This window comes from Ursus arctos, unplaced genomic scaffold (genome assembly GCF_023065955.2).
Source record: "Ursus arctos isolate Adak ecotype North America unplaced genomic scaffold, UrsArc2.0 scaffold_7, whole genome shotgun sequence".
Lineage (NCBI taxonomy): Eukaryota > Metazoa > Chordata > Mammalia > Carnivora > Ursidae > Ursus > Ursus arctos.
In genome coordinates this window covers 36534842-36675352 of record NW_026623089.1, presented here as the reverse complement: position 1 = coordinate 36675352, position 140511 = coordinate 36534842, and the positions used below count along the sequence as shown (strand labels likewise).

The 140511-nt window shown below is 40.4% G+C and overlaps 4 protein-coding genes and 1 long non-coding RNA gene across 26 annotated transcripts in view; 2 read left to right on the top strand and 3 right to left on the bottom strand.

The window, feature by feature from the left end:
- The first annotated feature begins 3121 nt into the window (after positions 1–3121).
- On the top strand, positions 3122–7637 carry ZNF32 (zinc finger protein 32). Of its 4 annotated transcripts, none has more exons than XM_026481618.4 (3): positions 3122–3219; positions 5292–5431; positions 6685–7637. In XM_026481618.4, the coding sequence occupies exons 2-3, from the start codon at positions 5362–5364 to the stop codon at positions 7434–7436; spliced, it is 822 nt and encodes a 273-aa protein (XP_026337403.1). In that variant the 5' UTR covers positions 3122–3219; positions 5292–5361; the 3' UTR covers positions 7437–7637. The 4 variants fall into 4 exon arrangements, with proteins under 4 accessions (XP_026337403.1, XP_026337404.1, XP_044233973.1 ...); XM_026481619.4 differs by lacking the exon at positions 3122–3219 and adding an exon at positions 3296–3419; XM_044378038.3 differs by lacking the exon at positions 3122–3219 and adding an exon at positions 3442–3572.
- An 11906-nt stretch (positions 7638–19543) lies between these two features.
- On the bottom strand, positions 19544–41301 carry ZNF485 (zinc finger protein 485). Of its 6 annotated transcripts, none has more exons than XM_026481608.4 (7): positions 41215–41301; positions 32891–33203; positions 31181–31300; positions 30542–30628; positions 28610–28736; positions 27928–28023; positions 19544–21048 (listed from the first exon to the last, which is right to left on the bottom strand). In XM_026481608.4, exons 3-7 carry the CDS (start codon positions 31211–31213, stop codon positions 19967–19969), a joined length of 1425 nt encoding a protein of 474 aa, XP_026337393.1. In that variant the 5' UTR covers positions 31214–31300; positions 32891–33203; positions 41215–41301; the 3' UTR covers positions 19544–19966. The 6 variants fall into 6 exon arrangements, with proteins under 6 accessions (XP_026337393.1, XP_048074844.1, XP_026337394.1 ...); XM_048218887.2 differs by having other exon boundaries at positions 32897–33203; XM_026481609.4 differs by lacking the exon at positions 31181–31300.
- A 41-nt stretch (positions 41302–41342) lies between these two features.
- ZNF239 (zinc finger protein 239) lies at positions 41343–81446 on the top strand. 7 transcript variants are annotated; one of them, XR_008957965.1, is made up of 5 exons: positions 41343–41427; positions 42306–42346; positions 59858–59973; positions 61031–61115; positions 78961–80981. XR_008957965.1 is itself a non-coding variant. In XM_057308344.1 (4 exons), exon 4 carries the CDS (start codon positions 58043–58045, stop codon positions 59258–59260), a length of 1218 nt encoding a protein of 405 aa, XP_057164327.1. In that variant the 5' UTR covers positions 41343–41427; positions 42306–42346; positions 48635–48761; positions 57785–58042; the 3' UTR covers positions 59261–59616. The 7 variants fall into 7 exon arrangements, 4 of the variants coding, with proteins under 4 accessions (XP_057164327.1, XP_044233961.1, XP_057164328.1 ...); XR_008957967.1 differs by lacking the exon at positions 59858–59973 and having other exon boundaries at positions 78961–81446; XM_057308344.1 differs by lacking the exons at positions 59858–59973; positions 61031–61115; positions 78961–80981 and adding exons at positions 48635–48761; positions 57785–59616.
- A 6574-nt stretch (positions 81447–88020) lies between these two features.
- LOC113243145 (uncharacterized) lies at positions 88021–92298 on the bottom strand. The gene is made up of 2 exons (XR_008957964.1): positions 91840–92298; positions 88021–91536 (listed from the first exon to the last, which is right to left on the bottom strand). It is a non-coding gene; the product is annotated as an uncharacterized LOC113243145 (long non-coding RNA).
- A 39663-nt stretch (positions 92299–131961) lies between these two features.
- The window catches only part of LOC113243093 (sterile alpha motif domain-containing protein 1-like), an 18658-nt gene continuing 10108 nt past the window's right edge, over positions 131962–140511 (bottom strand). For 3 of the 8 annotated variants that reach the window (XR_008957962.1, XR_006408037.3, XR_008957960.1), the window contains 2 exons: positions 140225–140374; positions 134213–139615 (listed from right to left, as the gene is read on the bottom strand). Coding sequence is in view for 2 of the 8 variants with exons in the window: in XM_057308343.1 (XP_057164326.1) it covers positions 140345–140374 (30 nt within the window). In the remaining 6 variants the exon portion in view is untranslated. Of the gene's footprint in view, positions 134101–134212; positions 139616–140224; positions 140375–140511 lie in introns of those variants that run through there. The other 5 variants (XR_008957959.1, XR_008957961.1, XM_057308343.1 and 2 more) reach the window with 5 other exon arrangements.

Sequence of the window (140511 nt, the reverse complement as noted above, 5' to 3'; positions counted from 1 at the left end):
CAGTCTTTCCAAAGAATTGCACTAATGCACAGATCCTTTTCTTTCTGGTAAATTCAGTCCCTAAAGTCTGGCCACTGGGCAAAAAGGCCTGAGAGACAGCCAGATTTCTCAAGCACTGGCCTCCATGATGGACATAGAGGGATGGTTTTGGAGGAATGGGAAGGCTGGTTAGTTTAGTGAATGTACAGAATAATGGTATGGAAGACATAAAACACAGTTGTTGAAAATGACTAAAGGGGCTTGCATTTCTGACACAGACTAGAATAAACACAGACTTGAAACATAATGGAAACTGTTCTAATAATCTCTTCTAGGTGGGCAGATTCTACCACTCTAGACCCAAAGACTGTTCAGAACTATGGCAGCAAGTGAAGGACTAGCTTTCCTTGAGCATTAAGCCATCTCATGGAAACTTCTGGGGCAACAACTCCCTTCAAAGAAACCAGAAGTCCTTTCCAAGTCAATAATTCACTTTACAAACTTGGATGTTGCAGCTTTCATTCCACATTTACGATACAATTATCTGACTTTTTTCCCCCCGGGGAAAATATTCCAGCCATAATATGTACATTTTTAGTACTTTTTGATACATATTACCAAATGTCTAATCAAAATGACTGTCTCAATTTACACATGGAAGAAAATGTCCATTACCCTAGTCCCTTCACAAGTTTTGCCATTCATTAGTTAGGGAAAAAAAATTTCCTGTTTCACCTGGCATTTTAAAAAGATTAATAGCAAATCTGAGTATTTTCTTTAATTCTGTTTTTTTTCTTTTGTGAGTTGCTGTCCTTTGCCAAATTTCCATTGAAATTTTTTTGCATGTTATCTTTAAATATGACAGTTATTAATATTTTCCCAGCTTGTCATATGTTAACTTCATAAATGGTGTTGACACACAGAAGTGCTGGATTTTAATGCAGTCAAATCCAGCAATCTTATTCTTTATTGTTTCTACCTTTGTTACCATGGTTAGGAAAGCCTTTCCTATGCCAAGATTATAAAAGCATTAAGCCATACATTCTTCTGGGCCTTTTGTGGATCTGGGTTTTACATTTTACATTTAATCCATCTGGAGACTATCTTGGCTATAATAAGGTAAACACTTAACTTTCCTTTTTTCCCAAATGGTTAGCCTTTTGTCATAATACCATTTATTGAATTATCTGTCCTTGCCTAATGTTTTGAAATACATGCGAAGCAGGGAAATAGTTCTTTGGCAATTTTCCAAATCTACACTACTGACACCATCACCCTGCTCCCCCCACTTCCTGCTGAGTGTGGGCCTTAAGTTGCTGATGGTGGCTGAAGACTGGGCCCCATTTAGGATCTGGGTGAAGACTGCTAAGCATCTAGGGAGCATTAGGTCTCATCAACTCCAGTCCCAACTGCTTTCTCCCTGATGTCCATTCAGTATTCCCACTTTCCCAGGATTCCTTAAGAAAATTTATGCAGAGTTGTGTGAGAAAAGAACTACGAATCCCTTTTATAGCCACCTTTTCCCACCAAAGCTTTGTCATCTACTTTCATGGTGGGATGTGAAACTTGCCCTGATGTCCACAGCTGATCCTGACCTCAACAGAGCCAATATGCCCAGAGTGACTTCTAGGCGCCTAGTGCTGTTTATCAGCAGGAGAAATGACTCCTCGTGTTTGAGAGGTGATACACACAGTCCTACTGACCCAGCCTTGGGAAAGAAGAAAGCAGAGACACAGCAGACACGAGGACTGGCCTTTGCTGTGTGCTTCCGGGGCTTTAAAAAAGTGAAAGTATCTGGTTGTTCAGCAAGGAAAGAGAGAGAGAACAGTGGCTGTGCCCTGTCCCCTGGTACCCTACCCCTTTCTCTCCCTGACTCTGGAACCAATGACAGAAGGAGGCACCACAAGGACCTCCACAGTGATGCTGAAGGGCCTTTGGGGGGGGGACATGAGAGCAGTTTCCACTGCACACTGACGGACCTTTCTGTGAGGCAGCTGCTAGCCCAGGTTTTAAGAAAAGTGGTGTGTTTGTTTCTCAACTAGACTCTCAGCTCCATTCCTAGGAGAAGGGAGTGTTGTCTTGTTCATGTTTATGTCCACAACACCCAGCACAGTACCTGACACTTAAAATGGGCTCAGCACAGACAGATTCAATTGAACTTAAGTAATGATGTGTTATTAGTAATGACTAACATTTAAGAAACAACTTATTACTTACACTTTGTATAGCCTGTCAAATTAATTTTTTTGTTCTGTTTTGCTTAACAGATGGCTGTGGGGTAGAAGACAAGGGCACAGCAAGAGGAAGATGGCTTTATGAAGCCCTCCATTCAAAAGGCCAAACCAATCTCCAAGTAGGAGCTCTGGAGCAGGGAGCCGGAAGAGAAGTACAATGAGCAAGAGAGCTCCAGAAAAAAGGAAAGCAATGGTGATTCTAAGGAGGAAGGAGCCCCAGGCAACAGCAGCCTCAGTCATCAGGAACTTTAAAGCCATTCTTCCCTGTCCAAATTCCCTCCTGGGGAGAGGCCAGGATCCTATAAAAGTGCATTTGAACGAGGCTTAGGGCATTTTTAGAGAATCTTTATCTCACAGATAGTGGTGGAGTCAACTTGCAAATTCAAGACAAGTATCTTACTGTAGTGATCTGAAAGGAATAGCTCTACACCAGACCAAAGTATCCTCCTCCCAGCCCCTCGAAATTCTCCAGTTGTCAAATTCTTCCCCAGTTTCTGCTTGAAAGATTTTCTCCTAGCTTCAGAGCCTTAACTACAGAATACTGAGTCTTTGCTCAAGCAGCGGCTCAACACATAACCCCTAAGCTGCCAAGGCTTTTCTCCCCCAAGACTTTGTTTCCTTCCACGAAACCTTCAAGAACCCTGGATTCCCGATTTCCTGGCCCAGCGGACGTCTTTACTAAGCTGCTATTCCAGGCCTAGCTAATCTGAGCGGCTGCGTGGCTCCCTCACTCCCGGGACTACGTCGATGGACAGGCCTCCGCTGAGAGGCCGAAGGGAATCCGTCTGAGGGCCCCGCCGGTCGGGATCTTTAGAGGGCGAGCAGCGGGGCACCCCGCGGAACTACGTTTCCCACAGTGCTCCGAGAAGCCAGGACGGCCACGGCCCGGGACGCGGCGGGCGGGCTCGCGCGCAGCCTCCTGGGAGTTGTAGTTCAGTCCGCTCGCGCCGGCGCTGCTGTGGGCTCGGCGCCGGCCTTTGTCTGTCTGCGGGCGCGCGCCGCTGCGGTGAGTGAGGCCGCCGGCCGGGTCAGTGCGCCCGGGCAAGGCGGGGCCGTGTGGGCGGGCCGCCGCCCCCGGGCCCTCCGCGGCCCCCGCGGCCCTGAGCAGGCCTGGCCGGCCTGAGCCCCGAGGGAGGCCACCGGCGAGGGGAGAGGCGTGCGGCCCGCAGAGAAGGGTCCAGCTGGACCGGAGAGCGGGGTGCTGAGGTCCAGCACGCAGGGCGGGCCCGGGGGGGCCTGAGGCGGAAGGGGAGAGTGTACCCGGGGGAGCAGGGGCCCCTCCGACCGCCGCTCCGCAAGACATAGCATGGGTGAAGGCCCCGCACCCTGGAGACGCGGGAGGGGGAAGGCCACAGGCAGGTGTGCCCAGGGGCCTGCAGTGAGGATTTCACAGCACGGTCGGGGGAAAATGTTCTCTCTCTAGGGAGGGGGGATGGGAGACAGGACAGACTTGTCAGGGTGGAGAATGGGAGAAAGGACAAAATGAGTTGAGATGTGTGGAGAAAATAATCATCCCTACCCTCATCTAAACCTCAGACTATTGCCCAAGATGTTCCAGAGACAGCAGAGTTTACCCTCTCTGCTAGGGCTCTCCCGAGGACTCTCAACTTTAGGCCTTCAGTCTGTAGGTCGTACAGATTCTTCACATTTGGTTCTTTTATTCTCCCAAGGGCTGCCTGATATGACAGTTTTGTTAACCTATTTAGTTAGTGAGGAAATAGAGCCAGGGCTGTTTGGTTACTTGCCCAAGGTTGTATAGGGGGAGGGGAAATTGAAGGCAAGAATCCAAGTCTCTCATGGCCTAAATCTGAGTTTTTCCAAAGGGTAAATACCCTTTCTGATAGGAAAAGCAAAACCAATTTTCTATTAATAAAGCCACTTCAAAATCTTCAGGAAATTATTTCCTCAGATTTGTGACCTAGGGAGAAAAATAAAACTATCTCCCTTTATTAACCAAGGCATTTCCTGAGACACAGCTGAGTTGTTACTTGTTGGAAGATCTCATAGCATGTGGAGAGGCAAAGCTATAAATTCTACCTATTGTTCTGACCAAACTATTTGTGGCTTCCCCAGGAACAGAGTCCAACCTTAGGCAGCAGGTTTCATGCACTTTCCAGGGACTCTGGATGGATGTGCAGTTGTTGAGTAACACCTTGAACTAACAAATGAATGTCCTGTAGCATCTTGGCACTCTCATAGAGGATTCCTTTGTAGCTTCTACTCCAAATTGGAGGTGACGCCTCCAAATACAAGTTTAAAATGCCTCTCCAGCCAAAACGAATGTGGCAGAATGTACAGTTGTGAAGACCAGTTGCTTAGGTTAACAAAACAACTGTACCATCACACAACTATTTCATTAAATCAGGAGGCCAGCATTTTGATGAGACATATTGGAGGGAAATAAAGATTATGCACTGAACCACTGCTTAAAGTATACGAATTTAGTAATTAAGGTCCTAAAGAAGAAAATACTCAAAAAAAGAAAAGGGTAAAAAAAGATAGTATGGAGCAAGAGGATTCCTAGGATCTTGAAGAGTAGTAAAGTCTGGTTAAGCATTGTTACATTCTGTTCCATTTTATAAAAATTCTCACGAGCTCTTTAGTGATGAGAAACTAGAGAATTGTCTAGTTTAAGGGCACAGACTCTGGATCTCGAAAGTCTTGAGTCTGATCCTTTGCCCACCCTGGACTCCTTATTGGCTCTGAGAATTTGGGCAGGTTACTTATCCTATTTGTAGTGCCTTGGGCTTGGTTTTGGGAGTCTGAAGTTCTTCCTCTTCCAAGAATTGACAAATATTTACATTTAGAATTGGTATTCTCATATCTTAAAGAATAAGGGAGGGGTGGGTCTGGATCAGGGGCCTCCTAAATATTGTTAAAAGGTAAACACATGAGATCTCTTGTTTTGTCTTTATAACCTGGGGAGAACTGGAGCCATTACATCAGGCAATCCAGATTTCCTCCATTTACTCATACCCCATAATGGAGCTCCTGTTGACTTTATCCTTCTCACTTATCAATTCTCCTGCCTTTTCCTGTTTGTTTTTTTCTGTTTTTTGTTTGTTTTTTCCTCCTTAGGTGTTCAAGAATAGCCCATGGAAGAATCATATGAAGAGGTGGTGATTAAGGTCATACAGCAGGCGTGGACATGTTTGGATTTCCAACAGCTACCCTGCTGGACTGTCATGGAAGATATGCGCAGAATGTAGCATTTTTCAGTGAGTGAGTTGGTTGATCACTGAGATGCCCTCAAATCACAATATTTAGTGTCCCTTTACTCAAGTACTGGTCAGCAGGCTGAGGAAGCAGAGGAGACATTCCTTTGGAAGAGTTCACCATTCCTGGGGGTTATAGGGAAAGCCTACAAGCTAGAATTAGAAATAGCAGTAGAAACAGAGCAAGAGAATGATCTTGATATAGAGATAGTTTTGAGGTAGTCTCTGAGAAAACAAATGTGCAGCTTTACATCTCGGCATAATCACTGAATAAGGGTAAGGCAAGAGAAAATCTTCCTAGGATGACTCCAAGAAAACTGTTAATAGTGATGAGTGGACCTATAATTAAAGTGCAGTAGGAGGCTCAGATGTGGGACAGTATGGAAAACACTGTCACCATCTGCATAGGAAGTGTTTGAGAATAACTTCCAAACCAAAATTGATTTCAGTTCCACCATAGCTTAGTAGACTGAAATAGCATGGATATTAAAGGGGAAAGTTCCTTGGATCAGATTCTATAATTGTCCTAGCTTGATCTATGGTATCAGACAAATTATTTAACTTCCTTGAGCTCCAGGCTCTTCATCTATAAAATGGGAAAATAAACTCTACCTTGCAGGGTTACTGGGACTAGAGATAATAGATGTAATGTATCAAAGATTCTGATATATATTTTCTGATGTCATGGAGCTTACTCCACTGTCAGGAAAACAAATTGATGCAGAGATGGATTTCTCATGTATTGGTCTCTTCAGGGCCCTCTACCTACTTTTATACTGTTTCTTAATGGAGTGCCTCCAAAATTTTAAAGCTTTAGGCCCTACACAACCTGGATTCATACCTATGTTGGAGTCAGATAAAACTTGGTTATGGGGCTCTATTTGGTCCTATATAGTTTTCTTCATTTTCTGAGCCTATATTCTTATCTATAAAATGGAGATAATCATGTCTACCTTACCAGATTCTTTGGGAAGCTAAATTAAACTAAATTTAGAGGCAGTATACTACTGTGGAGCATGCCTGTGTTTGAATCCCAACTCTACACTTAGCTAACTGCAAGATCTGTGACAACCTCCCTATGCTTTCATTTCCTTCTCTGTAGCAATCTCAGGACTGTTTTCAGGATTCAATTATCTATGCAGAGTTCATAGTATGTGTGACACATAATAAGCATTCAAAGCATTGTTTCTTTTTTCCCTATTCTTCTCACTCAGCATATTGGTGCATCTTACATGACTTCCCTCTCATTTTACCAGATGTGATGACAGAAGCCCACCACAAATATGATCACTCTGAGGCCACAGGATCCTCAAGCTGGGATTTCCAGAATTCTTTCAGAAGAGAGAAGCTGGAACAAAAATCCCCAGAGTCTAAGACACTACAGGAAGATTCACCTGGAGTGAGACAGAGGGTCTATGAGTGTCAGGAATGTGGAAAATCCTTCAGGCAAAAAGGTAGTCTAACCCTGCATGAAAGAATCCACACTGGTCAAAAGCCCTTTGAGTGTACCCATTGTGGAAAAAGCTTCAGGGCCAAAGGCAATCTTGTTACACATCAGCGAATACACACAGGAGAGAAGCCCTATCAGTGCAAGGAGTGTGGGAAAAGCTTTAGTCAACGAGGTAGTCTGGCCGTTCATGAAAGACTCCATACCGGACAGAAACCCTATGAGTGTGCTATTTGTCAGAGAAGCTTCAGGAATCAAAGTAACCTTGCTGTTCATAGAAGAGTTCACAGTGGTGAAAAGCCCTATAGATGTGATCAGTGTGGAAAAGCCTTCAGTCAGAAAGGAAGCTTAATTGTTCACATCAGAGTCCACACAGGCCTAAAACCCTATGCCTGCACACAGTGCAGGAAGAGTTTCCACACCAGGGGCAATTGTATCCTGCATGGCAAAATCCACACAGGAGAGACACCCTATCTGTGTGGCCAGTGTGGGAAAAGCTTCACTCAGAGAGGGAGTCTGGCTGTGCACCAGCGAAGCTGCTCACAAAGACTCACGCTTTGACCACCCTCTTCAAAGGAAGTTCTCTTTATGAATTAAAAGTAAAAAAAAAAAAAAAAAAAAACCTCAGACCAAGCAACCTATCCGATTCTATGGAATGAATGGAGACTTTCAGAAAGACCATCATTGGGTAGGGCAAACTGACTTTTCTCCTTTCCCCCAAATGAGTATGAAAAATAAATGTCTTGTTTATTATCATTATCACATATGTTTCATAATTTGTCAGTTTATTTTGACCTAAGTTCCCAAAGTACCTCCATTAATCTAGAGCATACTTCGGAGATGTTCTATGTATAACAGATAACAGATTTTAAATCTGTAGTTGACATCGTTAGTTTTTGTTTTTTAAATCAACCTTTTATGAATCCCAAGGTCTTTTCTTTACACATTCAAATCAATCTTGTATTGGATTTAAGAAAGGAAGAATTCATCCCAAAGAGCTTGGTAACGAATCTTTATCATCTAGAGAGGTAAATTATATCAAAGATCTTTGGGCACAGAAATGCTTTAGAAATACTATGGATTTGAATAGTAATATAATATTGCTCCCAAAGATACCCTGATACCATTTGAAGATGTATACAAGAATGCTGATATCCCAATTCATAATAGTCATAAACTGGACAAAACCCAAAATATCCAACAATAGGTAAGGTAATATATTGTGGTGTGTTCATATAACAAAATATGACAATAAAAAATAACATACAACTGATACATGCAGTAATATGGAAGACTCTCAAAACTTTATGTTGAGTGAAAGAAGACACACACACACCAGGAAAAACTAATCTAATAGAACTAATAGAATACAGATAGCGGCTAACTACGAGGGTAGGGAACTGGGTAAGGACTGACTTGAAAAGGGCACAAGGCAACCTTATAGAGTGAAAACATGCTCTAAACCTTAGTTCAGGTGGTGGATGCATGGGTCTGTACAATTGTCAAAATTCACTGAACTCAGCAGTTAAGAGTCTGCATTTTCTTATCTGTAAGGAATACTTCAGTAATGAGGCAGTTTAAAAATACTGCACACACACACACACACACACACAAATACTTCACACAAGTTCTTTAACACTTGTAAAGAGATGGGGGTCTGTCACCTCTACTTGAGTTTGGGTAGGCTTGTGACTGCTTCAAACACAAAAAAACAGAATTGATGCTATATGATTTCCAAGAATAGGTCTGAAGAGCTCTTTAAAGGTGTGAAAAGTTTCTGCATGATTCTCTTGAGACACTTACTCTGGAGAAAATCAGCTGCCATGTAAAAAAGTCTATCTTGAGGCCACTATGATGGACAAGCTGCATATAAGTGCTCCAGTTGACAACTTCAGCTGAGCTCCAACAGACAGGCAGCAACAACTATCAGCCATGTGAGTGAGTTTTTGTAGATGTCCAGCCAAGTGTAACCTTCAGATGACTGGAGCCCCACATAACATCTGACCAAAACTGTATGAGAGACCCCCAAATAAGAACAGCCTTCCCAAATTCCTAGCACACAAAGTCATTAGAGAAATCAAAAGTTATGGTTTTATACCATGAAATATTTAGGTTATTATACAGCAATAACAGAACATAACATATTTTCTAAAAGGATAAGATACTGTGAAAAGAAAAGGAAAAATCTGGGAGAACTACTCGAGATTTACTTACTGATTAAACTAAAACAGGAAATTATGATTCATGATTCATCAGAAAGCTTAAGATTTAAAAGTAAACATTTTTGACAAAACAGAAGGCAAGGTATAGATTAGTTAACCCAGATACAAGTTACGTGAAGAAGTAAATGCTGGTCTCCAGCAGTCCTGCACTGTAAGAAATTTATTAGGTAGATACACTTCAGTAACAATGAGGCAGTTTCAAAACATTTCCCACAAGTTCTTTAACACTAATATCATGAAGAGATGGAGATCTACTTCATGTCCACTTGAATCTGGGTAGGCTTGTGACTGCTTCAGACACGAAAAAACAACTGATGGGACATCACTTCCAAGAATAGATCTGAAGAGTTCTTTAAAGGTGTGAAAAGTTTCTGAATGATTAGATAGACAGATACAAACATACATATCTATATATAGACATCTTAGAATCCTGGTTCTGCAGAAAATAAATGAGTAAATAAAGAGTAAATTGGTCAGAAAATCTAAAAGATCTCTAAAAATATTCTTCCTATTTTTTATATATATATTATTAAATTTCTTCAAAGATTGTTGGCTGTTTCTATTAAAGTAACAACAAAAGAGAGTTCTAGTTTAAGAGGACAATGTAGGAAGATCCTGGATTCACCTCCTCGCACAGATACACCTAACCAATAGCTACCTGCGGAACAATTTCCTCTAAAAAAAAAAAAAAAAAAAACACAAAAAAAACCACCTAAAAACTTGCTAAGTGACTCCTACAGATAACACAAATGAGAAAAAAACTCACATTGAAGCTGGTAGGAGAGGCTGAGACAATTGCCATAAATCCCACCCCTGGTGCAGCAGCCTACAATCAGGAGAGAACCCACAACCTGGAGCTTCTTTCTGAGGAGTAAAGAGTTTGAGCCCCAAATTGGGTACTCCAACTTCTAAGACTTGAGACATGAGTCCCCAAAACAACTATCTTTGAAAACCAAGAGAATTCACGTTCATGAGACCCACAAGCTAGAGTGAACTGAAAAACAGCTCTTAAAGGGCTCTCACACTTGGACTCACCCCAAGGACCAGCACAGAAGCAGCCAATTGAAAGGCGCTCAGACTTCATGTGAAAGAAGCTTATTTTCTTAAAGTGATGGCCTGAGGCACAGGCATCTAATTTAACACACACCTAGGGGACTTGCATCTCCAGGGATAGAAGACAGCTGGCACCACCTTTCCATTGTTCCTCTGCCTCACTTCAGCTCTCTGGTATTTCCCAGAAAAGAGCTTATACCTGCCTCTGGCACACCAATTCTTGCAGCTGTGGCCTAGGGGAACAACTCTAGTCATCTGGCTCTGGTAGCAAGTGGGGCTTGTCCACAGGACTGTAACCAGTGGAGAAATAACTTCTTAACTGGCTACCACCCTCAAAGCACAACAAGAGACAACAGACCAAGGCACTCAGTCTTTCCATAAAAGAGGCCTATTAGCTTATCTTCATAGCTGTGGCCTGAAAGGCAGGATTCTAATTAAACATACAAGGGCACACTATAATTCTCTCCAGAGACCTCAGAGGGCAGCATTATCTTCATTGTCCCTCTGCTGTGCTCCACAGCACCAGTATTTCTCAGAGATGTGCTTGTACATGTCGCTGGTATGCTGGTTTTTATGGGTGCCACCCAGAGGACACCCCTTAGATTGTCTTTCTCTGGTGGCCAACAGGGCTTGTATTCTTGTATCCCATGGGACCATAACAAAGAGACAATTCTTGGCTGGCTACAAACCCTAAGGCACTACGCAGAAAAGAGACTGAAACACACCCCCAGTCTTTCTGGGAAAGAGACCTATTTGCTTGTTCTGGAACATCAGCCTGAGTGGCAGGTTTCTGGTTTGGCAAAACTAGATGCCTACTGAGATACACTAAGGGATGGGTGCCAGTGGATGCCATGTTCACACTTTCCCTCTGCCTCACTCCAGGTCACTGTATCTCCCAGAAAGAAACTTTTATACTCCTCTGGCACTTAAATATAAATGACTGCCACCCAGGGGACACTTTTAGTGCATGTAGCTTTGGTGGCCAGTGGGAATTACACTTGTGGTCCCACAGGACTGTATATATTTGCATAAGTTAGAAGCTACTGCATGAGCTGAACCTAACTGCTGCTTGATATCTTACTCTTTGGGACACTAACAGGTCTTAGCACACCCTCAGCTACTAGGAGTCACTAAAATAAAATAGGCTGCTTGGACAATCATGAAGGCTTGAGAGACAACCAAGAGTTAGGGCAGGGTTGAATGATAAGGTTCATCTACTACACAAGTCCACTTCATCAGGGCTGGGAAAGGTGGCTGTTTCAGCCAGTGCATAGAAACCAACACTGAGAGACGAAAATGAAGAAACAGAGGAATATGTTCCAAATGAAAGAACAAGATAAAACCTCAGAAAAAAAGTCCTTAATGAAACGGAGATAAGTGATTTACCTGATAAAGATTCCAAAATAATAGTCATAAAGATGCTCACTGAATTTGGGAGAAGAATGTATGAACACAATGAGAACTTAAAAAAAAAAGGTACAGAAAATATAAGAAGTCAGAGATGAAGAACACAAGAAGTGAATTGAAAAATATTATAGAGGAGTTAAATAGCAGACTACACAAAGCAGAAGAAAGACTCAGTGAACTTGGAAACAAGGCAGTAGAACTCACCCAATCAAAGCAGCAAAAAGAAAAAAGAATGAAAAACAGTCACGCTACCTTAAGGGACTTACGGTACAACATCATGTAGACTAACGTTCACATTATAGGGATTCTAGAAGGAGAACAAAAAGAGATAGACAATTTATTGGAAGAAATAACATCTAGAAACTTCCCTAATCTAGGGAAGGAAACAGATATCCAGAACAAGGAATCCCAGAGTTCAAAATAAAATGAATCCAAAAAGACTCACACCAATACACATTATAATTAAAGGGTCAAAAGTAAAAGACAAGGAGAGAATCATAAAAGCAACAAGACAAAAACAACTTGTTACATGCAAGGAAACCCCCCCCATAAAGGTAACAAAAACTTTGTATGCCAGAAGGAGGTAGCTTGGTATATTCAAAGTGCTGAAAGAAAGAAAAAACTGCCAACCAAGACTATCCTACCCAGCAAAAGAAAAAAAAAAAGTCCTTCATAATTGAAAGCAGGATAAAGAGTTTTTCAGATCAAAAAAACAGGGGCGCCTGGGTAGCGCAGTCGTTAAGCGTCTGCCTTCAGCTCAGGGCGTGATCCCGGCATTCTGGGATCGAGTCCCACATCGGGCTCCTCGGCTGGGAGCCTGCTTCTTCCTCTCCCTCTCCCCTGCTGTGTTCCCTCTCTCGCTGGCTGTCTCTCTGTCACATAAATAAATAAAATCTTTAAAAAAAACAAAAAACAAAAAAATAAACAAAAAATAAAAAAGAGTTTTCCAGACAAGCAAAAGCTGAAAGGAGTTCATTACCACTAGACCAGCTTTACAAGAAATGTTAAAGGGACTTCTTTAAGCTGAAAAAAAAAGGACACTAATTAGTAACAGGAAAATATGAAACTATAAATCTCACCAATAAGGTAAATAAATACATAGTAAAATTCAGAAAAATCTAATGTTGTAAATGTGGTGGATTAATCAATTATAAAGCAAGGATGAAGGTTAACAGATAAGAGTAGTAAGAATAACTATAATAATTAGTTAAGGGATACACAAAATTAAAAAGTAAAAATGTGGCATCAAAAACGAAATGTGGTGGGAGTAAAATGCAGAGGTTTAGAATACATTCAAACATAGGTTATCACCTTAAAATAGACTATTATAAGTTGTTACATGTAAGCTTCAGAGAAGGAATCTAAACATACCACCAAAGAAAATAATCAAATCATAAAGGATGAAAGCAAGAGAAGACAGGAACAGAGGAACTAAAAAACAGCCAGAAAACAATTAACAAAATGGCATAAAGTATATCCCTAGCAAATTACTTTAAGTGTAAATGGACTAAATTATCTAATCAAAAGATACAGAGTGGCCAAATGGATAAAAAAACAAGACCCAGGGTGTGTGGGTGGCTCAGTCAGTTGAGCATCTGACTCTTGGATTCAGCTCAGGTCATGATCTCATGGGTTGTGGGATCGAGCCCTGCATCAGGCTCCATGCTCAGTGGGGAGTCTGCTTGAGACTCTCCCTCTGCTCTTCCCCTTGGCTCGCACACACATGCATGTGCTCTCTCTCAAGTAAATAAATCTTTAAAACAACAACAACAACAAGACCCATCTCTATACTGCCTATAAGAAACTCACTTCAGATTTAAGGACACACACAGACTGAAAATGAAAAGATGGAAAAATATATTCCATGCAAATGAAAACCAAAAGAAAGCTGGGGTAGCTATACTTAGACAAAACAGACCTTAAAATAAAGACTACAATCAGAAACAAAGAAGGGCATTATATAATGATAAAAGGGTCAATCCAACGAGAGGGTAAAACATCTGTAAATATTTATGCATCCAATATAGGAGCGCCTAAATATATAAAGCAATGTCAACAGAAATAAAAAGAGAAACAGACAACAATGCAATAATAGCAGGGGACTTTAATACCCCACTTAGATCATACAGACATAAAATCAGTAAGGAAACATGGCTTTAAACACGTTAGGCCAGCTAGACTTAACAGATACATAACATATATAAGACTATAACAGATATATACAGAACACCCCATCCAAAAGCAATAGAACACATTCTTTTCACACATGGAATATTCTCTAGAGTAGATCATTTATTAGGCCACAAAACAAACCTCAATAAATTTAAGACTGAAATCATATCAGGCATCTTTTCCAACCACATGGTATGAAATTAGAAATCAATTACAAAAAGAAAAATGGAAAATTCACAAATATGTGGAGATAAAACATGGTACTGAACAACCAACTGGTCAAAGAAAAAATCAAAAGGGAAATAAAAAAAATACTTAAGGTGGGGTGCCTGCGTGGTTAAGTCAGTTAAGCATCTGATCCCACAGTCCTGGGATTGAGCCCCGTGTCAGGGTCCCTACTCAGTGGGGAGTCTGCTTCTCCCTCCCCTGCTCTTGCACTCTTGCTCTCTCTCTTTCTCTCTCTCTCCCTCTCAAATAAGTAAATAAAATCTTTAAAAAAAAAAAAAGCCCAAAGCTAATAGAAGAAAGGACATAACAAAGATCAGAGGAGAAATAAATAACATAGAGACTATAAAGACAATAGAAAAGATCGATGAAACTAAAAGTTTGTTCTTTAAAAAGATAAACAAAACTGACAAACCTTTAGCAATATTCACCAAGAAAAAAAGATAAGAGGATTCAAAATCATTAATGAAAAAGGAAACATTACAACCGATATCACAGAAATGCAAAGGACTATGAACAATTATAGGCCAACAAATTGGACGGCTTAGAAGAACAGATAAATTTCTAGAAACATACAACCGCCAAGACTGAATCATGAAGAAACACAAAATCTGAAAAAACTGATTACTACAGACTACATCAGTAATCAAAAACCTCTCAACTAACAAAAATCCAGGATTAGATGGTTCACTGGCGAATTTTACCAAGCATTTAAAGGACAACCACTCCCTAAACTTTCCAAAAATTAAAAAAGGAAGGAACATTTCCAAACTTATTTTATGAAGCATTACCCTGATACCAAAACCAGATAAGGATACCACAAGAAAACTATAGGCCAACATCCCTGCTGAACATAGATACAAAAATCCTCAACAATATATTCACAAACTGGGGGCATCTGGGTGGCTCAGTCGGTTAAGCATCTACCTTCAGCTCAGGTTATGATCAGAGGGTCCTGAGAAGTCCTACATTGAGCTCCCTGCTCCACAGGGAGTCTGCATCTCCCTCTGCCCCTCCTCCCACTCGTTCTCTCAATCTCTCTCTCTCTCAAATAAATACAATATTTTTTTAAAACAATTTATTCACAAACCGAATTCAACAATATATTAAAAGATCATACACCATGACTGAGGCGATTTATTCCAGGGATGCAAGGATGCTTCAATATCCACAAATTAATCAATGTGATACACCACATTAACCAAATGAAAGATAAAAATCCTATAGTCTCAATAGATACAGAAAAACATTTGACAAAATTCAACATCTATTCATAATAAAAACTCTCAACAAAGTTGATAAGAGGAAACACACCTCAACATTTAAGACCATATATGACAAGTCCACAGCTAACATCATACTCAGAGTAAAAAGCTGAAAGCTTTTCCTCTAAGATCAGAAACAAGATAAGGATGCCCACTATCCCCACTTTCATTCAACATAGTAATGAAAATCCCAGCCAGAGCAATTAGGCAAGACAAAGAAATAAAAAGGCATTTTATTTCAAATTAGAAAGGAAGAGGCAAAAGTCACTATTTCCTTTCCATGATCTTACAAATAGAAAACCCAGGGGCACCTGGGTGGCACAAACACATGACTCTTCATTTCGGCTCAGGTCATGATCTTAGGGTTGTGAGATCAAGCTTGCGTTGAGCTCCGCATTGGGCATGGAGCATGCTTAAGATTCTCTCTTCCCCTCTCCCTTTGCCCCTCCCCCCACCCCACACGCACGCTCTCTAAAAAAGAAAAGAAAACCTGAAGACATCACCAAAAAACTGTTAAAACTAATAAATGAATTCAGTCGAGGATAGAAAATACACAAAATTTGTTGCATTTCTGTACACCTAGAACAAACTATCAGAAAGAGAAATTGAGAAAACAATCCCATTTACAACTGCATCAAAAAGAATAAAATATCGGGGCGCCTGGGTGGCTCAGTCGTTAAGCGTCTGCCTTGGGCTCAGGGCGTGATCCCGGTGGTGTGGGATCAAGACCCACATCAGGCTCCTCTGCTGGGAGCCTGCTTCTTCCTCTCCCACTCCCCCTGCTTGTGCTCCCTCTCTCACTGGCTGTCTCTCTGTCAAATAAATAAATAAAATATTTTTTTTTAAAAAGAATAAAATATCTAGAAAGGAGGTGGAAGACCTGTACACTAAAAACTGTAAGACACTGATGAAAGAAATCGAGTAAGACAAATAAATGAAAAGATACTCTGTGCTCATGGATGGAAAAATTAATATTGTTACAATGTCTACACTAAGGGCGCCTGAGTGGCTCAGTCAGTTAAGTGTGTGCCTTTGGCTCAGGTCATGATCCCAGGGTCCTGGGATTGAGTCCTGCATTGGGCCTGCTTCTCCCTCTGCCTCTGCCTCTCTCTCTCTCATGAATAAATAAAATCTTTTTTAAAAGATGTCTACACTACTCAAAGCAATCTACATACTCAATGAAACCCCTGTCAAAACTCCAATGGCATTTTTCACAGAAATAGACAATCCTGGGGCGCCAGGGTGGCTCAGTAGGTTAAGTGTCTGCCTTCAGCTCAGGTCATGATCGCAGCATCCTGGAATCAAGCCCCCATCAGACTCCCTGCTCAGCAGGGAGTCTGCTTCTCCCTCTCCCCCCTGCTCATGTTGTCTCTCATTCTTCTCTCAAATAAATACATAAAATCTTTAAAAAAAAAAAAAAAAGAAAGAAAGAAAGAAAAGAAAAGAAAAGAAAAGAAAAGAAAAGAAAAGAAAAGAAAAGAAAAGAAAAGAAAAGAAAAGAAAAGAAAATAGACAATCCGAAAATTTGTATGGAACCACAAAAGACCCCAAATACACAAGGCAATCTTGATAAGAACAAAGCTGGAGGCTACATGCTCCCTGATTTTAAATTATATTACAAAGCTTTCATAATCAAAACAGTATGTATTGACATAATAGAGACACAGAGATTAATGGAACAGAAAAGAGAGCCCAGGAATAAACCCTCAATAAATTAATCTATGACAAGGGGGATTAAATGGGTGATGGGAGTCAAAAGATACAAACTTCTACTTATAAAAATAAGTCACCTTGCCAAGGCATTCCCTTCACAGACCACCTTGGGAACCCCCAACTTGTGACTCCCCTCAGCTCCAGCCACCTTGCCAGGGCACCCCCTCCAAGAAGCACCCCAGGAACCCCAGGCCCATACCCTACCTTGGCTCCAGCCACCCCACCAGGATGCCCCCTATGCTGAGCACCCTCAAGACACCCCAGCTGATATTCACTTCAGCTTCAGCTGTCCTGTCAGGGTACCCTCTGCACAGAGAGCCCAGGACTGCCCTGGTCCACACCTACTTCAGCTTCAGCTGTCCTGCCAGAGTGCCTTTTGTACAGAAGGCCCTACCTGAGGTCCTAGCCAACAGCATCAACCACCAAACTTATAAGCAGGCTTTCAGATCAATGTTGACCAACAGAAATATAATGTGAATCCCAAATGTGGGTCTCATATATATAACTAAATTTTTTAACAGACACATTAAAATCATTTTAAATAATTTGAATATATTTAATTTAACCTATATATCCAAAATATCATTTTGACATGTAATAACATTAAGAAGTTGAGATATTTTAGTTTATTCATGTCTTCAAAATCCAATATATGTTTTACACTTACAGCACATCTCAATTCAGACCAGCCTCTTTTTAACTGCTCATTAGCCATTTGTGGCTACTGTACTGTGACAGCCTCAAATGATTCAACCATGCAACTGTTAAGTCAATTCCAGCCTTGAGTTTTCCCAGCTGAGACCAAAACATCATACAGTTAGAAAATTGTTCTGCTATGCTCTTTCTGAATTGAGACAAAATCTGTGAGCATAACAAAATGGTAACTAAGTCTAGGTGGCTTATTATGTACCAAAAGTAACTGGGATACCAGTCTATGAAAGCTCTATAATTTATTTAAACATTTTCCTATCCTAGGTGTTTTTCCCACCTCTTTCCAGGGTTCTATTATAAACAATGCTATGATGACCAATACAATCTCTGTAAGCTAGCCGACTTATTTGCGAGTAGCTTTTCTGGGTCAATGGGAGCACACATTTAGATTTACATTCACATTGTCAAACTGCTATCCAAAGCTTAACCAGTTTTCACTAATAACACACGTATGCCCAGCTGTGCTTCTAACTAATACTACCCCTTTTCTAGGTTTTGAGTTGAATGTTTAGTTCCTTTTCTTTCTGTTCTATAAAATTCATCAATAATCTTGCTTTATTTTATATTTTAAACTACCAGTGATATATTTGTATTACAAAAGATTGAAGTAATGCACAAACTATATTAAATGGGAACTGTATCATTGCACAATTTGGCTTTTTTCCCACTTAATGTCTTAGACATCTTTCCTTGTTAATTAAAAAATTAACTCATTAGGGGCACTTAGGTGGCTCAGTCAGTTAAGGGTCTGACTTCAGCTCAGGTCATGATTTCAGGATCCTGGGATCCAGCCCCACTCAGCAAGGGAGTCTGCTTCTCCCTCTCCCTCTGCCCCTGCCCCCACTCATGCTGGTGCTCACTCTCACTCTCTCTAATAAATAAAATCTTTTTAAAAATGAACTCATTAAATGTTAATCAATGACTGCTTTGTAATTGTTATATATTAAATGACTGCATGGTAGTCCAATGAATGAGTGTATCTTAATTTAACCATTGCCCTGGTGATAGGTATTATGGTGACTCCAACTTTTCATTACTGTAGTGCTCTAAAGACCATCTTTACTCTTTATTGGATTTTAAGAAGTAGAAATGTTAAGTCAAAGAGTAGCTTTCTAAAAGTTGGTCGATACAGTCAAATTATGCGTCTTATCACCAAACACTTCATTAATTCACAATTCCTTCAACAATATGCCTATTTTCTTGTACCTTCAAAAACACAAAATATTTTTATCTTGTAAATTTTTGCCAAATAGGACAAAAAAAATTTGATCATTTTAATTCACATTTCTCTAAAGCTGCTTATCTTTTTGACTATTTGTACTTGTTTTTTCTGACAACTGTATATTCATATTCCAAACCATTTCTCCACTGGGATTTTTATATTATTTTTTTTAAGATTTATTTATTTATTTTAGAGAGAGTGCGTGCATGGGGGGAGGGGAAGAGAGAGAGTGGGAAAGAGAATCTAAAGCAAACTCCCCGCTAAGCGCAGAACCTGACACAGGGCTTGATCTCACAATCCTCGGCTCACGACCTGAGCTGAAATCAAGAATAGGACATTTAACTGACTGAGCCATCCAGGCACCCCCGGATTTTTATATTATTCTTATGCATCTTTATGAACTCTTTAGATATTCTAAGTATTATTTGTTATAATATGATGGTGGTAATATTCACTCCAAGTCTGGTTCTTTGTATTTTAACACCATGAAGCCTCTGGTCATACAAAAGTTTTTAGTTTTTATGTGTGGTGGGGTTTTTTTTAGTGGCTTCTGAATTTTCTTATTTAGAAAGACAACTATGTTAAATTATAGAAGATATATGTATACATGATTAAATATTTCAAAAAACAAAGCCAAAGTCAAAATTTCACTTCATCATACCAAAAAACACAGTCTTCTCAAAGATAACAACTTTTTGGACTTTATTTTACTAGATCTTTTTGAATACACAGGACATATATGTACAAGTAAAAATAGCTTCATTTTTTAAAATATAAATTAGACCACAATATGTAGATTTTCTGCAACTAGCTTTTTTAACTTGAACAAGGTATCATGTGGATATTTCTATGGCTCTATATAGAGCTCCACCTCACTCTTTTTACTTCCTATGTAGTGTTCTGTAGTAACTATTTCCATATTGATAGACATTAAGGTTCTTCAAATATTTCACTAGTACAAACCATACTACAGTGAATATCCTCACAAGTGAGTTCTCCAGGATAGAGGTACACAGACTATTTTTCTTAAATGTGTGATTTGTTGAATGTCTCTTCTTTGATGGTCAAAAGGAATAAACTACTTCTGCATGATTTACCACACTAACTACATTTGATGGCTCTTTCTTTGTTATGCACTTTCTTGTGTTGTTTAAGGGCTGAACTCTGGGGGAAAGACTTCCCACATACATTACACTCATAAGGCTTTTCTCCAGTATGGATTCTCTGATGTTCAACAAGGCCAGAGCTATGCCTGAAGGATTTCCCACATTTCTTACAGTAATAGGGCTTTTCTCCAGTATGAATTCTCTGATGTCCAATAAGGGTTGAGCTCTTCGTAAAGACTTTCCCACAGTCATTACATTCATAGGGTTTATTTCCACTATGAATTTTCTGATGTCCAGCAAAGGATGAGCTATACCTGAAAGATTTTCCACATTTACTGCAGTGATAGGGTTTCTCTCCTGTATGCATTCTTTGATGACTAACAAGAGTTGAGCTCTTCCTAAAGGTTTTTCCACATTCATTACACCGATATGGTTTTTCACCAGTATGGATTTTCAGATGTTCCAACACAGTTGAGTTATCCCTGAAAGCTTTCCCACATACATTACAATTAAAAGGCTTCTCCCCGCTATGTATTCTCTCATGACGAGTAAGGGCTACATTCTGAGCAAAGGCTTTCCCACAGTCATTACATTTGTAGGGTTTCTGACCAGTATGAATTCTCTGATGACGTAAAAGGATAGAGTTCTTTCCAAAAGCTTTTCCGCATTCATTACATTTATGAGGTTTCTCTCTAGAATGGATTTTCTGATGATTAACAAATGTTGAGTGCTTCTTAAGGAATTTCCCACATTCAATACATCTGTAAGGCTGCTTGCCTGTGTGAATTTTAAGATGATTTAAAAGAGATGAACTGCTCATAAAGGCTATCCCACATTTATTACATTTATGGGGTTTCTCACCAGTATGATTTCTCTGGTGGCTAATAAAGGAGGAATTATATTTGAAGACTTTCCCACATTCCTCACATTTATAATGTGTCTTCTCTGTGGAACTTCTGCCCTCCCAGTCCAGGTCTCTTTCCATCACATCACTTTTTGTTTGCTCTCCCAGATCAGATCCTTCAGAAGCATGTTGCTTTAGGGTGGACATCTTTGTTTCAAACCAGTACTCCTGGACTGAAAAAAATTTTTTTAATTCAAACATTCTCTATGTTGAAATACTGAAAGTGAGAGCCGCACAGGATAAAAATAATGTTCTATTCTACACAACTACGGGTTATGTAAAATTAATTCATCCCACTTGTGATTCTTGCTAAGAAAAGATGGCAAGACTAAAAAGTAAGTAAGAGTCTAAAGAAATGGAAGGAAGTTATATAATAAACATTGTATTTAAAGAATGCAAAGAGCATCTAAGAAGTTGCAAGTTAGGAAGGTAACACAGAAAACACATACCCCTCAAAAATAGATGAGAATGTGAGAATAAACACAAATTCAGAGAGAAAACCAAATATCCCAAAGCAAACCATGATTGCTAGGGCAGATTTCTTTAGGGTGGTACATTTGAGAACATTTTAATGTCTCCAAAAACTTAAGAATAACATTTCTCTGAGATTTTAATAGAGAATCAATACTTAATGTCTCAGAGAAAAAAATAGACAAAATATTTAAGGAACTAAAACAGTTCTCAGGCCAAAAGATTTACTGTAATCTATGTTTTTTAACATATCTTAAAAAGAACATACCAAATTGTGATTTTTTTTTTTTTACAAAGTACACACCTACGACCCAAGAGAAAATAGGTAAGACAATTGACAAGTAGATTCTAAAAAACCAATGGAGCCAAATTTATGATAAAACAATCACTGATCAATTTTTTTCTTATATACACACATACACATTTATATTTACATCTTTTATTATTTATATTTATTAGCTTGGGGAGAGATTCCATACATCAGATACTAGATCTAAGACCTATTTTTTTTTTAGGAAAACTCAAGTTGAAAATGAAGCCTGGTGAGAAACAGCCCAGATCCTTCAAATCACCTTTGATGGGATATACATTTAATGTGTGATGGTTAAACTAGAGAAAATTTTAAGATACTGATTGTAAAGGTAGGTCGAGGCAAATCAGTCATATGAAGAGAAACACAAGCATATGGACACTTGTTCTATGACAAAGGTAGCTTTCAGAGCAGGGAGGAAAAGAAGACTACTCTGGCACTTGTGAGATGGGGGGATGGGAGTGGTTAAACATGAATCCTACCTCTTGCCATGCACAAAAACCAATTTTAAGAAGATGATAAATCTAAAAGTAGAAGACAAACAATAAAACTTCTAGGAGTTAACACAGAAGAATGTTTTCATGAACATGGGGAGAGGAAAGATTTATTAAAAAGGACACAAAAAGCACTGACAAGAAAGGGAAAGATTGATAAACTAGAGACCATTAAAATTAAGAACTTCTATTCATCAAAGGACCATTAATAGTGAAAAGCAAACCACAGAGAGAAGGGTGATACTGCATATGTAATCAACAAAGGGCTCTCTGAATAGATACTTCATAAAAGAGGATATATAATGGCCAATGAACATTTGAAAATGTCCTTAACCTCATTAGATATAAGGGATAAGAATACTAAAACCACAATGAGATTCACAACATGCCCAAAGAATACCTAACTTCAAAAGACTGGCATTATCAAGATAGATAGATACAGAAAGATAGTAGATACAGAAAAATGAGTACTCTCACACACTGATGGTAGAAATATAAATGGCACAAACCTTTCAAAAACTATTTGGCATTATGTACTAAAGTTGAATATATGCATATCCCATAAAATAGAAATTCTACTCCTTAGGTAGATGCCCAAAAGAAATGTATCCACACATGAATCAAAAGATAACCTGTAAGAATGTTCATAGCAGCTCTAACAGTCAAAAGCTGGTAATATCCCAAATATCCATCCACATATATAAGATAAGCAATGGAATAGCCATACAATGACTAAAATACCCCAGCAGTAGTTTTCAAAGCATGGTCCCCAGCCCACCAGCATCAGCATCACCTGGGAACTTGGCAGAAATTTTCAGTTCACACTCCAAACCTACTGAACAAAAAACTCTGAGGGTGGGACCTAGTAATTGTACTTAAAAGCATGCTTTCTGATGCATGTCAAAGTTTTAAGAATCACTGATCCACAGCAAGGACAATGAATTAAAGTGGCCAAATAAACTTTAGTGTTAGTTTAGGGGGGGTGGCGGGAGGATAGCTAATTATTGGGAGCGATCAACATGTGCTGGTTATACAGTACTGGCTTTAAAAATACTAATTTACACTGCGTATATATATTTTTAATCAACCTTTCTATATATGTATTAAATTTTTAAAAGGCTTTAAGAAAGAAAAAGGAAGGGTAGCTTATGAGTCTCTTAATACTTTGATCAGAGAAATCAACACACAAACTACAAAATATCTAATAATCATGAAAAACATATCAGAATCTATTGAATACAACCAAAACACTGCACAAACAAAAGTTTAAAGCTTTAAATACTTATATTACATAAACAAGAATGAAAATCAATGAATTTAAGTAAACGATTAAGAAGATTAGAAAAAGTAAATAAACCTAAGAAAAAAAGGGAAAAGGAATTAAATATTAAAAACAGGGGCGCCTGGGTGGCACAGCGGTTAAGCGTCTGCCTTCGGCTCAGGGCGTGATCCCGGCGTTATGGGATCGAGCCCCACATCAGGCTCCTCTGCTATGAGCCTGCTTCTTCCTCTCCCACTCCCCCTGCTTATGTTCCCTCTCTCTCTCGCTGTCTCTATCTCTGTCAAATAAATAAATAAAATCTTAAAAAAATAAATAAATAAATAAATATTAAAAACAGAAAAGAATAATATATAAATACATCTAAGAGCTCTTAAGCAAAAAGTTAATAAATCTTAAAAAGACAAACAAATAATGTAAGAAATCAGTAGAAGTAACCATAAGTGTAGAGGACATTACAAAAAGAATCACAGGGGTGCCCAGCTGGCTCAGTTGGAAGAACACACAACTCTTGATCTCGGGGTCATGAGTTTGAGTCCCACACTGAGTGTAGGGATTACTTTAAAAAATAAATAAATGAACTTTTTAAACATAAATAAATAAAAATCAAAAAGAATCATAAATGCAGGGCACCTGGGTGGCTTAGTCAGCTAAGTGTCTGCCTTCGGCTCAGGCCGTGATCCCAGGGTTCTGAGCCCCATGCTGGGCTCCCTGCTTATCAGGGAGTCTGCTTCTCCCTCTTCCTCTGCCCCTCTCCCCAGCTTGTTCCCCCCCACATCTCTGTCTCACATAAAATTTAAAAAAAAACAAAGAATCATAAAGGCTACTTTGTTCAAAACTATATAGATAAATTTGAGAACTTGAACTACTGGATATTTTTAGGAAATTGCAAATTACCAAAACTATTTTGAGACACAGCAAAAATCTACTTGGCGGGGCGCCTGGGTGGCACAGCGGTTAAGCGTCTGCCTTCGGCTCAGGGCGTGATCCCGGCATTATGGGATCGAGCCCCACATCAGGCTCCTCTGCTACGAGCCTGCTTCTTCCTCTCCCACTCCCCCTGCTTGTGTTCCCTCTCTCACTGGCTGTCTCTATCTCTGTCAAATAAATAAATAAAATCTTTAAAAAAAAAAAATCTACTTGGACAAGTTACTATAAAAGAGAGAGCATCATCAAATAACTATCCCCCAATTCCTCTCCCCTGCTCCCTGCCATCAAAAATACGTAAAAACAACAAAAAAAAAAAAACAAAAAAAAGGGGGGGGCCAAACTTTCAGGGAACCAGCTATCATGTGAAATAAACTATACCAGAGGATGAAAACAGGAAAGGTCCAAAAAAAATTTTTAAGAGGCTCTAAAAACTGAAATCAAAACCTAATGAAAATGGCCTGACAAAAAAGAAAAATGTAAATAAACTTTCTATAAATATCAGTGCAAAAACTTACATGAAAGATTAGCAAACAGAATCATCTATTGGCATATTTAAAAAATAACGTAATCATGTCATAACCAATTCTATTAAGAATGCAAAGTCATTAAGATAACTGAAGATAAAATTTACCATATTAACAGATCAAAAGGGAAAAGAAAGATATCATCTCCACACAGGCTGAAAAGGCATTTGATAAAATTCAATGCCTATGCTTATTTTTTTTTTTTTTAAGATTTTATTTATTATTTATGTGACAGAGAGACAGCCAGCGAGAGAGGGAACACAGCAGGGGGAGTGGGAGAGGAAGAAGCAGGCTCCCAGCAGAGGAGCCTGATGTGGGATTCAATCCCGGGACGCCAGGATCACGCCCTGAGCCGAAGGCAGACACTTTAATGACTGCGCTACCCAGGCGCCCCCCCCATGCTTATTTTTAAAAAAATAATTTCTTAATGAAAGAAGTGAATTAAATACTTCCTTTACTTATATAATAACATTTACGTATCACAACCCAATAACCAGCTAAATGGGAGAATCCTAGACACAATCCCATTAAAGACACAAAAAGACAACCATATCCATCATTACCATGATTGTTGACACTTCAAAAAAAGTCAATATAAAACAAACTTTAAAAAAATCCATACTCAACTACACTCCTGATAAGAGAAATGCAAACTAAAAGTACAATAAAATAAAAGTTTTTAACTATCAGATGGGCAATTATCAAAAAGTATAAAACACGACTGACAAGGTATGATCAGATTGGCACTCATATGTTATCAATAGGAGTATAAATGTATAGATACTAGTATTATCCACTAAATTTAAAAATATACTTACCCTTTCGCCTATAAATTCTTGTTCCAAAATTTATCCTACAGCTTTACTTGTACTTGGGAGAATTGATGTTATCAATTATCACTGCATCATCATTCATAGTTACTACGTCCAATAGGGAACTGATTACATAAGTTACAGTATAGCCATAAGATGGAACACTATACAGCCATTAAAAAATAAAATAGCACTCTAAATGATGTAGCTATGTGAAATGATTTCCAAGGTATGACAAAAGCAAGACACAGAATAGTGTACTACCACGTACTTAAAAAAAAAAAGGAATCCATGTATATTCTAGGAAAGCATACATTATATCTGGAAATTTCTGCAAGAAATTTATACAAAGATGCCTCTGGGGAGAGGAGCTGGATGATTAATAAAGCTATGTGAAGAAGGCTGCATACCATTTGAACCATCTGAATTTTACACCGTATGCATTTCTAAAAACCAATAAAGTAGGGGCGCCTGGGTGGCACAGCGGTTAAGCGCCTGCCTTCGGCTCAGGGCGTGATCCCGGCGTTACGGGATCGAGCCCCACATCAGGCTCCTCCACTATGAGCCTGCTTCTTCCTCTCCCACTCCCCCTGCTTGTGTTCCCTCTCTCGCTGGCTATCTCTGTTAAATAAATAAATAAAATCTTTAAAAAAAAAAAACCAATAAAGTAGAATATGCAAAAAAGGAGGGGAAGTGTGAAACATGGAATAGTTGTGGAATCTTTGTATAGAGATTTATTAGTCTTCCAAATGGATGAAAAAATATCAAAGGAAACACTGCTGGCTTCTACAACATCTAAATTCTAAATATCTTATATCAAAAAATACCAAAATTAAAACAGAAAGAACAAAGAATAAGGACGACTGAGTTACTACTGTTACCCTATAAAGAATCTACACAGGGGCGTCTGGGTGGCTCAGTTAAGCATCTGCCTTGGGCTCAGGTCATGATCTCAGGGTCCTGGGATCAGCCCGAAGTCAGGCTTCCTGCTCAGCGGAGAGTCTGCTTCTCCCTCTTCCTCTGCCCTTCCCCGCTGCTCATGCATGCTCTCTCTCTCTCCCTCTCTCTCTAATGAATAAATAAAATCTTTCTGATAAAAAGAATCTACACAAAAATTTAGGGGAAAAAAGTTAACTTAGTAAGAACAAAAGGAATTACTGAAAAGCATTAAAAAACAAAACAAAACCAAAAACCTAGGTTAAACAAATTATGCATCCTTGGTATCTTCCATGAAATACAGTTATAAAAGTTTCCCTGAGGATGATATAGGCAAAATGACAGAGTTTTTTAAAAAAAGGAATATTGGCAGAATATTTTAGGTGCGAGAAACATCCGTGTTTAAAGATTCTGAAATGAATATGACACGAAGAAAGTGATACAGAAATTAATGCGAAGTATCTGTAAAAAAAAAAAAAAAATGAGAGTCAAGAGCAAAGGATAACAGAGAAGAGAAATTTAAAAAGACCACAAGAGGGGCGCCTGGGTGGCGCAGTCGTTAAAGCGTCTGCCTTCGACTCAGGGCGTGATCCTGGCAATCCGGGATCGAGTCCCACATCAGGCTCTTCCGCTGTGAGCCTGCTTCTTCCTCTCCCACTCCCCCTGCTGTGTTCCCTCTCTCGCTGGCTGTCTCTCTGTCACATAAATAAATAAAATCTTTAAAAAAATAAAAAATAAAAAAAAAAATAAAAAATAAAAAAAATAAAAAGACCACAAGAAAAGGGAAGAAAAAAATGCTTCCCCATCAGTTTGTTTGCCAAAAAATAGTAATTATCTATAGTTAGGAAACTATGCTTACACTTGGGAATCTGCCACTGCCACTTATATGATTAGAGATAATGGATATTAAAACTAGAAAGGGATATATAGTCATTTATTAAGCTAACCATGACAGAATTTGAAAAGAATTGAGAATGGATAGAAGACAGAAACAAAGTATAGCCTGACAAGTGCCTGAAAATGGGGAGGGAAAAAAACACATAAAGAGATTAAGGATTTCAAAGTGAGAGGTCACGGACCTGAGGCCCTGAGAAGGTAGTAGCTCTCCATAGGAATGAAGAGAAAAACGGCAAGTCATTTGACACGACAATGACATTAAAAAGAGGAAACTGGTGTCAAGTGCCCTAGCCCTGCTGCCCAGACATGGGTCCCCTAAGATGAGCCTTCTGACCAAGAACCCCTAGTCACCATTCAGTGTGATCAGCTGCTGCTTGAAATGGTTCCCATCTCACTCACCGGAACAAGTATCTGATGGAATCTGTTGTACTTCCATCCATGGCTCTGCCCCTTGCTCCAACTGGGTGATTAGTTTGGGTTTGGAAGAGAGAAGTCCTGTTTGTAGAGAAAGAAAAGGAATGTGACTGTGGTGATGAGCAAAAGCAGTTATTCCAGCCCTCAGTCTCAGGGAAGTCTCCATGTCAGGGAGGCGTAGAGGTGCTATCAGGATGTCCAAATCATGTAGTTATAGACACATACATGGAAAAATTTAGAGAACTGGGCTAGACTGCACACAAAGCTGCCATCTTAAACTCTGTATGACTCTGACTTTCTGAGGAACAGAATGAGCATTAACTCCAGCCTCTAAGTCCATGCTAAAAACAAACAAACAAAACATCCCATTTAAGATTTTTTTAAATGCCCTGTATACCCTGTGAAAACCAACAGTTGCCCAGGAAATCAATTTTGAGTTAAAAAGACATCCTTATAGGGCACCTAGGTGGCTCAGTTGGTTAAGCATCTGCCTTTGGCTCAGGTCATGATCCTGGGGTCCTGGGATCAAGCCCTGCATAGGGCTCTCTGCTCAGTGGGGAGTCCACTTCTCCCTCTCCCTCTGCCCCTCCCCTCTGCTCACGTACACTCTCATGTTTTCTCTCTTAAATAAATAAAATCTTTATTAAAAAAAAAAAGACATCCTTACCCACGGACACCAGATTCCCATAGTTTTCCAGCATCACATCCCTGTACAGGGCCTGCTGAGTGGCATCCAGGTGTTTCCATTCAAACTGGGTAAAGGACACAGCTACATCCCCAAATGTCAGTGATCCCTGCAAAATCAAACCCAATTTTGCTCATCCAGGAACTGTTTACACCCTTGAGCCTGAAGTAGAGAACCAGGAAGTCCTCACTGGAAAAGGATAGCAACACATTCAACGCCAGCTTCTGATATTTCAGATTGTTTATGCAGAGGGAAGTGGAACACAGTTAATGAAAGGATCAAGGGGGAAAGTAGATGACAGGCTCAGAAACAGACTTGCTACACAGGAACAAAAAAATCAAAAGATAAGCTGGAAAATCCAGCCAGGGATAAAGGGAGGTTGTGGCCCTTCATCTGAACCACACTGCCCTCCTCATGCTCTTCCAACATACCTATCATGCTCCCTCCTCTGGGCCTGCCATTTGCTCACCCCTCACTTTGTAGGTCTTTGCTTAAATGTCACTTCATCAGAAAGTTCTCTTTTCCCATCCTCTCCCACCCTCTATCCCATGACCCACTTCACTTTCTTCACAGGATTTCTCACTTTCTGGCAGGATTAGATATATAGTTGGCATCACCTATAATGTGAGCTCTGGGAGATTAGGGACCACTTGGGTCACTGCTGTCTCACCAGCCTAAAATACTGCCTGGCACATTTCGGAAGTGTTCAAGGATCTGTCGATCAACAAATGAACTGAAACTCCAAAAAGACATGCAAAGTGATACTGGCTTTATCCTAGAATTTACTGGGAAATAATATATGTCAATTGCCTCTCATAGCAATAGCAATTTAATATGTATCAGGTGTAGCGCTAAGCCCCATGATATACATCACCTCTGAATTTCTACCACGACTATTCATAAAGGAAATCTATTTTATAGCTAAGGATAGTAAGGCTCAGAGAGTTGAAAGAACTTGTTCAAAGTCACCGGGCTGGTTGACTACAGTATAAAAAGGAGCTATAAAAAATGGTAATGAGACTATGGAGCAAATTGGAAGAAATGGCTATGACATATTAAAAGGAAAAAAAAATGGGTAAACCTAAAAAATACACATGCAAAACTGTTTCAAATGAAATAATTTGACTTGTTAGTGTGATAGGAATAGAGGTAACCTTTAATTTTTTAAATATTCTGTTACTCTTAATTTGTATAATATTCAAATACGTATTACTTCCTGTCAAAATGCTAATTACTTCCTGTCAACTTCTCAAAATCCTTCAAAACCCAGTTTTCTCTAGGATAAAGGCAAACTCCAGCCTGGCATTCTAGACCCCAAATGTTTCCAAATTTCTCTGGGACCAGTTTGTTCCTGGTTCAGATGTAATGGCTCCATTCATGTTGTAGCCTTCCCCTAGGCACCCCATCCTCCGCAATTATGCAAGCTTCATTTAATCTTCAGGAAGAATTAAAGATTACCACCAGCCCCACCACCACCACCCACCCTTTAGATTCCTCTGACCCCTGAACATCAAAAGCACTACCATCACTGTGTCATGTAGTATCATTCACTAACACTTCGTCCTCTGTAGTTACATGATAAATAAGTCTGTTTTTCATCTTCTGTGAGTGGGCAACCCCTTTGAGGCAACAGCTATACTTTACCTACAAAGTATTCTTCAGCTTCTAGCGCTCTAGAAAGCATGGGTACAAAAATCTATTTAGTGAACCACTCTGTAATGGGTAGAGAGGAAATGAAGGGACAACAGTGGGGGAGAGGGTCCTTTCTCTGCAAAGCTGCACCAATCCAGGATTGACTCAGGCAACCTAATTTGGTCCATACACAGGGCAGAGCATCTTCCAGGCAAGAAGCATAAACACAACTTCACTTTGAAACGGTGGTGACTTCTCAGGAAAAGTTGAAACCAAACTTGCCTGGATTTGGGCTCTTGGTAGTCTTGGGGCCATCTGCCTCCTGAACTGTGCTCCCGGGCAAGGGCAAAGAATCCTGAATAAGCCAATCTGGGAAAGAAGAAAGGAAATATGAGGAAGTCCCTCCATGTCCTAAACTAGCTAGAACTTGCTCTCTGCAAGCTGGACAAGACAGTCCGCCACCCTCCCTACTCCCCACTACGGTGGGTGGACACGTGAAGGTGATTAAGGTCTGGGCCGGCTGCCTGGAGTCCGGCCCGGCAGCAAGCTCCAGGCCAAGCTCTAACTGTGAGTCAGTCAGGCACCTTTGCCAACACGGGTGGAAAGTCTCGTCGGTCACTCAATGTCTGGGCCCCAGCAAAAGCCTTTAAACTTTGTCAGGCGCCAAATTCGGGCGGTCACTCAACAGGGCACCACTCCTCGGGGTGGGGCCTCGTCCCCTCCTCAGCCGGCTCCTTCCAAGGCCGGCCCCCTGGGGAAAAAGCGGGCGCACCAGGTCTCAGTGCCCCAGCCCGGCGGCGGCGTTCCAGGACCCGGCTGGGCGGGCTGGGCTGAGAGGCTGAGCGCTCGGAGAAACTGCGACCACCCACGGCGGTACTAGCTACCTAGACCCGCGAGGGGCAGGAGCCGCGCTCTACTCACGCGGAGAGCAGGGCCGGAAACGGAAGCGACCATAGGGGCCTCTGGGAAGTGTAGTCTGGGACGCAGTCCAGGGTCTCAGGATCTCCATCCTATGCCTTAGCGGGCATCACCTGCGGAGCACTGAAAAGCAATGGGGCCTTGGTCGCTCCAGAGATGCTGGATCAATGCTCTGGGTAGGCCTGGCATCGGGATTTTTTAAAGCTCCCACGTGATTCTAATTCTAATCCAAGACTGGCACCCAATGCTAGAAACATGCAAATCTGTGAGACATATCTTATCTTACTTTGGGACAGCTCTTCAGGATTGATTCGTTCACTTATTTGTTTCCAAGTAATCCCATTTTGATTTTAAGCAAAGAAAAAGCATGTTAGAAAAGGAGAGTACCCAAAACACTAAAAATTTCCTATTTGCTGACAAAGAAGATGAAACAAGATTGAATCCATCTTTTAAAAATGTGTTATTTTCTAGGGGGAAAAAAATCCTACTTATAAGCTCCAGGAATTGGACAGCTTAGGAAGGAAAATGTATCTCTTTTGTTCAATTAGGACTTTTTATTTGGAAGACTATTTCTCAGAACAGGGCATTTATTCACCAAATTAACAGTGATTAACCAGTGTCCTGCTAAATGCCATCCACTATTCTAGATGTTAAGGACAGAGCACTTGACAGGGACTCCCTCCTTAACCAAACTTCTGAATCCTCTTCTACAAGACCTTGTCTTTGGCCTAATGAGCCCAATTTTAGTGAAGAATCCTACTAAGCCAGTTCATCAAGAACCTGGGAGCCTGGGTGGCTCAGTCAGTTAAGCGGTTAAGCGTCTGCCTTCGAATCAGGTCATGATCCCAGGGTCCTGGGATGGAGCCCAAAGTCAGGCTCCCTCCCTCCCCTCACCCATACTCACTCACTCTCTATCTCAAATAAATAAAGTCTTTAAAAAAAAAAAAAAAAAAAGAATTCCCCCAACCTTGGAATCCAATCAAGCTCCTCTTCCTCCCATCCTTGATTTTTAACCAAATTCCATTCTGCCCTCCCCCCATCTTGATACCTAACTAATTTCTTCATACTCATTTTCCATTGACTCCCTCACCCTGTCAGTTGGCTATAAGTCCCCACTTGTCCCTGTTGTATTGGGAGTTAAGTTCACGCTTTCTTCCATAGCGCAATGCAATAAAGTCTTGAATAAAGTTTTCTTTGCAAGTTTCAAAAGGTGTCAGTATAATTTCTCTTTAACGCAGTGAACAAAACAAATCATGTCTGTCCCCTCAAAGATTTTACATTCAAACGGACATCTGGAAAAGAGAGATTCAACAAAATCAGGGTAAAGAGGACAGAAGAGGATTCTTATTAAATATAGAGCTGTAAGGACTGACCCCTTTGATAAGAGATCATATGTGCAGAAGTCTTTAGGAAGTGAGGTAACAAAAAGGAGTGTATCTGTGGGAAGTTAGTTTCAGGCAGATAAAACAGCAGATGCAAAGCCCCTACAGAGTGTGCTTGGTTTATTTGAGGAACAGCAAAAGGTCAATGTGGTTAGAACACTAAAGATAGGTAAAGTCTAGATCATGTTTGTGATGATTAATTTTAAGTGTCAACTTGATTGGGCTAAGGGAGGCCCAAACAGCTGGTAAAACATTAATTCTGAGTGTGTCTGTGACAGTGTTTCCAGAAAGATTACCATTTGAATCAGTAGACTGAGTAAAGAAGATCTACCTTTACCAATATGGGCAGGCATCATCCAATCCATTGAGAGACCAGTTTAACAAAAATGTAGAGGAAGGATGAATTCTCTCTCTCTCTTTCTTCTTGAGCTGAGACATCCATCTTCTCTTGTCCTCAGACATTGGAGCTTCTGATTCTTAGGCCTTCAGATTCTGGGACTTCCTCCAGCACACCACCCCTCCCTTCTCAGGCCTTCACCCGTTGGCTCCCCTGGTTCTCAGGCCTTCTGATACAGACTGAATTATACCACCAACTTTCCTGGTTCTCCAGCTTGCAGACGGCAGATCACGGGACTTCTCAGCCTCTATAACCAAATGAGCCAACTAATTAATTAATTACACATATACTATCAATCTGTTTCTTTGGAAGACCCTGACTAATACAATATTGGTCCATTTAGTCCACTGCAAGAACACTGGCTCTTACTTTGAATGAGATAAGAAGCCATCAGAATGTGGGGAACTGGAATCCTCATTCATTGTTGGTAGGATGATAAAATGTTGTGTCTACTTTGGAAAACAGTTTGGCAGTTCCACAAAACTTTAAACATGGGAGTTACCATATCACTCAGTGATACCATTCCCAGATACCTACCAAAGAGAAATAAAAATATACATCTACACAAAAATTTGTACACAAGTGTCCATAGCAGTGTTATTCATAAGAGTCAAAAGTGGGAAAGGCACAAATGTCCATAAACTGGCAAATGGATAAAAAAAGTATGGTATATCCAAACAGTGGAATATTTGGCAATAAAAGGAATAAAGTATTGATATATGCTACATAATTGATAAACTTTGAAAACACTAAGTAAAAAAAAATATAGTCACAAAATACAATAAGATTCCATTTAAACGAAATGTCCAAAAAAGAAAACTTCAGAGAGACAGAAAATACATTAAAGGTTGCCAGTGGTTGGAGCAAAGGAGGGATGTGGATTGACTGTTAATGGGTGTGAAGTGATGGGGGATGATGAAATATTTAAAATAGATAATTATATTCATTTCCTAGGGCTATCATAACAAAGTACCACAAACTTAAGCAACAGAAATTAATTTTCTCAGTCTGGAGGCTAGAAGTTCATTATCAAGTGAGGCTGGTTCCTTCTGAGACTTTGGGTAGAATCCCTCCTTGACTCTCCCTAGCTTCCTGTGGCTGCTATCAAACCAATTTCTTAGCTTGAATTCTCCTGTGTGTCTCTGTCTTCATATGGTATTTCCTCTTACAAGGACAGCTAAATATATTGGATTCAAGCCCACCCTAATGACCTCATCTTAACTTGGTTATATCTACAACAACCCTATTTCCAAATAAGGTTACATTCTGGAGTACTGGGCATAAGGACCTCAAGTATGAAGGGTGGGGGGAGGACACAATTCGACCCATAACATTTAGTTTTGTGTTTTATGCTTTGTTCCTTAATGTTTTGCCTTTAATACTCTCTAATTCATTTTTAATAAGGTTCACATCTTATAGGAGAAAGGATCTAAATTTGTCTTAAATGATTGGCTAATCTTTCCAGCACCATTCATTGAAAAGTCTATTCTTTCCTCCAGTAAATGAAATGCCATTATTATCTTATGCCACACTATACTGTCTCCCAAACAAAAGTTGAGAGATTTCTTAACCTGTGCTGTTTTTCAGAAGCACAGGGCTCAGTATACAATGTTGTGTTAGTTTCAGGTGTACAATATAGTGATTCAACAAGTCTATACATTATGCTATGCTCACAAGTGTAGCTACCATCTTTCACCATACAACTATTATAATACCACTGACTATATTCTCTGTGCCGTACCTTTTATACTCGTGACTTACTGACAAAACACTGTGAAAAAAATCAGTTTCTAAAACAGCCTGTATAGTATAATCCCATGTAGTATCTCACATAATAATGAGGTAATGCCAGAAACATGCTCAGCAAGGGCCTACTGCAAAGTATGACTCACCTTATTCCAAGTCCCACGCTACATCTGCTACTTGAATTATCTCATTTAATACTTAAAGCAACCCTATAAGGTAGGTACAATTACTATTCTCACTAGCAAAAACTTTTTGTTATAGAAATTTCAAAATATGCACAACACAGAATAATATAACTAGACTCCATGTATCCATAACCCAGGTTCATAAATATCAAGATTATACCTGTTGTATTTTATCTGTCAATCCCCCTCCCCTCTAACTGAACTATTTAATTTATAAATAATCAGGCATATATCTTACCTAAGGGCAGTTTATTTTATTTTTTACATTGTACTATTGCCACACTTAAAAAAATTAATAATAATTTGAGAGGCTGAATATGCAAATGGACAATGGCAAGACCATATATAAGAACAATCTGTAGGATCTAGCCCAGGAAACCAACCCACAATCTACAATAACTAGCCCAGGAAGCCAGCCTGCTTGTAGACTGACTTGTAAGAAATCAAAACATCATCTCTAGCCATCAGCCCAGGCAGCCAAACTATTAATTACCCCCGAACAGTCAGACCTTAATAACTGACAGTATCCCTAAGGTTTGTCCCCACTTCCAATTTAGGATCAATCAGAGAATGCCAAATATACTCCCCTAACCATCATACAGGACGCCCTCTTCTACTAGCTACCTCCAGTTGCCCCTCAACAACAGCCTGCAATCAGAGCATACCCAAAGCCTTCCCTTTTTTCCACTCTGAAGCTTTACCACTCCACTGCCTTTGGGTCTCTGCCAAAATGCAAGTGATGGTAGCTGACTACCTTGCCATAACATGCTTTGAATAAATAGCCTTTGCTTATTCTCATTTAGTCTTCATTTTTTCCATAAATTCTTTTATATCTAATATCCAGTCAAATTTGAATACCTCTAAGTGTCCCATAGATTTATTTTATACCTAATTTGTTTGACTCAAAGAGGAACCCTTCAATCAGGCCTGGGCCCTTATGACATGATGGTAGTAGTCTTTGAAGTTTCTTGCTCTCTGGCAGACAAGTTGTCTCAAGCTTACACTATGCTTTGCCACAAACCAGCCACTTCTCCAAAGAGCCCTGGCTTTTTCAGCCTCCCGCAGGATCTACCTACAAACTGGAGCTCATGAAGGAGCCTGTGGAACCTTAGCCCAGTTTCAATGGTGTTCTCAGATTCCTGCTGATGAGTCCACTCAGAGTGGAGTTCTCTTCTTTGGGGACTAAGTTATGTGATGGCAGTCTCTGTGTTCTAGGTTCCAGGACTCTTACTATCTTGGAAAAGCTGCTGAAGCCCCATGGTGCTTTGACCCCACCTCTTCTGGGAATTGTGGGGGTACCCTGACTTTGGTTTTGTTGAAGATACTGTCCAGTGGGATGTTTCTCCTGCTATCCTAGTGACTCAGTCCATTTTTATGAGTGACTGGGAGAAATTCAAAAACTCTGCTGCTCCTGTTTCTCCCTCTCCCTCTATCTCTCCCCCTACTTGTGCTCGTGCGTATGCGCACACACTCTCTCTCTCTCTCTCATAAAGAAAATCTTGTTTTTTACAGAAAGGAAAAGAAAAAGCATTCCATAAAAGCCAACAACTACTCATGATAACAAAACTCAGCAAACTATGAATAGAAAGGAAATTCCTCAAATTGATAAAGACCTAAAGTAACACCAAACTTGATGTTAAAATCAAATGCCTTCTAAGACAGTAACAAACAAGGATGTCTGCTCTCACCATCTTATGCATTGTAGTGCTCGAAATTCTAGCTAGTGCAATACATCAGAAAAAAAATTGGAAATAAAGAAGGAAAATGATCTCTATAGATGACAAAATTCTCTATGTGAACAATATCCAAAAAAAAACATTTAAAAAAGAAAACCCTCCAATAACCATTAAGTTCAGCAAGATCACTGGGTCCAAGAGCAACATAAAAATTAATCAATTTTCTATATGCTAAACAATAAACTGTGAAAACTGAAATTAAAAACACAATATCATTTATGATCTTTCCAAGAAAATTAAATACTTAAGTATAAACTTAACAAAAGATGTACAGAATCTACATCCTGAAAATCACAAAATTCAGTTATGTAAGATACTGCCCTTAGAAGAAACTAGGTGAAGGATACAGGGACCTCCTTGTGCATTTTTTCCAACTTCCTGTGAATCTATAATTTTTTCAAAATAAAATGTTTTAGAAATATATGAACTGAAAAAAATTGGGGAATAATAATGTATTCTCTCACAGACAATAATGGGTGAGAGTTTAAGCACATGCTGTATATGAATATGGTTGTGTGGGAACATGCTGTGAAGCGGTACAGATTGTATTTATGTATATATAGTTTGTGTGAATGAGTACAGGGTATATGTTTGCAGCCAGGTTGATCATTGTCGGCATCCCCAGGTCCCAGCATCACCGTGGGAGGAAATTGTCCAGGGATCATTCTCCAGGGATTCTAAACTGTGCAGGACACAATGTGAATATCTTTGTCCCCATAACAACCCCTGCTGAGGCCCCTCAACTCATCCCTACAAACACCTCCTGACATTTTCTAAGTACAATGCACCACATTTCAGTGATAATTATCTTCAACCATATAGAACCCTGGAAAGTTCCTGAAACAGTTTAACCCCCTTTGCCTTCCTGGGGGCTTCCTTGAAAAGGGCTGTGGTTACTGGGTTCCTTTCATAAATGAGAAAACCAAGTCTTGAAGGGGTTAAATTACATGGAAACAGAGATTAATTATAAACGGAGTCAACTGTGGAAAACATGTGCTTTGGAATATTAAAAAAAAAAAAATCTGGATTTGAATCCATACTTTACCCGATTGGAAAACATGAGACCCTGAATATGTTTCTCAAAACTTCTAAAATGTAAAAGCTGTAAAATGGGGTCACACTACCTACCCTCTCAGTAAAGTGTATGGAAAAATTACATAAGATAAAGCTATGGTATTTGGCATATTTTTATGCTAATTATTTGCATAATTTGTTAAAAGACCTAGACAGAACCAGGATTTTCGCTGGTATCTGAGCAGACTGCCATTCCTGTCATTCCTCTTCCTCACTACATCAAGAACATGTTCTTCCAAGTGGGCCTTTTCCTGTTCCAAGCAATCAGAGGAATCTGAGAAGAGCTGCTGCCCTGTTAGTCAGGATGTAAGTCTCTGGTCTGTCCCCATATCTTTTGTTAACCATCTGACCCTATCTCCCTCCCTCGAACTTTAGACTAGACTCCTAGATGGTCCCATCCACCCCAACCCTACCACAGGGGCAGATTTTTAGAGGAAAAAAAGCACTGCCCTGACAAGAGGCAATATCTTGGCTTAGCACAGTTCGCCAGTAACAAGTTGAGTGACTTCAGGAAAATTCCATTTTGTCTTAGTTTTCTACATATATAAAATGGTGATAGTGCTGGAAAGATAAGGTTCTTGGTTGCACATTATAAAAGTCAAAATAATCCTGGTGACATATAGTCTTAGGTTCTTGGAAAGTGGGAATCAGAGCCATAAATGATACATTTCAATGCTCTGATTGGTTTTTATATGAATGCACAAGATATGGTTTACATACTCCAATCAGCATTGCCTCCAACTGCAGGCCTTTCTCAGATGGCTGCCATGTTCTTTACAGGATTAGAGATCAGCTTTTGCTGTTGAAGCAATATTCGAGAACCTCTGGGATGGACAGAAAAAAAGTTCAGCACTTTGGCAGGTGATTGCAGAAACCCTGTGGGCAGCAGATTCACTGGCTAGCATCTACAGAAAGGGTCCATCTAAAATCCATTTTGATAACTGCAAGTTGACTACATAATATAAACTCTTTGAAATTTGTTGACATTTTACCATTTTTAATAGGATTTTTGTGACTTTTTCATGTTTAAAAAAACAGTTATTTTCTGCTCTGGGGGTCTACTATTCCATATTTACCTACTAAATCAAGCTTCACTGTGTTTTTCTGATTTTCTATATCCCAAGAAGATTTTTGCTGACTTGATTTTTTTCTGTAAGAGGTGTGTCAAAATACCCAAGTTCAATAGTAATTTGTCAATTTCTCCTATTCCAAAAGTTTCTGATTTTGAACATAGGATATTTTAATCTAATGCTGACTTTTCCAATGGATTGGTGGGGGGAAACACCTAACTGCAGTGGATTCAAGAGAATGGGAATTGGAAACATCTCTTAAAGACTATTTTTTAAGGAGTTTTGCAAAAAAGAGGATCAGAGAAATAGGGTAGTAGCTTGAGAGAAATGGGATGAAGGACAAAGGGATATTTTATAGAAGATATTACAGCATATTCATTAGTATGTTGATGATTCAGTATGGAATAAAAACTGATAATACAGAAAAGAGAGGGGAATGCCCTCATGTGTGAGAAAGGGGATACAATTCAGGGTGCAAATGGAGAGCTTTCTTAAATAGGAACTGAGGCTGTTCATTCAGAATGGAAAGTAGAGCATATAGATTCCAGGGGAGAAGGTGGGCAGATGAACTTGTAGGACAGTATAGTTCTCTTTTCTCATAGAAAGCAAAGTCATCAGCTGTGAGTGAAATGCGAGGAGTTGTCAGAGGCTTAAAGAGCGAGTAGAAGTTGTGAAACTGTTAAGAGAATGGAAGGACTAAGCAAATATAGTAGGATAGCTGAGCAGCATTAAGTGCCCACTTGAACTTAGTGGTCATAAACTGAAAATGAGACCAATCATCATGGCCATGTGTTTTTCTCAGGCCACATCTACTACACAAGTGCAAGCACAGAACAGGCAGAGAACTGGATTCAACCAGGTTTGGTGTTTTATGGGGAGAATATAACCAAGTGAGACATGGGCAAGAGAGCTGATGGCATATGCAAAGGACTAACCATAGTGATGAGCCATGGCCTCTAAACTGGATGAGGAGGTAACTGAGAACATCAGAGAGTGAGAGTCAGAGCAACAGTGACAGAATCAATGGATCAGAGAATAGGGAGATACTCTGTGTTCCCCAGACAAAAGGTAGGAAAACAACTCAGAGGAGGAGCCTCTCCAAACATGGTAGGTCACCCAAATGTGTCCCTGTCCTAATGTGAAGAAACTGAAAGTTACCTTATACAGCAAAAGGGATTTTGTGAATGTGATTAAAGATCATGATGTAGGGAAATTATCCTGGATTATCCAGGTGGGCCTGATGTAAGGCCTCACATCAGGCCATAGAAGAACACAAGAAGAGTCAGTGCAAGAGAAGATTACGTGATGACAGAAGCAGAGACTGGAGTCAAGCATTTTGAAGAAGGAAGTAGAAGCCACAGCCAAGAAATAGAGGCTATCAAATGTACTTTGAAAAAGACAAGGAAACAAATCCTCCTCTAAGCCTCCAGAAGGAAGCAGCTGTGCTGATACCTTGATTTCAGCCCAGTGAAATTGATTTCAGACTTCTGACCTCCACAACTGTAGGAAATTAAATGTGTTTGTTGTTTGCCACTAGGTTTGTGGTAATTTATTACAGCAGCAACTGGAAGCTAATACACTAATGAAGGGGGAAGATACATAGGAAAGGTCCAGGCAACAGTTAACTTCCAGAATAAATCTGAAGGGAAGGTACTAGGGAGAGTTGGGAGTGGTCCTGTGCCCCTCAGGGAGGGCTGAAGGTAATGAAGGTGCAGCCTGGGAGAATTTGGTGCCCTCCCCTTGAAGGCTGTAACAATTAAAAGGGTCTCAAGAAGGCAGGGTTTGTTTCTCTGGTAAATTTATGATACACAGTTAAGTACTATCGAATTTTTAAAAGCAAACTATAGGCCCATATATATGGCATGACCCATTGCTGTTTAAAAAGTATACGTGTGTGCATAAACAGTTGTCTGTGTACATTTAGGAAAGAGTTCTGAATGTCGCGAGACCGATCACCTCATCTCAGTATCTTCGCTCCAATAACCCCTATCTAAAGCTGCAAAGCATATCCCAACACACACCCACACACCAGCACCCCTTAATCCCCCAACTCAGGTCTACTTTTTCCGTAACACATTATCACTTTATAACACACTATACCATTTATCTATAAGTATTGCTTGTTTGTCTCACTAAAGTTAAATATCCACAGCGATTTTTAAGTTCCTGGAACATAGTAGGCCCTCATGTTTACCAAATGCATGAACTTTGGACCCGAGATGGTGGTGATGCCGAGTAGCATATACCGTTTCAGAATATTTTTAAAGGTAATGATAAAATTACAGGTGATATTTAGGTTCCTTTCACGCCAGTAGCACTTCAGCAAAATTAAAACCCTTTAATGGGTATTCCTAAAATAATTCTTAGGCGTTTGTAACAAAACAAAAAAGACAAAAACCAAAAAAAAAAAAAAAAGGTAAGGGAACTTAAACGAATTAGTCTCTAACCTCAAAGAACTGCGAACAACACGCAGACGCCAGAGCCAGGAACCCGCCCTCAGCGCCACGGTCCGCGAAGCTCGGACTCGCGCCGGAAGCGAGCGCCGGAAGTGGGCGTGGCCATCCCCCAGTTTTCTGGGACTTGTAGTTCCGAGCCTTAGGCGGGGGCGCGGGTCAGTGTTGGGAGCCCTGCTCTTCCAGGTATTGGATTCCACGTGGGAGGTGAGACGCGCAGGACCGGACAGCAAGCGCAGCGGATAGAGAGGCGTCCGGTGGCTGAGATGTGGGGATGTGGGAGTGCCTCGGGGGAGGTGCAGGGCCGCTGAGACTCGGAAGCCTGGTTGGGCACTGTGGGAGGGCGCGCGACCTAGAGGAGGTGCGGCCCGGTGTCGCACGTGCGTCCGGGCGTCGCGGCCGCAGCTGTGTCCGCGGGCCCTGACTGTGATCTCCTGATTCTGAGCGGCCCCCCAGCTCTGAAGTGGCTGAGGCTCCGAGGGGCCCATCTTTCGCCCAGCTGAGCTCTGGCTTCGGCCGGCCTGGAGCCTTCGTACTTGGCCGCACGGGCCATTTTTGTGACGGTGACTGGCCTTATTCCACGGTTTTCGGTGGACGTTAGGCGACCGAGAGGGGCCTCTTTGAGGGACCGAGGTTTCTGTCCCCACAGCACTGTCCTCTCACCCCAGAAATGAGGCAGGTCGGGGAAAGCGCCTCAGGGAGTCAAAGTCCATTCTGAGGCAAAGCATCCAAGCCGATAGCTCCTACTGGTCGTCCTCGAACTTTAGAGCAGAAATCAGAAACCCTGAGGAAATAGACATCTTAGTGTGGCTGGGGGCAGCGGAATTTATTCACCCTCGTGGGTTTGGCGGGGAGGCTTGGCCTGTTTAATCCAAAAACCTGTAGAGAGGCGAGGGAGGTGCAGCCTGGGGAGACTAGGAAGGCGTCTCAGGAGAGGGTGTGTGAAGGGTTGACTGAAAAGGGGTTAGCAGGAGCAGAGTAACTTTTTTCCTACAGTCTTGCTGGACTGGCTAGTCTGTATCTGGCAAGGTGGACTTGATTTTCATGGCTTTTTCTCTTTCTCTTCTCTAACTCTACCTTTCCAGGACTCTGTCCTTCCTGAGAGGAGGAAATGACCAAGTTCCAGGTGAGTTGGGGTTTCTTCTCTGAAAATGCCATCTCTCTGAGAATGAACATAATCTTTCTTGCTTGGAACAAAGGAAGAACATCAGCATTAGTTGAGTGCCTGTCTGGTGTCAGGTCCTGTGCTTGTTACATTCTTTTTATTGTCAGACTTCAGTGTGAGACATTAACATTTTATAAATACGGGAGTAAGAACATTACTATACTGAGGACATGTAGCTATCGAATGGTGTTGCCAGAGTCTGCACCGGTGGTTGCTTACTTTAAATTCCACATCCTTTCTCACTGAACCACCCTCCCTCCATGAACTTGGCCCACTCCCCAGAGCACTCAGCTATTCGATTGAAAGACTCCACACAGCATCTTTGCCTGATCCTCTCTCAAAGTCACCCTTTTCCTGCCAAGACATTTCACTCACGTTGAAAGTTATTCAGTTATCACATGCTCTGGCCAGTATTCAGTGATCTCAGGAAAACAAACAGAGTTATAAATTATGGAGCTTTTCTTCATGAGCAGATTCCATGTGTGAAAAAAATAAAATACACATATTAACAATAACCATTTACTAAACATTAAAAAATTTGTTAAATGCCAGCACAGTAGTTACTAAATCACTCCCAGAAATGCTTCTTTTTTTTTTTTTTTTTTAAGATTTTATTTATTTATTTGACAGAGATAGAGACGTCCAGCGAGAGAGGGAACACAAGCAGGGGGAGTGGGAGAGGAAGAAGCAGGCTCATAGCGGAGGAGCCTGACGTGGGGCTCGATCCCACAACGGCGGGATTACGCCCTGAGCCGAAGGCAGACGCTTAACCGCTGTGCCACCCAGGCGCCCCCCCAGAAATGCTTCTTAACCAGGATATTCATCAGGGTTACCTGGGGTGTTTTTTTAAGAATTAAGAGTCATGGGGGCGCCTGGGTGGCACAGCAGTTAAGCGTCTGCTTCGGCTCAGGGCATGATCCCGGCGTTACGGGATCGAGCCCCACATCAGGCTCCTCTGCTATGAGCCTGCTTCTTCCTCTCCCACTCCCCCTGCTTCTGTTCCCTCTCTCGCTGGCTGTCTCTATCTCTGTCAAATAAATAAATAAAATCTTTAAAAAATAAAAATAAAAAAAAAAGTCATAGGCACTCCCCCCAACCCCAAACCTACTAAAAGGAGAATTTCACTTTATTTTTTTAATCCCATGGGCCTTTGTACATCCAAAGATTTGTTGGAATAATTGTGAGATATTTCTGTACATACTCGATGTGAGCATCATTAAGGTAGGTAAGATGGGTCATTCGTCTTTTATGCGCTGACTGCTTCATTCCCTTTTCCAACATATCTACATGTTTAATTGGTACAATAAATTGTTAAATTACCGATTAGCACTTTTTAAGAAACTGATTACTCATTTGTCTCTATAAAACCATTCCTAGAAAGTTACTTCAAGATTGACACTTAGAATCATAGAATGTTTGAAATGGAAGGGATCAGCAAGCCTCCTCTCTGCCTTGGTGCTGGCATTTTACCGAGGAAAGCTCTAATTCTTGAGAAGGCTTAAGGGAAATCCTTTGTTGTAGGGCAGCAGAGTCAGAAGGAAACCCCATGTCTTCCAACTCCATGCTGTTCCCTCTCCATAACTAAACAGGTCAGTTGCACCAGAAGTTACTTGAATGAAATATCAGGCTGGATTTTAAGGAAGAAATAATTGTTTCTTAACACCACTACCAGCAAGACCATCTTTTTGCTTGGCAAATACAGTTCTTATATACATAGGAAGAGAACACGAGCTCTTATAAAAATCGGTTTAGAAGCTGCCTTGAGGACCTGCCTCAAGGTCCTGAGAATGCCATCTCGGTGCCTTGAAAACAAATTGAGGGCTTCAGGGGAAATAAATGTGAATAAGACCCTATGCTTTCTGTATTTTCCTTCCTTTTCCTCTACCTGGTCCCTAATGAAGAGAATTTATCACGAAGTTGGGGATTGCTAATACAGTGAAATTTTGAGATTCTGGCATATGTTCATAACTTGATTTTAAAGAAAGGACTTCATTCCACCGATACTTACTGAGTGTTCTCTTATGTACCAGACATTGTCCTTGAGTCTGCTGAAAGGCAGGAGTCCCAATTTAACCCTTCCCTTTATGACCTTGAGTAAGTCAGTTCACTATCACGAGCCTTGGTTTTCTCATCTGTAAAATTAAGAGTTTCCTTTGATGATCTTGAAGTTCAGTTTTACTTGTATCTTTTCATTATTCATTTAACTTGAATTTATAAATTTATAAATATTATATTTTATATATATTTATATATAATTTACATATATTTATATGTATATATAATGTAATATAGATATCATTTAGATTCCTAGTCAGTTGAGCTAGTTGGCTGGGGATTTAAAGATTAAAAGAACATGGCCCTTATCCTTTAGAATCTTGTAGCCAATTTGGAAGACAGATTTTATAGCTTTGGTAGAGAGATGTGAAAAATACTATGACATCTTGGAGGAGGAGGCATTTAACTTATCTTCATGCTTCAGAAAGGCAGTTGTTGATTGTCCTGAAACTAGAAGGAGTTGCAAAATGGATGGGAGAAATACAAATCAAGACAGAAGCAGCATGTAAAGGGCTATTCTAGACTACAGCATGACATTTGGTTGACTTCAGGTAATCCAGTGTGGCAACAGCTCTTGTCCACCTCCAGACTTCAGCATTACTGTTTCCTGCCTCTAAGTAAATTGTTGGATCCAGCGAGGGTGGACTCTGGAAAGGAAGTGGAAAGCCATATGATATATGTAGTTTTAAAGAGTTTGACATTTCTTGGGTGGGAACAGGAAACTACTAGTCGCATGACCTTCCCCTTTGGTTGGCCTTCAGGATACTGAGTCCACCTTGGGTGTAACTTATTAGCTCCATTGATAGCTGGGGGAGGGGTGGGGGCGGGGATGGGAACGACTCTTCATTATTCAGATTCCTTCATTCCCGGCTTTGTCTTTAGCAGAACCACTATTTTCTTTCCCTTTTCCTTTGTCACACTGAATCCTTTCATTTGGCCCACTGTCCTACCATTTCTTATCCAAGAATCTTCAATCTACTGCAGAGTTATCCATCAATATATCCTTTCAGAAAGAAAAAAAAAAATATATATATATATATATGCCCTTTCCATTCTTGGCATGGAATTCTCCCCACCACTTTGTCTGTGAGATCTTAAAAAATTAATGACTGTCTTTCAGTCTGTGGATTGAAAGATGACAAAACTTGTATTTTAAAGACTTGGTAAGAAGTTACTGTGGTCTTGGTAAGAAATGAGGGCCTTATCTAGGACAGTGGCAGTGAAAATAAAGAAGAGGTAACACTTTGGAGGGAGATTTGGAGGGAGATTTGGAAGATGAGTTGACAAGATCTGAAGTGGTTTGAATATTATTGAGGTTGGGTAGGAGTCTTAGACCATCCAGATGACTGAGTGGAAAAATGGATAAGAAATGAAGGGGAAAAAAGATAATTGACGGACTTGAATTTCAGAAGGAAGAAAAGGATTGGAGCTAGAATGCATTGGGAGAGGTTAGCCTTGGACAGAAAGAAACCTCGTTCTCTGAGGTTGAGGAGAAAGTCTGATTGAAAGCAGTGGCTAATTCTACTGCTTGATGTACCCCAGGCGCTGTTGTCTTAATGTGTGTGTGTATGGCTCCCTGAGGCAGCAACCTCTACTTCTGTCCCTTCTCTCTCCCACCTTTGTGCAGGGACTTGCAGGCTTTTTTTTTTTTTTTTAACATTTATTTATTTTAGAGAGGGGAGAGAGAGAGTATATGCGGGGGTAGAGGCAGAAGAAGAGAATCCTCAAGCAGACTCCCCACTGAGCTTGGAGCCCAACACGGGTCTCAATCCCAGGACCTGAGCCGATATCAAGAGTTGGACGCTTAACCAACAGCCACCCAGGTGCCACTGGACTTGGAGGCTTCTTGAGCCCAATCTCATATCTTTCTCCTCAGACACAGTAGAGACCCATGACCTTGAGAAGAGAGCTTGGGAGGAAACTGCCACCTTCTCTCATCATTACCTTCTCCACTGGTGAAAAGTAGGGTGGTGCTGTCATTCCTGCAGGCAGCCTGGTTTTCTTCAGTTTCCTGAGGAGCACTTGGGTAGTGCCCCTTCAGCCTCAGGCCTGAGGTGTCGGAGTTCTGAAGGTGATTGGGTACTTCCCTGGCCCAGAGTTGAGCTGCTTCTTTGGCTTCACTTGGTTCTCGGTCATTCTGTGTGTATTCTGTCATTCTGCTTTTCAGGGTGTGGCCCAAAGGCTGATGCCAGTCCACAGACTGCTTGTTACCAGTCTGCAAAGGCATAAGGAGAGAAACTAAGAGTGTTTAAAAATATTATGTCTGTTGAATCTAATATTTTTTAAATGGCATTGGTATTTTATACATCTGGGTTTTTATTTTTAGTAACTCTTTTTTATTGTATTTTGCAAAAATATCTGACAAAAGTCTAACATATTAGAAACTTTTAAAAATAAACTGGTCCTTCACCAGAGGTAGTTTGAGAAGTGTTGCTCCATCAACAGAACCCTGGAAGGAACCAGAGTCACTGTGAAGTTACTAAATAAACACCTATTTATTATATGCCTATTATATGCCAGGCATTGCTTGAGGCCTTGGGGATGCAAGGATCAAACATCTCTCTGTTTTTAAGGAGTATATATCTTAGTGGGGAGAGACAGTTAAATAAGAAAGCAAATGAACAAATAAGAAAATGGGATAAGACATAAGTAGCACAAAGAAATTAAAACAAGAAGAAGTGATAGTTTCTGGGTGCCACTGTGGATTAAACAGTCAAGGAAATGCTTCTCTGAGGAGTAGCAATTTAGCTGACACCTGAATGATGAGGAACCAGGCGTGTGAAGATATGGGAAAGGAACGTTCTGGGCAGAGGGGACAGCCAGTGCAAAGGCCCTAAGTTGGGATGGGTTTGATATTGTCAAGGACCTGCAAGGTCACCGGGCCTGAGTTTGACACGTAGGAAGGGTGATTCGGGCTGAGGTTGGAGAAATGACAGGATCCCAGTCTGTAAAACCTTGCAGGCCAAGGTGAAGGGTCTGGATTTTACCTGATGTCCATTGCAAAGCCTTTGGAGGGTTTCATGCCTGATGTGGTATGTTTTAAAAGATCATCTTGGCTAGTATGTGGAAAATTCATTGTGTTGGGGAGCAAGCGTGGAAGCAGAGAGACAAATTGGGAGGTTGGTACAGTTGGAACTTCATGATGGCTGAGGCTTGTAACCATAACTGCAAGGTGGAGAGAAGTGGATAGATTCTGATACATTTTAGAGGTAGGACTTGGTGATGGATAAAATGTAAGGAAGAGAGGAGAGACTCAAAATGACTTCTAAGACTGGCTTCAGCAATTGGGTGGGTTGTGTGGCCATTTACTAAAGTGGGGACCCCTAGGGAAGAGCAGATACTGATGGAGATTCCGTTGGGGCCTGTTAAATGTTAAGTGCCTCCTAGACATCCAAGTGCAGGCGTTAGGTAGAGATTTGGAGCCTGGAGGTGAGGAGAATCAGGGCTGGAAGTAAATATCTGGGAATACCTAAGGAGAGTATCTTATGGTTTGTGTGTGTGTATGCTGTTTTCTTTTTTCCAGGAATGTTCAGCTACTTAGTTTAGAACAAGAAAGAATGTATGATTGATAGGACTAGGGAAAACTTGAGAGCAGAAGTATACTTTGGCTGGGAGGGAAAAAAGAGGAAGAGTTGAGGGTGGTGGTCTTGATAAAGCAGGTGTGATGGAAGAGGAAGAGCAAGAAGATCAGGAAGGTGTTTTTAAGGAGTAGGATATTAAGAGATCAATATTTCAAAAGCAGAGTGGTCCACATAGTGAAATGGCTCAGGTCATGGTTGAGTGTGAAGAAATGAGAGATGATTAGCACTGTAAAGAAATTAAGAAATGTGAGGTTTGAGCATTCAGCAAATTGTTCTCTTGAGTGTTGGGGTTGTTAGAATAATGGTAGGAATGAGGTGGAAAGGACAACTCAGCAATGACCATGAAATGACAGTGACAAGGAAAGATTCAGTAACTGGACGGCTTGATCTTGAGTGAGTTGTGAGCAGGAGGGGAAGAATTTGGATAGAAGTAGCAAAGCAGGTGAGAAAGGAAAGCTGTTCCAATAAAACTTGACTTAGATGACTCAGCTGCCTGCACTGTACACTTCTTCTGTCCCTTTCTCACCTTGTCCAGTACTACCAGCCCCGTATTCCTTCCAGGGCATTTGTGCAAACAGTTGTCAGTTGAGGAGGAATGTGTTTAATGTTTTAGGAACTAGTAACATTCAAGGATGTCTCTGGGGGCTTCACTGAGGAGGAGCGGGGCTGCCGGGACCCCACTCAGAGGAAGCTGCACCGAGCTGTGATGCTGGAGAACTACAGCCAGTTGGTCTCCGTAGGTAAGAACATGAGCCTGGACACCTGCCGACTGGACTCTTTGTTTCTTTGGTTCTAAATAGTGATGGGGCCCCAGGGATTGTGGTTTAGGAATCAAAGTTTCCTTTTAGCACAAAGGATGTTTCTGATTATTTTAAGCAGCCAAAGAATTTGGCTTAAGAATTGGAGAATGTAGCTTTTACTGAGTCGTCTTAGAAACCATATTCCTTATAAAACCATCTCTTGGGACTGATTTTGCTTTCCACACAGTTAACCCGATCCCTCTGTTACCCAGATGTAATCTCTCAGAGCAGGGTGAAGATCATTATAAAATGGAGAATGAACTCCAAAGAAATCAGCTAGGCAGCATGGCAAATTACAAGCCCAGGCTAATACATGAAAGAGGAGTCACTTTTGAAATATTCTGAGTTCTCTCTGAAGTCTGTGGAGAAAGGCAGGGCATCAAAAGGATACTTTCCACAAACTGATAGACCTTTGTTCACTTATTCCTCCTCTTCCTTTTCAGATGGTTGTGGTCTTTCCCATTCACGCTGACCTTCTTATTGGTACTCATCTTTTCCCACATTTTCCCCACATTGGCCTTTTACCGTCTTTGCTTGGACTTTATTTTCATTAAATATCCCCACCCTACAGTATCTAGTTTCCATTGCTTCTTTCCTTTCCAGTCAGGGATTCATCCATCTCCCCTTCTGAATATCAGACAATACTTGCGATGAGACAAAATTTCATACCATGGAGAAAGTTACGAGTATAATTGACACAGTTTTTCTCAAAAACATTTTGATTGCTTGAATCAAAGAGCATTAAACATTTTTGATGTAATAATTTATTTTTAGGTATCATAAGGAAATAATCAGTAACTCCAGCTGGAAATTGTGGAGAAAGATAAGTCATTATAGAATTACTTGAAATAGTGAAGAAATTATTCACCAAATGTATCACAGGGTGTTGGTTATACAAATTATAGTGGAATATACAAGAGAAGAATGTGTACGCATTAAAAAATATAATGATATGGGGCTCCTGGGTGGCTCATTCAGTTGGGCATCTGCCTTCAGCTCAGGTCATGATCCCAGGGTCCTGGGATCAAGCCCCGCATCCGGCTCCCTACCAAGCAGAGAGCCTGCTTCTCCCTCTCCCTCTGCTTGTGCTCTCTTTCTCTGTCAAATAAATAAATAAAATCTTTTTTTTAAAAATGATCAAGAATTTTTAATTAGATGTAAGATACATATATACCTACTAGGTTAAACCATGTGAAATTGCCATTTTGTAGTAAAAATGGACATTGTACAAAAACCATGGAAAAGAAGTAGCCTGTAATGGTGCCTTTCAGGGCCTTTTCCTGCCTCTATCCACCTGGTTCTCTTCCCTCGTAACTGTGGCTCTCGAATCATTGTTTTCAGCTGCACCTGGGAGGTAAGGCAAGCACCACAGAGTGAATTGGTCCCTGTAAGTAGTGAGAGCCCATGTTGCTGTTTCCTTTATGTAAACCTAATGCCTGTGTTCTCTTTGTACCAGAATTGCTCACCTGGAGGTCACTATTAAATTTCTGTCCCTTTCAGAGCTTTTCCTTTTTTAATTTTTCTTCGAGATTTACTATTATCAATTCTTCTGATGGCTTTGATAGTGTTCACCTTAACCCTCAAATTTTTTGATATGTATGAAGTCATTGTTTTCTTGTTCCCTCTGGCCTTTCTCCTATTTCTTTTCTCTGCATGTTCACTGGCTTCTCTGTCTTTCCTCTAACTTTGGAAATCCTAAAAGGCCCTTTGCCTTTAGATCACCATCTTTCAGTGTTTCTCAGCCTTTTTTTCTGTTATCACCCCCTTGGTGTCAGTAGTGCCCCTGTTGAGAATGTACACTGTATCTGTACACTTGTCTGCCTCCCTCAAAGAGCTAGCACACACATAAATGGCCTCAACCAGCCTTTCTACTGTGATAACCCTAATGTCTTTATTTCCTATCCTCATATGAAACTCTATTCCTATGTACTTTCTTGGCTATGGACTATCTACACTTGAATATCTAGTGTCACTTCACATTCAGTGTATTGAGAATTTTCTAAGTTATTTTCCTGTTTTAACTTCTCATATTCCCACTTTTGCCAGTATTAACATTCTATCAGCCCCCTAGATTCAAAATAAGTCATTATTAAGTTTGTCCCTAGCCATCCCCAGCATCTGTAATTCCCCCTTCAATTCTTTTTTGACTTTAAATTCTTTTAAATTCATTAACACTCAAGTCCCACAGATAGCACTCTAAAATAGGTCCACTTAATGCTAACAGTGGTAATAATGAGACAGATTATTGACATCATTCTGCAGGCTCAAGTTAGATGTTGCAAGTAGACTTATCTCCCCTAACATATCATTTATCGTGTCACTCTTTGCATAAAAACCTGGAATTACCTTTAGTTGCTGGTTTAGAGCCTCAAAACTCCCTGCCTGGCTTTCTCTGGAATTTTGATGATTATCATGCTCTGGTTCCTTATTAATTTTGTCCTTTAAGATTTTATTCAAAGTCTAGTGTGAAACCTTTGACCACTCCTTCCACTTGACCCCCTTCTCAGAACTTTCACTTTATATCTCACAGTCTCATCAGACCTGATTGGATATTTTTTTGTATGCTTTTATGTTAACCATTGGATCTGCAAATCTGATTCATTTTCCTTGTTTCCAGCCCAGTTTCTGGAGGGAAAGCAATGCATTTAATACTTCCTATGCTGGGTATACATAGTCAAGATTTAAGAATTGACTACTCTGGAGTTCAGCAAAGAAGAAATATTTCTTACAGTCTTGTCAAAGAGGCATTAAGTAAACACAATATATCATTATAAATTGCTAAGTCCTGTGAAGGATAGAATAATGTGCCCAAGTGAATGAAGGCCTGGGATGGGACAAGAGTGATAATATATGTATTGTTGAAAGTTTCAGGGAAGGGTTCTGACATGACATTTCAACTGAGATCTAAAGGCTTAATAGGCATGAAACAGGTGACTGTTTAGGGTAAGAATATTCCAAGCAGAGAGAATAGTACAAGGGAAGACCTGAGACCTGGAAGGAGCATGGTGAGAATACTGGGAGCACCTGGAAAGAACAGAGAGGGAAGACATGGTGGGCAGGGCCTAGCTCATTTGTGCCATTGAAGGCACTGGTAAAAAGTGTGAATTCATGATAAGTTCAGTGGGAAGCCAGTGGACAAACGGGTGATATGACCTGATTTACCCAGTATCAGTGGGACTACTGTGTAGAAAGTGGTTTGCAGAGGGGCAAAAATGAAGTAGAGTATGTGCTTCCAGTTTCAAGCTTGGCGCTAGGTTTGCATTTTTAATTAGTAAAAAGTTGAATGTGGTTGTCCAACATTTTTTAATGTAAGTAATATACAAAAAATCTCAAAGAATCAAAGAACACAGAAGTATAATGAAATGATATCACTAATAATAGTTCGTGTCTTTTTTTATGTACTCCATATACAGATGTGTATATTAAAAATATACGTGTTAAAATTTTATGAGGTTATACCGTGTGTATTTTTCAACTGGCAATCTTATGCAGTATGTCTTAGAGATCTCTGTTAGGACATAAATACTTCTGTAAAAGGACCCCTTTTCTCATTGACATCAGCGTTTTCTTCTAACATTAAATATTCATTCTTCATAATATTTTGAATATTTTTTAAAAACTAATATCAGAAAGTTTCATAACTATTTATAAAACCTACCATTAATACAACGTCTCCCCCACAGATTTTCACAGACCTGCCATTTCTGCAGTGTGTTGTACAGCAAGGATGTTGAGGCAGTGTCCTTTGATCATTTAATAACGTTGGCCTGGCACATGACTTAACTGTTCCAAACTGCACTGTTTTCCTTTTTCCTTTTTCTTTTTGCCATTACTTTTAAACTTTGTGAACATTCACCTAGGTAAAGCAAATTGTATTGAAAGGCTTATTATAAAAGCCAGTCTCCCTGCTCTGCTGCTCTTTATGCCACAGGGTGGCTTTTCATAGTCACTCGGTTTTAATCCTTTCAGCTATTCCTTATTGTATTTGCCTTCATATTTCCAAATAACACATTTATGCAGCTACTTATTTTTTTTAGGACTTTATTTGAGAGAGAGCATGAGCAGGGGGAGGGGCAGAGGGAGAAGCAGACTCCCTGCTGAGTGCAGAGCCTGACATGGAGCTCGGTCCCAGAACCCTGAGATCATAACCTGAGCCGAAGTCAAATGCTTAACCGACTGAGCCTCCAGGGTGCCCTGCTACTTTTTTTTTTTAAGGAACAAATACATTCACGTGGTTTAAAAAAAAAAAAAAAGGCATAAAAGGTACACAGTGTTACTTGTCAGTATACCCAAATAAAGTTGGAAAAAAATGTACAATGAAAATTTTGAACATTGTGGGAAAAGAAAATAATATGCATGAGCAGCAAAGAAAACCAAATTCCCAAATGTACTAAATGTTTTTAAATTATTAAAGTTATACTACAAAAAGAAAAAGATGCACAGTGTAGGCCTTCCTTCGTGTCCCTAACTCCTCTCTACCAGGTTAGGTCATTTGCTGTCAGAAGCCATTTGCAGGGAGTAAATCTTGTGCAAGTATCATTTCACAGCTCTGCCTGAAAATCTGAAGAATAAAGCCCTCAAGCTGGAATGCTGAGTGTATACATTAATGATTTTAATAGATAATTGTCAAAATGTCCTTGGGGGGTGATACGAATTTACACTCACAAGCAGTGTGTCTTTAGGCTTTGGGTGTTTAGCACTGTAACAGGTGGAAAATGGTACCTCAGTACAGTTTGAGCTTATTATAATATACTGCTGTTTTTCAGTTGATCAATATTTTATATTCTGTACTGACTTTTTTACATCATAGATGAGGATTTAGCTCTTTTACATTATTTCCCCCAACATGCCCATCCTCCCAAGATTTTATGTCCAGGTCACTTCAGTGATTAATGCTTACATTGCTTTGACCTTGTAACTCTTGTTCCCTTAGGGTCAACTAGTGCACTAGGATTACAGTTCCTTTTTTTTTTTCCTTTCCTAAAGCTAATTCTTGCTTTTTTTATTTTATTTTATTTTTAAGATTTTATTTATTTATTTGACAGAGAGAGAGACAGCCAGCGAGAGGGAACACAAGCAGGGGAAGTGGGAGAGGAAGAAGCAGGCTTCCAGCAGAGGAGCCTGATGTGGGGCCGGGATCATGCCCTGAGCCAAAGGCAGACGCTTAACGACTGAGCCACCCAGGCGCCCCTAATGCTTGCTTTTTAAAATATATTGTATTTGGGGTGGTTTTCATCCCCACTGTTTTATAGCATTTGGGTTAATTTGGTTAATTATTACTCTTTTCTTTCATGTAGCAACAATTGATTCAACTTCATTGTTTTATTGACTTCTTTGCTCACTGCTATTTTTTGTATCATGTACCATCTTTTCCACAATCACTTTTTCTCCAAAATTGGAAGATACTGCTTGATGGTCTTCAGGTATTCAACATTGCTGATTGTTAGTTCAGTGTCAATATCATTCTCATTTATTTGCACACAACCTGCCTTTTCTGTCTGGATACTTTTAGCATTTTCTGGGATTTTTTTTTTTCCTTGAAATCCTAGATGTTTCCCATACAACTAAAAGCATTCAGTGAGCCCTAAATTATGAATTCTAAGAAACATTTTTATCTATTACTGCTTTGATCATTTCTCTCCCTTCGTTTTGTTTTCACTATATTCGTGGAACTCCTACAATATGGGCTTTTACTTTTATCTTTCCATCTGTCTGTCCTTTTACCCCACATTCTAGGAGGACCCCTCAGTCTTCCAACTTAACCATGTGTTAATTTTGCTACTCGACCCATCTAGATTGCAGACCTTAAGATCAGCCTCCCTGATAGTAGCTATGACACAAGTTACTTAACTTCTTCAACCTTGGCTTTCCTCATGTGTAGAATGGGTGTCCTAGGAGTTCCTCTTACATGAGATTGTGCAACTAGTGCCTGAGTGCTTCAAATGGGCATGGTAGGTCTTAGTTATTACGATTGTCATCCTTTTCGGTCCTTTTATTAATTTGAAAGAATTCTGATTATTTTTCGTCCTGATTATATATATGTCCTCAGCTGATGCTTGACCCTCTTTGGTCCAGCATGCTGTCCTTATAGAGGGTGCTTCTGCTGGTTGGGCTTGCAGTGGCTCTAAGAATTCACATGGAGGGTTCTACAACCACCTTTTTGATGTTGCCTTTTCAGTCTAGTAAGTTACCTGGGACATCCCCTGCTTCTCAATCTCCAGCTCTGAGGTATCTCCCTTGTCAGAAATCCCACTTCAGGAGTTACCCTGAGCCTTTATCCTGGGCAAATGTGGAGGTCACTTGCTGCTTTTTGTACTTTAATCAACCATGTCATTGTGCAGGTTCAATATTACCTCAACTTCTGCTACTCTCTCCAGCCCAAATAATACCATTAGGAGCCTTTCTTTGGCAGACCATTTATTTTGTTCTTGAGGCTTTATGTGGGGCCACTACCCTTAGCCATCATTTCATTTTTTGTAGGGAAGAAGGTGTTTGGGAGAGTGTTGCTGCTAATGGCAACAACTAGTCCAGCCATTAGAGATGCCTAACGTGAGGGGCACCTGGCTGGCTCAGTTGGAAGAGCACGCAGGGGCGCCTGGGTGGCTCAGTCGTTAAGCATCTGCCTTCGGCTCAGGGCGTGATCCCAGCGTTATGGGATCGAGCCCCGCATCAGGCTCCTCTGCTGGGAACCTGCTTCTTCCTCTCCCACTCCCCCTGCTTGTGTTCCCTCTCTCTCTGGCTGTCTCTCTCTGTGTCAAATCAATAAATAAAATCTTAAAAAAAAAAAAAAGAGCATGCAACTCTTGATCTCGGGGTCATGAGTTTGAGCCCCACGATGGCTGTAGAGATTACATGAATGAATGAATGAATGAATGAATGAGTGAATGAATAGGAAAGGAAGGAAGGGAGGGAGAGAAAGAAAGAAAGGCGTAATGTGAATTAATAAACCTGTTTCCATGGGGCGCCTGGGTGGCACAGCGGTTAAGCGTCTGCCTTCGGCTCAGGGCGTGATCCTGGCGTTGTGGGATCGAGCCCCACATCAGGCTCCTCCGCTATGAGCCTGCTTCTTCCTCTCCTACTCCCCCTGCTTGTGTTCCCTCTCTCGTTGGCTGTCTCTATCTCTGTCAAATAAATAAATAAAATCTTTAAAAATAAATAAATAAATAAATAAACCTGTTTCCAACATCAACCTCTCTTACTTTATAATTGTTGGTTCTGAGTTTGGAATTTGAATTTCTGGGACTTGTTGAGAAGATCTCTTAGTCTTGGGGCGCCTGGGTGGCTCAGTCATTAAGCATCTGCCTTCGGCTCAGGGCATGATCCCAGGGTCCTGGGATCTGCTGGGAGACTGCTTCTTCCTCTCCCACTCCCCCTGCTTGCGTTCCCTCTCTTGCTGGCTGTCTCTCTCTGTCAAATGAATAAATAAAATCTTAAAAAAAAAAAAAAGATCTCTTAGTCTTTTTGGAACCCTTCTGTATGTGATTTGAGCTGTGCGCTTGGGGTTTTTTTTCTAATTTCTCCATTTCTCATTCATCTGCTCTTTATCATTTAGGAGTTCCTCAACATTTTTATTCTGCTGATAGCAAACTTTCTATTTTTCAAAGACTATTGTGGACTTCTTTTTTGTCGTCTCAATGTAATATTAAGATATTCACTCTAATTGTTCTGACATACATACTAGTAAGTCTAAAATCTGCATTCCTAACATAGTTTTCTCTCAGAGTTCTAGACCCATATTACTAAACAATTCAAGAATGTTCCACCAGCACCACAAATTAAGCAAGGCAAAGTTTGTGTTTATTGGTCCCCTCTCCCCAACTCCAGCCTGTCTTACCATTTACACCCTCATACCTGATCACTCAAGCAAGGAACTGAGGATCGTTCTGGGTGTCTCCCTTCCAAGTTTAGCCAGTCTTCACATGATTTAGAATGAATCTCTCCCTTTCTCTTCATAACCATCCTTATCATTTTGCAGTTGTTTCTCTACCTAAAATCTTATTTCTGATGGTATTTATAATCACAAAGTCAGGCATTTCACTCCCCACTGAAGTCCTTAAATTTTAAATCCCTGAGAGTTGTAGACCTAAATCCTTAGTACTCACCAAGCCCTTTGTTCTGGCTCCTGCTTTCTTCTCCAGGGCACATTCTTCACCACTGTCACCTGTTTATATCCTCCACAAGCAGTTGCATATAGTTTTCCTGAGCATGTCATATTTTCTCTACATTTTCATTTTTTCTCTCCCTTACATTTGTTCCCAGAAATCTTCCCCAAGATTCGGGTCAAACGCCCCTACACTGTGCTCCCATGACTGGTTGTGCATGCATCTGTTGCACTTACAGTGTCACCACTGTTGATTTGGGGTTTTTCTTCCCAGTAGGCTCTAGCTTGTTTAGCAAAAGAATTTCTGTTTTCTTCTTTGTATCCCCAGCACCTATTAAAGTGGGTTACCAATTAAATTCAAATTTAATTAAAATGAAGTGGAATGAAATGTTATTTGTGACAATGACGTGGGATTCATAGCCTCTGCAGGGTAGAGGAAGAACACTTTTATTGGCTGTGCTTAAAAGCCAAGAAAAGATTTCTTGTACAAGCTAAGATGTCTTGTACAGCTAAGTTTTCTCTTTCCAATATTAACCCCAAGGACATGACTATAAGGACAAGACTGAACTTCTTCCTAGTTATTAAATCTTCAGGCATTAGACATTCCAGTTCACATATCTTGAAATCTGGCATGCCTGGGTGGCTCAGTCGGTTAAGCGTCTGCCTTCGGCTCAGGTCATGATCCCAGAGTCCTGGCATCAAGTCCTGCATCAGGCTCCCTGCTCAGCAGGGAACCTGCTTCTCCCCCTACTTGTGCTCGCTCTCTCTCTCTCTGACAAATAAATAAAATCTTCTTAAAAAAACAAAATCTTGAAATCTACTCTTTGTGTGTTCTTATCATTGAATTCTCTTTGTTCCCTAGGAGACTTGAATGAAAATTCTATGGAGAATCTTCAAGAGAAAGTACTTAGGGATCTATTACGTAGGGGCTTTTCTGCTGGCTAATTTTAGGAGATACGGCCAGTACAATAACAGAGTATTATATTCTGAATCTTCCAGGAGAAGTGTACAGAAATCCTGAACTAGATTTTTCCCCTTATCAGAAGTAGGGAGAAGCATCTTCTACATTTCCAGAAACAAGAGTCGTGTGGTAACTCTTCAAAGTGATGATTACAAAAATATGGCAAATGAATATTTGTCTTTGAAAGTCCCAAGCCAAATGGCCACACAGGACTCCTCAGTGACGTTTTGTAAAAATGAGCTCCAGGATCCTCAGAAAAGCAAAAGTCTATTTGTAACTGCAGAAAGCACTGAGAGAAAAGTCTTGCAGGGAGAAAGTCCTCCCATGGACCATTGTTCAGAGAACCTTCAAATTAAACTTATGTCTGACGTAACAGAACTGGTCTCACCATTGGTCAGTGGTGAGGCAAATTGCCAGCATGGCCAATTGAAAGAGTCTTTGGATCTCTTTGACTGTAGCTGCAAAGACATTTGTGGTTGGAAATCACAAGTGGTCAGTCGTCATCAGAGAGCTCATACAGAGGAGAAACCCTGTAACTATTACAACCTTGGAAAGAGACGTAACAACAGCTCAGATGGTCTTCCATGTGCAAAAATCCACACTGCAGAGAAATTACACAGATGTAGTCAGTGTGGTAAGGACTTCAGTGAGCACGCAGAACTACTACTTCATCAAAGACACCACACAGAAGAAAAGCCCTACAAATGTGAGCAGTGTGGGAAGGGCTTCACGAGGAGCTCCAGTCTCCTCATCCATCAAGCAGTCCACACGGATGAGAAACCCTATAAGTGTGACAAGTGTGGGAAAGGCTTCACAAGGAGTTCGAGTCTGCTCATTCATCATGCAGTCCATACAGGCGAGAAGCCTTATAAATGTGACAAGTGTGGAAAGGGCTTTAGTCAGAGCTCCAAACTGCATATCCACCAGCGAGTGCACACTGGTGAGAAGCCCTATGAGTGTGGGGAGTGTGGTATGAGTTTCAGTCAGCGCTCCAACCTGCACATCCACCAACGAGTTCACACTGGGGAGAGGCCCTACAAGTGTGGGGAGTGTGGGAAGGGTTTCAGTCAGAGTTCGAACCTTCACATTCACCGCTGCATACACACAGGCGAGAAGCCTTTCCAGTGCTATGAGTGTGGGAAGGGCTTCAGCCAGAGCTCTGATCTCCGCATCCATCTCAGAGTCCACACTGGAGAGAAGCCCTATCACTGTGGCAAGTGTGGGAAGGGATTTAGCCAGAGCTCAAAACTCCTCATCCATCAGAGAGTGCATACTGGAGAGAAGCCCTATGAGTGCAGCAAGTGTGGGAAGGGCTTCAGCCAGAGCTCCAACCTCCATATCCACCAGCGGGTTCATAGGAAAGATCCCATTAAATAAGGTCTTCAGTCATATGCTCATACTGTAAAGACAAATATTTTTAACATCATTCTTCCTTTAATATTCTCAGGAGAGATAGTAAAAGTTACTCATTTATGTTCCCTCACTGAAAATCATTCATTCATTTAAAGTATTTTAAGTACCAAGCTCTTTGTTATGCTATACAACAAATTGATTGTTCTCGTTCCTCATATGGGTACAGTGAAATGTCTGTATTTTGCAGTTAAGCCAGTGTTATTACAACTATATGTCCTACCCAGCTTTTTTAAGTGCAAGAACTTTATATTTGTGTAAGCAGAACATGTTTCCCTTTGTTCATATTCTTTGAGAAAATGAAACTCTGGTTTCTCTTCAAATCTTGTGCCTTGTGTTTTTCATATGTCCTTCCAGCCCTGATTAGCCCTCTCTAAACTATGATTGCACATGTTCGTTTTGGGTGAGGGAGTGGTTGGAGATATTATGGCGTGAAATCTGTTGTGTTTATTGCAAAATATACGACGGTCTGTGGCCACACAACAAGGAGATGGAAAAGAGCTACTTGTGTGGTATACCCCATACACTATAGGATGCTGAACCCACTTCCGCTCTCCCTTCAAGGCAGGTGCTCAGGAACATAAGTAGTTCCTTTTTCTGGGTGCAGCTGGCCTATTGGAGTTTTTCCAGATTCCACCACTTCAGATGACCCCTCTGCTGCCAAACTAAAGCCAAGTAGGGTACGTACACCTTGTTGAAACATAGCAAATGAAGTTGAAATATATTTAAATGTATTTAATTCCTCAATAACTTCATTTCCTTAATTTTCTTCTACACTATACAAAACAAGTTAGGAGAGAAAGTTTCTAATATTTTTCTCTTTGGGTTTATCTCTTGTTTCAATATTTGATGTACCCCAAAAGCCTTTGTTTTCACAGCATCCCCAGCCTCTTTAGGCCTCATTATAGACATGCAACTTATTTATAAAATTATTTTTATATTTGGCTGAAAGTACTTTGTATAGAAATAGCTATATGAAAACATTTTAAGGCATATTTGGAGAGTATGTTCAGGATGATCAGCCTTAAAATATGCACTGTGTCACATATAATTCACTTGGGGTGTGAAGCTAGGCCACCTCACCAAGTTAGAGATTCATCCCCTAGAAGTTGATAGAAGAAGCTCAAGCAACAGTTGAAAGTAGAAAAGTGATTGCATACATAACTAAATTGGCATTTACTATACAATGAGGAGCTGATAGCAGCCCTCATTTTCTAACTGATGGTTGATGATTCCTCAAGCATTTCTTAGGCGGCTACGCAGTGGTCAATATTCCAGTTTTTCACCAATAACTAGTATCCACATATGAAAAATGGTGGGGAAAATATGGATGCCTCATTTATTTATTAGCTTGGGAAGGTGGGGTTGTAACTGATATATCCTGACCAGCGTAACCTGAAGCAGTTACCTGGACATGGATGATAGGGAAAGTATACATTAATTTTGGGGAAACAGCTAATTTCTATTAAGGAATGAAGATGAGAGATTAAGACATTTGCCTTTCTTTAAGAGATAATTCCAGAATATATGACTCCATCCCTGGGCAAGCATTCCATGTGGATGAAGAGGGTGGTGACTGGATACCCTAAGGCAGTATCGCAAATGATGTGCTTCTGTTTCGCCATCTCTAGAGTAATGAGTGCCTCTCAATTCCTCTTACCTCATGGATCATACCTGACTATCTGTTTTGGATTTGACGTTTTTGTCACATACATCTTCTAATTTCCTGATGTATAGGATCTCACCGGGATATGGAGCCACATGAGATCACAAGAACCTGCATGTAATGAGGCTGGGGGAAGGTCTGAAGTTCAGATCTCAGGTGATTATAAAATAGCCTGTTTTTCCAAATTTCTTTATATACATAACTTTCACTATCAATGTTTTTAACTATGTTTAGCTTTTACTATTTTCTTTTAAGCATCACCTTCCTTAATACAACTGTAATATGATCAGAGTCCTTGGGAAGCATTTCACTGATTATGGGAAGGAAGTTTGTGGAAAAGAAGAACTTGTACATGAAAATGCAGGAGGTACAATAGGATATATCACATTTCATCAGATCCTAAGAAACCATTGATTGTGAAAAAGAAAGCACTTGCTAAGATATACCCAATTTCAGAAATGTGAAATGAAAAAAAAAGAAAAAAATGTTTTAGGACTGTTGAAAAAAATTTTTTTCAGAGTTCAAGGGTTGCCCTGGGCTTGATAGTTTACAAGTACTTGATTTGAACAAAGACCTTTGGATATTCTCAGTAATCATCAATTATATCCAATTGATAATTCTGTCACTAATTTAAGCAAAAGATATAGCTCACAGATTATTTGTTGAGTACTTGAGACTTTACAATTCTTAAAATTTATCATATCTATTCAGGGAGTGCTGTTTCCTTTCTGTAAGAATTGTTTAATATCTTAAAATACTAATGGATATGCTTAATTCTTTTTTTTCAAGATTTTACTTTCAGTAATCTCTACACCAACTGTGGGGCTCAAACTCACAACCTCAGAATCAAGAGTTGCATGCTCTACCAACTGAGCCAGCTAGGCACCCCTAATCTTTTAATTCTTCCTACCCTCTACCCTGATAGCCAGAGTTAGGGGATAGAAAGAAATATGGAAGCTCCCATGCCTTTCTCATTGTACATCATTGATAAGAAAGGGTCATAACTGGTCATGAGGTACAAGGCTGAACCCTAGATAATGAAAGCGGAGTTCAAAGCAACACGCTTTACGTAGTTGTGAGAGTAAAACTGGCACTGGATTGGTACCTGAGAGCGGTTGAGAACAAGTAGGTTCAAGAGGTAGACCTGGGAAAAGCTAATAGATAGGAGCATGTGGCAATTGATCAGCAAGGGCTACAGAAATCATGTCAGTGTTTGGTCAGCTAAGCAAAATGACTAGCAGAGAAAGGACTAGAAATTTGCTTTTGGTTAAACCTCTCTCTGGACAGCATTAAAATGCTAAAATAAATATTTTTTTTACATTTTTAAAACCACAGCAATAAAAAGAATAGGAGAAAGACCACAACAAACAAGGAATTTCAAAAATATGAAAGATGGAAGGAAATGGCTATTGTATTAGAGCAGAAGTGGGCACCATTTATAGTGCTTGCATGTAAAGGTAAGAACAAGGAGCCAGTTTGGCTCCAGACTCAGAAATGCTTAATACTGTAGAAGACAGGAGTGAGACATGAAGGGAAAGCAGTGAAATTAATGACCAGTTGTATATGGAACATTCACTTAACCCCATACACACATGTCCTTCTCCCCAACCCCTGTGCACTTCCCAACCAGAGATTTACCTTTAGCAAGAGATGGGAAGTTTCTTTTCTGCAGAAATTGAACGGCCCCCAGGGAGAGACCTCTGTATTTCTGGCATTTGAGAATCCAACAGTAAAACGGTTGTCCTCTAGCTCCATTACTCTTAGAGCTTCAAAATGCATGAAATATAAACTGAAAGTTAAGGGGCACCTGGTTGGCTCAGTTGATGGAGCATGCAACTCTCAATTCCAGGTTGTGAGTTCAAGCCCCATGTTGGGTGTGGAGCCTACTTTTAAAAAAAAAAAAAAAAAAAACTAATAAAATTGAAATAAATATAGGCAAATTTTCAAGTATAGGTATTTCAATACTTAAGTGATAATACAAATAGAAGATCAGTAAAGAGTATATAATATTATTGAGGCACCTGGGTGGCTCAGTCGGTTAAGCATCTACTTTCAGCTGGGATCATGGTCGCAGGGTCCTGGGATCGAGCCCTGTGTCAGGCTCCCTGATCATGGGGAGACTGCTTCTCCCTCTCCTCCCCACTCCTGCTCTCTCTCACTGTCTCTCTCTCTCTCTCAAATATATAAAATCTTTAATTTTAAAAAAGGTATATAATACTATCAACTAACTTGATTAAATGACATAGACCACCACCCAACAACAGCATAATATGCATTATTTTCTGGTATACATATTATGGGCTGTAAAACAAGTTCCAAATGATTTAAAAGAATGGAAACTATACAAAGTATGTTCTATGACCAGAACAGAATTAAATTAGAAATCACTAACAGGAAGATATCTGAAGAATCCCCAAATATTTGGAAATTAAATCACCTTCCTAAATAAGCCCTGAATTAAAGAGGTAAAAAGGAAAATTTGAAAATATTTTGAACTAGGGCACCTGGGTGGCTCAGTTGGTTAAGCGTCTGTTCAGGTCATGATTCCAGGGTCCTGGGCTTGAGCCCCGTGTCGGGCTCCCTACTCAGTGGGGAGTCTGCTTCTCCCTCTCTCTCTCTCAAATAAATAAAATGTTTTCTTAAGAAAATATTTTGAACTAGTCTATGCCCATACCACCCTGAATGTGCCCAATCGAGTCTGAAAGTATTTTGAACTGAATGAATATATTGAAATTGTTGGATCTAGCTAAAGCAGTGTGGGAATTTTAACTTTATGCCAATAAATTCAACAACTTCAGTGAAATGTAAAAAGTCCTTGAAAGGCACAAACTACCAAAGCTCGCTCAAGAAGGGGTGCCTGGGTGGCTCAGTCGGTTAAGCGTCTGCCTCTGGCTCAAGTCATGATCTCAGGGTCCTGGGACAGGTTGGTATCAGGCTCCCTGCTCAGCAAGGAGTCCTCTCCCTCTCTCACAGCCCCTCCACCCCCACTCATGCTTTCTTTCTCTCTCTCTCTCTCAAATAAAATCCTTAAATAAATAGATAAGTAAAAATATTTTAAAAAATAAGAAAAAGAAAACAAGAATAGCCCTAATAGTTGAATTTGTAGCTGACAACCTTCCCACACAGAAAAAGTACAGGACCAGATGGTACAAATGAATTCTACCAAACATTTAAGGGAGACATATTAACAATTCTACACAAACTCTTCTAGGAAGAAACACTTTACAACTCATTTATGAGCCAACATTGCCCACATACCAAAGCCAGAAAAAGACCTCACAAGAAAAGAAAATCATACATCCACATCTCTCTCAAACAGATGCAAAAATTCTTCTAAAAAATAGCAAGTTGAAACTGCTACATATAAAAGATGGTAATACATCATAGAGTTTATTCTAGAAATCCAAATTTGCGTTAGCATTCAGAATCAATGTATTTAATCATACATCTAAAAAAGAAAACCTGTATCTTTTTTAAAATGTAGAAAAAGTATTTGAAAACAAAATCAATGCTCATTCATGATTAGAAACTCAAAATTGATAAAGAATTAAAGGGACCATCCTCAATTTACTAAAGGGTGTCTATGGAAGAACCTGCATGTGACAGACTTAACAGTAAAATAAAAAGCAGTTTCCTCCTAAAACTGAGAAGAACGCAAAGGTGTCTACTCCCCTCTTCTAGCCAACATAGTCCCAGATGTAGCCAGTGCAACAAGGCAGTAAAAAGAAAAAGGAGGGGGGCCACCCTAAGTCTCAGCAGGCACCGTGTACCAGCCTGCACTGGGTTTGGGGCAACTGAGCTGGGCCTGAGCGTTGGGACGGAGCACACCATTAAGGACAAATAGAAGAGACACAGAAACCCAGGCACATGAAGGGAGAATGCCATGTGACAGCAGAGACACGGGAGTGATGCAGCTGTAAGCTGAGACGCCGAGGAAGGACAGCATCTACCGGAAGCTAAGAGAAATGAACAATGTAAACATACACACAAAAAACGTAAAGTGCCTAGAAGAAAAAATACAAACCATAAAAAGGAAAAACTGGCAAACTGGACTTCAATTTTAAAATTTCATATGAAGAAAATAACTATGGACTGGAGAAAATATTTGTAGAATATATATCTGATAAAGGAGGACTTGTATCCAAAATCTGTAAAGAACCCTTACAACCCAGTAATAAAAGACAGTGGCCAGTAAGCACGTGAAAGGATGTTCAATATCACTAATCATTAGAGAAGTGCAAACTGAAACCACAATGAAATACCACTGCTCACCCAGAATAGCTAAAATTTAAAAGACACAATAATACCAAGTATTGGCAAGAACATGGAGTAAGTTGCTGGCAGAAATACAAACTACCATTTGGAAAATAATTCAACTGTTCTTATAAAGTGAGATATATACTTATCACAGAGGCTGGCAATGCCACTCCTAGGTGTTTACAAGAGTAGTGAAAACATTGGCATCCAAAGCTTTTCTGTGAATGTTCATAGCAGGTTTACTCATAATAAGCATACTATTCATACTGGAAACAACCTACGTGTCCATCAACAGGTGAATGAGTAAACAACAATTAAAAAAACTGATACAACAGAATGAATCTCAAAAGAATTATGATATATGAAAGAAACCAGATTTAAAATGTTACATAATGTATAGGAAATTCTAGAAAAGACAAATCTATGAGAGAAGACAGCTCAGTGGTGGTCGGGGGTGGGATAGAGGTGACTGCCAAGTGGCATCACAGATGGAAAACGTTCAGTCAGCTGTGGTGGCAATAACAGGAGTACATTTTTTGAACTATTTACATAAAATGGGTATATTTTTATCATACATAAATTTTACGTGGTGTATAAATCTAAATTAATAAAACTAATTGAAATATACACATGCATACACATACACCGGTGCACATTATTTTTTGTATTGTCTATGAACACTTAACATGAGATCTACCGTCTTAACAAATTGGTAGGTGCACAGTACGGTACTGTTATCTGTGGGCGCAATGTTGGACAGCAGATCTCTACAACTTATTTATCTTGCATAACTGAAGCTTTATACCTGTTGAAATGCAGCCCTCTATCTCCCCTCCCCGCAGCCTCTAGCAACCAACATTCTACTTTCTGTTTCTATGGGTTTGCCTATTCTATGAAGTACTAGTGTACATCATTTTGGAATATTAAAACTGCTTTGTTTTCAAAGGATCTCTTAATTGGCAGTATTGGCAGATTGCTTTACTGTTGAAAACTGGGCTTAGGTACTGTCTATCAGACAGATGTTAACCATGGGTTTCTCTGAGCTTTGGAAAACATTCTCCCCACACAATTTTTGTTCAGTTTTCCTCTGAACAGCCACCAACTGTTTGCTATTTTCCTGTGAACACTGAAACTCATTTTCCTGAGTTTTCTTCCCAAAGTTCTGAGACTGCATGAGTCTCAGGACTTTGTAAGAATTAAAATCTTGATTTGTAAAAGTCCTCTGATGCTTCTTGAACGTCTACCACTCCGTCCTCATTTGGGGGAATCTGATGAAATACTCCTCCTTTTACTCAATAAAGTTTGATTTGTCTTCATCTCCTTTTAGTCTTTTTGAACTCCATTTTACTCAGGCCTTTGTTCAATGACACCTCCTGGGGCATTGTCTTCCCTGAACATCCTATTTCTTCTTCTTCTTTTTTTTTTTTTTTTAAGATTTTATTTATTTGACTGAGAGAGAGAGACAGCCTGCTAGAGAGGGAACACAAGCAGGGGGAGTGTGAGAGGGAGAAGCAGGCTTCCTGCTGAGCAGGGAGCCTGATGCCTGGGCTCAATTCCAGAAAGCTGGGATCATGTCCTGAGCTGAAGGCAGACGCTTAACAACTGAGCCACCCAGGCGCCCCATGAACATCCTATTTCTCTCCCTATTTTTAATACATCTAATTTCGTTAGTTCATTCAATCATCCATTCACTCGCTCTATATTAGGCTTAGCAGTTGAGGAAATAGCAGTGAATAAACTCTAACCACAAAGGGAAAAAAGCTGGTAAATTGGAACACATTAAGATTTTCTGTGCAAAAAAAAATACTATTAAGAAAGTAAAAAGGCAGGGCGCCTGGCTGGCTCAGTTGGTAGAACATGCGACTCTTGATCTCAGGGTTGTGAGTTCCAGCCCCACGTTGGGTGTAGAAATTACTTAAAATAAAATCTTACAGAAAAAGAAAAAAAAGTAAAAAGGCAAACATGGTGGATGAAGATACCTGCAATACTTACATCTGACAAAGACCTTATATCAAGAATATATAAATATAACTGGGGCTCCTGGGTGGCTCAGTCGGTTAAGCATCACACCCTTGATTTCAGCTTAGATCATGATCTCAGGGTTGTGAGATCGAGCCCCATCATGGGCTCCGTGATGAGCTCCACACTGGGCATGGAGCCTGCTTAAGATTCTCTCTCCCTCTCCCTCTGCCCACCCCCTCAAAAAAAAAGTATATAAAAAAACCTATAAATTAATAAGACAAAAGCTGGCAACACAACAGAAAAATGAACAAAAGACTTAAGCACTTCACAAAAAAAGCCTATCCAAAGAGCCAATAAACACGTGTTAAAATATTCCAATTTATTAGCCATCAAGGAAATGCAATTAAAATCACAAGGCAGCGAGCGGCACCTGGCTGGCTGGCTTAGTCGGTACAGCATGCACCCCTAATCCCGGTGTGGTGAGATCAAGCCCGTATTGGGCATAGAGCTTTCTTTAATAAAAAACAAAACAAACAAAAACCCCACAAGGCAGAACTCCACATCCATCCCAGTGGCTCACATGAAAAGGCAGACAATCCCTGCCTTCGTGAGGACGTGGAGCAACGGCAACTCTCCTACGTCGCCGTGAGAATCTAAATTGAAGCAACCAGTTTGGAAAACAATGGCGGAATCTACTAAAGCTGTCTGTATGCATACCAAATGACCCAGCAATTTTACTTTTGGTATATGTTCAACAGAAATGGGCCCATGTGCTGATTGAAAAGCATGCACTGGGTTGTTAATAGCAGCACTCTTTGTGCCAAGAACTGAAAATTCTCCAGTGCTCACAACAGAATGGAAAAGCGTGGTATGCTGACACAGGGAAACATTACACTGCACTGACAATGAGCAGACCACAATTACATGCAGCTAGAGGAATGAATCTCACAAACACAGTGTCAAATGGAAGAAGCCAGACATGAAATATGTACATTGTGTGATTTTATTTATACCAAATGAATAGAATTAGTCCAAGATTGAAAGTAAAAAATCAGCCGTTGCCTATACCTATTATCTGATAACAGACATAAAGCCAGCTGCAAAGTTAACAAAAAATATTTCTCCCAAGGTCATGCTACACATACAAAGTGCCATCACGACCCCCTTCTTCAAGTGACTGCTGCCTTTTTACTAATGAGGCACCAGTCCTGCCTTGCTGTTCCCATCTTCTGAGCAAACACTATGGAGATACTTAATTGCCAAACTGCCTGATGACAGCTCCCAATTTAGACCTGATCCCCACTACTCCTTAGTCCCCCTCAGAATTATTCAACCCAAGCCCTGCCTTTCCCTGCTCCCTCTTCTGACAAGATGCACCCGAGTTGCTGAGGTGTCCTTCCTTGTTGCAACAAGCCAATAAGCCTGCACTTGGACTAAGTTGTTGTCCTTGGTGGTCATGGTTGGGCATTAAAAAATATAGCAAAAGCAGGAAAATATAACACATGGGGTTAGAAATCAGGATCACAGTTAACACTGGAGGGGTAAGGGACTGTGAGGGGGCACAAGGGTGATATCTGCAGTGTTGGTAATGTTGAATTTCTTGAACCAGCTGGTGGTTATGCAACTGTGTTCACTTTATGTATATTAGTTATATACTAGTTGAGCTGTATACTTATAATTTGGGCACTTTTCTCTCTGTTATACTTCAGTAAAAAGTTTGGGTTTTTCTTAAAGCTTTTATTTATTTGAGAGAGAGCGAGAACCAGAGAGATCACAGAGGAAGAAGGAGAAGTAGACTTGCCACTGAGGAGGGAGCTCAATGCCAGGCTCAATCCCAGGACCCCGAGATCATGACCTGAGCCGAAGGCAGACGCTCAACCAACTGAGCCACCCAGGCGCCCCCAAAAGTTTGCTTTTTTGGAAGAGCAGTCTCCCCATTCCTGCGTCCATCAAGTCTGCTCACAGGCTGTCCACTCACAGTCTGCCCTCGACTGCACTGCACCTACTTGTCATCTAATTGTAGTCAGTAGGGTGACCAGAGGCTTCATCTGTATCTAGGGGTTTAGTCTTTGTCGTACGCTCTCCTCTTGGAACTTTTGGGACTACGTTGTCTGAAAACATGGTTTTATACCTGGTATTGTGTGGCCACTTGTGCTAGCAATTCTTCCTGTTCTTGGTACAGTTCTTCATTTTTCTGGAAAAATTTAGGTCAGTTTCCAGTGTCTATTCTTCCTGACTTACACAAGTAGAAATTGATCTATAATTTTAAGCAACAATATTTAATAGAAGAGAACATATAAACATGCATATTCCATAGACTTGTAATATTCAGTATAAGAAACAGAATACTCCTATATATCCATAAATGAAAACGGGTCCTCTGGCTTTCAACTATAAAAAGTCTTGGGGGAGGCGGGGGTGCGCCTGGGTGGCTTTGTCGGTTAAGTGTCCACCTCTTCGTTTCCGCTCAGCTCATGATTTCAGGGCTGTGAGATCGAGCCCTGTGTTGAGCTCCATGCTCAGCAGGGAGTCTGCTGGAGATTCTCTCTCTCTCCCTCTCCCTCTGCCCCTGCCCTCGCTCACACACTCATGCCCTCTTTTTCTCTCAAATAAATAAACAAATCTTCAAAAAAAGAAAAAAGAAAAAAATAGTCTTGGGGCACGTGGCTGGCTCAGTCAGAGGAGCACACGACTCTTGATGTCAAGGTTGTGGGTTTGGGCCCCACGTTGGATGAAGAAATTACTTAAAAATATTTTTAAAAATTAAGTAGAGGGTCTTTTAAAAAATAATAATAAAATGAGGAGCGCCTGGGTGCCTCAGTCAGTTAGGCAGCAGACTCTTGATTCTGGCTCAGGTCATGACTTCAGGGTGTAAGATCGAGCCCCATGTGGGGCTCCCTACTTAGCAGGGAGTCTGCTTGAGGATTTTCTCTCCCTCTGCCCCTCCCCCTGCTCGAGCTATTTCTAAAATAAATAAATCTTTTTTAAAAAATTAGTCTTTAGGCTTTATTTTTAGATAAAAATAAGCCTAGCTGAAGGGAAGTCATGAGCAAAGACAGGGATGAAGAATGGTGATGGACTTTGCCCAAGACTTAGTCCATTGAGCTGGATGAAAAGAAAGTGAGACAAGGCTTGGAAAATAAGTTGGTGAGGGGAAAGCCAGCCCCCCGTGACAAGCTGAAGAGTGCCTGGTTCTAAGACCCAAGATGCTGGATGCAGAGTAGCAGAGGAATGCAGTGACTCAGAAAATAAATAGATAACAATTTTATTGACCCATTAGAAGAAATAAAAGGTACAGTGTACCTCGCACCCCCACCTGGGCTAAACCCCTGAGCACAGAGTATGGTTCTTCAGTAGTGGTTCTCCTCGATGTCTGAAGTTAATTTTTAATCAACGATTTCATCCTGGAAATAAGACTTTAAATCATCTTTTTCATTCACATTAGGATAAAATTCAGATCTGAGTCCTGTATCATATGTAAGAAAAGGCACATGGTAGGAGAGCTAGAACTCCACTAGCTCACAGTTAATGTGTGCAACAATAAAACAGTAAAAACGGCAGCAGCAGCAGGCCCCATGGAGACGAGTGTCCAACCGCCCCTACAGAGACACAGGCAGGAATTTGCGCGAACCAGAGGCAGAGCCATCCCTCAGAAAACTGTGAAACTCTTCAACCTAATGAACACTTAGATCTCAGTCAGAACATTCAGATCCTTGAGCCTTGGACTCAAGGGTTCTTCCCATTTTGGACACTCCTGCAATGATGGCTGCAGGAGCTGGTGGCTGAATTGCAGAGACGGCCCTAGGTCTTCCCCAGAGGAGCCAGTTAGTGTCCTAAGGGGCCCCTGTCCTGGGATGGGATTTTGTCTCTGACTTCCTGATTTTCTAGACTTTTCACTGGGAGAATATGTCAAAGGCGAGAGAGTGGTTTGAGGCCAGACTGTTGAGCTGCCTGTGGAAGAAGGGGAACTTTGCAAAGCCCCAGAAGGTCCTAAGCTTGTGCTGGCTAGCACAGGGGAATCTGGGCCCACACCTCCACTCCTGCCTCCAGGGTGCCAGAGTGAGACTTTTGTCCAGGAACATGTTCTATCTTCCTAGAATCACTAGGCACAGTAAGCTTGTCATCAGGGCCCTTGAGAACAGGCTCTTACCTGGGGGCCTGGTTTTGTCCCTGGTAGGCCATTGCTTCTCTCTTTGCATGTGTCCAGCTCTTCCATTTGAGGCCAAAATCAAGTAGGAGAACAGAAAAAGTGTTAATTCACTTACCCCGTTCGGCCCCATCAATGTCTTAACATGAAACAAATATTTTCTTAATAAGCTCCATCTTGGTGTTATGGTCACCTGTACTCCTAAAGGACACAGACATAGCTCAGATCCTTAGCCCAACATTCGGAGATCTTGGTGGCCAGGCCCCATTCTAGCTTTCTATAATCTTTTCTTGGTTTTCCCTTCCTTAAGGCTCCCCGAATACTACCCTGCTTACCCTGTTCTCACACCTACATGCTTGACCAAGCCCAAAGAACCCTTCCTGCACTATCTTCCCTATTTTGAAAACCCTTCTCCCCACCCAGGACACATGGGAAGGGCAATCTTATGTTTGCTGAAATAACGATTTCTCTGATGCTATCAGTGCCTTCATCTAGACTTTATATGTGGGAGCTAACAGATTAGCTTGTGTGCAGAGTCTGAAGTAGTGCTTGAACTTGGCTTTTTATCAGAATTAGCAGGGAGCTGGCCCCTGAAGCCCACAGAGCCACAGGCTCACCAACACTAGATAGGACCTGGGCTCCACATTTTTACCCAGCTCCCAGATAACACTGATAAAACCAAAGTTTGAGAACAGCCCCAAACCTCAAGACATAGCTTGAAGTCCTGCTCTAATATTTGTCAGCTGTGTGGCCCTACAGAGGTCTAGAATCTCCCTGCATAGTACTTAAGCTTGTAGGAAAAAGTGGGGATAGCAAAAGCATCCTACATTTCTTAAAGGCTTTTTTTTTTTTTTTTTTTTTTTTTGCTTTTTAGTTTTATGCATTTTCTCTTTGGAACCCCAATGGTTTTCTTTTCTTTTTTTTAAAAGATTTTATTTATTTGTGAGGGAGAGCAAGAAGCACACTCCTTGCTGAGCAAGGAGCCCGATGCGGGACTCGATCCCAGGACCCTAGGATCATGACCTGAGCCCAAAGCAGATGCCCAACAGACTGAGCCACTCAGGCACCCCTCTTGTAGGCTTTCAAAGGCAAACTAAGCCTGAATGGTACCATGCAAATGCGTCCTTATCCTGGTAGGAGAGCCTTGCAAGTGTGACAACTGCAGTCAAGCCTGATGACAATGCTCGTGCCCCAAATCCGCCATGTCCTCGTCCTCTTCTGCTCCAAGAGGAGACATCCAGGACTTTGCTACGACAGCATTTAAGGCCAGAAAGAATTTGACCCACACACACTGGTAAAGCTTTCTAAAATAGCCAGATATACAATATGCCAGACAATTTCAAACTTTCTTATGACAATCCTGTGATGGAATGTATCTTGCTAAATATTAATCCATGTGTCCAAGTCCCACAGCAGTGGAGAAGGGGCGCAAAGAGCCTCTCCTGATCTGAGAGTTGAGTGAATATCTAGTGCTCTGGGAGAGGACAAGGAAGCTACAGAACAGGTGACATGACAAAATAAGCATGTGAAACAGTACTCCCATGATATGTTCCTTCTTCCTAGGGCATAGGAGCCCCTCAAAGAGAACAGGGCAGCTGACCCTCGCCCATCAATTCCCCGTGCAGGAACCAGAGCTCTGAGAATCTGGCCTCCAGGAGTCCAAGCCTGGGAAATACCTACGTACCTCGGCAACCGAGATGCCAGTGCTTCTGCGGTTTCCACAGCTCTTTCAAAGCTGCTCATATCAACCAGGGTGTCTGGCGGCCTCCTTCTTACACACCTCAGCCATTGCTAGGTCTGCTTTCCTTCCTGTAAATTTTGTGAGCTTTATAGAGTGCACGTGCTGAAGCCTAACCATGTTTGCAGCTGATAGAGGTCCTCCCTTCTCAGCGCCTGACCCACCGAGGGCCAGAGCAGCGCAGTGCCGTGCAACCCGCCCAGCCCAGAGGTGCCACCAAAATGCAGCAACACGTCACGGGGCCCACAGCTCCTCACCAGCCAGGGCTCCTCAGGCCTGCTTCCTATGAGAGTCACCTGGAGAATTCTCTAAACATTCAATCTGAACGTCTAGAGGTGAGTCTGATGCAAAGATAAAGAACGTGATGGCAGTCACGCATTCTCACCGCACCCACGCCGAAGGTGCCGACTGCAGCAAGACTGAAATGTTTCCCGGAAAACACTGACCTTCAAAGAGAGAGCGTCTTCCTTCCTCCCCACCACTGACTCCTATCCCCACGGCAAAGCCCTAGTCTTCTTATAGCTTGAGTTTAACAATTAACTATTCAAATCACCTGATACTGCCTTTACTGCATCAGATTGATGGTCAAAGTAAACTGTTTTCCAAATAACCTTTCCTGCCTCTAAAATCAAAAAAACTAAAAACAATTATAATATATATAAATATAATATACAAATATATAAAATAAAATAATTATACTGTAATGTCACAAGTGCTAAAGTGAAGCTAGTTTAGCTCTACATTGCTAATAAAGTGATAAATATGTGCACCTTATCCTGAAAACACTTTGATTAAGGTCCAGTCTCTCTTAAAGGAAGCATTCTCTACAAATCAGTGGCTCGCAAGGTGGGGTCCACAGACCAGCAGCATCAGCATCAGTCTCACCTGGGAACTAGTTAGAAATGCATCTCCTGGGGTGCCTGGGTGGCTCAGTCGTTAAGCGTCTACCTTTGGCTCAGGTCATGATCCCAGGGTCCTGGAGTCGAGCCCCGCATCGGGCTTCCTGCTCAGTGGGAAGCCTGCTTCTTCCTCTCCCACTCCCCCTGCTTGTGTTCCCTCTCTCACTGGCTATCTCTCTGTCAAATCAATAAATAATCTTTTTAAAAAAGTGCATCTCCTCAAGCCCACTCCAGACCTCCTGAATCAGAAACGCTGGGGGCAGGACCACCCTGTGCTTTAATAAGCCCTCCGAGTGACTCAGATACCCACTAAACTTGAGGATCACCCCTATGATATAACAGTTCTCAAACTTGGCAGCACGTTACTATCACAGCTTAAGAAAATCCCACCTGAGAGATTTTTACTTTAATTGGTCTGGGATAGGGCCTCAGCAAAGCTCCCCAAGTGATTCCAACATGCAGTCATGTTTACAAAGTAATTCAATAAATAAATCCATTACAAGCCTTCAGTGCTGTATTTTGTTTTGTTCTGCCAAGTGGGGAAAATGGGGGTCTGACCTAAATGTTCATATTTTTAAAGTCCATGTATACTCATTCAAAGTAAAAGTTACAAATATTATATATTTTAAAAAGAAAAATTGGGATATAATTTACATACCAATTGTGCATATAAAAAATGACTATTACTATAAAGAGTGAAAAAAACAGACTAAAGGGAAATACATGAAAATGTTAAATGTTTGCACTGTAAACAAATTTTTTCTATTGATCTGCATTTCTCAAATTTAAATGTGCAAGCATTTTTATATAAGATTATTTTGTTATTTTTCTAAGTAATCGTTTTTTAAAAAGTACTGGATGATATCAGTGTTTTGTTGAAGTGGCATGCCCTAAATACAGGCAGTGAATGAAGAGGCAGAGAGATTTAAGGACACTGAAGCTCTTAATATTAAGGGGTTTTTTTCTTTTTATGAATCTCTTTTAAAAAATTTTTAATTCCATGAGCACCTGAGTGGCTCTGTCAGTTAAGTGTCTGACTCTTGATCTCACTTCAGGTCTTCATCTCAGGGTCGTGAGTTCAAGCCCATTGTTGGGCTCCATGCTGGGTGTGGAGCCTACTCTAAAAAAACTTTTAAAAGTATTTAATTCCAGTGTAGTTAACATAGTGTTATATTAATTTCAGGTGTATAATATACTGATTCAAGAGTTCCATATATTACTCAGTGCTCAAAAGTAAGTATACTCTTCATCCCCATCACCTATTTTGCCCATCCCCCCACCCATCTCCCCTCTGGTATCTGGGTTTTTGTTTTTTTTTTTTTTGTTCTCTATAGTTAAGAGTCTGTTTTTTGGCTTGTCACTTTTTTTCTTCCTTTGTTCACTGTTTTTCTTAAATTCCACATATGAGTGAAATCATACGATACTTGTTTTTCTCTATTTTACTTAGCATTATACCCTCTAGATTCATCCATATTGTTGTAAATGGCAAGATTTCACTTTTTTATGGTGAATAATATTCCATTGTGTACATATATACCATATCTTCTTTATTTTTTTTAAGATTTTATTTATTTATTTGACAGAGAGACAGTGAGAGGGAACACAAGCAAGGAGAGTGTGAGAGGGAGCAGGCCTCCCGCGGAGCAGGGAGCCCGATGCAGGGCTCGACTCCAGGATGCTGGGATCATGACCTGAGCTGAAGGCAGACACTCAACGGCTGAGCCACCCAGGCGCCCCTACTATATCTTCTTTAGGAAGTAAAGTATGACACCATATACCAAAAACATGGCGGGGAAGGATAAAGAATGGGCTCAAACTTAAGCAACCATCAATTTAATATAGACTGCTATATGTAGAAGATGTTATATACACACCAAATGGTAACCACAAATCAAAAACCAGCAATAAATATGCAAAAAATAAAGAGAAAGGAATCCAAGTCTATCACTAAAGAAAGCCAGCAAACCATGAGAGCAAGAAAAGAAACAATCAGGGAAGAACCTCAAAAACAACCACAAAATAAGCAACAAAATGGCAATAAACACATACTTACCAATAATTACTTTGAATGTAAATGAACTAAACACTCCAATCAAAAGACATAGGGTGACAGAATGGATTAAAAAAAAAAAAAAAACCAAGTCCCATCTGTATGCTGCCTACAAGAGACTCATTTCAGGCCTAAAGACACATGCAAAATGAATGAGGGGATGGAGGGGTACCCATTGACCCCAACACATGCTGGGCCTCCCCCACTATCAACATTCGGGAGTAGAAGAGTGCATTTGTTACAACTGAATCTACATTGACACATCATTAGCACCCAATGTCCACAGTTTTTATTTAGGGTTCATTCTTTGTGTTTTAAATTTTATGGATTTTGACAAATGTATAATGATGCGTATCCACCATTATAGTACCATACAGGATAGTTTCACTGCTCTAAAAATCCTGTGTCTATTTATCCCTCTCTCCCCCCTCAACCTCTGGCAACCACTGATCTTGTTACTGTATCCGTAATTCTGCCTTTTCTAGAATGTCATGTAGTTGAAGCCACACAATATTTAGCCTTGTCAGATCAGCTTCTTTCATTTAGTGTAATAAACATTTCAGGTTCCTCGGTGTCTTTTCACGGCATGAAAAGGTGATGCCATTTCTTCTTAGCACTAATATTCCATCGTCTGCATATACCACAGTTTATGCTAACAAAAGACATTGTGATTGCTTCCAAGTTTTCACAGTTATGGATAAATCTGCTGTAAACATCCACAAGCATCCATACTTTTTTTGTGGACATAAGTTTCAAACTCTTTTGGGTAAACACTAATGTGACTGCCACATTGCATTGTAAGAGTATATTTAGTCACATGCACACCCAGTTTTATTGAGATGTAATTGACATATATCACTGAATGAGTTTCAGGTTTACAGGATCAAGGTTTGACTTACATATTGTGAAATGATAACCACAATAAGTTCAGTTAACATCTGTCATCGAATATAGATACAATAAAAAGAAATGAGAAGAAAAAGAAAAAAAAAATTCTCTTAGTAATGAGAATTCTTAGGATTTACTCTCTCAACAATAGAACAGTAACTCTCTTCATATGTATCACACAGCAGTGGTAACTATACTCGTCATGTTGTACATGATGGCCCTAATACCTATTTACCTTGTAACTTGAAATTTGTACCTTTTGACCACCTTCCTCCAACTCCCCTTCCTCCCACCCCTGCCTCTGATGACCACAAATCTGATCTCTTTTTCTAGTAGTTTTGTTGTTGTTTAGATTCCACATATATGTGAGATCACACAGTATTTGTCTTTCTCTGTCTGACCTATTTCACTAAGCATGATGCCCTCAAGGTCCATCTGTGTTGTTGCAAATGGCAGGATTTCCTCATTTTTTATTATTAGTATATTTAGTTTTATATGAAACTGCCAAAATGTGTTCAAAACTGGCTGTGCCATTTTGCATTCCTACCAACAATCAATAAGCGTTCCTGTTGCTCCACACTCTTGCCAACACTCGGTGCCGTCGGTGTTGTGGATTTGCACCATTCCAGTAGGTGTGTAGTGGAATGCCACTATTTTATCACCTTCATTTTTTAATTTGGTAATTTTGCTAGATATACAATTCTTGGTTTATAGGGTAGTTTTGATTTTTCCTTTCAGCACTTTTTCTTTTTCTTCTTGAGATACAACTGACATATAACATTGTATAAGTTTAAAGTGTACCATATCTTGGTATGACATATTTATATATTACAGTATGATTACCACTAGTGTAGGCTTTCCTTACTCTTTTTTCTTCTTTTCCCTTTGTTCTGCTCTGACTGGGTTGTTTCAAAATTCCTGCCCTCTAGTCTGCTCTACTCTGATGCAGATGATCTCTACTGCTTTTCTTTTTTTTTTCACTTTACTCATCGAATTCTTCAGCTCTAGAGATTCTGTTTGACTATTGATTTCTCTTTGATAAATACCGCATTTTGTTCATGAATGCTTTTTCCCATTTCATTGGACTGAGTTTCCTTGTAGCTGATTTGAGTTTCTTCAAAACAGCTATTTTGAATTCTTTGCCAGCTAGATCACTGAAGTCCATGCCTTTGAGCTCAATTTTTAGAGAACTGTTATCTTTTGGTGATGACATGTTTTGTTTATTCTTCATCTTCCTTGTGGTTCTGCGTTGCTGTTTTCACATTTGAAGTAGCAGACACCTCCTCAAATCATTACTAGTTGCCTTCAGATGGGGTATAGTATTCATTGGTCCTGTTCTATCTGGGGCTTCTCCACCTTTGTATAGAAACTCCTGCTCCACACTTCTTGCTCCCTCTTGTGGCAGAATTTTTTTTCTTATGGCAGAATTCTTAAACTTTTGTCTTTCCTGGTTTTTATAATTCACCAAGCAGATTGCTCACACGTCTCCTTTGTTTTCCAGAAGATGGTACTATAACTCATGTTTGAGGATTCTCCCATGCCCACAGATCCTGGTCTGATTTTCTTATAGCACTCCATTAACTGATTACTAGACTCACTCTTGTGGCCATAGTCAGGAGTATGCCCAAGGAGCCAGCCCACAGTGGGAGAAGAGTGGGAGAAGATGTGGGTTTAGTACTCAGGGTGTTCAGGGTGGACACACTCCCAGTGGGAGATCCTTGGGTGAAGCTCACACAAGTTCATGGGCAGACTTCCTGCAGAAGTCCTGAGGGTAGTCATCAGGAACCATGCCCCTTTAGTGCCTTTGATAATCTTATATGCCTCTTTCCTAATCTCCTCCCTCCCCCACACTTGGGAGAAACTGGTTACTCTCCAGCAGTGTCTCACACAACTGGGATAACTAGGCACAAACTCACTGCTTTCCTTTTCCCCAGCAAGAGAGGTTGCTGAAAGATAGTTCAACCTCACTGTCACCTTAGGGAATAGGCAGTGCTGGCAAAACTCCTCTTATTCCATCCACTGCATTCGATCTCATAATGTTGTTTTTTTTTTTCCTTCAGTGGTGTGCTGGAATCCCCCCTTGGAAAGACTGGACTTCTACAGTGTCTCTCATCTGTGGGTATCTGCCCAGGATGCACTCCATGTTTTCCCCAAACACAGCCAAGAAGGGGCTGGAGCAGGTTCATTGGCTGTCCTCATTCTGCAGCCCCTACCAAGGTCTGTCTGCCTATTGCTGAACACAAGGTGGGCAAGACTCCTTTCAGGTTCCTTGGCATATAGTACTGGATCCCACAAATCCTACAGAGGCACTTTTATTCATGAATGGATGCCTAATTAAATGTTAAAGAAGGGAACAAGAAGGAAGAACGCTTTTCATGCCATGATGCCTCTCCGTTCAGCACATGTAATGTCATTCTACTGATTTGGTCTCCATTGTTTCTGATGAGAAATCAGCTGTTAATATTATTGTATATGGTAAATTGCTTTTCTTTCGCTGCTTTCAAAATTTTCTGTTTCTGGCTTGACTATAACGTATCTAGCTGTGGGTCTGTTTGTATTTATACTACTTTGCATTTATTGAGCTTAATGAATATGTAAATTAACATTTTTCATCAAATTTGGGAAGTTTTTGGATATTACTTATGTTTTCTATGCCTTTCTCTCCTCTCCTTCTGGGACTCCCATTATTGTTTTGTTGCTATGTCTGGTGGTGTTCCACAGGTCTCTGAGGCTCTGTTCGCTTTTCCTCATTCCTCTTATGCTTTCTGGTGTCTAGACTGTAAATCCCTATTGATCTATCCTCAAATTCACGGATTCTTTCCATTGCCAGCTCAAATCTGATGTTAAAATCCTTCTACTGATTTTTTTTCATTTCACTCATTGTACTTTGCAAGTCCATACCTCCCATGTTTTCTTTAATAATTTCTTTTTACTGATGATTTCTATTTGATGAGCCAGTGTCATCATACTTTCCTTTTAATCTTTAAGCATTGTTTCCTTTAGTTCTTTGAACATATTTATAATAGCTTTTTTGAACAATTTTCCTGTTAAGTCCAGAATCTGGACCCCCTGGGAGACAGTTTCTATTAACTGTTATTTAGAATGGAAAACCTCTCCTGATCTATCTTCAAATTCAGTGGTTCTTACTTATGCCAGATTAATCCTTTTAAACATATTTAGACTTGTTTTATGGCCCCAAATATGGTCTATCTCAGTGAGTATGCCATATGTACATATTCAACTTACTTAACAGTTATAGAGCTCTTCTGCATTTTCTATTTAATTTGGGTTGGATTTAGTATATGTTTTTCAAAATATTAGTCCACCTCCTCTCAGTTATGGAATTTACTAACATGATGTTTTCCATAATATCCTCTTCTCTATAATATCCATAGATACTATAATCTACATAATGGAACACACTGGAGTTTGTCTGTGAATTCTTCCAGATTTTCTGCATAGACAACCATGCCAGCTGCAAACAAAGACTTTGTATCTTCCTTCCTAACCTACATACATTTTATTTCCCTTTCTTGCCTTACTGCAATAGCAAGGGCTTCCAGTACAATTTTGAAAAAGAGTGGTAAGAAGGGACATCCTTCCCTTATAATAGATCTTAATGCAAAAGCTTTGAGTTTCTCATTACTAAATATGATCTTAACTGTAGGGTTTTTTTGTGGTCTTTATCAAGTTGAGAAACTTCCACTCTATTCCTAGTGAAGTTTTTATCACAAGTTAGTGTTGGATTCCACACATGAATTATAAAGCCATAAAAAAGGAGGAACACAACATTTGCAACATGAATGGACCTTGAGAGCATTATGCTAAGTAAAATAAGTCAGAGAAAGAAAGACAAGTGATATGATCTCACTTGTATTTTTTTCTTTTAAAGTAGGGTCCATGCCCAACATGGGGCTTGAACTCAGGACCCTGAGATCAAGAGTCACGTGCTCTATCAACTGAGCCAGTCAGGCACCACAATCTGTATTTTAACATATGATCTCACTTGTATTTGTATGCGAATCAAAAACGAAAGGAAGAAAGAAAAAAAGAAAGAAAACACTGAGCTCTTAAATAAAAAGAACAGATTGATGGTTGCCAGAGGAAGACGGAGAAGGTGGGCAAAATGGGTGAAGGTGGTCAAAAGGTACAAACTTCGAGGGTGCCTGGGTGTCTCAGTTAAGTGTTCGACCCTTGATCTTAGGGTCATGAGTTCAAGCCCTGCATTTGGCTCCATGCTGCACATGAAGCCTACATTAAAAAAAAAAAAGGTACAAACTTCCAGTTATAAAATAAATATGTCATGGAGATGTAATGTACAGCATGGTGACTATATTATATTGCATATCTGAATGTCTCTAATAGAGTAAATGTTAAAAGTTCTCATCACAAGAAAAAAATTTTAACGGTGTTGTGATGGATGTTAACTAGAGTTATTGTGATCATTTCATAATATATAGATACATTAAGTCATTGTGTTGGACACTTGAAACTAATATGTTATATGTCATTTATAGCTCAATAAAAATTATATCTCAATAAAAAATAAGTGCAGGGGCTCCTGGGTGGCACAATCGTTAAGCGTCTGCCTTCGGCTCAGGGCGTGATCCCAGCGTTCTGGGATCGAGCCCCACATCAGACTCCTCTGCTAGGAGCCTGCTTCTTCCTCTCCCACTCCCCCTGCTTGTGTTCCCTCTCTCGCTGGCTGTCTCTCTCTGTCAAATAAATAAATAAAATCTTTATAAATAAATAAATAAATAAATAAATAAATAAATAAATAAATAAATAAATAAATAAAAAATAAGTGCAAATTTTTAAAAAGGACTGACAACCCAAATATGGGCAACAATATAGAGCAAAGAGTGTTCTCATACATTGATGGTATAAAATGTTAAACTATTTTAGAAAAAAATCTAGCAGTTTCTTAGAAAAATATACATACCCTATAACCCAGAAATTCCACTCCTAGGTATCTGCCCAAGAGACAGGAAAATAAAGATCTACAAAAAGACTTCGAGCACAAGGTTCACAGCTTTATTCACAGTAGCCAAAAACTAGAAACAATCAGCTGTGGGTTCTCCTCTTAGGATTTCACAAGGATGAACTCAAGCTGCTGGCTGAGCATCAGGTCTCATCTGGTGAGATGAGGACCCTCTTCCAAGCTAACTGGGTTTTTTGCATAATTCTTTTCCTTGTCATGATGTGCAGGTGGCCTCCCTCCATCCTCAAGCCAGCAATGGTAGGTCAAGCCTTTCTCATGCTTTGAGTCTCCCTGCCTCCCTCTTCTGCTTTTAAGAGTTCATGTTATTATACTGGACCCTCATGGATAATCCAGAATAACCTCCTTCTTTTAAGGTCAACTGATAGTAATCTTAATTACACCTGCAAAGTCCTTTTTACCCAGTAATGTAACACATTCATGGATGTAACACCAAGGGCAAAAGTCACAGGGCCCAAAATTCTGCCTACCATAATGGATAATATACTATTATGGTATATTCATACAACAGAATATTACTCAGAAAGTAGAAGGAAGAATGGAAAGAAACATACAATATAGATAAAAACCTTACACACAACAGTATATATAATGTGATTCCACTCATGTCTAATAACAGCTATTTTACAATATACTCTTCTGCCTGGCCACCTGCATGTTCCTTTGACAATGATCACTTCCTAATTTCAAAAGCATTAAGGTGTTTCAGAAAATTTTTAGAAAATAAAAATATCAGTAATAATCTCCTTCAGCCATTTATTTTTTTTAACGATGTTTTATTTACTTATTTGAGAGACAGAGAATGAGGACGAGGGAGGGGCAGAGGGAGAAGGAGAAGCAGACTCCCCTCTGAGCAGGAAGCCCAATGCAGGACTCGATCCCAAAACCCTGGGATCATAACCCAAGCTGAAGGCAGACGCTTACCAATTGAGCCACCCAGGTGCCCCAGCCATTTATTTTTTTAAGATTTTATTTTTAAGTAATCTCTATGCCCAATGTGGGGCTCAAACTCACAACCCCAAGATCAAGGGTTGCATGCTCCACCGACTGAGCCAGCCAGGTGCCCCTCATTCAGCCATTTAAAAAGTTATGTTCTTTCAATCATAAGTGAAAATACTCACTTACCAGCTGGAGAAACTGGGATGAGTTACTTAACCTCTCTGTTCAAGTAATATTATCTGTAATCTTGGTGAGGATTAAACGAAATGATACAGCAGTTCTCCCAGTGCGGTCTCCGGACCAGAGTGGCATCAGCATCACCTGGAACTTGATAGAAATGCAAATTATCCAGCCCCACCTCCGAGTGGTGACTTTGACGCATCACGCGAAAGTTTGTGAACCACTGGGATAAGGTATTTAAAACATCTAGTACATAGTAATAATCACAACTATCAATTTCTAATATGTAGCACATGAAAAGCATTATTCTAGGGTTTTATATGCCTAGTATTACTTAACCACCATGACAATTCGGTGAGGTATCACTACATCCATTTTATAAATGAGGAAACTGAGGCCCAGGGAAGATAAGGAGCTTAAATTCATTCTGTACTCAGATTTCTCATTTTGAGACATCAATGTAATGAGCCACAGATTCATTCACCTAGTCAATCACATGCTTTGCAGGCTCATCAATTTATCACATCATTTTATAGATTAAAAAAAAGTAATTCCCAGAGAAGGAAAGTGACTTGCCAGGGGTCAAACAGTTAATGGAAGAGCCTAATAATAATAATAATAATGATGATAATAATAATACATCAAAAATATATAATATTTTATTAAATAGCTTAAGAAATATATCCAGAGAAAATAAACTTGTTTATGCCTATTAGCCTCTTGGTGAGGAGAGTTGCTCACAGAGTTGAGGATACTGGAAGAAACATCAATTGTCAATTAAAACACCAGACAAATAATCAAGTGGCCTTGCTCTTGATAAGTCAGAAGATGTTACTACTCAATTATTATTGTTTATTCAGAGTCTCAATAAGAAGTTGGACAAAAAGCAAAATCAGACCTATAAATACAGAGAACAACCTGATGGGTGACGGTTGCCAGAGGGAAGGGAGGTGGAGGGACGGGCAACATGGGTGAAGGGAAGTAGGGAATACTGGCTTTCCGTTATGGAGTGAATAAGTCACGGGAATAAAAGGCGCAGCGTAAGGAATATAGCCAGTGATCCTGTCAATGACGGCGCTGTGTGCTGACAGATGGCAGCTACACTTGCGGTGAGCATAGCATTATGTACAAACTTGCCGAATGCTATGTTGTACACCTGAAACTAACGTAACATTGCATGCCAAATATACTCAAATTAAAAATGTTTTAAATACAAATTTTAAAAAATAGTAAGTTTGAAATGATTGGAGAATTAGTTCCCATAAATAGTCTGTGTAGAAATACAGCAGAGAATATTTTCAAACAGGTTGAGAGAACACTAATTCAGCACAGCCGAAGTAGAATCTAAGATGTGTTAATGAAAATACGGAGCAGAAAAAGGCTGGGCAGAATTAAGAGTTAGAGAGGTCTTAGGCATGTTGTACCTGACATGTCTACGGAACAGGTAGACGGACAGCTCCACAGGGAGCTGGATGTATGGTTCTGAATTCCGGAGGGAACCCAAGATGGAAATTAATTCCACTTGTTATATTTTTTAATGTGACCATTAGAGAAATTTAAATTACATATATGGCTTTTTCTGTTGGGTCAAGTCTGTTCCACCTCTCCATTATTAACCCCTGGATTAAGTGGTCAGCTCTCATCCTGGTCTTTGCCTTTCACCACCTAATCCAGGGGCTAATAATGGAGAGCTGGAACAGAGACTTGATCCAACAGAAAAAGCTCAAAGAAAATCACGTCCTTAGGACAGCTAGGTGGCTCAGTTGGTTGGGCGTCTGCCTTCAGCTAGGGTCGCGATCCCAGGGTCCTGGGATCAAGTCTCACATCGGGCTCCTTGCTGAGCAGGGAGCCTGCTTCTCCTTCTGCCTGCTGCTCCTCCTGTTTGTGCTCCCGCTCTCTCTTTCTCTCTGACAAATAAATAAATAATCTTGAAAAAAAAAAGAAAAAGAAAAAATCATGTCCTTGATTCATGGTACAAAAGGAAAGACAAAGAAACTGCCTCCCAGGGTATCTTTATGAGCACCCAGGTAAACGAGGTGCCATTTGCAGACTGGGAAGCAGAGACAAAGATGTTGGACAGAAATAAGAGTTAGAAATGTTGTGCCTGAAATATCTGTGGAACAGACAGGTGGAGATCACCAGGAGGTAGCTGGACATGTGGTTCTGAGCTCGGGGAGGGAGCCCAAGAGGAAGGTCAGGCTAGCAGAGTCAGATGGCTCCCAAAGAAAGAGAGAACTCCACACAGGAGCCTGAAAGAATAGGCCATGAAAAATGAGCAAAAATTATACAAAAGGTGAAAACAAAACTAGCAATTTACATTAAACACATAAGTCTTCACCTATGGAAAATGAATAGAAAACGAAGAAGCAGGATGTTTTTTAAAAACCAAGGGCATAATGGCAAGAACTAAGATAATCAAAACAACTGAATATGGATAAAGCAAAATCACAGCAAGAAATGAAAGAAAATCTGCTTTTAATTCCCAATGGTGCTTTTACAGATTTGAGTAGACAACTGCTTAAGGACTGACTTTAATAACAAGGAACCATCAGAGGGGAGCCTGGGTGGCACAGCGGTTAAGCGTCTGCCTTCGGCTCAGGGCGTGATCCTGGCGTTCTGGAATCGAGCCCCACATCAGGCTCCTCTGCTATGAGCCTGCTTCTTCCTCTCCCACTCCCCCTGCTTGTGTTCCCTCTCTCGCTGGCTGTCTCTATCTCTATCGAATAAATAAATAAAATCTTTAAAAAAAAAAAAAAAAACAAGGAACCATCAGAGATCAAGAGCTAATTCTCAAAAATTGAGAAACTTGACTACTGAACTGTGAAAAACAAAATCAAAACTCTTTAGAGAAGGCCTGAAATAGAATGGATGGACGTAAATGACCAATTCTGCAAATCTCCTAGGATGTAGAATGAAAGACTGCCAAATGTACAAGGGGGTAGAGCCTTCTCTCCTGATAATATAGACAAGTAACAGTTTTCCAGCTTATTAGCCATCACAAAAGTAGAAACTGACTTGCCCTCTCTTATCTGCTGGGTGACATCTGCTCAAGAGACCCTAACAACCTGTCCATCAAATTACTCGGGAAATATACAACCCAGATCAAGTAAAGCCCAATAACTATCCCATATAAGAGGAACTAGAATCCTGAGCAAACAAGTCCAAGCAAAGTAATTACTATACAAAGACAATGGTATTGGCTCACATAACCAGAAGAGCTAACATGTAATAACAAGGATTCCAGTAAATTAAAGGAACAGACAGAAAAGAATTAATCATGATGTAAATAAGATACTTTCACAGTCGAAAGCCTTTGCGTTTTCACATTGAAAGAGACATATTAAAAAGGTTCAGAATCAAAACAAAACAAAACAAAACTTTGGTTTCAGCTCTGACATTTAAAGAACTTGGAAGTCACCACTCCCATTCTTATAACAAGAAAAAGCTACACAAACTAAAACTCAGTGACTGTCCTTGAGCCCATCAGAGAACGGAGCTCACAAGGCAAACTGCCACCCTGAAATCTGGAGATAGGCACATCCAGAGAGTCACAGCCGACATCTGCTTATTTGGAGCAGAAGCTGCCAGAGCCACAAACTGGAAGGAATACTTAAATGGTAAATCTGAAAATCACTGGAGGCTAAGTTGAGAGAAGCATCAGAGTAAACAACTGGGTACAGCAGTCTTAGTGGGGTCACCGCACGTTTATGGGCCTTCCCTCCCACAAGTTCACCAGGTTCTCATGAAGAAGATCTGAGAAAGATCCACTTAGACCTGGCAAGAATAGGGCAACAGTAACCACTGTGGAAATAAATTCAGAATCTTCTTCATAACAAAGGCCTACTCTGAAATCTAATCCCAGTTGGAGGAAGGGAATTCTTCACTCTATCCATGTCTAGCCTTCCTGTCCTACTTAAGGTGAGAGGGAAGGGAATAGTTTTTAAAAGATAATTGTTTCAAGGAATAGAGGAGACACTCAGCCAAGGAAGGAAGTAGGAGGCAGGGTGGGGAAAACTATACCATTAAAGAAATACTTGTGAAAATCATAGCCCAGGGACACAGGCTCACTGAAAGACTGAGATTTAATCATAATATAATAAAAAAAAAACATTAAAAAAATAAAATAAAAGGTTGCAAGCAAAATAATAATAATAATAATCATGAGATTTTAGAATGCTTTCCCGCCACACTTTATCACCACTCCAAGAGGACTCCAGCATAACACCAATAGATGAGAGCTAAGACAGCTGCAAGACACAGACTCTCACTCTGACACAGAGACCTCACAGAATCTCAAAGTCAAGAGGGGAGACAAAAATAAGTGAAGCCTCCGACACCTATGGCTACAACAAACATTAAACACAGCTCGACTTCTGGCCAGAATAACACAAGTCCTCACGCTAAAGATCTACTTACCTCAGTTTCTATTACCAGATACTTGCCCAACTTTCAACAAAAAACTACAAGGTAAGCCAATAAGCAAGAAAAAAGGAATAAGAACCAGACTCAGTTATGACACAGATGTTGGTATTATCACACAGATAATTTATTTTTTTTTAATTTTACTTATTTATTTGAGAGAGAGCAAGAGAGAGAGAGAAGCAGACTCCCCACTGAGCAGGGAGCCTGACTGGGGACTCAATCCCAGGACCCTGGAATCACGACCTTAGCCAAAGGCAGATGCTTTTTTTTTTTTTAAGATTTTATTTATTTGACAGAGAGAGAGAGACAGCCAACGAAAGAGGGAACACAAGCAGGGGGAGTGGGAGAGGAAGAAGCAGGCTCCTAGCGGAGGAAACTGATGTGGGGCTCGATCCCAAGACTCTGGGATCACACCCTGAGCCGAAGACAGATGCTTAACGACTGAGCCACCCAGGCGTCCCCAAAGGTAGACGCTTAACCAACTCAGCCACCCAGGCGCCCCTATCACACAGATTATTTAAAATAATGATGATTAATATGCAAGGACTCTTCCTCATAATTTTGTCAAAGGCAAATGGTCTTTTTATTTTTTTAAGTTTTCTTTTTTTTTTTTTTTTAGTAGTCTCTACCCCAACATCGGGCTCAAACTCACAATCCAGAGATCGAGTCGCATGCTCTTCTGACTGAGCCAGCCAGGTGCCCCCAAGCAAATGGTTTTTTTAAAGACATTAAAAAAATGCACTGAGTATATCACAACTTAAATTTTTATTAATAAAGTTACTAAATTTTATTATTAACTATGTCTTTCAAAGAAAGAAAGAAGAAAGTGAGAAAAAGTATTGATAAGTAATAAATAAGAGAAAAAGGATTACTGTCCAAATTACATAAAGGATTTTTACAAGGTCATAAAAAATAGAGGAAAGTGAGTAAATATATAAACAAAGCAATCCACAGAAGAAACATATCACAGTTACTCAATACTTCACTGGTAAATAGTAGACCAGCCGTGGTAGGTATTCGATGATGGGAAATAGGAAGTCCTGGTATCGGCAGGAGCCTCCTGTGTCACAGGATCTCGGACTCTGCCCTGTGGATGGCTGGCGGTCAGTAAAGTGGAAGAAACACTACCTGATGAACATTTTAGACAAATTACTGAAAATAAGCTTGAGATGTAGAAGAGAAGCATAAAGACTGGAATAAAGAAGAGAAAATGAAGCTATGGTAGGCTACAAGGATAAGACAGAAAAGACAAATTTAAGAAATCTTAACAATTTAAAAGAAACAAGAATGGGATGACTAACTAGATGGACAGGAGAACTGAGTCACAGAGTGGTTTAGGACCTGCTTTCTATCACTTGTGACTGGCTAAGCAGTGCCACCATTAGACAGAGAATAAAGCAATACTTTAATTATGGATCTGTTGCTTTTGAACAAATTACACACAGGGGAGCGGCAGCTAGGTACACTGGAAAGACAAACTCTGGAGTCCCACAAGCACTCCTCAGGTATAAGCACAGAGAGGATGAATCTGTGAGGGACAATGAGAATAACAAGAAGCAGAGAGATTGGGACAGTCTCCTGAGGATGATAATGTTTAAGGGCAAAAGGATGAAAGAAAGCACCATGAAAGAGAAAATCTAGACAAAGGCACAAGCCAGTGGGGTGATGTTGGAGAAACCAACAAGAGACTCTCAGGAAAGAACAGTCAACAGTGTCCATGAGACGGCAGGCACTGGTAACAGCCATTATTTTATTATAATTAGGTCATTGTGACCTTTACAAAAGGAGATTAAGACAACTGGGAAGGAAGAAGCAAGAATGGTCTGAAATGTGAAACAGAACTATGGACATAAAAGCCAAAGAGTAGGGGCGCCTGGGTGGTTCAGTCGGTTAAGCAACTGCCTTCCATTCGGGTCATAATCCCAGCATCCTGGGATCTAGCCCCTCATGGAGCTCTCTGCTCTATGGGGAGTCTGTTTCTCCCTCTCCCTCTGCCTGCCGCTCCTCCTGTTTGTGCTCTGTCAAATAAATTTTTAAAAATCTTAAAAAAAAAAAAAGAGTATAACTCTGAACTATCTGTGACGCCAATAAATACAGCCTAATTGGCGGGGGGGGGAATCATTTACTGAAATAATCAGTAAAGGAGATACACTCAATTGCTTTCTCCAGATACTCTACATTTTATCCCTGGATCATACAGGAACATCAGAAAATGGTCTAGAGCACTGCTGTTCAATTTGGTAGGCACTAGTCACATGCATTTAAATGCTGACACGTGACTTAGGAACTAAATTTTAATTGTTCTAAATGAAATATCTACATGTGGCTGCTGGTTACTGTATTGGACAGCATGCAGTACCAGACACGATATTTTGATTCTCTGAAAATCTACATTCACTGAGTTCTCCCTTAGCTCTCGAGACTTCTGTTCCCATTGAAGAACTACTCAATGAAAGAGGCTGCACTTCTTTTAGGGAAGTTGTTGGAAGGCTGCACACTTCATCATCCACACAGAGTGCAAGAAGGAACTTTTTTTAGACTTTAACGCTAGGAAGCCTTCATGCCCCATTAACAATCAATATGATTTCTCTTTATGGAAAATGTAAATCATATAACAGATGTGTGTATTTTTCCATGGCTATCAGAAAGATCAGAAACAAATCTGCAGCTCATCTTTGAGAACTCTGCAAGATCACAAAACCTGTACGTATCTATATATTACATCACCCTGTTCTTGATCTGCTACTGTATTTTTCCCTGTTGTTGATTTGTAATTTCTGTATTTCCATTCTAATCTACTAACTCTTAAAAGTCTCATACAAGGCATTATAAATAAGCTGGAAGTAAGAAATAAACAATTCACCTGGGATCTGTTCCTTTTCTGCTGGTTTGGGGAAAGTATGGAGAAGTGTAAAGGTAGAGCAGGGGAAGAAGGAAGTAAGAATGAAGTCAGGAAAAACACAACCTGCCTTGCAGCTCCTGGACTCACCTTTCAAAAATGCTCCACAGAAGCAGTTTAAAAAACATGGAGACGTATCATCAGTGACTAGATCATATTGAGCTTAGACGTACAATTTTTGAGTAGGTGAAAGTAAACATACACAATCCATTGATTATATTAATATTCTGCCTATGATTTAAGCACACACAAAAAACTTAGAACACAACCAATATATGCACTCAGGATACTGATATAGAAAGTTTTTTCTTTAAATTGATGTGGTTACAAATACCGACGAGATTGCATTATCTGTGTTCCTACCAATGTGACACTGGAAACATTGTTGAACAATTCACAGAAACTCTAAAAAAGAGAATCAGCACTTTAAATGTTTTTTTTTAATCTGCCCAAATTAGTTGCAATTTCATAACCTTTTGATAAGAAATTTTTTTTTGCTGTGCAAAGGAGACATCTTCGGAATCAAGAAACCAAGACACTCTTCTGCCTTGATCAGTAACAAAGGAGTGATCTGTAACATTTCATTTACCTTCTCAGGCTCCAGATGTTTTCTTTCAAATGAGGCAGAAATAGATAATCTCATAAACGCCTCCTGCGCTACCACGATGTGATTCTAAGTTCAGAATAAAGTTCAGAAAAAAAAAAAGAATAAAAAATATCTAGATACTAAATACATGGATATACACCATATACAAGTTCAGGATTTGGAAAAATGAGAACGGAAAGGTAGGCTGTGTAGGAAGTTAAATAAAACTTCCTCCTTGGTGATCCCTTCCTCAGGCCAACCCCCCAAAGAGCCCTGACGTTTCTGTGCAGCCTGCCCCACTCACCACTTAAGGCAGCACACCTCTCTTGCTGAAACCTGGTCTTGATCTTCCACCGTCACAGACCTGTGAGTGTCAGATGTGACACCTGAAAGCATGTTCATTTAGGGCGGGGAGATCAAAAATTGCTTCTGGCCTTGGAAATCTAGAGTCTGTTTCTTTGGGGGTTTCTTCCTCTTCTGTTCAGAGCTCTGGTGAAAGGTCTGAGGAAGGTCTCAGGGGTGTTTTCTTCCAGATGGGTTTCTGATTTATGCCGTTCCCTCCCTTTTATCTTCCTAGAATTGCTTTGCTCCGAGGGAAACGGAACTGGGACCTAGAGGACAAAATCATTTAATTGGAATCTTCATACAAGACCCCCAATCTGACTCTCCCGAAGGTTGCTCCCCCAGACTAGACCGACCTTCTATAGGCTCAAATCAGAACTGCTGGGCACACAAGCTGGGAAAGTTGGGAGGTGCCCATAGTCTCAATTATGGACTCTGACCCCACGGCTCCTGAGAGCCAGGAACGCACCTTGCCACCTGGGGGCTGTGAAGGAACCCAACGCTGGTTTCCAGATAGAGTGGCCTATTAGAGATTTGAACAACAGATCAGGCCTTTAACCCACCCCCCTCACCTGCTGGCTTCGTGAACTTGGGTGAATCATCACCTCTCCTCTTTATCTGCTAAAACAAATGGTTGTGAAAATTCAAAGAAATGCCAGCTGCTTTATCATTAACCACCACGACTACTAGGCTCACAGATGCTTTCGTTCTCAGCGCAGAGAAGCCGGCTGAGAGCCAGGCCTCCCCCAGGGGGCGCTACTGGGAGAGGACCCAAGACGCCTTGGCAGGCTCGGCGCACTCGCCCAGGGCCGCAACCCTCCGAGGCAGCCGGCGCCGGGCCCCGCTTTCCCCGCGGGCGGCCCGCCTTTCCCCACCTCGGGGTCGGGAGCCACCCCCGGCGCGCATCAGCTCCTCTCAACCGCGCACTATCCGCCACGTGCCGCCGCGGCCGTCCGCGCCGCGCTAGTGCGCAGTTCCGTAAGGACACGCGGACGGAGCACGGCTATGCCCCCACGCAGCAGAGCCGTAGGAGCCCGCCGCCGAGCGTCCGTGCGCAGCGGGGCCGCACGCGACTTCCCATCAGCCCCGGCGGAGAGCGTGCGCCGCAGAGGCTCCGGAGACGGGGGTCCGTTCCGGGAAATGGCCGCGGCCCCAGCAGCGAGACGCGGAGACCAGAGACCCGCTAGCCTACGAGTGAACTGCAGCCGAACAGCAGGGCTTTTCCCAGGATGGGAAAATAATGATGAAATGTTTAGTTATCATTCTATTCTCCTTACGCTGCTAGCTTGCAAAGATTACACAGTGATACACGAAAATTTTAGGAAAATCAGAAAATACAAGCAAAAGAAAGAAACAATGGACGCGGCTTCACCTCCCACTCCCTGAGATTTATGTGTTTAACCGTTAGACACACGGCCTTCTTGTAGTTTGCAGAAATGCGATCATATATGCATAATTTTTATCACTATCCTTGCAGAAAACAATTTCTTGTAAAATATAACACCAATTACTTTTTTCCCCATGGTAATAGAAGTAAGTTCCATTCACAGCAGCATCAAAAATTGTGCAAAATAGGGGCACCTAGGTGGCTCAGGGGGTTACGCATCTGCCTTAAGATCAGGTCATGATTTCAGGTCCTGGGATCTGACACTGCATCTTCCTGCTCAGTGGGGAATCGGCTTCTCCCTCTGCCCTTCCACCCACCTCGTGTTCTCTCTCTCTCTCTCTCAAAGTCTTTTTAAAAATTGTGCAAAATAGTTATTCGAGTTAATAAAAGAAGTAAGCTTGTAAAAAAAAAAAAAAAAGACATTTCATGGTGTATAACATTTAAAAGATTTGAAAGGGTAGATATCCCTAGGACTTTCACAAAAAGAAGACTCAGTCTTCAAAATATTCCAAACAGAATCTCAACGTTTTCTTTTTGCTTTGTATTTTGTGATTTCTTACTTGACAAGGCTTAACCTTACTCTAAGAGAAAAAAACAAGAATTTTTTGAAGAAAAAACCAGTACTGCTTAGCATATATTAAAAGTATTCTATTGTTATAATTTCTTTTAAGTTTGGAATTGACACCAATGAAAAAGAATATTTAAGAATGCATTTACATGGGGATGCCTGGGTGGATCAGTCAGTTAAGTGTCTGCCTTTGGCTCAGGTCATGATCTCAGGGTCCTGGGATTGAGTCTCCTATGGGGTTCCTTTGCTCGGCAGAGAGCCTGCTTCTCCCTCTGCCTGCCACTCCCCCTGCTTGTGCTCTCTCTCACTCTCTCTCTCTGACAAATAAATAAATAAAATCTTAAAAAAAAAAAAAAAGACTGGATTAAGAAGATGTGGTCCATACATACAATGGAATATTACTCAGCCATTAAAAAGAACGATTTCTCAACATTTGCCGCAACATGGACAGGACTGGAGGAGATAATGCTAAGCAAAATAAGTCAAGCAGAGAAAGACAATTATCATATGGTTTCACTCATCTATGGAACATAAGAAGTAGGAAGATCGGTAGGAGAAGAAGGGGAAGAAGAAGGGGGGGTAAACAGAAGGGGGAATGAACCATGAGAGACTATGGACTCTGGGAAACAAACTGAGGCCTTCAGAGGGAGGGGGGTGGGGGAATGGGATAGGCTGGTGATGGGTAGTAAGGAGGGCACGTATTGCATGGTGCACTGGGTGTTATACACAAGTAATGAATCATGGAACTTTACATCGAAAACTAGGGATGTACTGTATGGTGACTAACATAATAAAAAAAAAAAGAATGCATTACGTGGTTACATGAGGAAAGAACTGAGTATTCAATTAATCATTTTGGATAAATGCTTCAAATTGAATGAACTTGTAAACCAGTTCATATTGCAATAAACTCATTTCAAATATGAAATCAAGATTAAAATTTTATATGTAAATTATACTATTTTCACGATTTTTTTTAACAATGTGTCTCCTACCTCTGACCGCTCAAAGAGCCTAGATGCAATGATCTCCCAGTAGCAATGAACACGGATAGTACTCAGAAATTATCTGTAAAATGTAGATAGCAATCCTTGGGAAAGTGATTGCAAGTCTGGCCAAGAAAAGTACAAGATGAAACTGGGCAAGCTTACCATGGTAGAGAACAAAGAAGTACTCACAGATCAATGGGGTAAAATACATACAGAAGCAAGCTGGAGGAGGTACCTATTAGCAAAATCACGGGGTCAATTAAAGAACCTAAAAGCATATTTTTTTAAATGGGAGGGGGGACACTCATTTCTAAGAAGGCAAGGTAGATGCATTTTTCTCTATTGTACCTCCTTAGTATAACTAAAATCCCTGGACATTATATATAAAACAAATATAAGCAGATGGAAAGATGGAGAAAAGGCAGACCAGCCAAAGACCTCAAGATCCAAGGAACTGAAACAGTGATCTATTCACTGGGTTTCCTTTTTGCCTCATAGATTCCAAATTTGTAGCTAAAGCTACTGGAAACACCAAAGGGTACAGACAACAAGTAACCCAAAACAAGCCTGTTCTATCTAGCCAAAGGACCAGGAAAGAAGGAGCCTAGCAAGACAGAAAGCTTCTAATCAATAATCACTGTGCCCCAGATAAACATCACAGAAAGAACTATGGCCCCAATCCCATCACCCCAGTAAAGACTGAGCAGAAGGCCTAGACCTCCATCCTCACCTGTCTAATGTGTCTCAATTCTTCTGTCTCCTTTTGAGTTTATATCAGAAAGGCCAAGAAGGGAACTGGGACATTTGTCTCCATTCATTAGTAATGAGGCTATTCCTATCTCAGTGTAGTGGAGACCCTGTAGGGTGCCAGAACTCCCAACGTTCCCCAAGAGTAACAAGAAGCCCCCAACTGAGGTTTCAAAGAAGAATGAGTGGGAAACCTAGAATTCTACCTCCAGCTGTCAGTAAAGAGGCAGCGTCCCATAATTCCCCTCCTGGAGCAGTGTCAGAGAAAGCCAGTTAAAACAGAAGATTTAGGGGCGCCTGGGTGGCACAGCGGTTAAGTGTCTGCTTTCGGCTCAGGGCGTGATCCCGGCGTTATGGGATCTGCTTCTTCCTCTCCCACTCCCCCTGCTTATGTTCCCTCTCTCGCTGGCTGTCTCTATCTCTGTCGAATAAATAAATAAAATCTTAAAAAAAAAAAAACAGAAGATTTAAATAAGATCTAGCATTTTCTAAGGTAATATGAAAATATCCAGGTTCCATGCAAAAATCACTGATAACACAGGGGCGCCTGGGTGGCACAGCGGTTAAGCGCCTGCCCTCGGCTCAGGGCGTGATCCCAGCGTTCTGGGATCGAGCCCCACATCAGGCTCCTCCACTATGAGCCTGCTTCTTCCTCTCCCACTCCCCCTGCTTGTATTCCCTCTCTCGCTGGCTATCTCTGTTAAATAAATAAATAAAATCTTTAAAAAAAAAAAAAAATCACTGATAACACAAAGAAGGAAGATCTGAAACTGAATTTAAAAAGACAATAGATGCCAAGAGGACAGGATGTTAGAATGATCTGACAAAAACATTAAAGCAGCCATGGGGATGTCTGGGTGGCTCAGTTGGTTAAGCATCTGCCTTTGGCTCAGGTCATGATCCCAGGGTCCTGGGATCGAGCCCCGCATTGGGCTCCCTGCTCAGTAGGGATCCTGCTTCTCCCTCTGCCCGTCTCCCCACTTGTGTGCTCTCTCTCACTCCTTCTCTCTCTCTCTCTAATAAATAAAATCTTTAAAAAAATAAATTAAATAAAGCAGCCATGATGAAAATGCTTCAACAAGCAATTACAAACACATTTGAACCAAATTTAAAAACTGAAGAATATCAGCAAAGAAACAGAAGATACAAAAAAAAACTTCAAATGGAAATTTTAGTTTTGAAAAATATAATAAATAAAATTAAAAACAAAGTAGATGGGCTCAAAATAAAAAAGAATGAAGAGGGGATGCCTGGCTGGCTCAGTTGATAGAGTGTAAAACTCTTGATCTCAGGGTTGTGAGTTCCAGCCCCACATCAAGTGTAGAGATTACTCAAAATCTTAAAAAAAAAAAAAAAATGAATGAAGGGAACAAAGGAAAGAATGGTGAACCATAAGAGAAAACAATAGAAACTGTGCAATCTAAACAACAGAAAGAAGAGAAAGTAGACTCAAAAAAAAAAGAAAAAAAAGAAAGAAAGAAAGCCCCAGGGATCTGACAGACTAAATTTGAAAAAATTAACATTCACATTATCAGAATCACAGGAGAGGAAAAAGAGAGTAACACTGGAAAAGTAATTTGAACAAATAATAGTTTAAAACTCTCCAAATTTAGCAAAAGATACAAATATTCAAGAAAATGGGTTAACCCCAAACAAGATAAAGCTAAGGAAATTCACATCAAGACCCATCATAATCAAACTTCTGAAAACTAAAAATTTTAAAAATCTTGAAAGCAGCAAGAGAACAATGACATCTTACTTATGTAGGGGGAAAACAATCTGAAGGACAGTGCATTTCTCTTTAGAAACAACAGAGGCCAGAAACAAGTGGCACAAAATTTTTCAAGTACTGAAAGAAAAGAAATGCCAACCCAAAAGCCTACATCCAGCCAAAAGTATCTGATAGTAATGAAGAGGAAACACACTCTGAGGTGACTTCTCAGATAATAGAATTTATCACCCTTAGACCTACCCTAATAAATGGCTAGATGAAGTTCTTTAAACAGAGAGGAAATGATTAGGGAGGAAATCTTGAAACACAGTAAACAAAAATGAGTAAAAACACTAGACTTTCCCTCTCTTAAATTTTCTAAGTTATATGTTACAGTTGAAGCACAAATTATAATGTTGTCTGATAAGATTCTGAATGTATGTAAATATTTAAGACAATTACAACCAGTAGAAGGAGGGCACCTGGCTGGTTCAGTCCATAGAGCATGCAACTCTTGATCTCAGAGTTACATTGAAGCCCCACGTTGGATATATAGATAATATATATACACAGATATATATACAGATAATATACAAATAATAAAATATTTTATTTTAAAAATAAGAAAACCTTGAGGCGCCTGATGGCTCAGTCAGTTAAGCGTCCAACTCTTGATTTCGGCTCAGGTAGTGATCTTAGGGTCTTGAGATTAAGCCCCACATCCAGCTCTGTGCTCAGCATAGAGCCTGCCTCAGATACTCTCCTTCCCTTTGCCTCTGCCCCTCCTCCTGCTCACTCTTCTCTCTCTCTCAAAATAAGTAAATAAAAATCTTTTTTAAAAATTTAAAAATGGTATTATATTCTATTTTTTAAAAATTTAAAAATGAATCAATCTTGGGGCACATGGGTGGCACAGTTAAGCCTCCAACTCTTGGTTTTGGCTCAGGTCGTGGTCTCAGGGTCTTGAGATCAAGCCGAGTTGGGCTCCCTACTCAGCATGGAATCGGCTTGAGATTCTCTCTCCCTCTACCTCTGCCCCTCCCACCCATGCTCGCTCTCTCTCTCTCTAAAAGAAATAAATAAATATATTTTTTAAAATCATTATAAGCAGGATGCCTGGGTGGCTCAGTCGGTTAAGCATCTGCCTTCCACTCAGGTCATGATCCCAGGGTCCTGGGATGGAGTGGCGCATCGGGCTCCTTGCTCAGTGGGCAGCCTGCTTCTCCCTCTTCCTGCTTCTCCCTCTGGCTGCCACTCCCCCTGCTTGTGCTCTCTCTCTCTCTGCCTCTCATTTTGACAAATAAATAAATAAATAAACAAACAAACAAAAATACATAAATAAAATAATTATAAAAAGTAGAGGGAAAAAGGATGTAAAGGGAGGTAAGAGTTCTTCTCTTTACTCAAATAAAATGAAAACAGTTAATAAGTTACATATATATATATATATATATATATATATATATATATATATATACAGAGCAACCACTAAAATAGTTATACAAACAGATACACTCAAACCGCTATATATACATCAAAATGGAATTCTAAAAAAATGTTCAAGTAATCCACAGAAAAGGAGGCAATAAAAAGAAACAAGAAACAAAATATAAATATATTTTTGCCAACTAAAATGGCAGACTTAAATCCTAACATATCAATAATTACACTAAATCTAAGTGGTCTAATACTGCCAATTAAAACACAGAGGTTGGCAAAGTGGATTTTTTTTTATTTATTTTTTAAGATTTTATTTATTTATTTGACAGAGACAGCCAGCGAGAGAGGGAACACAAGCAGGGGGAGTGGGAGAGGAAGAAGCAGGCTCCCAGCAGAGGAGCCTGATGTGGGGCTCGATCTCAGAACGCTGGGATCACGCCCTGAGCCAAAGGCAGACGCCTAACAACTGAGCTACCCAGGCGCCCCCAAAGTGGATTTTTAAAATGTAACCCAACTATACTGTCTAGAAGAAACTGAATTCAAATACAATCCTATAGGCCGAATGAAAGTAATAGAATGGAAAAAAATATATCATGCCAACATTAATTTTTAAAATTTTAATGTAAAAAAAAGCAAGAGTGGTTCTATAAATTTCAAATAAGGTAGACTTCAGAACACAGAAAATTACTAACAAAGAGAGGAACATTATATAATAGGGTTTACTCCAAGAAGGCATAGCAGTCCTAAATGCACATATACCAGACAACAGAGCCACACAGTAGGTGAAGCAAAAACTGACAGAACTGAAGGATAGACAAATCCACCATTATAACTAGTGACATCAAAATACCTCTCTTGATAACTGAAACAATAACTAGACAGAAAATCACCAAGAATATAAAAGAACTCAGTGGCAACATCAACCAACAAGATCTAATTGGTATTCATAGAACACTTCACCCAACAACAGCAAATACACATTCAAGTACCATGGAACGTGTACCATAAAACAAACTTCAGCATATTTAAAAGAACTGAAATCAGACATAGTACATTCTCCAGCCACAATGTAACCAAACTACAAACCAATAAAACACAGAGAACAAGAAATTTTCCTAACCCTTGTAAATTCAACAGTACATTTGTAGGAAAATCTATGAGTCAAGGGGAGTCTCAGAGGAAAGTTTTAAAAATACATTAAACTGAATGAAAGTGAAAATAAAACATATCAAAAATTTGAGACACCAACTAAAATAGTGCTAAGAAGGAAATATATAACGACTCAGGGTTGCCACGAATGAGGTCTATACTGGCATTTATTGCTTAATTGTGGTATTTGCTTTATTGTGGTGTTCTGGAACTGAACCGGCAGGATATCTGAGGTACGCCTGTCGTGGTAATGATTGCATAACTCTGTGAATATACCAAAAATCATTGATTTGCACACTTGCATTCTGTGTTATATTAATTATATCTCAATAAATTTGTTATAGAAAATGAGCAAATAAAGTTTCCGAGACAAATGCAGTATAACGAGTAAGTAAAAAATAATTAAGCCAGGGGCACCTGGCTGGCTCAGTCCGAGGAGCATGTGATGATCTCAGGATTGTGAGTTTGAGCCCCAATTGAGGGTGGAGTTTACTTAAAAAAAAAAAAAAAAGAACAGAACAGAACAGAAAAGAAAAAAGAAAAAAGAAAAGAAAAAAATAGTTAAACCATTTAAAAAAAAAGATAGCACTACACCAAATGTTGGTGTTAAGGGCAACAGGGAGTAATACTACCATAAACACAGCTCCCAATTCACTGGACACGGAAGTTTTTGAACATTCACAATTCCTGACAACTTTGAAAATTTGAGAAGGAATTGCGTTGTTTTTAATTTTGTGCATAACATTAAAATTTATTAGTATTATACAGTACTACTTATAATACTGAAAAATATTTTTCATATTTGCACAATTGAAATTTTCCCCAAAATGCTATAGTACTTTCTTATACAAGACACATACACACACACACACACACACACACACACACACACAGACTTGCACAGTAAAAAAGTCGTTCTTTTTTTTTTTTTAAAGTAGGCTCCACACCCAGCATGGAGCCCAATGCAGGTTTTGGGGTGGTTTTTTTCTTTTTTTGGTTTTTCTTTTTTAAGATTTTATTTATTTATTTGACAAAGAGAGAGAGACAGCCAGTGAGAGAGGGAACACAAGCAGGGGGAGTGGGAGAGGAAGATGCAGGCTCCCAGCAGAGGAGCCTAATGCAGGGCTCGATCCCAGAACTCCAGGGATCACGCCCTGAACGAAAGGCAGATGCTTAACGACTGAGGCACCCAGATGCCCCCCAATGCAGGTTTTGAACTCATGACCCTCCGATCAAGACCTGAGCTAAAATCAAGAGTTGGATGCTCAACTGACTGAGCCACCCAGGTACACCAATCAATAAAATATTTTTTTAAAAAACCGAGAATCCCTCAAATCCTATGGATGCAAGAGGATGTCTCCTGTGGATTATCTGCCAATTGGGTTATCCATTCACTTTTACCATAAAAGGAATATCATATGGGAAAGTCATTTTTTCAGCAAGAGACCGGCTGCTTGCACCCTGGAGTAGGGTCTGCAAGACAACTCTGCAACCATGAGGGTATCTGCACTGACCTGGATTCCAAGCCGGCCTTTTCTGGGGAAGCTCAAAAATAAAACACATGATGCCCCAGGCTTCACAGTGAAAATACCAATCCATGCAATTGAGAAGTGGAGACCGGGTTTAAGTTCAGCACTCCCTATACGCCTAACCAGCTATATATTTCTTTTAAAATGAATAAATAAACACACACACATACACCTCCTTCATGGTAGGATGTATTACATTGCTTTAGGCCACTATTCCTTCTAAAACGTCTAATAAAACCCATATAAACAACAAAAATATACTTAAAGGCATCCGACTGTTGTGGGAGCAACAAGGATAAAGGAGACCAAAACTTTAGAACAGAAAGAATCACAAGGAGGTGAACTCCCAAATTCCTGCTGTTTGTACGTGTGTGTTTCTCCTGATAACATTTTCCAATTCTGGATGCAAGCAGATCCTCTGGGCTTGTCTTGCCCCAGGTACTGTGTCTCTGCTGAGGAAAAAACAAAGCAAGGACACTTTGGGCAGTGCTATGCTATGATAGGAATGACAGTTTCAAGAGTCTCTAGTAAGAACCTAATGAGATGAGACCAAAAAGGCAGAATGAAGTCTCAGTCTTGTAGTGCTTAGAATATAAAGACCTGAAAACAAAACAGGCAAGATATGAAAACACTAGAGAATGCAGTGAATTGCTCTTCAGTATCTAAACCCACTTCTAACCCAGGACCACTAACCAATTCTGGCACAGATAAGGGTTGAGAATAAGGCTTGAGCCCCTGCAGAAAGCAAGTATGGAGGACAGAGAGTCTAGCATTCAAGAAGGGCTGGAGGGGTGCCTGGGTGGCTCGGTCAGTTAAGCATCTGCCTTCAGCTCAGGCCATGATCCTCGGGTCCTGGGATCGAGTCCTGTATCTCGCTCCTTGCTCAGCGGGGAGTCTGCTTCTCCCTTTGCCTGCTGCTCCCCCTGGTTGTGCTCACGCTCTCTCTCTGACAAATAAATAAAATTGTTCAAAAATAAATAAGTAAATAAATAAGGGCTAGAGTTAAAAAGCAAATCCTTGAATACACAGTGTCTCAAGATAAGTACCAAGTTTGAAATTCTGTGAGAGGACTTAAAAAAAAATTTTTTTTTGAGAGGGAGAAGGCAGGGAGGGGCAAAGGAAGAGGGAGAGAGACAATCTTAAGCAGGCTCCACACCCAGTGCAGAGTCCCACAGAGGACTCAATCTCACAACCCTGAGATCATGACCTGAGCCAAAATCAAGAGTCAGACACTTAACCGACTGAGCCACCCATGCACCCAAGACTTAAACTTTCTTAAGGGCAAAACTGAATAATTGAACAAGGTCACAAACAGGCACCAGAGGTTTGGACTTCATCATATCTTTCAAGGGCCTTTATTCAACCCATAACAATTGCAGATGACAAGAATCCGTGAACTTGAGGACAGAACAACAGATTTGCCATCTAAACCAGAGAGAATAGGCTGAAAGAAAAAAAAAGGGTCCCCAGCTGTGTGTTTAAAAAAAAAAAAAAAGCCTGAAAATGTCCCCAAACTGACAAGGGACAAATCTAAATAGAAGACACTGATCAACGCCCCCAAAAATCTATGCCTAGACACATCACAATTAAACTTCTGAAAGCTAAAGAAAAAACCCTGAAAACAGCCATAAGGAAACAACACATCACCCACAGAACACCAATTTGAATGACAGCGGATTTCTCATCTGGAATCATGGAGGCCAGAAGGAATTGTTACATTTTTCTTTTTTCTTTTAAGATTTATTTATTTATTTATGAGAGAGAACACAAGCAGGGGGAACTGCAGAGGAAGAGGGAGAAGCAGACTCCCTGCTGAACAGGGAGCTTGATGCAGGGCTCCATCTCATGACCCTGAGATCATGACCGAGCTGAAACCAAGAGTTGGATGCCTAACCGACTGAGCCCCAGGAATTGTCACATTTTTCAAATGCTCATAGGAAAATGCTCTAAATTGTAAATTCTTCATCTGGTTTGAAAGTCTCCACCAGGAATGAAAAAGAAATAAAGATATTATTGCACGAAAGAAAACTAATAGAATTTGTTGTAAAGAGGGACGCCTGGGTGGCTCAGTCGGTTAGGTGTCTGCCTTTGGCTCAGGTCATGATCCCAGAGCCCTGGGATCAAGTCCCATATCGGACTCCTTGCTTGGTGGGGAGCCTCCTTCTCCCTCTGCCTGCTGCTCCCCCTGCTTGTGCTCTCTCTCTGACAAATAAATAAATAAAATCTTTAAAGAAAAAAAAAAAGAATTTGCTGTAAGGAGACCCACCATTAAAGAATGGCAAAAGAGGGGCGCCTGGGTGGCACAGCGGTTGAGCGTCTGCCTTCGGCTCAGGGCGTGATCCCGGCGTTCTGGGATCGAGCCCCACATCAGGCTCCTCTGCTATGAGCCTGCTTTTTCCTCTCCCACTCCCCCTGCTTGTGTTCCCTCTCTCGCTGGCTGTCTCTATCTCTGTCGAATAAATAAATAAAATGTTTAAAAAAAAAATAAAGAATGGCAAAAGAATAAACTAACCTTTCTTCATGAGTTTTATAAATCATATTTCAAGGTTGAAACAAAGCTTAAAATACCATATTGAGACAGGGACACTGAAGAGACCCCACAAAGGGCTGCTTCTTGCTCATTTTCCTCTTTCTATTATTGCTAGGACCTGCACCCCTGCCCTATACACGTTATGTCCTCCTTATAAAGGTCAAGGAGTTAATGATTTCTTTGAAGTCTGCTGGCATTGTAGACAACGTCTAAAGAGTGACCAGGAAGGGTCACATTAATAGTTTTCCAGACCAATGACTCACGAAGACCCTTGGCTCCAGAGCGTAAGTGACTTAGGGAGGACACCTAAGCAGTCGCTATCTGCTCTCTATGACTTCAATAAACTGTTCTCACTTCCTCTCCACTAGAGTTTAATTTCTATCCTGCACAAAGTCTAGGACTCTAACAGCTGGTCCTGCAGGGCCCCCATCTGGGTCCTCAGACCCAGCCTGCCTACAACAATGTGATACTCAAGAGAATAATATTGAAAAGTAGGGAAAGTAAAAACAAATGGAAGTAAGGTTTTCTTGCTTCACACTAAGTGGTAAAATGTTGACATAAGTCAACTATGATAAACATTCAGTTACATATATATTATGATACTGGGAGCAACTACTACAAATATTGACACCTCCAGCTGTCAGAGGCAGTTGGTTAAGTTCTAACAGGATGCCTGGAGTCCAGTAAAGAGGAAATCGTGGCCAGCTATCAGGAAAGACAGAGGCCTGTCTTGGCAGCACTCCAAAACAAAGCCACAAAAAGCTGGATCAAACCAGACAGGCTCAAGATGACAGGTGCCATGCAGGAACTCCTGACCAAATAAGGAAGAAAAAGCCCAAAACCCTGCTTCCGGAAAAATTCCTCCTCAAGTAATGAATATCCTCCCCCTTGTTAACAAATGTCAATAAAAGTTAGAAACCCAAACCCAGGGCACACAGCGCTCTCTCTCTCTTGAACTCACCAGCTCTCACATCTCGAGAGTAAACTTTCACTTTAATAAACTTTCCCACTTGTGACCCTCAGCTGCTGTATTGTGTCTGTCCTTGAATTCTTTCTCATGACGAGACCAAAAGCCTCTGGCAACATCTTTCCGATGGGCTGGCTTGAAGCCCCAGGGCCCAGGATCTCCCCAGTTCACGCGGTAACACAGCTACGGCAAACAGGAAACGCAACCTAACCTCTAGACAGATCGATGTAAGGCCACACACTAAAGGACTATTTACCTCCGTTCCTTTTACCCAATTGTGATGATCTGGTTTCAACTTCACTGTGCTAAAGGATGCCCACATAGCTGGTAAAACATTTCTGGGTGTCTCTGTGAGGGTGTTCTCCGTAGTGACTGTCATTTGAATAGGCAGACTAAGTAAAAGATCACCCTCATCAATGCAAGTAGGTACCGTCCAATCCACTGAAGGCCTGAACAGAACAAAAAGGTGGAGGAAGAGTGCTCTTTTTGCTTGAGCTGGGATAACCATCCTCTTCCTGCCTTCAGACATCAGCACTCCTGGCTCCCAGGCCTTCAGACTCAGGCCAAATGACACCACCTGCTGTCCTGATTCTCCAGCTCACTGACAGCAGATCGTGGGACGTCATGGCCTCTATAATTGTGGGAGTCAATTCCTATAATAGATCTCCTCTTATATATATCTACATGTATCCTATTGGTTCTGTTTCTCTGGAGAACTCTAATATACCAGTACATCGTGTCCATATCTCAATAAAAATTAAAGGTATAAGACAAAAAAAGACAGTTTGAAAAGAAAGAGAAAGCATCAGAGTCAAACTCAGATATGGCAGAAATGTTGGTATTATGAGACTGAGAATGTGAAATTACGATTACTGGGACACCTGGATGGCACGGTCAGTTACGCATCTGATTTTTGGTTTCAGCTCATGTCTGATCTCACTCTGCACTCAGCGCAGAGTCTACTTAAGACTCTTTCTCCCTCTCTCTGCTCTCTCTCTCTCTCAAATAAATAAACCTTTAAAATAAAATAAAATTAGGACCCCTCCCAAGCTCAACGGACCCCTCCCAAGCTCAACCATGACAAACCTACGCCACGTCACATCATAGTGCAACTCGCAAATATTAGATGCAAGGATACAGTATTGAAAGCGGCCAGGGCAAAGAAATTTCTCACGTACCAAGGCAAAAGCATCAGAATTACGTCAGACCTGTCTACACAGACCTGGAATGAGAGAAAGGGTTGGGGGAGCATATTTAAAGCTCTTTCAGAGAAAAACATGCAGCCAAGGATCCTTTATCCAGCAAGGCTCTCATTCAGAATTGATGGAGAAATAAAGACATTTCAGAATCGCCAGTCACTAACCAATTTTGTAACCACGAAACCAGCCCTACAGGAGATATTACGGGGGGTTCTATAAAAGTAAAAAGGCCCCAAGAGTGATACAGAACAGAAAGTCACAGCCAATACAAACAAAGACTTTACTGGCAACATGGCAACATTAAAATCATATCTCTCAGTAATCAGTCTTAATGTAAATGGTTTGAACCATCCCATAAAGCGCCACAGGGTTGCAGATTGGATAAAAAGAAATGACCCATCCATTTGCTGTCTACAAGAGGCTCATTTCAAACCCAAAGATGCATTCAGACTGAGAGTAAGGGGATGGAGTACCATCTTTCACGCAAATGGACCTCAAAAGAAAGCTGGGGTAGCAATTCTCATATCAGATAAATTGGATTTTAAACTACAGACTATAGTTAGAGATGCAGAAGGGCACTATATTATTCTTAAGGGAAGTATTCAACAAGTGGATATGACAATTATAAATATATATGCCCCCAACAGGGGAGCAGCAAGATACACAAGCCAACTCTTAACCAGAATAAAGAGACATATAAATAAAAATACATTAATAGTAGGGGACCTCAACACTCCACTATCAGAAATAGACAGAACACCCTGGCAAAAACTAAGCAAAGAATCAAAGGCTTTGAATGCCATACTCGACGAGTTGGACCTCATAGATATATATAGAACACTACACCCCAGAACCAAAGAATACTCATTCTATTCTAATGCCCATGGAACATTCTCAAGAATAGACCATGTTCTGGGACACAAAACAGGTCTCAACCGATACCAAAAGATTGAAATTATCCCCTGCATATTCTCAGACCACAACGCTCTGAAATTGGAACTCAACCACAAGGAAAAATTTGGAAGAAACTCAAACACTTGGAGACTAAGAACCATCATGCTCAGGAATGACTCGATAAACCAGGAAATCAAAAATCAATTTAAACAATTTATGGAGACCAATGAGAATGAAAATACAACAGTCCAAAACCTATGGGATACTGCAAAGGCAGTCCTAAGGGGGAAATACATAGCCATCCAAGCCTCACTCAAAAGAATAGAAAAATCTAAAATGCAGTTTTTATATTCTCACCTCAAGAAGCTGGAACAGCAACAGAGGGACAGGCCTAATCCACGCACGAGGAAGCAGTTGACCAAAATTAGAGCTGAAATCAATCAAGCAGAAACCAGAAGTACAGTAGAGCAGATCAACAGGACTAGAAGCTGGTTCTTTGAGAGAATCAATAAAATTGACAGACCACTGGCAAGACTTATCCAAAAGAAAAGAGAAAGGACCCAGATTATTAAAATTATGAATGAAAAAGGAGAGGTCACGACGAGCACCATTGAAATTGGAAGGATTATTAGAAATTTTTATCAACAGCTATATGCCAATAAACTAAGCAATCTGGAAGAGATGGAATCCTTCCTGGAAACCTATAAACTACCAAGATTGAAACCGGAAGAAATTGATTCCTTAAACAGGCCAATTAATTATGAAGAAATTGAGTCAGTGATAAACAACCTTCCAAATAACAAAACTCCAGGCCCGGACGGTTTTCCTGGGGAATTCTACCAAACATTCAAAGAAGAAATAATACCTATTCTCCTAAAGCTATTTCAAAAAATAGAAACAGAAGGAAAGCTACCAAACTCATTCTATGAGGCCAATATTACCTTGATCCCCAAACCAGGCAAAGACCCCATCAAAAAGGAGAATTACAGACTGATTTCCCTAATGAATATGGACGCCAAAATCCTCAACAAGATACTTGCTAATAGAATCCAACAGTACATTAAAAGGATTATCCATCACGATCAAGTGGGATTCATACCTGGGATGCAAGCGTGGTTCAATATTCGCAAATCAATCAGCGTGATACATCATATCAACAAGAAAAGACTCAGGAACCATATGATCCTCTCAATCGATGCCGAAAAAGCATTTGACAAAATACAGCATCCTTTCCTGATTAAAACCCTTCAGAGTGTAGGAATAGAAGGTACATTTCTCAATCTCATAAAAGCCATCTATGAAAAGCCTACTGCAAATATTATTCTCAATGGGGAAAAGCTGGAAGCCTTTCCCTTAAGATCAGGAACTCGACAAGGATGCCCACTCTCGCCACTATTATTCAACATAGTACTAGAGGTCCTTGCAACAGCAATCAGACGACAAAAAGGGATCAAAGGTATTCAAATCGGCAAAGAAGAAGTCAAAATGTCTCTCTTTGCAGATGACATGATACTCTATATGGAAAACCCAAAAGAAGCCACTCCCAAACTATTAGAAGTTATAGAGCAATTCAGTAACGTGGCAGGATACAAAATAAATGCTCAGAAATCAGTTGCATTTCTATACACGAATAACGAGACCGAAGAAAGAGAAATTAGGGAATCCATCCCATTTACAATAGCACCAAAAACCATACGTTACCTTGAAATTAACTTAACCAGAGACGTAAAGGACCTATATTCTAGAAACTATAAATCACTCTTAAAAGACATTGAGGAAGACATAAAAAGATGGAAAGATATTCCATGCTCATGGATCGGAAGAATTAACATAGTTAAAATGTCCATGCTACCCAGAGCAATCTACACTTTCAATGCTATCCCGATCAAAATATCAAGGACATTTTTCAAAGAACTGGAACAAACAGTCCTTAAATTTGTATGGAAACAGAAAAGGCCCCGAATCTCCAAGGAACTGTTGAAAAGGAAAAACAAAGCTGGGGGCATCACAATGCCGGATTTCGAGCTGTACTACAAAGCTGTGATCACAAAGACAGCATGGTACTGGCACAAAAACAGACACATAGACCAATGGAACAGAATAGAGAGCCCAGAAATGGACCCTCGGCTCTTTGGGCAACTAATATTTGATAAAGCAGGAAAAAACATCCGGTGGGAAAAAGACAGTCTCTTCAATAAATGGTGCTGGGAAAATTGGACAGCTACATGCAAGAGAATGAAACTTGACCACTATCTCACACCATACACAAAAATAAACTCCAAATGGATGAAAGACCTCGATGTGAGACAGGAATCCATCAAAATTCTAGAGGAGAACATAGGCAACAACCTCTACGACATCGGCCAAAGCAACCTTTTTCATGACACATCCCCAAAGGCAAGAGAAACAAAAGATAAAATGAATTTATGGGACTTCATCAAGATTAAAAGTTTCTGCACAGCCAAGGAAACAGTCAGAAAAACTAAGAGGCAGCCCACGGAATGGGAGAATATATTTGCAAATGACACTACAGATAAAGGACTGGTATCCAAGATCTACAAAGAACTTCTCAAACTCAATACACGAGAAACAAATAAACAAATCAAAAAATGGGCAGAAGATATGAACAGACACTTTTCCAATGAAGACATACAAATGGCTAACAGACACATGAAAAAATGTTCAAAATCATTAGCCATCAAGGAAATTCAAATCAAAACCACACTGAGATACCACCTTACGCCAGTTAGAATGGCAAAAATAGACAAGGCAAGAAACAACAATTGTTGGAGAGGATGTGGAGAAAGGGGATCCCTCCTACATTGTTGGTGGGAATGCAAGTTGGTACAGCCACTCTGGAAAACAGTGTGGAGGTCCCTTAAAAAGTTAAAAATTGAGCTACCCTATGATCCAGCCATTGCACTACTGGGTATTTACCCCAAAGATACAGACGTAGTGAAGAGAAGGGCCATATGCACCCCAATGTTCATAGCAGCAATGTCCACAATAGCTAAATCGTGGAAGGAGCCGAGATGCCCTTCAACAGATGACTGGATTAAGAAGTTGTGGTCCATATATACAATGGAATATTACTCAGCTATCAGAAAGAACGAGTTCTCAACATTTGCTACAACATGGACAGCACTGGAGGAGATAATGCTAAGTGAAATAAGTCAAGCAGAGAAAGACAACTATCATATGATTTCTCTCATCTATGGAACATAAGAACTAGGATGATCGGTAGGGGAAGAAAGGGATAAAGAAAGGGGGGGTAATCAGAAGGGGGAATGAAACATGAGAGACTATGGACTATGAGAAACAAACTGAGGACTTCAGAGGGGAGGGGGGTGGGGGAATGGGATAGACCGGTGATGGGTAGTAAGGAGGGCACGTATTGCATGGTGCACTGGGTGTTATACACAACTAATGAATCATCGAGCCTTACATCGGAAACCGGGGATGTACTGTATGGTGACTAACATAATATAATAAAAAATCATTAAAAAATAATAATAATAAAAAAAAAATAAAATAAAATAAAATTATGATTACTATGTTAAAAGCACTGATGAAAAAAAAAGGACAACATGCAAGAACAGATGAGATATGTAAGCAGAGAATGGAAACTCTAAGAAAGAATCAAAAATAAATGCTAGAAATCAAAAACACTGAAAAAAATGAAGAATGACTTTTCTGGGCTCATCAAGAGGTGAGATGGCTGAGGAAAGGATCAGCAAGCTTGAAGAAATATCAGTAGAAACTTCCAAAATTGAAATGCATAGAGAACAAAACAAAACAATGTCTAAGAACTGTAGGAAAATTACAAAAGTGTAATATCCAATAAAGTAAACTTCAGAACAAAGAAAATTATTAGAAACAAAGAGGAATATTACATAATGATGAAAGGAGGAATGTAACAGAAAGACATAACCTTTAGAAATCCTAAATGTGTATGACCCAACCAGGAGAGCCTCAAAATACATAAAACATAAATATACAATAAAGCTAAAAAAAATCATAATTACAATTGGAAACTTCAACACCACAACCTCAGCAACTGATAATACAGACAAAATTCATAATTATAAAGCTCCCAAAAAAGACACCTCCAGATCCAGATTTGGATAATCTAGCAAACATGAAAAGAATAATTAACATCAATTAGACATTCTTTTGCAAAAAACAGAAGAGGGACACTTCCCAACTCATTTAATAAGGTTTATATTAGCCTGATATCAAAACCAGACATACAGTGCAGAAAAAAATAGACCAATACCTCTCAACAATTTACACACAAAAATCTGCAACAAAAGACTAACAAACCAAATCCAATCATGTATAAAAAGTACCACACATCATGACCAAGAGGGATTTATTCCAAGTAGTAAGGTTGGTAAAACATTTAAAAATTCATAATGTAGGGGCTCTGGCTGGCTCAGTTGGTACAGCACGTGACTCTTGATCTTGGGGTCCTGAATTTAAGCCCCACATTGGGCCTAGAGCTTCCTTAAAATCAGTCAATCAGTCAATCATAATGTAATCCACCATATAAACAGGCTAATGAAGAAGACTCATGTGATCATATCAAATGTATGAAAACCGTTTAACAAAATCCAACACCTGGACAAACTCTGAACAAGTCAGAAATAGAAAGTGTGCAGAAAAGGGTTAGCATAGCGAGCCTGAGATTAATATTCTTAGGAAGGCCTGCTCTCAAGGCCTATTGCTGGTACCTGGAAACTTTTTTTTAATTTATACTTACAAAGAATTATGAAAGCCATAACATATCAATTCTTGCAAATAGTTAGAACTGCTTCAAAAGCAAACTCAAAAACTAAAATGGGGTGGGGGGCACTTGTGTGGTTCAGTCAGTTAAGCGTCCAACTTCTGATTTTGGCTCAGGTCATGATCTCAGGGGTCGTGAGATGGAGCCCCCATCAGGCTCTGCGCTCAGCAGGGTATCTGCTTGAGATTCTCCCCCCCCCCCCCCACTACACCGCTCGGCGTTCTCCCTCTCTCTAAAAAATAAAATAATTTTAAAAATTTAAAAAACTCATCTCCAGTTTCTCCCTGGAAAAGGCCTAACTACATACTTTCCCAGCTGCTGCTTGATGGCTCAGCTGCCAATCAGCATACATCTAGGTGTTGACTGAGATCCCTTTCTTTTGGTACACTGATAGGTCTTGGCATGCCCTCAACTACCAGGAGCCACCAAAACAAAGAAGGCGGCTTGGATAATCACAAAGTTCTGAGAGACACCTGGTGAGGCTGGTGAGGCTGTGGAGAAAAGGGAATCTGTGTGTACTGTTGGAAATATTAATTGGTGCAGCCACTGTGGAAAACAGTATGCAAGTTGTTCAAAAAATGAAAAACAAAACTATTATAGGATCCAGCAATCCCACTTCTGGATACATACCCAAAGGAAAAGAACACAGGATATCGAAGACATATCTGTACTCCCATAACCACTGCAGCAGTACACACAATAGCCAAGATATAGAAACAACCTAAGTTATCCATCAACAGATGAATGGACAAAGATGTGGTGTATATACACACATATATACACACACACTATATGTATAAATACACTGTAGAATATGATTCAGCAATGAGAAAGAAGGAAATCCTCCTATGTGGGACAAGATGGATGGACTATGAAATCATTATTATGCTGGATGAAATAAGTCAGACAGAGAAAGACAAATACTGCACAGTATCACTTATATATGGAATCTTAAAAAAAAAAAAAAAAGTTAAACTAGAAACAGAAGGTTGAAAAGTGACTGCCAGGGGCTGACAGGTAGTGGAAATAGGGAGGGTTTGGTAAAAGGTTACAAATGTCCAGCTGTAAGATGAAAGAAGTTTGAGGATCTAATGTATAACATGGTGACTACATTGATAACACTATACTGTATATTGAAATTTGCTAAGAGAGGAGAAATTAGATGGTCTCACAAAATAGTAAAAAAAAATAAACATGAGGTAACAGATGTAATAAAGAATTAACTAGAAGGGGGAATCCTTTCACAATGTGTATGTATATCAAATCATCACAATGTACACTTTTTGTCGTTGTTAAAGTTTATTTTTCTTCAGTAATCTCTACACCCAACATGGGGCTCAAACTCATGACCCTGAGATCACGAGTCACATGCTCTTCCACAAGCCAGCCAGGATCTTACGCTTTAAATATCTTACAGTTTTATTTGCCAATTATACCTCAATAAAACTGAACAAATTTAAAAATAAAATAAACGAAATAGTAACAGTTTTCCAGCTTATTAGAAATACTGGGACCATTAAAAGACAGAAATTAAATCCTAAGATTATGAAATGCTTCCCTCGTGACAACTTTCCACCACATCAACAGGCTCCAGGGCAATAACAGTAGATCACAGATGAAAAAGCTGAACAGTTTCAAGACACAGGAGTACACAGCAAAGCCCAAAGTTAAGAGCGAAGTCAAAAATAAGGACGCTAAAGGAATTTGGAGACTGAGACTTAGAGCTACGTTAAACACAGCCCATGTCCTAGCCAGAATCACATAAATCCTCACACTAAAATCCCATTTATCTCAGTTCTTTTACAAGATACGTATGCAGCTTTGGAAAAAAATTTGCAAAGCATATCAAAAAGCAAGAAAAAAACACACTTGGAAGAGACAAAGTAATCATCAGAACAAAACTCAGATACAGCACAGATGCTAGAATTATGAGAGAGAGTTTTAAATAGCTATGATTAATATGCTAAAGAGTTGAATGAAAAAAAATTAGACAACATTCAAGATAAATGAGTTACATAAGCAGAGAAAGAGAAATTCCAAGAAAAAATCAAAAGGAAATGCTCAAATTCAAAACCACAGTAACAGAAATGAGGAATGCCTTTGAAGGGCACATTACACAACAAGCCAAGGAAAGAACCAGTGAACTTGAAGAGAGGTCAACAAAACTTCACTAACTGAAATGTGAAGAGAAAAAGAATGAAAAAATAGAACATCCACCCAAGAGCTATGGAACAACATCAAAAGGCATAATATTTGCATAAGTAGAATACCAAAAGAACAGAGCAGAGAGAATATCTGAAGTAACAATGACCAAAAATTCCAAAATTAATGACAGATCCAGGAAGTTCAGATAATACCAAGCGGGATAAATACTAACAAAACCACATCTAGTCATATCATATTTAAACTCCAGAAAACCAAAAACAAAGGGGAAAATCCTGAAAGAAGCAAAGAAGTGAGGAGTGGGGAGAAGCCTCGAGTGCTGTGCACCTTACCTACAAAGGAACAATGATAAGAATTACAACAGACTTCTCAGAATCCATGCAAACAAGAAGAGTGGAATTAAATGTCTAAAGCATTGAAAGAAGAAAGCCACCAACCTAGAATTACTGAAACAGATGCACTGAGGCATACGTTCATATAATACTGAATTAATAACAAGGATGAACTCTTACAAGCTTCCAGATGAAAGAACGACCGACTTACAAAGTAAAGAGATGTATCCCAACTTCAGATTTCTCCTCTGTGGTGGTGAAAACAAAAAGACAATGAGATTATGGGAAAAGAATTTCAATCTAGAAATTGTATACACAAATAAATTGCCTTTCATATGACAGGCCCCAAACCAGATGTGTTCAAATGGGCAGCACCTCAAGGGATAAATCATCTATATTACCTCCACAGAGAAAACACTGAGGAGGTACAAATAAACTGCTCAACAAGTCTCGAGCAAGGGGAAGTTGAAGAGGAAGGGAAGGAGCAGGAAACAACAGGTCTTGTTAGTGATATACAGCTACAACTAGATGGATAATATTAGCATGATTTGAAATGTACAACATAGGGACCCTGGGTGGCTCAGTCAGTTAAGCTTCTGCCTTCAGCTCAGGTCATGATCTCGGGGTCTTGGGATCAAGTCCCACATCAGGCTCCTTGCTCAGCGGGGAGCCTGCTTCTCCCTCTGCCTGACACTCCCCCTGCTCGTGCGCTCACTCTCTCTCTCTGACAAATAAATAAAATCTTAAAAAAAAAGAAAAAGAAAAGAAATGTACAACATGGGGCGTCTGGGTGGCTGTCAGTCAAGCCTCCAACTCTTGATCTCAGCTCAGGTCTTGATCTCAGGGTTGTGAATTCAAGCCCCCCTTTGGGCTCCACGCTGGGTGTGGAGCCTACTTGAAATATACGACATAATGTTAAAAAAGACCTCCTGAAACAGAAGAGCCCCTCCATAGGAAAGAACCAATAATACACTGATAAATTAGCAAAATGAAGGAGTCTGGGTGTGGGGTAGAGGGGACTGAAGCTTTCTGAGGTCATCTAGGAGGGGCTGGAGGAGAAGTAGCAAGCACTGCGCCATGGAGCAGCAAAAGAGCAACAAAGTAGTCTTGATATGTTAGTAGACACTCAGTTTAATATTCAGGAGTAAGTTGGTGACTATGAGGATTAAAAATCAGAAGTCTGGGGCACCTGGGTAGCACAGTCGTTAGGCGTCTGCCTTCGGCTCAGGGTGTGATCCCGGCGTTTTGGGATAGAGTCCCGCATCAGGCTCCTCTGCTGGGAGCCTGCTTCTTCCTCTCCCACTCCCCCTGTTTGTGTTCCCTCTCTCACTGGCTGTCTCTCTGTCAAATAAATAAATAATATCTTAAAAAAATAAAAAATAAATAAAAATAAAAATCAGAAGTCTATCAAACTAACAGAAAAGAAAAATTAAATACTAAAATTTGAACAAGCTAGATTCTGAAAATGTATAATTAATAGCATAAAACTACGATGTATATTTATTTTATACTCAAATATAATATTTAGCAAACTAAGATGGATTTACAAACCAAATATATATGAGTGGATATATTTCTTATCCAAGACAGACTGACATAATGCTCTAAAAAACCAAAATGTTGACATTTGTTATTTATAAAAAACAAATCTCAAAGTGATTAAAAAATGGTAAAAAATGAAGGTATTAACAAAATTTTACAAGAAAATGCAAATAAAAGGGAAACAACCATGGCCTTAGTTACATCAGATAAAGCAGAATTTGCAGCCTTAACTGTCAATGGGGCAAAGGCAAATATCATGTAATGTTAAATGGTAAAAATTAATCAAGGTATAGGTCAAGTCTGTATGTATCCAAATAGATAAAGAAAAACTGCTATAATTACAGAATAATTTGGTTAAAGAAAACAAACCACAATTACAGTGAGAGACAATATATCTCTGTCAATAAAAAAGGACAACTATCATACAGAGTTTATTTAACTCTTGTGTCATGTAATAAATAATATTGACAGCTAAAATTTAACAGGCACTTACTTGGAAGAACGCCTTTCATAGAATATTTTAAATATATATTATCTCATATTTAGGAGAAACCAATAACATAGGTATTATTTTCCCCAATACAGGTCATCTGACAATAAAGATCCACTTATAATTGTTATGTCATGCTGATTTCAGAGAAAATATTATTAAATTCTACAAATCAGAGATTTTAGAGGCTACTGTCTGATTATGACCTACAAAACCAAAATGAAAAAAATAATCTCACCAAAAAGTCATTAACTCATGAGAGCCTCCAAATTAAAAACTACGTCAAAGAAAAGTAACCAATATCCAAATTACTAACTACCCAGAAAGAAACAGAGTGAGGATTTGTTACATGATACCTAAAAGCTACAACTAAAGCGTCATAGAGAACACCTGTCTTTATCTAATTTTAAAACAAAGACTGAAAATAATTAGAAATCTTATATTTAGCTAAGAGAAATATCAAAAATAAAAAAGCAAGGAAAGCATTAAAAAATAAGGATAACATCTTAAATTAAAATAAATCCAAAATAAACAAGGAAGACTAAGTAAAACCAAAAGCATTTTTTCAGTATGTCCCATAAAATGGGCAAAATTGAGGGCAGGGGTGGTTAGAAAACAAAAATATACAACAGAGCTGGGGAAAGGCTTATATCCATAAAGATGGAAGAACACAAAAATTATAGGCGAATTATATGTGGCATTTCACAGCAATAAATTTTCAGAATATAGAGGCGAAAACACTGTTTATGAGTGAATTTTAACAAAACTTATCCCCAGATAAGATCATCAAACCAATAACTGAAGATGAGATTTCAAGCAGGACTGGGAATCTCACACTGAATTCTAGCTAGCCTTTTAAGAGCAGATGAGTCTTACATTGTCATACACTATTCCACTACGCATAAAGAGCTCCTCAAATCGTTAGTGAACTAGGAGAATCTTAATATCAAAACTTTACAAAGTAGTACAACAAAAAACCATAAGGCTATTTCTCTTATAATTTTGATGCACGTGTTCCTAATAAAACATTAGTCCGGGAGTAAAATACAAAAACAACATATCACAACCCACTGGAACATACTCTAGGAAAGCAGTTTTCTGTTGTTCACAATGGACGTGCCTCCTAAAACACAGGAGGTGATCAGTAAGTTTTTTTAAATAAAAGACAGACAAGTTAGGTTTATTCCAGTAATCTAAGACAAGTTCAATAAACGGAAACTTAACATGAGTCGTACCACATGAAAATCACTAGCTATGGTCAATTAGATACAGATTTTAAATAATATGTTAGCAACAACCATTCAGTAATGAAAATGAAAGAAAAAAATAGTAGTTTGGGAGTAACACTGAAAGTGACAAATAGCTAGAAAGGTATATGACTCACGTCAAAAATTATTTAAAATGTTAGGAAAGAAATCATATACCTGGTATGGGACTTATATTCAGAATATAGAAAGAACTCTTGGGGCACCCTGGTGGCTTGGTCGGTTAAGCGAGTGATTCATGGTTTCTGCTCAGGTCATGATCTCAGGGTTGTGATCTCAGGGTCGTGAGATCAAGCCCCATGTCAGGCTCTGAGCGCAGAATCGGCTTGAGATTCCCTCTGCATCTCCCTCTGCTTGCGCCTGTGCACCTTCTCTCTCTCTTTCAAAATAAATAAATAAAATCTTTTTTAAAAAAGAATATATAAAGAACTCATAACTCAATTATAAAAAAAGAACCCAATTTAAAAATGTATGAAAGATTTTAATAGATAATTCTCAAAAAAAAAGATACACAAATGGGCAATAAGCCCATGAAAATATGCTTGACATCGTTAGTCATTAGGGAAATGCAAATCAAAACCACAATGAGGTATCGCTTCACACCCACCAGAACCGCTATAATCAAAAGAAGAGACAATAACAAACAATGGCAAGGATGTGGATAAACAGGAACCCTCATATATTGCTGGTGGGAATGTAAACTTCACTGTGGAAGTTTCACAATTCCTCAAAATGCTAAACAGAAAGTTACCATATGACCCAGCAATTCCAGTCCTAGGCCACCCAAGAGAACTGAAAATACCTATCTACACAAAAACTTGTACATAACTGTTCAGAACAGCATTATTGATAATAGCCCAAAAAAGCAGAAATAACCCAAACATCCATCAACTGATGACTGAATAAACAAAATGTGGCATATCCATACAATGGAATATTTTACCATAAAAAGGAAATGATATACTACAACATAGATGGACTTTTAAAACAGTATGCTAAGTGAAAGAAGCCAGACACAAAAGGTACATAGTGTACGTGAAATATTTATGTATTTATATGAAATGTTCACTATAGGCAAATCCGCAGAGACAGAAAGTAGGTTAATGGTTTCTAAGAGTCGGGGGAAGGGAGAATGGAGGTGACTGCTAAGGAGTACGGGGCTTCTTTGGGGGGCAATAAAAATTAGTGTTGATGGTTGCACAACTCTGTGAATACACTAAAAACCACCGAAGTGTACACTTTAAAAGGGTGAATTAGAACAGCATTTGAATAATATTTCAATAAAGCTGTTCTGTACCAAAAAATGGTTTTTTTAAAGATTTTAATTATTTGACCAAGAGACAGAGCACAAGCAGGGGCAGGCAGAGGGAGAGGCAGGCTCCCCGCTGAGCAAGGGGTTCCTGTAGGGCTGTATCCCAGGAAGCTGGGATCATGACCCAAGCCGAAGGCAGATGTTTAACTGACTGAGCCACCCAGGAGCCTAAAAAATGTTCCTGTAGGACATAAAACAATGTTCCTGAGATCTAAGACTTACGAAAATGCTGACAAATCAAAATTAACCTAAAAGTTTAAGACAATTTAATTTAGCAAACCAATTTTTTTTATTATTGTGTTTAAATATTTTCCACTGGATATAACTTTTTTAATTCAAAGGGGGAAAAAAGTATATCCAAAGCAAAAACTCTAAAGGGTGCTTGCCATGCTAGATATTCCTATTTATTACAAAGCTCTTCAAATCAAAAGTAAAATATGTCAGCGGCAAGTAAAAGTCCAGAAGTATAGTCTTAATAGTCTTATGTATGTGTTAACACATAGTAAAGTCACAATTTAAATTTGAGGCAAAGGATGATTAACTTACTGAATGAGGTTGTCATAAATATAAATGAAGTTATCTATCTGTTAAGAAAGAAATTAGACCTCACACTGTATAAGAAATACATTTGAGTGAAAAGTATAAAACAAAACAAAAAAGTAAACACTCAAGCAATAACATATTGAAGTCTGTATTAAATTGGATTACAAAGACTATGGGGCGCCTGGGTGGCTCAGTCGTTAAGCGTCTGCCTTTGGCTCAGGGCGTGATCCCAGGGACCTGGGACAAGCCCCACATCGGGCTCCCCTCTCAGCAGGAAGCCTGCTTCTTCCTCTCCTACTCTCCCTGCTTGTGTTCCCTCTCTCGCTGGCTGTCTCTTTCTCTGTCAAATAAATAAATAAAAATCTTTAAAAAAAATAAAAAAATAAATTGGATTAAAAAGACTAAACTACATGGAGCTTACAAAGGAGACACCTATAAACATAACAGCACATAAGAGTTCATTCACTCATTCCTTTTTTTTTTTTTCATTTAATGATTTTTCAATACTTACTATGTGTCACTGTCCTAAGCAGTTGGGATACAACAGTGCAAAACAAAGTTCACCTCCTCTAGCCTAGGGATTGATTCAAAAAGGATAAAACAGAGGATAAACAATATAGTAATAAAGAAACTGTAGAGTATGTTAGATGAAAAGTGCTATGTTAAAAATACAAAGTAGACCAAATTTAGGGCAAGGGGAACACGGGGTTAGTGTGGCAATTTTAAGTTGGGAGTTTGTGTAGACCTCACTGAGCAGTGACATTTCAGCAAGGTCCTGAGGAGGAAAGGGAGCATACCTCCAGGCTCCCTGGGGAAAGCACACTCCAGGCAGAAGGCACATTTGGTACAAGGATGAAGGTGGCACTGTGCATGGTATGTTTCTAGAATGGCAAGAAAGCAAGTAGGGCTGGAGCAGAGGGATCAAGGGGCTAAGGAGGTGAGATCAGAACAAAAAATGGGCTGCATAACCCATTTTTTAAGCCTATAAGAACTTTGGCTTTTACTCAGAGAAAAATGTAGATGTTGAATAAAAAAGTGACATAAAATAACCTGACTCACATTCTACAAGGAGCACTCTGGATGCTGTGTTGAGGGGCCAGGGCTGAGAAGCGGCAAGATCCGCTCTGTGACTATTTCTATAATCCAGACAAGACCAGACTAATTATTCTGGCCTGGTGAGGGTAACTGCAGCAGACAAGATCAGAAGAGGTCAGATTCTAGATATATTTCAGATATAGGGCCCCGTGGTTTTGCTGACAAATAAGATATGGAGCACAAGAAAACACAGGTCAAGGATGATTCCAAAGGGTCTGCTATTAATCAAGAAGGAGAAGTCACCAGAGGAAGCAGGTTTGGGAGGGGAAGCCCAGGAGTTCAGTTTTAGTCAGGCTGAGCTTGAGTCTATTAAACATTCAAGTGGAGATACAGATGGGACAGTTGGATAAACGCATCGCAAGTGCAGGAAGAGATGTGCGGGCTACAGATTATCAGCAGATAAGAACAGACAAGATCAGGGGGCGCCTGGGTGGCTCAGTCATAAAGCGTCTGCCTTCGGCTCAGGGCATGATCCAGGTGTTCTGGGATTGAGCCCTACATCAGGCTCCTCCGCTGGAGCCTGCTTCTTCCTCTCCCACTCCCCCTGCTTGTGTTCCCTCTCTCGCTGGCTGTCTCTATCTCTGTCAAATAAATAAATAAAATCTTAAAAAAAAAAAAAAAAGAACAGACAAGATCATCAAGGAAGGACCTCTACAAAGGAAGGACAGGACCAAGGATCGTGCTCTGGGGCACACCAGCATCCAGAGATAGGAGGAAAAGGAGAACCAGAAAACAAAAGAGAGAGAAGGAATATTAACAGTGTGAAAGCCAAGTGAATAAAGAGAATCAGACTGAAAAAGTAACCAGTGGTGTCAAATGTGGCTAAAAGAGCAAGTAAGGGGGCACCTGGGTGGCGCAACTGGTTAAGAATCAGACTCTTGAGGGGCGCCTGGGTGGCTCAGTCGTTAAGCGTCTGCCTTCGGCTCAGGGCGTGATCCCAGGAGTTCTGGGATCGAGCCCTGCATCAGGCTCCTCTGCTGGGAGCCTGCTTCTTCCTCTCCCATTCTCCCTGCTTGTGTTCCCCCTCTCGCTAAAAAAAAAAAAAAAAAAAAAAAAAATCAGACTCTTGAGGGGCACCTGGGTGGCTCACTCGTTAGGCATCTGCCTTCAACTCAGGGCATGATCCCAGCGTTCTGGGATCAAGCCCCGCATTGGGCTCCTCCGCTGGGAGCCTGCTTCTTCCTCTCCCACTCCCCCTGCTTGTGTTCCCTCTCCCGCTGGCTGTCTCTCTATCAAATAAATAAGTAAAAATCTTAAAAAAAAAAAAAAAAAAAGAATCAGACTCTTGATTTCAGCTTAGGTCATGATCTCAGGGTACTGGGGTCGAACCCTGAGTCCCGCATCAGTCTCCCTCTCCCTCTGCCCCTCCCCCTGCTCACATTCTCTCTCTCTCTCTCTCTTAAATAAGTAAATAAACCTTTTTAAAAAATAAAAAATAAATAAATAAAAGAGCAAGTAAGAAGACTGAGACTTTCACCATTGGATTCAGCAATGGAGGTCACTGCTGACCTTGACTAAAAATATTAAAGGACAGGGATAAGATTAAGTTTTTCAGTTCATATCCGGACACTAAATTAATACCATTGTTGGCTCCCTTCCTAGAAGATAAGCCCAGGGGGAAATAGAGCCAGAAAGCAAAGCCAATTGTGAGAAACCCTTTGTGCGACTCTTGTTATCTGAACTAGTGTGTGTGAGCCATGCTTTGCCCTAGAACAAAAAGCACTCACTCCTGACCTGGAATGACACGTCACAAACGGGGAAGAAACAACTGCAACTTTTATCATGGTCTAAAGGACAATTTTCCTAATATGAAGAAATTAAATCTATAATTTAAAACCTTCCATAAAGAAAGTCCAGACCCTAGATAAACTCACTTACTTTTATAATTAAGGAATAAGTAAAACCAGTCTTACACAAACACTTCCAGAGAACAGACAATGGGAAAATACTTACCAAGTTTTTTGAGGCCAGTATAAAATTGATATAAAACCTAACAAAGACATTATGAGAAAGGAAAATAACAGTCTCTCTTTCTCTCATGAACGAAGACAAAGACAAAAATTGTAAGCAACTTATCATAAAATACATTTAAAGGTGACAGAATATCAAGATCGGATGGGATTCTTTTCCCCCCTAAAAATAGTCTGGTTTAACATCTGAAAATCAAAACATTAATAGAATTACCTCAATAAAAAAAAATTACCTCAGTGAATATGTTAATATCAATCAGCCCATTAAAAGAATAAAGGAGAAAACCATAATATAATCATCTCAGTAACCAACACCTATTGGATGATAAAAACTCAGCAAATTAGGAACAGAAGAAAACTTCCCAAAGAACATCTACCAAAAAACTTACAACAAACATCAAACAAAATGATAAAATACTGAAAACTTTCCCTCGAGACTGGGAAGAAAACAGGATGTACTATTTCTATCCCATAGCACATTATAGCTCCTAGCCACAGCAATAAAGAGAGAAAATAAATAAAAGTTTAAAAATGAATGAAAAAGTAAGAAATATTCATACAACATAGTTGTGTAGGTAGAAAATCCAAAATAATCTACAGATCAAATATGAGTGTTAATAAATGGTAAGGTCACTGAAAACAAGCTCAATATACAAAAATTGACTATATTTCTATATACTAGCAACACCCAAATAGGGAGAAAAATTTTCAACTACCTAAGGATAAATCTAACAAAAAAAGTATAAGATGCATACATGGAATTTATCAAACATTGCTGAGAAAACGAAAACCTAAGTAAATGAAGAGAAATGCCATGTTCACGAATTGAAATTTCAAGTGTATAATTTCAAGTGTATATTAATATGACCAGTCTGCCAAATCAATCTCTAGATTCAATGCAATACCAAATTCCAGCAGACTGGGGGGAGGGGGAAGGTCTGACCAGATTATTATAAAACTGATACGGAAATACAAAGGACTTAAAGTAGCCAAGGCAAACTTGAAGAATGAAAGTAGAAAACTTATACCCACAGATATGAATACTTTTTATAAAGCTACAATAATACGGGCAGGTAACTACTGGCATGAGGCTAAACAAAGAGACAACTGCAATAGAAATAAGAATCCAATAAGGGGGGCGCCTGGCTGGATCAGTCAGTTAAGACCAACTCTTGATTTCGACTCAGGTCATGATCTCAGGGTCCTGGGACATGGGATCCAGCCCCACATCACCTCTGTGCTCAGCAAGGGGTCTGTTTCAGGATTCTCTCTCCCTTTGTCCCTCCCCCAGCTCTCTCTCTCCCTGTCTCTGTCTCTCTAAAATAAATAAATAAATCTTTTTTAAAAATCCAAAAATAAATGCTCATGTATGTGGTCACCTGATTTTCAGCAATATTCTGTTGAGAAAAGAAGGTCTTCAATAAATGGTACTGCAGGAACTGGTTAGCCATAGTTCATGCCAAAAAAAAAAAGAAAGAGAGAGAGAGAAAGACATATGTATATGTATATAATAATTCAAACTGATCATACACTTAAATGTGAAAGTAAAACAATATGAGCTTTTAGAAGAAAACACAGGAGAATTCCCTTATGACTTTTAGATAGGCTAAGATATATTTTTTAAACAGGACATATGGAGCACTATCCATTAAAGAAAAGATCAATAAATTGGGCTCAATTAAATTCAGAATAAGTCTCAAAGAAGATATTTGCAGTACACATATCTGACAAAGGACTCATGTCTAGAACATACAAGGAACTCCTATAAGTTAATACAGCAAAGACAAACTGTCAAAATTTTTAACAGACAAGACCGAAACACATTTCAAAAAAAAAGATATGAAAATGGTCAGTTAACATGAAAAGATGCTCAACATCATCAGTCTTCAGAGAAGTGCAAAATAAAACCACAATGAGCTATCACTACACTCACCCACCAAATACAAGAAAAGAAAAGAAAAGAAAAGAAAAGAAAAGAAAAGAAAGAAAAGAAAAGAAAAGAAAAGGGAAGGGAGGAAGGAAGGGAAGAAAGAAAACCTCACAAACTATACGAAATGCCATCAAGGGTCAAGTGTCAAGGCTATGGTGCAACAGGACTGGTGTATGGCCAATGGGAGTGTCAAGTAGTGCAACTACTTTGTCAAACCATTTGTCAGCATCTGTCAAACCCAAACATATATATGTTCTATGACCCATCAATTTCACTTCTAGGTTTATATCCTTCAAAATCAAGTGCATATGTACACCAAAAGACACGTACAAAAGTCAGAATTAGAGACAGCCCAAATATTAATCCAGAGCAGAATGGATAAACTGTGGTATAGTCACACAAGGGGGCAAAAACCAAATTAGTGCTACTTATGGATGATCTCACAGACATAGCACTGAATAAAATAAATCAGAACAGGGGCACCTGGGAGGCTCAGTCGGTTAAGTGTCTGCCTTCGGCTGGGGTCCTGATCCCAGGGTCCTGGGATTGCCCTGCCCTGGGGCTCCCTGCTCAGCGGGGAGTCTGATTCTCCCTCTCCCTCTGACCCTCCCCACTGCTCATGGTCTCACACGTGCGTGCTCTCTCTCTCTCTCTCTCAAATGAATAAATAAAAAAAATCTTAAAAAAAAAAAGAGGAAGAAATATTAACACCTCGAAAGTAACAAGATTTAATCACGGGCTGGACATATAGGTAGCAGGTAAAGGATAGCACTTAGAACAAATGCTGTGTTTGTTACCTGGACAATGGGCTGGCTGGTGATAACATTAGGTAGGCAATAAAGAAGGGCATCAGGGGGCAGGGGGACTGGCTGTTAATAACAACTTTCCTCTTGGATCTGTAGAGTTTGAAGGGCCTTTAGACGAGCTATACAGAGATGTCCAAGAGAGATGGCCATTAGGGTCTATGTAGGGGAGAGGTCTGGACTGGAGAGCCAGATTCAAGCATCCCAGCAAATGGCACATCCCCAGAGAGAAGAGAATAGCCAGCAAGACCAGGAGAGTGAGCACAATAGGAGATCAGTAATGGACACTGTGGGAGAACAATAATAAGAAGCAAGAAGAGGAAGAAGACTCTATGGAAAAGACAGAAAATAATCACAGAAGGAGGAATAGACCAGAAACTAACCAAGAAGACTTTCTAGGAGAAACTGGACATGAGCACCAAAACTGGACAGAATGCTTAATTCACTGAGCATTACCTCAATTAAGGTAACTTAAGTAGTAAAGTATCCATGACATTTGCCACAATAAGATCTCCATTGATTTACCCTCTCTAGCTCAGTGTTTCTCATCTGTCATTGCAGCAGAAACAGGTAATCCAGGAAGTTCTTTCCTGCACTACTTTCTGAGTCTGTAAAGTCAGAGTGGAGGGAGCAACCACATCTCTCAACGCTGCATGTGGTATGACAGCCTCTCAGGATCTGAAGAGTGGAGTCTCTGAAAGAAGTCAAAGGCTGTTAGGGAGGTCTGAGATAGAATTTTCTTGATGGTAGGTGATTATTTCTTTCCCCCAGATCCAACAAGAGATTTGGTTTGAATAATGAAAGGGAAATGGGGAAAATGCAACTTTAATCCATCTGCTGCACAATCTATTCATAATATGAAAGAAGATTACCTGAAGGTGGATTAATCCATTCTTTCTTGGAGACAGCCCTGGTTCTAGGCCTGGACCAAGTGGGATCATCGGAAAGAGGTCCCACAGAAACCTGGATTGACTGAATTCTCCTTCAGCATAAAATGTCCTGCTTCCCTTGAGGAGCAATTACAGGCAGTAGGCTGTATTGATTTCCCATATTCCCTGGAAGATATTTACTGTTACCTACAGGAAAATCAGGACAGGAACATGTTTTAGAACTCTTATGTCTTATGAGGAATTAGCATGACAATTCAAGGGCCAATTCAAATCATGCAACAAAGAATGTCTGCATTTTTGCTACAAGCATCAGAAAAATCAGGCAAATTTAGGGGCACCTAGGTGGAGCCCCTAAATTAGTCAGTGGAGCATGTGACTCTTGATCTCAGGGTTGTGAGTTCAAGCCCCAAGTTGGGAGATTACTCTAAAAAAATGAAAATAAGAATAAAGAGGTGCCTGAGTGGCTCAGTAGGTTGAGCGTCTGACTTTTGGTTTCCACTGGAGTCGTGACCTCAGTGGTGGGATCGAGCCCCAAGTCAGGTTCCATGTGGAGTCTGCTCGAGATTCTTTTCCCCTCTCTTCCTCCCCCTCTGCTCCTCTCCACACTCACATGCACTCTTTCTAAATAAATAAAATCTTGAGAAAAAAATAAAAATAAAACATACAAAAGAAAAATCAGACAAATTTGGCTGCAGTATCATAAAACCTGCATATTTCTGCATACCACTTTCTCCTGATACTGATGCACTCCTGGATAATTTCCCTGAAGCTGATTTTCATCTATTTCCGTATTTCCATTCTAACCTTTGACCCTTAAAAGCCTCAGACAGTCACAGTAAACAAAATAGGGAGAAGAACAATAAACAACTCCCCTGGGATCTATTCATTTTCTGTGGAACTAGGAAACTAGGAACTAGGGAACTACAAAGGTGAAGCTGGGGGAGAAGAAAGAAAGAATAATCACAAGAGATCTGACCTGCCTTGCACCTCCTGGATTCTCCCGCCTATAAAATTCTACTCACTGGCTGGATAAAACGTCCTCCTGTAGGAGAACATCTTTTGGTCCTTAACTACCTTGGCAGTAGTTTCTCAGTCTTTTGACAGAAACCCGTTTTAACTTAACTGTACCTGAAAATTCGACTATCGGTTAGGCCACAAATGAACAGGATGACGTGGACATTTACCCTCTTTAGCTCAGTGTTTTTCATGTCATTGTAAACAGAAACAGGTAATCCAGGAAGTTCTTTCCTGCACTACTTTCTGAGTCTGTAAAGTCAGAGAGGAGGGAGAAACCACATCTCTCAATGCTGCATGTGGTATGAGAGCCTTTCAGGATCTGGAAAGAGTGGAGTCTCTGAAAGAAGTCAAAGGCTGTTTAAGGAGGTCTGAAATACAATTTTCTTGGTGAATAGGTAGTTATTTCTTTACCCCAGACCATGCTCTCTCAAACCCTCAAATAAAGTGACTTGTCCTTGGCAGGCTTGCCCTTTGGCCTTAGCCCCAGCTCACCTCTCCTGAAACAGATCAGACCTCGTGCTGTCAGCAGTTTGAAGGGTGGCTTGCAGAACACAAGGATCACATATTGCTACTAGCCGTGCAAATCTAGCGTCTGCTCTTTTTTGGCCTAGTCCTCCTCCGCTCTAGAGCCCTGGTGGGAGATGGCCATTCAGATTGGCCATCTTCCAGGTGGGATTCTTTACCTTAGGAGAGCTGCTTTGTTCCTAGGAACCAGGACATGAACATCAGGGCCAAAATCATTTTAGTTGTAACCTATCATAAGGGTCTCAAATCTTGGGAACTCCCTGTGCCCCGGAATCTTGGGCTTGGTCCTTCAAAAAACCCAAACCAGGACCACTGAGGAAACAGGCTGGACAGTTCAGACGAGACCCATAACTAATCATTATGAAGTGTGACCCAAGAAGCCTGAAGAGACACCACGAATGCCAGAAATACAAGTGTCCCACGAGAAAACGTATTCCACATTATACTTGACGGCAATGCCTCCCGTCTCAGGGCTGGGTGGGCTACGCCGCCGGATTTAGGCAGAATCGTTTTTTAGAGAAGAGCCAGCTGTGGAAGTGCCTCCTAGCGCCGTCTCCCGCGGGCTGCGCGGTCTGAGGGCTCGCTGGCCTGTCTCGGGTCTCCGTTTCCTAATCTGAGAGCAGACCGGTGACGACTCCCTGCATTAATCACTGAGCGCGCGGCGACCTCAGAATAGGAGCCGCCTACACCACCGCCGCCTGAGAACCCCCAGGCGCCGCTAGGCGAACAAAGTTCGCCCCGGCATCCGCCCGCCGGGATAGCTCTTGCGGGCTGGGACCTGAGGCCCGGGCCCCGCCCCCCCCCCCCGCCGCGGATGCAGCTCTTTCTCAATACGGACCGCGCCCCAAACGCGCTGCAACCGCGCTCTATCCCCCGCCTCGCCCAGGCGCCAGGCCCTGCATGCGTGGCGCATGCGCCGAAACGCCCGCCCCCAGGCTCCCGCGCGGCGCAGGCCGCGGACCGGGAGGGGCATTTCCCGTCGGGCCCCGCGGCAGGAGCCCCGCCCCGTAGAGGGCGGTGGGGCCGGAGCTGCGTCGGGGAGAACCGCCAGGGGGCGTGAGGCCGACTTTAAGCTCTCGCAGACTGCCGCGGACGAGAGACGAGAGAATAGGCGCAGTGCGAACATCGAAAAAGAAAACAAGCCCGTGCCCGCAGAGCTTCTCCCACCACAGAGCTGGTGGTGTTGGCAGTAGTAGTAATGATGATAAAATTTGATGGTGCCAGCTTCTCAAAATTACTTGCAATATATGCAAATCGTAGATAAGTAAAAATACACACAAACTAAAAGAAAACGACTAACATACACAGCCCAGTCTCCCTCAGATGACTCGGCACAATCTTCTGACATTTCACAAAAACGGCATTTTAAGGGCATAACTATTATAGCATGTTTTCAGTAAAGAATATAAACATTTTCTCGGTCAGTGTACGTCCCGGCTTTTATTGATAATTTCAAATAGAAAATTTGAAAGAATAGTGAGCAGACATAAACACCTAGAGGCAACAGCTGTTATATTTTGCCGTGTTTATCTAAATGTCTAGTCATTTATGATGACACTTCAGCCCTGAATATGTCATCATATATTTTCTAAGATTAAGGACATACTCCTACATGATCACAATAACAGTATCACACCTATAAAATTTAACAGTAGTTCCATAAAAACCATCTAATATCAAGTCCATATTCAAATTTCCCCAATTGTTCCAAAATGTCTATTATAAAGATTTTGTTAAGTTTTTTGAAGCTGTTTTTTAAAAACCGGGATTCAACAAACCCCAAAATAATGAAACCCACATATTAAAGTACATAGTAGTAATGTAAGGAATGTGTAAGTGAAGACAAGACAAGATTTACTCTAAATAACTGAGTACTAATTTTCCCATTGGAATAAGTGTGGTAAGTGGGTTCTCAAAGAGCATTAATCTACCAATAGGATAGAGAAATTTTGTTTTAATTCTGCTTCATATTTTCTGAGCATTTAACAGAATTAAACTATGAATTCAACTGCATGGTGCATCAAACTCAAATTGTATTAAAAATTTTAAAAATTCTGGAACACCTGGTGGCTCAGTCCGCTAAATGCCTGCCTTTGGCCCAGGTCATGATCCCAGGGTCCTGGGATCCAGTCCCACATTCTGCTCCTTACTCAGTGGGGAGCCTGCTTCTCCCTCTGCCTGCTGCTCCACCTGCTTGTGCTCGCTGGCGCACACTCTCTCTCTCACAAATAAATAAATAAAATCTTTTTTTAAAAAATCTGTGTTTAAAAATAAATAAATAAAAATAAAAAATCTATTCCAAAGTTACCAGTTTTCAGGCATGTTTTACAGCACAAGCATGAATACCACTCCTAAGTAAATATGTGGGTTAGTTGGTTTAAACGATTTTTATTTTAGCAACACTGAATATTAAAGTAGCAGCACAAGTCTGCAGATCATTCACAAAATGAATGTGTCAAAGCACATAAACAGCATTTATAGGAGACTGACACATGATAGAGTTAAATTTTGTGTGGTTAAAGTGAAGGGGATTCTGTATAGTAATAACAAATACTGACCTCAATTTGCTGTTTAAGAGAGTTTTAAAATTCTGATTCCCAACAATTTTTTTAAAATATGAAGAGAATTGCATTATTTCAAATTTTGTATATAACATACACCTTTCAAATATTTATTCACATTATTTTAAATTTGCACAATTTAAATTCCCATAAAACGTGACAGGCAGTCCTCTGCACGGTTCAGATATGCATGAATTTCAGTCACCATGGTATAGTTAAATAACACCAGTCGCCCAACAACACAATTCAAACTTCGGTTACCACTTTATATTAACTGTCAGTAATCGCATAAAGCACAGACTCAGCTGCTAGCTCTTGGTCTACTAATCACTACACTAATAATGGCTGCACATCAGGATCAGCGACAAGTCACATCTCTTCTTTCAAAGTCTGTTGAATCGGTCACCGCAAATCTGTTACTCAATTCACACAGAGACAGCAACGGTTGTAGTTGTGTGGGCTCTTTGTCTCCCACTGGTAAACTGTTTTAGTTACTGAGAATTGCAGAACTCTGAGCACATAAGGATTCTGTCCAGACCTCTGCTGAGAGACGAATAAACCCTATGGCACCTACCAACAGAAGGCTGCGTACCGAGGATGACCCCAGCCACTCCCATGCCCACCTCCCCGCACCTTGCCTGTCAGCCACACACAGACACACACACACACACACACACACACACACACCGTTAAAATGTCAGCCCCAAGAACTCAACTCTGCCACAATTACTCTTTGTGCCAGCCAACAGTGAGGATAGGCCGCTGACTTCCCTTAGAGCATTTACTAATTATGAATTCTTCCTGTCCCTTTGAGGTGTATATGTATCTCCTACAACTCAGAAGTGTCTCTGTCAAGGACCTGAACGCCATTTCCTTGAAAATGAAATGCATTCATCAGGAAGGATAGGGCCTCTGTCTTTCAGTCTCTGTGGGAGGACAGAATTCTAATTTTGATAATTACAGATGTAGCTGACCTAATTGCATTTATACCTTTTATTTTTTAGAGAGAGGGCACTCTTGAGTGGGGAAGGGACAGAAGGAAAGAGAATCTTAACCAGGCTCCATGCATGTGGAGCCCCAGGTGGGGCTTGATCTCAGGATCATGACCTGAGCCAAAGTCGAGAGTTGGAGGCTTAACTGGCTGAGCCACCCAGGTGCTCCGCGTTTATACTTTTTAATATTTCACTTTTCTGATTCTACTTGAGCCTCTGCTTCCTCCCCACCACATTCTCTTTTTAAAACATCCTATCACCTCTGCAGAATTAGAATGGAGCTCAGCTCTTTCCCCTACTGCCAGTAGTTACTGGATAGAATCTATTTTCACGGCCTTCACTAATGTCCAGCTGTGTTTATCTTTAATACCCTAAAGAAATGAGATGGACTCCCCATTCCAAATTCGCTTTGGATGTCAAAACTGATGGCACTCTGCATGTGCTAAGAGGGTATGAAAAGGTTTATTACTCATATAATGACGCTTTCTGGAGTGAACAGGGATAGTTACCACTCAAGTCCAAAAATGGCTTGAGAGAGCTGGGAAAAGACCGGTTTAAGGGTTTTTTTGTTTGTTTGTTTTAAGATTTTATTTATTTATCTGACAGAGAGAGACAGCCAGAGAGAGAGGGAACACAAGCAGGGGGAGTAGGAGAGGAAGAAGCAGGCTCCCAGCGGAGGAGCCTGATGCGGGACTCAATCCCATAACGCCGGGTATCACGCCCTGAGCCCAGATGCCTAGATGCCTAACGACTGAGCCACCAAGGTGCCCCTGGCTTAAGGGTTTTATTGTGATTAAGGGGTAGGGCTGGAGCTGGGGCTTGTGTGACTTGAACTTCCCTCCAGAGTCAAAGAGGGGAGCACCTGGGCTTTCACATCAGCTTGATGTGACACAGGGCAGAGGGAGAAGAGAGAGGGGTGAAGCTTGAAAGCTGTCAGCAATGAAAGGTCAAATATGGAGTCAGACTACTATACAAACTCAAGTGGCATTTTAAAAAAATAGGTAATTAAGGGGGAATTGGCCAATAAAGATGAAATTGCAGGAAGAAAGCAAAAGCTACAATGCTGGAAGTGAAACTCAAGCAGAACATAGAGTTCCAGAAGAAATAGCTCACCAGGGGAGTGTCAACACTGTCACCGATTTAAGAGGCTCTAGGTCTACAGCCAGAGGAACCTGCTGAAGGCGAACTCATCGACATAAATGAGGGAAGCGACAAAAGGGATGAAGTCCCAAGGAAGTGATGCTTTCTCTGGGCTTTTTTTTTTCCCCCTAGGTCACTATGTTAGTCTTCTATCTACTCAATATGTTGCTGTCCAGAATTTCAGGGGATGTCCAGCAAACTGCTTGTGCACATATGAAAATAGTGGGGGGGGGGGGCGCCTGGGTGGCTCAGATGGTCAAGTGTCTGCCTTCAGCTCAGGTCATAATCCCAGGGTCCTGGGATCGAGCCCCGCGTTTGGCTCCCTGCTCGCTGGGGAGCCTGCTTCTCCCTCTCCCTCTGCTGTTCCCCCTGCTTGTGCTCTCTCGCTCTGTCAGATAAATAAAATCTTAAAAAAAAAAAAAATAGTGGGACCAGTGTCCCTTTCCAATTTAGATCTTAGGAAATTGCTACAGAGCCACAAGTTTGTAGGCAGTTTATTAGTTATTTGTTACCTAACAAATAACCCATAATCTGGTGGCTCAAAACAACAAATGTTTATGATCTCACACGACTTCTGAGAGTTGGGAGCACCTCATCTGTGCAGTTCTGGCTCAGGCTTTCTCTTGAGGTGGCACTGCAACTCGGCCAGGCTGCGGTCACCTGAAGTCTTGGCCGGAGCAGAAGGATCCGCTTCCAGGATGACACACCACATGGCTATTGGCAGGCGCCCCACTTTCTGGCCAAGAGAGCCTCTCAACATGGCAACTGGCTTCCCTCAGGGCAACCGGTTGGGGAGAGAGAGGCAGAAGCCACAGTGTCCTTTAGAACCTTACCTCAGAAGTGACATGCCCCTTCTGCTGAGTCCTACTGATCACACAGGCAACCCTCACACGATGTGGGAGGGGACTATACAAGGATGTGAATATGGGGGCAGGATCACTGAGGGTGACAAATCACCCAGAAGGGAGAGGACAGTGTAATGATGTCCTCTGTAGAATGCAATCAAGACTCTGTGTGTGTGTGTGTGTGTGTGTGTGTGTGTGTGTGTGTGTGTGAAGTTCTTCATACCCATGCATATTTCTCTTCTACATGTTCTTCTGCATTTTTTCTTTCATTTTGCAACTCTTCCCTTATATTCTGGTTCTGCTCTTTGCAGTTTAAAAAGTGGCTCAGGGGTGCCCAGGGGCTCAGCCAGTTAAGCATCCAACTCTTGATTTCAGCTCAGGTCCTGATCTCAGGGTTGTGAGATAGGGCCCTGCCTCCGGCAGTGGGGAGTCTGCTTGAGATTCTCTCTCTCCCTCCCTCTGCCCCTCCTCCCACTCGTACTTTCTCCCTAAAAATAAATATTTTTTAATTTTAATTTTTTTTTAAGATTTTTATTTATTTGACAGAGAGACAGCCAGAGAGAGAGGGAACACAAGCAGGGGAGTGGGAGAGGAAGAAGCAGGCTTCCAGCGGAGGAGCCCAGAACGCCGGCATCACGGCCTGAGCCGAAGGCAGGCGCTTAACGACTAAACCACCCAGGCGCCCCTCCTATGTGTATTTTACTACCATTAAAAATAAAAGTTATGGGGCACCTGGCTGGCTCAGTTGGTAGTGTGTGTGACTCCCAGTCATCTCAGGGTCCTGAGTTCAAGCCCCACATTGGGTGTGGAACCTACATAAAAACAATAATAAAATTCTCTTTAATTAAAAAAAGGCAAAAAAATTAAGAGAACAAAATGTTTAAAGATTTTTTTTTACTTGACAGAGATCTCTGGTTTCAAAATTTCCAGAGATATTATCAAGATTTCTTTCTTTTTTTCTTTCTTTTTTTTCAGATACTTCATTCCGAATGTATTAAGAATGCGGTCCCAGATTCAGTAAATTCCTCTGGAGAGAAAGGTGAACTACTATTGCTCTGACTGCCCCCATGCCCAAAGATGGAGATTAACACTGAGACCACGTGCAAATACTCTTCCTTCTTACCCTTTCACATTCCTGGTTATTTGTTTAAAATTTGTTTAAAAGGGGATGTCTAGCAAGAATAGGACATTGGGATAAAGCTAAATCCACATTTATTAAATACCATGACCAAAAATACCTATCTCTCTTCTGTAAAATATTCTTTCTTCCCTAATCTCATTCCCTTTCACCATTTTCGACCTGGCAGTGCTGTCCAATAAAAATATAATGAGATGGGGTCCCTGGGTAGCGCAGCTGGTTGAACATCTGACTCTTGGTTTTGGCTCAGGTCATGATCTCAGGGTTGTAGGGTGGAGCTTGGCATTGGGGTCTGCCTTTAGCTCAGAGTCTGCTTAAGATTATTTCCCCCTTCTTCTCCTTTCCCTTCTGTTCCTCCCCGCTGGTCACGAACTCTCTTTTTACCTAAAATTAAAAAATGTTTTTTAATTAAAAAAATATATAACGAGAGCCATATATGTAATTTTAAATTTTATAGTGGTCACATAAAAAAGGGAACAAGAAACAGGTGAAATTAACTTTAATAACATTTTATTTTTTAAATATTCAAAATATTATTTCAACATGTAATCAATACAAACATTCTCAAGGTACTTTACATCTTTTATTGCAAAGAGTTTTATACCTCTAATATTTATTTCACACACTTTCATCACTTTGGATTTTACAAGTCCCTTCTTTTTTTTTTTTTTAGATTTTATTTATTTGACAGAGAGAGACACAGCCAGCAAGAGACAGAACACAGGCAGGCGGAGTGGGAGAGGAAGAAGCAGGCTCCCAGTAGGAGCCCGATGTGGGGCTCAATCCCAGAACTCCAGGATCACGCCCTGAGTCGAAGGCAGACGCTTAACGACTGAACCACCCAGGAGCCCCACAAGTCCCTTACTCTTAGCACACTGCTGTCCTACTCCTCCGAGAACCAGTACAGCTTTTACTTTGTGATGCAGGAACACTTTTCCAGTACCCCACTCCTCTTCCACCCTACCATTAATTGGTAGGCACTGTAAACTCTCCAATAATAAAATGATGTAAAATTTGAAATTGACAATGCTCTTCCAAATAGACTGCTGGTATGATCATCACAGTGAAGGTGTTGTCAATCAAGTATCATAGATGAGGAAATGGAGACAATACAACGAAGCTTTTTTTTTGTACTAAGTCTTCAATATCTGAAATGTATTTCACACTTAAGAGCATCTCAATTCAGATGCTAAATTTTCATCAGAAATATTTGATCTATATTTAGATTTCATAAAATTTACTATTCTTTAATAAGATTTTATTTATTTATTTGACAGAATGAGAACACAAGCAGGGCGAGCAGGAGAGGGAGAAGCAGGCTCCTCACTGGGCAGGGAGCCTAATGCTGGGCTGGATGCCAGGACTCCAGGATCACAACCTGAGCCAAAGGCAGACGCCCAACCGAGCTATACAGAAGCCCCTAAAACTGACTATTGAGAAAATATTTATATACCAAATTATTCCAAGCACACGTAAAAGTTTCCCAGTTACTGAATTAAATATCTGTATTTATTTTTCTTCCAAATATCTATATTTAATACAAACTTACATTAAAATTAAAAGGAGGGGTACCTGGGTGGCTCAGTTGGTAAAGCCTTTGACTCGGTTTCGGCTCAGGTCATGATCTCATGGGTTGTGGGATTGAGCCTCACATCACTGGGCTCCGTGCTCAGCAGAGAATCTGCTGGAAAGATTCCCTCTGCCCCTCGCCCTGCACATGCTCTCTCTTTCAAAATAAAAAAAGTAAATCTTAAAAAAAATTAAAAGGAAAAATTCAGTTTTTTAGTCATAGCAGCCACAGTTCAAGTGCTCAACAGCCACATGTGGCTTCATATCGGACAGGGCACTTTTAGGCAAACATTCTTTTTAAGGAATTACTTTGTGAGTATCCTAATTTGTGTTTCCACAAGATTTGTATTTATCTCTTCATTATACTTATATCTCATTATGGGCATGAAGGTTTTTATATCTTTTTTTGGAATTAAACTCTGTGATGTTAAAAAAGATATCACTCTTAGTCATCTTCATATTTCCAGTGCCTGGCACCATTCCTGACCAAAAACAGGGGCTGGGGCCAGTTGTTAACATTTACTAAACAAATTAGTAGTGTAGTGAGTTTAATAGTAGCCTCCCAAGGAGACATGTCCAAGTCCTAATCCCTGGAACCTGTGAAGGTGACCTTATTCGGAATAAGGTTCTTTGCAGGTATAATTAAAGGATCTCACGATGAGATCATCCTGGATTAGGATGAGCCCTAAATCCAATAACAGGTGTCCTTATAAGACATAAAAAAAGGAGCTGTACAGAGATACATAGAAGAAAAAGCCATGTGAAGATGGTGGCACAGATCGTAGGGCAGCCACAAACCAAAGAACACCAAGGATTGCCAGCAGCCACCAAAAGCTGGGAGAGGGGACTAGAATGGAGCCCCTCTCAGAAACTCCAGAAAGAGCCAATTTTACCAACACCTTGATGTCAGACTTCTGGCCTCTAGACCTGTGAGAGAATTTCTGTTTAAAGCCACCACATTTGTGGCAATTTGTACAGCCCCCTTAGGAAAAAAGTCATCTGTATCACTGCCACAGATCACAACATGGCAGGAGGCAGAAAGTCTCAGAGGAGTGACTGAGCAGGTAAAGCACCTCCCTGGATTTTATTAATAACCAAAGAGGATTCTTGTGACTGGATATAGATAATATGCTATGAGACTCTGAACATGATTTCAGAAAAGGAGCAGGGAGATATTATACTCTTGTAACAGAACTAAAGGTTTTTGATAGCCCGATGCAACATTTTACCTCATGATTTATCACCAAAAGAACTCCATCAAATTAAATCTGGTAACCAAACAAGGATACTTAGTATCACTACTATTAATACTGTCCCCAAATTTTTATCAGTGCAATAATTCAAGAAATAAAAGATTATCTATTAAAATGAGTTAAGTTTTAAAAACAAATTGAAGACCAAATGAAGAAAAAAAATACTGAAATACTACCAAGATATTTGAACTATTTAAGTAAATTATCTGTAAACTTTCCTGTTTGCCAATAATATGACAAAATAAAATTAAATCCTATTTTTATTGTAATAAATATATAAGTATCAACGTATAACTTTGCTGAGAGAAGCATGACATTTATAAGGATAAACTCGAAATGGTGCGGAGAGATACAAAACAGAACTTGTTAAATGGGGTAAGGTAAGGACAGAGTGGGGCATCTGAGCACTGGACAATCTACCCGGGTCCACTGTCAGGACAACTGACACGGGCCACTGGGGGCTGAACCACTTCACCTTTCTAGTCCATGGATCATGGGGGTTTCCTTTGAAGCAGTGATGCCAAGGAACAAAATAGGCAATACCACACAGACAAGCAATTGTATGATTAACAGAATCATCAGAAAAAGCAACAAGTTTCCAATATCCAGAGACTGTCCTGAGAAAGCTCCCCACCCCTTGCTTCACCACCTTCTTCTGTCACACAGATCCCTCATAAACCATTTCTGCAAAACCCATCTACAAGCTATGTGCCTTTAAGTTGCTTATCTATTTGCCTCTCTTTCCTCATTTATAAAACAATGGTGGTGATATTACTATTACACAGACCATAAGGGAGGCATTCGTAGAATATATTTCAATTGCTGTTACTGCAACCTGATCCCTAAGGGATTTAACCAACAAATCATTTTATAGTTTTATATTTAGATCTGTGATCCATTCTGAGTTAACATAAAAGGCGTGAGGTTTCAGTTAGGATTCCTTTTATCTGCAAATGGATATCCAATCGTTCCAGCACTAAAGTCTTAAAGGCTATCCTTTTGCCATTGAATTTCTGCAAGTCTGTCAAAAATCAATTGGCCATCTTTGTGTCAATTTCTGGACATTTCTTTTTTTTTTTTTTTTTTAAGATTTTATTTATTTATTTGACAGAGATAGAGAGACAGCCAGCGAGAGAGGGAACACAAGCAGGGGGAGTGGGAGAGGAAGAAGCAGGCTCATAGCGGAGGAGCCTGATGTGGGGCTCGATCCCAGAACGCCGGGATCATGCCCTGAGCCGAAGGCAGACGCTTAACCGCTGTGCCACCCAGGCGCTCCTCTGGACATTTCTATTCTACTAATTAACAATCCCTTCACCAACACCATACTATCTTAATTCTTATAGCTTCATAGTAAATCTTAAAATCGGGTAGTATGATTCTTCAAACTTTATTCTTTTTCTTAACAGTTCGGGCAGGTGCCTCACCTGGCTGGCTCAGTTGGTGGAATGTGCGACTTGATCTCAGGGTCATCAGTTCCAGCCCCATGCTGGGTGTAGAGCTTACTTAAAATAGTTTTGGCTATTCAGTTCTTTTTTTTTTTCATTATATACTATTTCTCTTTATCTCTGGTAATTTTCATTGTTCAGAAGTCTACTTTGTCTGATATTAATACAATCACTTCAGATTTTTGTTTACTATTCTATGTTATATCTTTTTCTATCCCTTTATCTTTAAAACTACCTATACAGACTATGGGGCGCTTGGATGTCTCAGTCGGTTAAACGTCTTCCTTCGGCTCAGGTCATGATCCCAGGGTCCTGGGATCGAGCTCCTCGTCGAGCTCCCGGCTCATCAAGGAGTCTGCTTCTCCCTCTTTCTCTGCCCCCACCTCCGACTCATTCTCTCTAAAATAAATGAATAAAATCTTAAAAAAAAAAACTACCTATACAGACTTTCTTATAAACACTGAATCTTTTTTAAATCCATTCTGACAATTTCGGTTGTTTAATTGGTTTGTTTATACCATTTATATTTCCTGCCAAAAAGAATTAACACTGCAGGCCTGAACCTGCTAACCTTATCAGGGCCTGCTTGCAAGGCTGGCCCTCGGCTGGCATCTGAGAACTTGCCTGGTAAACAGTTGCCTACACTCATATAAAACTTGCCCTAAATGATAAGCGTGGCTCTCTGCACCTAAACTGACAAACAACGTGTATGCTAAACACGTGTTTTCCTTCTGAACATCTGGAATTTCAGTGACTGCCACAAGTAACACCAGCACTGGGTGCCTCCATGACTGACTCCAGAGGAAGGTCCTGAATCCCTAGCCTCCTGTGAGCTTCCCTTGTAGACCACACTTCACAAAAGTTGTTGCAACTTGTTGCTGGGGAAATTCAGTACATCCTGTGTGACTCCACTAAGAGGACTCTGGGAAGCTCAGGTCTGGTTTCTTCTAAATATCACCCCGTGAGCCTTTTCCCCCTGCTGATTCTGCCTTCCATCCTTATAATGTAATAAGTCTTACCCCCAAGGACGACTATATCCTGAGTCATATGAATCTTTCTGTGAAAAATAATTCATTTTAACTTGGTAATAGAAATTTTACCCTCTCCCTCTGCCTCCCCTACCCAGCTTGTGCTCAATCTCTCTCGTAATTAAGTAAAATCTTTAAAATAAATAAAATAACAGTAAAAGGAAGCTTTAAATTGAGGCTTCACAATTTCATATAATCACAAAGACCAAAAACCTACAGTATTATGTTTCAATTTACAGATTGAATGTTGTAAAATCTTAATTTACCTTAAGGATTATAAATGAAGAAAAACAGATTAGAGGGGCACCTGGCTGGCTCTGTCATAAAAGCATGTGATTCTTGATCCTGGGGTTGTGAGTTTGAGCCGCATGTTGGGTGTAGAGAGTACTTAAATAAAAATAAAACTTGAAAAAACCCAAAAAGATTAGGATGAAAAGGGGCTCCTGGGTGGCTCAGTTGACTGAGGTCGGACTCTTGTTTCCATTTGGGTCATGATGTCAGGGTCGTGGGACGGAGCCCCGGATCAGGCTCTGCACTCAGTATGAGGATTGTCTCCCTCTCCCTGTGCCTCTGCTTCTCCCCTGCTTCCGTGCACTCTCTCTCTCTAAAATAAATAAATAAAATCTTTTTTTAAAAAAAAGATTAGGATGAAAAAAATCAAAATTAAACAAAACCTAATCTAATACCTTTAACTGAATTTTTCAAAAGCATGTCTCTCAAATGTGTTTAGAGAAACATGGTATTTTTATTTATTTTTTTATTTTTTTATTTCATATAACAAATCCTTTCAATATATATTTAATTGCTGAGGTACACTAGTACAGTATCAATTGAAATAAGCTCAAAATGCAAGAGACATTTCGAGGCATTACAAAATACTGAAAAGGAAATTTTTTAAAAATACTGATTTCACAAGTTCTTGGTGCAAATTGGTTGCACAGCTTCCACTTCTGTAATAAAGCTGCTCATAGTTCCTGGCCTCCCTGTATAAGGTTAGACTGAAGTCAGGGGAGTTTTCCTATAAAACAAGCTCTATCAGTTTAAGCTGTTTTGACTAATACTATCCATGTCACTGCCCTTCACCACCAGTCTGCTTCAATTCTGTGGGACTTGAATACTTTAATATATGTTTTCCACGGTTTCTGTCTTTTTTTTTTTAAGGCCATTTGATATAATCTTCTGATTAGAGTTAAACAAAAACCGAAATGAACACCTGATGCCCCATCTTCAATGTTGGAAATTCTGCACATCTCCGCAGACAGCACCAGGGTGAGTTGGGCCTCCAGGGCCTTCAGGACCAGGCATCAGAGAAGGGACTCTGGACAGGAGAGCATCAAACTAGTTTGGGTGCAATCTTTTGTGGCTGAAAACAAAGCAAAAACTAAATAATTCTGCATTTAATATATGTAACAGGAATACGTAATAAACATTATTTTCCCCATTTATAGATGAGGAAGGTAAGGATGAATGAAATTATATAAATGAGATTTAATCCCAAGA

Excerpts from the sequence above, each read along its gene's own strand:
- ZNF32 (XM_026481618.4), top strand. The coding sequence starts at position 5,362 with ATGTTTGGATTTCCAACAGCTACCCTGCTGGACTGTCATGGAAGATAT. Across the intron at positions 5,432-6,684 it reads GCAGAATGTAGCATTTTTCA|ATGTGATGACAGAAGCCCAC; the intron begins GTGAGTGAGTTG and ends TCATTTTACCAG.
- ZNF239 (XM_044378026.3), top strand. The coding sequence starts at position 58,043 with ATGGCAAATGAATATTTGTCTTTGAAAGTCCCAAGCCAAATGGCCACA.
- ZNF485 (XM_026481608.4), bottom strand. The coding sequence starts at position 31,213 with ATGGTCGCTTCCGTTTCCGGCCCTGCTCTCCGC. Across the intron at positions 28,737-30,541 it reads TACCAAGAGCCCAAATCCAG|GGATCACTGACATTTGGGGA; the intron begins GCAAGTTTGGTT and ends TTGATTTTGCAG. Across the intron at positions 28,024-28,609 it reads TGGGAATCTGGTGTCCGTGG|GACTTCTCTCTTCCAAACCC; the intron begins GTAAGGATGTCT and ends CTCTACAAACAG.